The sequence below is a fragment of the Coregonus clupeaformis genome, chromosome 27 (assembly GCF_020615455.1).
Source record: "Coregonus clupeaformis isolate EN_2021a chromosome 27, ASM2061545v1, whole genome shotgun sequence".
In the NCBI taxonomy this organism is placed as follows: domain Eukaryota; kingdom Metazoa; phylum Chordata; class Actinopteri; order Salmoniformes; family Salmonidae; genus Coregonus; species Coregonus clupeaformis.
In genome coordinates this window covers 4,977,038-5,091,440 of record NC_059218.1, presented here as the reverse complement: position 1 = coordinate 5,091,440, position 114,403 = coordinate 4,977,038, and the positions used below count along the sequence as shown (strand labels likewise).

The following is a 114,403-nucleotide window of genomic DNA, read 5'->3' as shown; positions in this document are numbered from 1 at the left end:
TTGTAGACCTGCACAAGTCTGGTTCATCCTTGTACGCAAGTATAAACACCATGGGAGCACGCAGCCGTCATACCGCTCAGGAAGGAGACCCGTTCTGTATGCTAGAGATGAACGTACTTTGGTGCGAAAAGTGCAAATCAATCCCAGAACAACAGCAAAGGACCTTGTGAAGATGCTGGAGGAAACGGGTACAAAAGTATTTTATCCACATTAAAACGAGTCCTATATCGACATAACCTGAAAGGCCGCTCAACAAGGAAGAAGCCACTGCTTCAAAACCGCCATAAAAAAGCCAGACTACGGTTTGCAACTGCACATGGGAACAAAGATCGTACTTTTTGGAGAAATGTCCTCTGAACTGTTTGGCCATAATGACCATCGTCATGTTTGGAGGAAAAAGGGGGTTGCTTGCAAGCCGAAGAACACCATCCCAACCGTGAAGGACAGGGGTGGCAGAATCTTGCTGTGGGGGTGCTTTGCTGCAGGAGGGACTGGTGCACTTCACAAAATAGATGGCATCATGAGGAAGGAAAATTATATGGATATTTTGAAGCAACATCTCAAGACATCAGTCAGGAAGTTAAAGCTTGATCGCAAATGGGTCTTCCAAATGGACAATGACATTTTAGTCATTTAGCAGACGCTCTTATCCAGAGCGACTTACAGGAGCAATTAGGGTTAAGTGCCTTGCTCAAGGGCACATCAACAGATTTTTCACCTAGTTGGCTCTAGGGATTAGAACCAGCGACCTTTCGGTTACTGGCACAACACTCTTAACCACTAAGCTACCTGCCGCCCCAAACATACTTCCAAAGTTGTGGCAAAATGGCTTAAGGACAACAAAGTCAAGGTATTGGAGTGGCCATCTGATAGATTCATTTGTATTTTAAGAATAATGACTAAAGGATTTCACCCCAAATACAGTATAAATGTGTGAACGATGTTAGAGTTATAATGCAGTGTTAACCCACTAACAGAGGGGGGAAGTTAGAAACTGTTGAGAAAGCATTCCAGGGTGAAGGGGACTAAGAAACTGTTTAAAGGTGGGCGGAGCAAAGTGCCTTTGTGTGTCAAGGGATATAAAAGCTGTATGTATGTTTTTTGGCGCCAGAGCTCTCCATGATTAAAAATACAGATCATTCTTGCTGGTTGCGGACCTTTGTTTAATTCATGATTAAACCAGATAATTTACACCCTCTGGGAATTATTCAGAGCATTAAGTTTGATTAATTAGAGATAGAAATTCTCGTGACACCATCACAAAGCCCTGACCTCAATCCTATAGAACATTTGTGGGCAGAACTGAAAAAGCGTGTGCGAGCAAGGAGGCCTACAAACCTGACTCAGTTACACTAGCTCTGTCAGGAGGAATGGGCCAAAATTCACCCAACTTATTGTGGGAAGCTTGTGGAAGGCTACCCGAAATGTTTGACCCAAGTTAAACAATTTAAAGGCAATGCTACCAAATACTAATTGAGTGTATGTAAACTTCTGACCCACTGGGAATGTGATGAAAGAAATGAAAGCTGAAAAACATCATTCTCTCTACTATTATTCTGACATTTCACATTCTTAAAATAAAGTAGTGATCCTAACTGACCTAAGACAGGGAATTTTTACTAGGATTAAATGTCAGGAATTGTGAAAAACTGAGTTTAAATGTAGTTGGCTAAGGTGCATGTAAACTTCCGACTTCAACTGAATGAAGGGTGTGATGCAATTGCTGAGCCTCCGGAGGCATGCAGAGGCCAAATCAAGCTCCATACCGCATCGCCGTGCGCCTCTCAAATTTTGTGACAATGCGGAGGGCTCCGTATTGACATCATTGGTTGACGGTAGGTGGGGGCGGGAGGTCCTGTATAAACACAAACTCACTTCCTTGACAACTTACTTCACAACAGCTCTGCGTTCCTCCGTGAAGCGCAAGAAATAGAAATGCCCTGCCTTCTACAGAAGCCGTATCACCCTAAATGCTGCACGGCCAATGCAGGCATCGGATTGACCATGCAGCGCCTTTTAGGTAGGCCTCATGCACTGCTCTGACCTGTGCCTTCATCAGAATGTGCCTTCTCTCCAAAATCATCCTTTTAGCTTTGACTTTTCTCGCTTTGCTCTTGTACTTGTCATTTTGCTGTATTGTCGTCGCCAACTGCATTCAAAAGCTGTTTTTCCATTTTTGCCGGGATCTCATAGGCAAATTCTGATGGAGGCAATAGGTTGGCCACGAGCAGTGTCTCACCATGGCCTCGCATAGCATTGTTCTGAGATTCACAAACAGTTATTCTCGGGATAGGCATTTGAAGGTGTCTAGCCTGTTCACGCAGTTGTTCACGCAGTTCCTGGAAGAGATCAAAATAAAGCAAAAGGTTCTACATCTAATTTCAACACAAATGATTGACACATAAATCTGACCTTCATTGTGTTCTTCCACAAGGAATGGTCACCCCATTTGCCTTTGGCTTTCAGTATCTGCACAAAAATACAGCACTACCTACAAAGCCTAATCCAGCAAGAAAAGTAGACCTACCTGTAATTGTCTGCCGTAGGCGACAAAGTTGTTTAAGATTTAAAAATATGTTTAAAAAAGAGAAAGGGATCTGACCTTGTCTTAAAGCATTGACCTGTGTCTTCAACAGAAGAGCTTTTCTCTCAAACATCCTCACTTTGGCATGGCTTCTCTGGCTCTCCTTTTAAACTTGTCACGTTGCTGAATTGGTGTCACTGTCTTCTGAGTTTTTTTTTTTTTCATCTCGTGAACTCATTGCGGCCAGTAGTTGAATGGGGAGGCGATGGGAGATCCTTCACAAGAACAGAGAGCGACCCTGGGACTTCTCAGAGCATTGTTGATCAGAGATTCACAAAGAGTTCTTCTCAGGCTAGGCATGTCCTGGAATACATCAAAACATAGCAACATTCAGATAAAGGTTCTAAACGTAATTCGAACACAAATGATTGTGGAGTGTTGGGGTCTGTTTCTTAACACACTGACAAACTTTAATTCTCATTGGAAATATAATAGGTGGGAACTGCATCTGGTGTAAACACTTAGACCTAATGTATTTTCATTGTCCTTTCCAGCATGGTTCTAGCAACTATGGTGGATGCATAACCAGGCCAGCCCAGGACAAATCGGCCTGGCTTAGCTCGTTTGGCCCTATAGTATGAATCAGGCAATAGTGTGTTCCACAAGGCATGGTGACATCATAGACTTATGGGTCACACCATTGAGCATTAGCACACAAATCAGCAAAACTTCATCCAAACTAGGCTTACCTGTGAATGTTGGATGTCAAAATTGGTTGGGATGGCACCAGGTCATGAACTGTATTCTGAGTCAACTGCATCAAAGCTGTTGAGCAAGTAATGAGTTGTAATACTGCATCAACTTTCAGCCAGCTGCAGATCAGTTTCATTAGAACAATTTAGTATGGCAACCTCACCTCAGCAGAGGACTAATTCATTGAAGTGTCAACAGGATAATAGTCAAGAAATGTTACTTACAAGTGGAATATTATGCTTCTGCCTTTGTCCTTTACTGCCAAGTTCTCACTGGACACGGTGGAGGCCTCATAAATTGACATCCTCCTGGTCTGCGTCTGTCTCTGCAATGAATGTGAAGATTACAGGGGTTGAGTGCAGAATTATATGGGGTTCTGGATCTAGAGAGGTGGGCGTCTTTCTATGGGTTGTTTCTCCCAGCAGAGCCCCAAGTCCAATGGGTATATTCTGAGAGTGGGTTTTGTTTTCTGATCACATGCTGGGAAAAGTAGGCATTCTATGTTATTGCAGTAAAAATTATGTTGTGGGTGTCCCGGCTTTCGAAAACACACCCATATCAATCATACTACTCTAGTGCTGGTCATCCTACAGAAATTATAGTAATGTTGAATTGAATTCATTTCAAACCTCTACCCAACACCACCATTCATAGGTTAGCAGTGTCAGGTACTTTGGGAAAATTATTGAAATATTAAAACCTAGTTTTAAAACCAAGTACACTGTGTCAGTCAGATTGGGTTGTATTTTATCTCTAAACTTAAGTATGTATCATTGCATGCAGTTTCCATTTTAAATGATAGGAAATCATATTGTTAATTGCTAGACACTGAACAAAAATATAAACGCAACATGTAAAGTGTTGGTCCAATGTTTCATGAGCTGAAATAAAAGATCCCAGAAATGTTCCATACTCCTAAAAAGCTTATTTCTCTCAAATGTTGTGTACAAATTTGTTTACATGCCTGTTAGTGAGCATTTCTCCTTTGCCAAGATAATCCATCCACCTGACAGGTGTGGCATATCAAGAAGCTGATTAAACAGCATGATCATTACACAGGTGCACCTTGTGCTGGGGACAATAAAAGGCCACTCCTAAAATGTGCAATTTTGTCACACAACACAATGCCACAGATGTCTCAAGTTTTGAGGGAGCGTGCAATTGGCATGCTGACTGCAGGAATGTCCACCAGAGCTGTTGCCAGAGAATTGAATGTTAATTTACCTACCATAAGCCGCCTCCAACGTCGTTTGACAGATATTGGCAGTACGTCCAACCCGCCTCACAACCGCAGACCACGTGTATGGTGTTGTGTGGGCGAGCAGTTTGCTGTTGTCAATGTTGTGAACAAAGTGCCCCATGGTGGCGGTGGGGTTATCGTATGGGCAGGCATAAGCTACACTCTAAAAAGAAAAGGTTCCTGGAGTATCCTTTAGGAGTACTTCAAATTGAAACTGTGGTGGAACCCCCATAAGTTCTTCAAAAAAAACATTTTAATGGATCCGCGAAGAACCTTTTGAATAACCTTTGAGTTAATTTTTGAACTACCCCCCTCCCCTATTATTATTAATAATAATACACATAACAATAACACAACATTTTAGTTGTCAGTGTTTATTGTGATTTTAGTGGCATAGCAGAATTAACTCCCAGCAGAGCCCCAAGTCCAATGGGTATATCCTCTGGCGTGTTGATGTTAATGTGTTGATGTTCTCCGTATCCATAGCCAGAATGATTTTGCAGTGCATGGTGATCGAACAGGTTTCCGGTTATATTCTTCAGAGGTGTAGGGAGGGTGAAGTCTGTGAATCCAAAACCATACCTTGGTTTTTGTGGTAAATGTTAATTTAAAAAAACTGTTTTGATAATGGTTTTCATACACATACAGTACCTTGTCCATAATGTAGAGGCCTATGGCATTTTCATTGAAGAGGCAAGGGAGGAGGATGGTACATGTGATCAGACACAAAAGTGAGCAGTTCAGTCATCTGCGCCCAATACAGCTAGCCTTCAACATATTCTTATAGCCTACATACTCTTACCTCTTTGTTGATTGATAGCCATTGAATTGTGTCCATTTTCTGTTTTAGAAAGATTTGCACAAATATGAAAAGATAGATGGTATCATCATAAAACAATATCAAGTTAGGTCATACAAGGGACAAACCTTACCTTAAATTGAGGAGATCTTTACATTTTTCAGTCATCAGATAGATGGCCTACACGTAGAGAGACAGAGGGGCGCTGTTTCGCTTGCTCGGATGCTTTCTCCTGTGAGATACAGTCGTAGTCAAAAGTTGAGAATGACACAAGTATTGGTCTTCACAAAGTTTGCTGCTTCAGTGTTTTTAGATATTTTTGTCAGATGTTACTATGGTATACTGAAGTATAATTACAAGCATTCCATAAGTGTCAAAGGCTTTTATTGACAATTACATTAAGTTTATGCAAAGAGTCAATATTTGCAGTGTTGACCCTACTTTTTCAAGACCTCTGCAATCCGCCCTGGCATGCTGTCAATTAACTTCTGGGCCACATCCTGACTGATGGCAGCCCATTCTTGCATAATCAATGCTTGGAGTTTGTCAGAATTTGTTGGTTTTTGTTTTTCCACCCGCCTCTTGAGGATTGACCACAAGTTCTCAATGGGATTAAGGTCTGGGGAGTTTCCTGTCCATGGACCCAAAATGTCGATGTTTTGTTCCCCGAGCCACTTAGTTATCACTTTTGCCTTATGGCAAGGTGCTCCATCATGCTGGAAAAGGCATTGTTCGTCACCAAACTGTTCTTGGATGGTTGGGAGAAGTTGCTCTCGGAGGATGTGTTGGTACCATTCTTTATTCATGGCTGTGTTCTTAGGCAAAATTGTGAGTGAGCCCACTCCCTTGGCCGAGAAGCAACCCCACACATGAATGGTCTCAGGATGCTTTACTGTTGGCATGACACAGGACTGATGGTAGCGCTCACCTTGTCTTCTCCGGACAAGCTTTTTTCCGGATGCCCCAAACAATCGGAAAGAGGATTCATCAGAGAAAATGACTTTACCCCAGTCCTCAGCAGTCCAATCCCTGTACCTTTTGCAGAATATCAGTCTGTCCCTGATGTTTTTCCTGGAGAGAAGTGGCTTCCTCGCTGCCCTTCTTGACACCAGGCCATCCTCCAAAAGTCTTCGCCTCCCTGTGCATGCAGATGCACTCACACCTGCCTGCTGCCATTCCTGAGCAAGCTCTGCACTGGTGGTGCCCCGATCCCACAGCTGAATCAACTTTAGGAGACGGTCCTGGCGCTTGCTGGACTTTCTTGGGCGCCCTGAAGCCTTCTTCACAACAATTGAACCTCTCTCCTTGAAGTTCTTGATGATCTGATAAATGGTTGATTTAGGTGCAATCTTACTAGCAGCAATATCCTTGCCTGTGAAGCCCTTTTTGTGCAAAGCAATGATGACGGCACGTGTTTTCTTGCACGTAACCATGGTTAACAGAGGAAGAACAATGATTTCAAGCACCACCCTCCTTTTAAAGCTTCCAGTCTGTTATTCTAACTCAATCAGCATGACAGAGTGATCTCCAGCCTTGTCCTCGTCAACACTCTCACCTGTGTTAACGAGAGAATCACTGACATGATGTCAGCTGGTCCTTTTGTGGCAGGGCTGTAATGCAGTGGAAATGTTTTTGGGGGATTACGTTCATTTTCATGGCAAAGAGGGACTTTGCAATTCATCTGATCACTCTTCATAACATTCTGGAGTATATGCAAATTGCCATCATTAAAAAATGAGGCAGCAGACTTTGTGAAAATTTATATTTCTGTCATTCTCAAAACTTTTGACCACGACTCAGCATATTGCGAATTAAAGGAAAATTATGCAACACAGAGAGACAAAAGATAAAACATTATTTATTTTTTATTGGTCAATTTTTGGGGGAAGCCTGGCTTCCTTTAGTGTAACAGGTCAAAGAATTACAGATTTCTGCAACCGTTCATTTTCTATTTTTTATTTTATGAGTTGATTTCACCAAAATATTGTATTGTTCAGCATTTCGTGTAGTTTACAGATATTGGGAGAGTTAGTTGTGTAAGTGCGCCCTCTAGAGTGTTGGTTTGGTTATATGCGGAGTTGTTTCATGCTTTTCTCAGTCTGCATTCTACTCGACTGAGAGAGGTATGTGTTCACTTCGGCGTGATATAAATTTTATATACCTGTTAAAACTAAAACGTTTCAGTGCACATAGTAACTTGTATGTATATTATATGATGAGTGTATGTACATTTAATCAAGCTGTGTCGTGAATTTTTAGCTATTTTTGAGAGTTTGAGAAATTGCTAACTTAGCTAACCTCGTGTTTTGTTTAGCTGTAAGTTAGCAATCGTAATTATATCCTCTTGTGTTGAAGCCCACGTTGTTCTTTTTATGTTAGGCGGATTCTGGTCGAGGGTAGAGTTTTGAACATTTTCTCTCCTTGATGTTGAACAGGTATGTATTCCCTATATCAGGTTAAAAATATGTGTTCATTTAAAATGTGTTCATGTATTGATTAGTGTTTAATGGCACTGAAAAGCTCAAATGTGAAGGATTACATGTTGCTTCGTGCATATTACTGTATGTATTACCTATTTGAAAGATGGTTTATGTCATGTTGCACAGTATTAATGTAAAGGCTAAAAGCTCAGAGTTTTTGGCAGAGATAACATGCAATATGACACATACATAAGATATACACCAGATGCGATGTTTATTTTCCAATTATGTTGTATTTTATTCCTTGGATTTTTGAATGTGATTATACTCAGTCTGCATTCTACTCGACTGAGAGAGGCGGATTCTGGTCGAGGGTAATGTTTTGAACATTTTCTCTCCTTGAACAGATTGAGAGAGTTGTACACAATAAAGTGCCTTCAAGTACGCCAGTGTCTTGTCTTCAGTGCACCGGAACACAACGCAGTAGTCGGCAACGAGCAGACCGTGCCGGCTACATTAGCACCCATGAATACACACCACTGACCTTAGGATACATTCATCCGTTTCAATCATCCATTTCAATAAATGTGTCAGTTAAAAATTAATCGTCTGACACTGTGATACCTTCAGTCATTTCAATCCCTCATCGAATAAATCCATTAAATTAGTGAAGGGCACCGATATGTAAAATTGATATCACTTGCATTTTTTGGTTCGAAATTTATATCATATTGGTTCGTAGAAAATACATTGCAACTGTGTGAATGTTCACTTTTCTGACAACTGCTTGCTGATTGCCCATTGGGCCAGGTGTGTTCTGGTGGTATAAACCTACCTGAACAGTTTTAATACAATTGGAAGCCCATCCACAGTTGATGGCCCAGCAGCAGGCAACTAATTATGCTAAGCAGCCTGTTTTTGTTTTCGCGTTAGTTTTTTAAAAGTATGCTAAGCAGCCTGTGAGAAGGTCTCTAAGAGGGCTTTGTGAATGCAGGAACAGTCATGTATGCTTTTTTTTACAGAATAGTGTAGGTTAACAGAAACAACCAATATCACGATATGCCTTGCTCGTATCGATATCAAACGGTATCGATATCAAATTATCAATATTGGTGCCTACCACTACATTAAATTAATAACACATTTATATTTAAATATATTTAATTATCAAGCATATAGCTTCATTTCATATGACTGTAAGTCGCTTTGGATAAAAGCGTCTGCTAAATGGCATATTATTATTATTATTATTATTATTATTATTATCAGTCTGTTGTATCATTCAAGCTTAAAACCGTAACTTCTTTCAACTAAGTAATTTCCTATTCGATAACTCATGTAAAACATAGTCTTGCATGCCTTTGTGAAAAAGCGTATTCACAATGCCCTCTCATAAGACTGCTTTAGAGAACAAGCACACATAAACACCACAACTGCTACCTGTTTTCTAAAAGGCCGAGGCTGTGGATCCGACTTTTCTGGACCCCACTTCTCGGCGGTGCAAATAGACCTACCTGTGAGAACTTTAAAAAATATCTACCACTTCTTTCTGAATGGACCATCTCCCATTCGTCACGAGTCAATGTAAACACCCTAATTGCCTAAACACACTTCAGTGTATCCTCGCGTATTTTGATGTCAACCTCTCCGGTTACATGCTGCTCATCTGATTCAGTTTTCTTAGAGGTTACGATTTCCTCATCTGATAAACCTCTACCACAACTTTCTGTTTCTAAGTGGTAGTATTTATCCCCAAGATCTTGGGTGTCTGAGATCTGATTGGGCTGCACCACTGACACTCCATCACATGACATCTTGGCTACATCAGGATGAAGATCAGAAGCAGGTTCTTTAAAATTGTACATTGAGCAAATTAAGTTAGCAGTCTGAGTGCTTCTCTGAGCAGTTGACATTCCCTCATTTAAACTCTCCACAGGCAATAGGTTTTGTACCTGAGCCTCATTTACATTCTCTGTTTGTACCATTTTGTTTAATTTAACCTTGTTGTCACTAGCAGTAGAATGTATAAATGTGTCACAGTCCCCTTTAAGACTAAATCAATTTTGCAATGGCTGTACTTGAACTCAACATAATTATGCGTTGCATAGAAAAGTAGCATATTCTACATCATTTTGACTATCTGGAGATAGGCCAGCACAATCACAGTGATAACAATTTGCACAGATATCACATGCTAGCTTTGCTTGTTAAATGTTATTTGGTAATTTACAGAAACAAAACAGTGTTTCGGGTTTCTTGTGCTGTGTGACCCATTCCACACCATTGATGTTTCACTGCATTTCCCCTCCCCACTCTGTCTTTGATTGGTGTTTTTGTATAAATTAGTTTATTGACTTAAGTTTGCACTGTCATCCTCATCTCCTATTTCATTGCATATAGGTTACAGGCTCCAGGGGTTGGTCAACTCAAGCTGTTCCTCAAGCTAATTAACAAGACTTTGAACGTTATCTCTATTCTTGTCCGACATAGTCCTAAGATTTTGGACACTCCGTTTAGTGACAATGGGTTTTCCAATTGGCCATTGCAAAGTCTTGGCAACTTCCTCCCAAAACTGGAAATCAAAATGTTCATTATGCTGCATAACGGAATGTATTTCCATTAAAATAGCATGATTATCCAAAAAATAAATTGATTTCCCCCCAATTTTTTTCCAAATCTTCCTCACTCCCATCCAATTTATGTTTCAGATTTGGTTGTTCAGTAGCACTTTTTTAATTGATCATCTGTGGTGTCAAATTATTCTGATCTACTATAGCACTAGGTCCACCCTTTCCTAGTCCTTCCACCAACACCAGACCTCTGCGACCAACTCTCTTCCCTAATTGATTCTATTTTATTCCATTATATTGTTGTTAAATCATTATTATATAGGCTATAATGAAATAACACCATATATAGATTCTACAGACCATAGTGAGTAATCCCAACCCCACTTTTACTTCGGCAACTAGAATAGTTTTCTCTCTGTAAACCAATATATACACTGATTATTCAAAACATTTATACTGACTCTTATATCCTGTTGCCTAGTCACCTTACCCCTATACATATCTACCTCCATCACTCCAGTATCCCTGCACATGCAAATATGGTATTGGAACTGTTTTAAAAATATTTTCTGTAAATAGTATGCTTACTTACTTACTTTATTGTGTATTTCATATTTCATATTTGTATTATTTTTTATTTTTTATTTTTTAGTAATACATTGTTATTGATTATTGCATTGTTGGGCTTTGAGTTTGCAAGAAAGGCATTTCACTGTATTTGTGCATGTGACATTAAAAATGTAAACTTGAAACATTGACTGACCAGGTGAATCCAGGTGAAAGCTATGATCCCTTATTGATGTCACTTGTTAAATCTTCATCAGTGTAGATGAAGGGGAGGAGACAGGTTAAATACGGATTTTAAAGCCTTGAGACAATTGAGACATAGTTTGTGTGCCATTCAGAAGGTGAATGGGCAAGACAAAATATTTAAGTACCTTTGAACTGGGTATGGTAGTAGGTGCCAGACGCACCGGTTTGTGTCAAGAACTGCAATGCATCTGACAGCAAGGTGCTACAGAGGGTAGTGTGTACGACCCAGTACACGGTAAAGTCCACATTTGTTGTATTCAGTGCATGTGACAAATAACATTTGATTTGAATGGTCCACTACCCAAAGGACATCCAGCCAACTTGACACAGCTGTGGGAAGCACAGTGCAACTCAATATTAGGAAGGTGTTCATAATGTTTGGTATAGCCAGTGTATTTCATATATAGTGTATTGCATTGGGGGCATTTATTTGACCTTGGAACATGTTTTAAAACCCCAATTTAATGCAAATGTCACTTAAATATGAACAAATATGAATCATTGTTAATGTTTACACAATTTTTCATATTTCATGAATAAATACAGGTAATGACACTTCTACTATTACGTGCGGGACTTTTATTTTGAACATTTTCGAAATTCCGTTAACTGAAAGTACTGTTTTAGTGTTGCTGACGAGACGCTGGTGCCAAAAGCGCGACAGCTATTTCATTCCGAGAGGTTGCCCCCCGTTTTCCGATCCTGTTCTAGAAAGCTACTCAAGCTCACCGCAAAGTAGAGGTAAGCGTGCTATTTAGAACAATTATTTTGCAAATGTTGGTTTTGAATAAAAACGTATTTACTAACCTGCAGTTTCTGCTTTTCTAGTAGCTTGTGTAGGCTCTACTAGTTAGCTAGCATTTCTTCACTCACAGCTAGCCTCACCATCCACTGCTAACTAGCAAGTTACATGCAACTAAACATTGCATCGTTTTCTTAGAGAAGATGCAAGCCCGACAACATAATTGTCAGGGAACCGTCATCTGCTCCTCGGTCGAAAACAAGCTTACTTATCTTATTGAGCCAAAACCTTATTATTGGAGGAGGCTAGCTAACTAGCTACATTAGCTGAGCCATAAACCATCTCTGGCTAAGTCAGCAAGCTTCCTTGCGCTGACTTTGACAGCGCGAGGTCACACAACCAACTATTCAACAGCAACATGAGCAGCTAATAAATGTTTATAAATCAATAACTCCTTTTAAAAAATGGTATGTAATTGAATATAACCTTAGTATAGTCTGTCGACGGCAGCCATATGGTGTCGGCCATAGCCGAAGGACCCGCCTGGCACAATGGCCATACGATACAGTGGAATCACAGACAGAATCAATAAGGCCCGATCGGGTGTGGTATATGGCCAATAAACCACGGCATAATTAATTGCCTGCTGATGGGCCATTTTTCTTTTAACGGGAAACCGATTTGAAAAATGGCAGTTTAAACGTTAAGCAAAATTGTCCATTTGTCACATTCCTACTGTACAGCTTAACCTATGGATTGTGCACCCATGAAATGGGGTATCAGCCTACTCAGTGACACTCACAGAACACAACTGTGAAGAGTTTACACAAATATTAGCCTCTCAGCTCTTATTGCAGAACTTTGACTGTGGGAAATAATGTGTACACAATCCATAGATTAGGCTGTACATTGCAAAATGAATGTTCATATTGGTGAGCTTAATGTTGCTAATTTCACAGTGGTTTCAGAGTCCCTCAATAAGAGCTACGACACTAATATTTGTGTAAATTCTTCACAGTTGTATTCTGTGCGTGTCACTGAGTAGGCTGATACCCCATTTAATTGGTAAACAATCCATTTACGTTTTTCCGCGATATTCCAAATGCCTGTATCGCAATAATCACATTTTTGGTTTTTATGAGCGTTTATGTCCACTTATTGTCTTTTTGGTCTCGTCACCTTCCCATTTACGCCAGAAATGTGTGTATATAATGACGAGTTGCTAATTTCTCCGCCCTAACGATGGGAGTTGTTGTCCCAAAGGCAGGAAGGCAGGCGACAAGTTTAGGTCCAAAATAAACCCATAGAAACGCATTGGGCTTATTTTGGACAGATTTAGGCGAGAGTGAAACCTCTCGCTTCGCCTCTTCCTCTCTGTTTACACACACACCAAGCCCCTGCCACTAACAACAACAAAGATGCAAGATCTCTTCGGTCGTGTCACTTGCATTCGACTTCTGCTGTCAGAATACGAAGCTCGCATTGAAAAGACTGATCTAGACGCACAAAAGTCGCTTAGTGGTCTGATTGTGTTCAGATCTGTCTGACCACTTCAGGAGGTGGTCCGGGATGCATTTGTGTGCGGATTTCTCCTCAGTCTGGATGCAATCAGGCTACCGAAAATGCGTACGGTGGTCGACGTCATCAGCACTCCTCCCACAAGTCTCCAGAAAACGTGTGTTTTGGGACCGAGAGGCACCTTTTCATTATAATGTTGGAGGAAATACGTCCCTAGCGTGTCGAGAACGTGTTTGCTGGCCTCATAAATGCTAGCTAATATTTTGAAAACCAATTTTTTTTGTTGCCTAGAGTTATGCTAACTTGTTTTCAATCCCTTTAGTGTTGCATGATAGTTTGCTGGCTTGCTACAGAGGTTAGGTGGCTACTTAGCTACAGTAGTTAGCTACTGCCATCAGTTATTGTGTTGTTATAATTTTGCCTATTCCACCGTTTGTAGAATGCATACTGGCATTTGAATATAGCACGGGAACGGACACAATGTGGACGTGGTGGACATTTTAAAATGTAAATGTAGACTCATGACATGTTCGGAATTCATTATCAGAATTCCATTATCATAATACAAAAGCTGCATAAATTGTGAAGTCTAGACACTGCCTTCTTCATCTCTCTGACAAGCGGTTTCAACTCGCTATTCGCATTTGAGGTTTGGTCCAACAGAATCGGTTATATGGACAACGAAACACATTGAGACAATGTTTTACTGTAAACCATTTCACCTGCGTTTTTATGTTGAAAGTCAAGTGTTTTCTTGCTCCAAGAGTGGGGCGTGCAACTATAGTTTTCTGTCACCAGAAATACATTCGCGCAACACATTTGGCAGAAAATAACTTTTTTTCATCAGATGACAACAGAAGTGCTACGCTATTTGGCTGGCAGCCACACAAGTAAATGAGCTTACAATGACAAAGCAAGTAATTTTTTGCAAAAACGATGCATTTCTGTTTATCATATAAATAATTTAGCCAGCTACATTTCCTAATGTTTAGCTTGAAGTTAATTTAGCATTTTATCAGAGAAAAGTAGACTATACCGAGAAGTTGCTACACAACAGTCAGTGCTGTCTGCTGGTAGAATGCTGGTTCGTGAATTCTCATCCAAGTGGAGAAGTGCAACTGAAGCACAAAATTAATAAGAAACATTTTAGATCTGCATTTACAAAACGCAGCAAGATATTTATGCGTTTTATATTTTTTTGCTGCGTGAAAAACGCTGAATTCTGAGTTAACGCGACCCCTGTAACTATATCCTTTTTTATGTCTCAACTCATCAAATTGCGGGCAGAGCAGACACTACTAAAAGAGGAGTATCAATGAACATTGAGTCTGGGAAAATGAATGCCCAGTTTGTCGCACACTGCATTGCGGTACCATGTACCGTTAGCAGCATTTTAGCCAAAGACTGTTATTTATCTGTGTTTTAATGTGCAATCCAGATTTTCAGATCATCATCCTGGGATGTACAGTATTAACGGCACAAGGGGGCGCACAAGAATGCTAACAAAATTAGCACAAGTAATAGCGAATTTCCATGGAGGCTGCTAGATAAATATGCTAATGAGTGCAATAAAAAAAAAAGACAGGCAATCCAGCTCATAACATTATACATATATAGTTAGAAGCTACCGAATGTCATTTTTGGTGAGTTTGGACATTTACAAGCGAATGTGAATGAGACACGTGCAAATGAACAAAGTTTTGACACATTCTTCTGAAGGAGGAACAGTACAGGCTCTGGAGCAGCATGTGTACACGCTGTGTCTGTCTGGAGTCGCTAGGGCAGGGGTCTCCAACCTTTTCTAGCATGACAGCTACTTTTAAAAAAAATTAACATGTCGCGAGCAACTCATTTTTTCTAGCTTTCAAATAGGCACATTCTTCTCTTCTCCTACTCTCCCCTGCAACTCTTCCCCAGGTCCTTAGTGCACTACTTTCTCTTTTACACTATGTTTCTGCCAACATACCTGGTAAAATAATGGTTAATAAACAACACTAAGGGGGCCTTATAAAATCAGATTTGTTTTTTCTCTCCCAAATTATGTGTTTTTCAGTAACGTTTTTTAAATAAAAAAATAAAATAAAAACTCTTACCATTGTTCATAGAGAAACAATGACATTGGATGAGCTGAGTCCATGTCAATGCTTAAATCACATCAGAATATATATTTTCTTTAGGTCTAGAAGAAAACTAACACATTAGGATTTTTGAGTTTAATTCCCCTTTAATTGCGCATATTTTTAGTTCTCTTTGGAGTACATATCTTTTTATTTATTTATTTTTTTACAGTTTTTCTGCTACATATGCATACATTTTACATACATGGTACTTTTATATAAAGCAGTCACATAACAATAATACATTACCAAACATAAGCTCTTTAATCCCACCCCTCAGCCACTCTCAGCCCATCCCACCTATCACCATAGACCACCCTCGTTTGGTTTCCATGTGCCATATATTTTTCGATTGTTCTATGATGTTTTACATAAATGTTGAACCTTCTAATCGTATAGTATCCACAAATTGTGAGCTAAAGATGAAAACCTTTCCAACTAGTATTATTTATTGACTGACTTGCGCATTTAGCGAACTAGGAATGTGCCATCTAATGTGCCGGTCTAGAATTCTGTACTGCTGCTGCTCATTTCATGGCAAAGTTTGCAAATAATACATACTCATGATATACTTCTGCCAGGTAAGCCTACTTTGCAGTTAACATTTAATTGAAAAGGTTTTGGGGTAAGTATTTCTGTCAACCCACAAGAAGGTTATCACATGAACTGGCTACACACACAGTGATAGACAAACGCGCTCTCCCCACACAGACAGATTGGCAATATTGCTAGAAATTAATTGGCAGATATTATGTTAAGTTTGGATTTTTAAGACAATAGTTGCTGACCAGGGGTGGGATAATGTGAATGTTACGTTGATTAGATTGGAGCTTGCAGTGTCTGATACTTATGAGATTTGTTAATGAAAGTTTGCGGATCACGTGAAAATTGCATGTACTTTTAAAAAATGTTGGCGATCTACTCGTGGGTGGGCTTGAAATCGACCTGTTGGAGACCCCTGCGCTAGGGCAACGGGCCTGCCTGCTCTGCTCGGAGAAGGAGCAGACAGGCCGAGAACAGAGAGAAGGAACAACTTAAGGAAATCAAGGTGGCAGCTGTACCTCAAACACAGCAGGAAGCTAACACTATATGATGCCCTTATTAATTCAGCCACTTACTTAGATAACTAGCAAGTTCAACTTGCATAAGATATACATTTTGTAAACAGAGATCTAAACTGTTTATTGTAATTTCTGCTCAGCATCAGACAATGTTGTGCTTCAGTTGCGCTTCTCCACTCAGAATGCCTGTTTGAGAATTCTCATCTATCAGCAGACAGCACATTTCTTCACCACTTTTCGGTGTAGCCCACTTTTCTCTGGTAAAATGCAAGATTAACTTTAAGCAAAACATGTAGCTGATGTATTTTTTGTGAAGGAAAACTATAGTTGCACGCCCCTGATCACTCTAAAAAACACTTGATTTATAATATACACTGAACAATAATATAAATGCAACATTTAAAGTGTTGGTCCCATGTTTCATGAGCTGAAATAAAAGATCCCAAATAAATTCCATACGCACAAAAAGTTTATTTCTCACAAATGCCGTTATAGAAGGTAAAGTTAAAATCCCAAACCGGTATCGTAAAATACGGTATACCGCCCAGCCCTAGCTTAGGTATAGTTTCACAAGCCCTGAATTCATTAGATTATTGGTGACTGTATGGAATGCAGTGCATTTTACTTTAAATTGTACAACAAAGCTTATTTAGAGAATGTTAAAAAAAGAGATTTTGAATTGCCCATAAGTTTGAAAAAAATGTAGATGTGATTTTTAGCCCATATTGCCCAGCACTACTGTACATTGCAATATGAATGTTCAATACACATGTGGTCCTCTGTAGCTCAGCTGGTAGAGCACGGCGCTTGTAACGCCAAGGTAGTGGGTTCGATCCCCGGGACCACCCATACACAAAAATGTATGCACGCATGACTGTAAGTCGCTTTGGATAAAAGCGTCTGCTAAATGGCATATTATTTATTATTTAAATTATTTGAATGTTGCTCATTTCAGTGGTTTCAGAGTCACGCAAATAACAGATACGACGCTAATATTTGTGTACATTTTTCACAGTTGTGTTCTGTGTGTGGTGCAGAGTAGGCTGATACCCCATTTCATGGGTGCACAATCCATAGGCCAAGCAATATGAATATCCAATACACACAATGGACTTACTGGAAAAGTGATTTCCCACAGTCAAAGTACTGCAATAAGAGCTAAGATGCTAATATTTGTGTAAACTCAACTTAGTTGTGTTCTGAGTAGGCTGAGACCCCATATCATGGGTGCACAATCCATAGGTTAGGCTGTACAGTTAATTTGGAAAATATTCAGACCCCTTGACTTTTTCCACATTTTGTTACGTTACAGCCTTATTCTAAAATTGAAAGGTGTGCGTTATGGATGACCCTTTTCGATTGTCTCCTCTTTGTCACCATACTGTCTCTGGTATTTGGCACCATTGTCAGAATTTGGTCTTCCAGTCATCACTCCGGACCAATGACTACGCCCCAAACTCGTTCCTGGTTCAATTTTGGCCCCTAACTCCTTCCCATAGTTTCTAGCCCTACTGTGCACAGATCTGAAAGTATTGTAGAAAAGCAACATGGTGGAAGGAAGCTCCACTTAACATATCGGAGGGTTCGGTGGAGCAATCACAATGCTTCTGTCTGTCCCTATCCCTTCAATTATGTAATCACTGGACAGATAGATATGGGAAGGGGTCAGGAAGGAACCAAAATGAACTCATTTCATTAGCACCTTGTGCATATGTCAAGGGAGTTCATCCACCATGCTTAGTGGAGTCCGACTGAATAGGGAATTTCTGGATCCGTTATTAGAGTGGAAATATTCACCAATAACCAATATCTGCCGATTTGTATTATTGTAGCTGGAATTAAACAAAAAAAAATGTATGAATTGTGCTTAAAACAGCCCTACACAGCTAATTTCTTAAATTTGAGGAAAGAACATTAATGTAAGCACCACATAAAATGTAGGAGCACCAGAAAGACAAAATGTTTTAATAGGAACACTCTTACTCTAGTGAAAAGAGGATAAACTGCACTAATTATAGCACAAAAATTAGCCTAGGCTCTGAAGACAGCTGCCTCATGGTAGCCAGCTGGAAAACAACGACAGGACATATTTTCAACGTATTGGTATTGAGCTATGTTTTCATTGATTGTAGGGCTGTAGCCACTGAATTCTGGTAGTTGTCACTTGAAAGAGAAAAACTTCAATAAAAAAATGTGCTGCTGCCACTCGCCCTAAGCGTTGTCTCAGTGAATTGTTCTTACTATCCGGGATCCTTGGGACGTCCCTACCCCGTTTACATTTTTAAATGGTGAGGGTTAAGGTTTGGGTTAGGTTATGGGTAGGGGTTAAGGTTAGCTAGCTAGCACTCGTCATGGAAATGGGGGTGGCGAAATGTGAATTTGTGCTACTTTGTAACCTGCTATGTTTTTTTAGTCTGTGAAAACATTTGAATGACAGAGGTTAAGGAATATACTTTGCAAAGAGCAAATATAACACACCAGATTTTGTGGGCTTCACTTAAGGGCTGTAACGTTAACACAGAGTTGAATGGCACTTGCTTTACATTTGGGCATAGCATCCATTGTTTGAGCTGGCAAGCTTCTATCTACTCAGCACTCACCGTAGAAGCAGTAACAGTTTAGTTCACAGTAGTTCTCTCCTCTCCAACTGGTGTAGTTGCATTGGGGTGATAGTGTCCAGTCTTGCAATAGCGCGCCAAGGCAAAATAGGCTAATAGCCATGTAAAGAGCGCCCTCTTCAGACAAAATAATGAAATGCAAAAAAAAAAATCTGATTCATTGAACAGCTTTTTTTCAGAGCGTTTTCCCGCATCTTATATCGGTACTTTCTAATGCACAGAAATGTGTATTTTCTAAGCCCATCGACCACCACCAACTTCCCTTCATAGCTGATGCACATTGTGTTTCTACTGAAGGTTGACCGGATGGGTGTGGCTCAACAACAAACTGCTCCAACCATAAGACACCTTCAAACACTAAAGTTCCTCTTAGCATGTCTGTGTTTTTTGTTTTGCATTCTTGATGGGCTCAAGAACAAAGTTGAGGTCATCACTGGTGTCACCAGAGGGAAGGAGTAGGGCTCTTGCGGTGACCTTATTACCGCCACACCGGCAGTCATGAGTCATGACCGCATTGAAACTCCACGTGACCGTTGAGTCATTGTAATCTCCTCTTGTGCACTCTGGACATGCTTTGGTAGTACCCAACTTGCTAACGACCATCAGGTCCTAATGGCCTGGTACTCAGGGCTCGACTGTCCCTCTAACCACTCTGACATCAATGCAAATGCATCGAAAGTCATATCAAACACTTATCATCAAAACAGTATCCTGCTTTTAAAACTCTCCTCACTGTGATGATCAATTTGAACAAGTTCAACAGCAGGTTGAAACTGAGTGTAAAACATGGTCGTTGTGGATGTTTCAAAGCCTAACACAACGCAAAAAAAAATAAAAATAAATGTATGCAGGCATGACTAAGTCGCTTTGGATAAAAGCGTCTGCTAAATGGCTTATTATTATTATTATTTCTAAGGTGGTGATTAATTCAAAACACCCATACACATCTTAGAGCTAATGCATTCGCATAGTATCCTGCTTTAAAAAAACAAACAGAATTATGCTTGTGCCTAGTAATAGGGATTGAAAAAAATATTTTCTTAATTAATTAGGTGGAAATTTACCTTTAGCTAAACAGAATATCTCACCACCGTGCGCTTCCATCTCCTCTCTCCTTTATTGCTTTCTCGAGCGTGCAGAGCGGCTGTCAACAGTTTAGTGAAATGTTTCGTTACAAAAACATGTTACTATTGATGTTCCAAAACAGATTTCACTTGGTTTCCAAAATGTAAGCACTGGGTAGCTGCAGGAACAGGGTTGGAGAGCCCATGGCATATAGCGTTTGGGCGGTATATCACCTGTCCTGCAGCGAGAGCATGTTCCTCAAACAGTGGTGGATGCGTGGAGTGAAATAAGTGTTCTTATATTTTATTTCTCAGCTGCTCAAATTCAGCACAGCTCCACTATAAAACCGAAGTAGCCTACCAGGCATCATTTTAAAAAAAACGGACCGGCAGGAAAGCGGACAGCCTCCGTTCGTTATCTGAGTGCATACAGATGACATATCATCTTCCCCCTGCCCCTCTTCCTCCCCATTTGATAATGGGCCATTATAGATCGAAACAAATGTTACATATTAGTAAAGATAAAATGGAGAATAGTCTGATGGGTGAAAATATGATCACTTGATGATAGAACAGCTGTGCAGCCTGAGGCTTTCTCAACTCATCAATAGCCTATAGTCCCACCATGCAGCCCATATGTTTTGATTTCTAAGAAATTCTAAGGTTTGTGTCATTCACAACTAAAGTTGCCAATTAACTCTTAAATCTAGCATATGGGATCTGTTTCAAATGATCACTTTTACATGCTGACTACACCGCTCCTGTCGCGTGCTCTGCAAAAATAAATGTACACACGTTATTCAATCATTGCACCCACGACAACGAGCGTCTGTGTAGCCAGACGCTAAAATAGAACTTGGTTCTATTTGTGACGCTTGACGCACGCTGCAAATCCCAGTTGGTGGTGGTAATGCACCTTAAAGTTGATTGCCAACCGCCATATACAGTCCAAAGAAGAAGAAGCCTGAAGGAGGAGAGATTACTAGAAACTAACTCGGTTTACCCTTTTATTTGTGAATTAATTGTCAGAGTAGAGGATCTTGTGCATTTCAGTTAAAATAACAACCCAATGTTTTATATACCAGAACAAATTAGCTAGCAACAGCAAGCTAGCTAGCTAAATTGCCATAAATGTTTAATGCTTTTCGACCTGTCCCCAAATTAATATAGTTGGTTCAGAGTTTGTTTTGATATTTCAACCTGCGTGTCCTGATCGCGTCTTGTGTGGGTGGACAAAAGCAACATGTGCGGTCTGGTCAGCATGTTGCGCTCAACATAGCCACTTCATAAGCGCACTCACTCTGAAATGGGAAAAATATCCTATTTTATTCAGCTAAGTTCAATTATATTCTTCTTACTATAAAATCATATACAATAATGACTTATAAGCAAATCTTGTCAGCTAAATGAACAAGCCTACAGCCTATGGCATGGAACATAGCCAGATAACATACAGTAGGCCAACACATATTCTGTTCTTCGGGAAATACATTTTCTTCATATCATAATGTTTCTTTAGACCTGACTAAAATAAATCATGGATTTACTGTGATGGTGTATATTAAATTGATTTATTAGACTTTTTTAATGTAGATGTTCCAAAGGCACGCATCAGTGGCTTTTATGCAGCTTGTATGCATGGAGGCCTGGAGATGTTAAACGTGTTTATGTTAATTAACGGTCATTTACCGTGAGACCGGCAGTCTTTTGCATGACAATAAATTCCACTCTTACTTAGTTATACTGTCAGCAGTCTATGTTCTGTTCAATGTGTCAATTTTGTGGAGCCTAACGCCATATGAACTGGTATAAGGTTGCCTCCCCTTTTTAATCCTATCTAATTATCCCCCCGTACTCAACACACTGAGGAGTCTCCCTTTTCTGGGTGTCAGGCAGCTGGCTGACTGTCCTAACTCGCCTTACACTTTGGGCATGCACACGCAACACAAAAGAAATAACGGACACTTTGTCATGCGACTGAATTCATATTCTTCTAATGCATCACAATTGTCTTTATCATAATGTGAAGTTATGTTAATTGATGATCTCTTTTTGAATGATTGAAAGTAACCCAATGATCTGACATGAAACTGTGGCGTATGCTCACTGTTGTTGACTTTAGCCAGCACAGGCACCAGTAACGCGTGTCACTACTATGTGTGTCTGCGTGGTGTGTGCATTGCTGTTTGTTTTCCTGTCGGATGGGTGTGCTGGGGTCTTCATCGAAGTTTCTAGAATGCAGAGAGTAGTCAGGGGGACTATTTGAGAGAAAGGAGGCCATGAGGAGAGAGGGCGGGAGGGAGAGGGAAAGACGCAAGGGCTGGGCGTTATCTTGGCTTGCTCCCCACACGGCCGATCCACTGCAGGGGCAATGCGTCTGTCTGCGCTGCAGAGAGAGGAAGAGAGAGAGAGAATAAGAGGCGTTCAGTTTCTCATTCTTCCTTTATCAGTTGAGATTTGTATCTGGAGCCTAGACCGGAGTGACTGCTGCTGGCTTCATGGCCACCATGGAAATCCCAGACCTAGGGCAACAGCGGGAGGCAACCCGTCTGCCTAGGGAGACTATGGCCACAACCTCTCCTCAGGTACTGATAGGACATAGCAAAGACAGTTGGACAGAACAAGGCTCTGGATAAGGAGCCTAGAATATCTCGACTCACTGATTTATAGCTGCTAACTAACGTTAGGCTAACCAGCTAACTGTAAACCCATGTCCTCTCATTTTGAGAATTTCAATTGAGTAACTGGATATGGTGAACTGTTAATCTAACTCTGGTCAGTCGGTTAATCTAACCATGGTAATTAGTCACTGAATTCCGGCATTCGTTTACTGCATACGTTGTTTGTGTATAAGGACATGTTTTTTGTCTTGACGGGACTGGGTTCATTTGGTAATTTGATTGGTTTTAACTGGACTCCATGGTAATTGAATCACTGAATTCAGGCCTGTTTACTGCATGCGTTGTGCGAATGGATTTGTGTGGGGTTGTGTTCATGAAACCGAGGGTTTGTATGGATTGAACTGAGCTGGATTAAATTAATGTCACTGACCATTATTTATGAAAGATAATACATGCAAAAGAATCAGGTTTGCATTTGGCATGATAAAGCTCCACAGATGTGAAATATTTTGACACAGGCTTTCCGATGCGTCATTGACTGGGTGGCAGCCATTTTGATTTAGCCTAATCCAGACATGATTGTTTTGGTGATGTTCCAGAGTAGGGTTTGGGACTGGTATGACTGTTTTGTGAAAATAAGATTAACAATAAAGCTCAATATTTGTCATGTAGCCTAATCTCGGTCTTGTAGATCATTTTAACAGTGGATGGTTGGTTTGCGAATTGGGCATGCTATCAAAAGGCCAGGACTCTGAGGGAGCTGTAAGAGGAGGTCAAGGTTCACTCAAGAGGGAAGGGAACTGAAGCGTTGGGCCCATATCCTTTTCCTTTCTGCTGCACCGCTTCTCCTCTTTGCGCATGTATTTGAAATGTGTATCGTTCTACTTTATTTCAATCACTTTCTGACTCCACCCCTTTTGATATGAATGAAACCTTTCATACATGTTTGCCCATGGTAAAAGTGGTCATAAAGTTACATTTTGGACCTGAATGCCAGAAGCATTCAGGAGATAGAGGTGCTCAAAGTTGACCCATTTTGCATACCTCATTCTACCATGAGACTTCCATGTGTTCATCACCTGAAAAAGATAAACGGTTGAGTTTGATATCATTTGAAAGCTTACAAAAAGGGTGGTCAAACTATTCTATGATTTCTTGAAAAGTTAATGAAGAAATTGACATTAAGTTTTAATGTCTATATAAAAAGGCAGGGTGTCATTTCAAACATAGAAATATAATTCATAGAATGGACTTAACCCTTCAGAACCCTGCAATGTAGCTGGTTACACCATTTTGAATTTTAATTGAATTGAAACTTTAACATCCAATTACTACAAGTAAGATGGCCGCCGGTCCACCCACTGTTGAATGTCAACTTGAATGGGTATGTATATTCTATTATCTGTATTTCTATGCTTTTCAATACGTTTCCTATGGAAGATTGACAGTTTTAATTTATAACAGTGGATATTCCCACTCAAGTCAACATTCTCTGTGTGGACCTCCAACCATCTTTGTGGTACCATTTGAAAGTTGAAATTCCATCTTTATTCACATTTTAGTACAATGGTGGAACAAACGTTCCCCTAAAGTCGAGACAGCGGAGTACCTGCCCATCTTTCGAAAACGTCTGAAGCCGTACTTCTTTGATTAGTGTCTTAAATAACTCTCACGGCGCACCCGACGAAAGAAAATGTACATATGATTGTGATGTTGTCTCACCTAGTTCTGGATAAGAGCATTGCTGAATGACTAAAATGTAAATATTTATCAGCCAAAACATGACATCCACCCTGTATTCAAGTATGCTGTGTCTCAACCGATGGCGGGCACAACACGAACATCTCAGATGATGTAAAATGGGGTCTAAGCTAAAACATTTTGAAAGCTTAAAAAAAATATGATTTTTCAATAAATCAGTTTGACAACACTGTTTGTAAGCTTTCAAATGATTTTAAACTCAACCGTTTATATTTTTCAGTGATGAAGACATGGCTGTCTCTTGGTAGGGTGGGGTATGCAAAATGGGTCAACTTTGAGCACCTTGTTTTGGCATTCAGGTCCAAAAAGTCACTGACCACTTCTAACATGGGCAAACATGTATGGAAGGTTTCGTTCAAATTAAAAGGGTCAGAAAGTGATTGAAATCATATGGAACGACCCATGTACCAAAGATGATACAGTATGAAGATAGGCAGAATCTGCTTCTCCAATAGAAATCCCTGATCACGCTTGTAGGTGATGTCATGGCAACGTTAGCTCATTCGCAGAAACATCTTATCAGGTCTAGCGATCGTGTCACGCTGAACTGCGCATTTGAAAGCCTTCAAATCAAAGGCACTCTTTTGATGTAAAGGAGTGCCTTTCACGAGGTTGTAGTAATGACCGTTTCAGCTACTTAAGACATTGGCTCCAATCTAGGTTTTGCATTTAGATTTTGAGAAAGTTAACAACTAAGGACACATTTTTCACTTCTCCCATTGACTTGCAAAACCCTAAACCCCGGTCCGGTCTGGTCTGCCGAGTGTGCTTTGCAAGCATTCCCGGAAGTCTCGCGATGTTGCGCCTCTGGGTTTACAAACTCTGCCTATACTGTGTCTTTTGGGACCACCCTACCGTTTCCTGTAAATTCTTCCGGGCATCCTCCCAGTATGGCCTCATAACCTCTCACGAACAGATGTTTCCATGGAAACCAGGAAGGGGCTGGTATGTGACTTCATCGGTTTCCCACTGTCTCACAGGACTCGCTTTGGGAGTGAGGCTGGGCCTTCAGGAGAAAGTGCTCTACTACTCTACTGAGTGGTGTTTTTCTCAGTGCACTTGGCAAGGGCCCTTGTGTTGGACTGTTTCTTCTCAAGGTTACACCCAAGCTTAATTTCGTTCCTCGTTCTCTTTTGTATCCATCTCATTCAGTAGCCTAATCATTTGGACAAGTCAGGCCTACATTGTCAAGAACTAAGAAAAAAAGCTTTTGCATAACATTGCACTGAAGTTTTTCTCACTTGCCAGTGACACTGGAAATTTGAACGGATAAGGTAGGGATGTCAAAGTGAAACTGTGAAAAATAACTTTTTTTTCTTCTCCTCGGTAGAATCCTTTTTTGTTCTCCATCAAATGTTTTTTTTAAATTCATGCCAGGAAGCCAGCGAGGACTTTGCAGCACTCAAATTAATTATCTAGGTAGTGGGACTAAGAGTAATGCGTAGGCAGTCATTCTAATGGAGCGAATCGATACCCCTCGCCTCCCCTCCTTCTCATTCCCTCCCACCCACTTCTCGCATTCTCTCTCCGTAGAGCGATTTTCTCTCTGCATACTTGTGTAGCAATGGGAGCCACACAGGGCTCTAAAAATATCTCTGGCCTCCTCGAATGGAATCTGTGGCATGTCTTTATGAGAAAGACCTGATTTTAAAATGGTGAGAGGGTAGGAATAGATGGACTACTACAGATGGCGTATTGTCAAAGCATCTCCGCCGTGGTGGTGGGAATATGAGACATTTAAAAAAGAAACCCCTTTTTCTCCCCAATTTCGTGATATCCAATTGGTAGTTACAGTCTTGTCCCATCGCTGCAACTCCCGTACGGACTCGGGAGAGGTGAAGGTTGATAGCCATGCGTCCTCCGAAACATGACCCTGCCATGCCGCACTGCTTCTTGACACACTGCTTGCTTAACCCGGAAGCCAGCCGCACCAATGTGTCGGAGGAAACACCGTACAACTGGCGACCGAAGTCAGTGTGCATTCGCCCGCCACAAGGAGTCGATAGAGTACGATGGGACAAGGACATCCCGGCCGGCCAAACCCTCCCCTAACCCGGACGACGCTGGGCCAATTGTGTCTCCCGGTTGCGGCCGGCTGCGCCACAGCCTGGGATCGAACCCGGGTCTGTAGTGATGAGACGGCCTATAGGGAGGAGGTCAGAGACCTGGCAGTGTGGTGCCAGGACAACAACCTCTCCCTCAACGTGAGCAAGACAAAGGAGCTGATCGTGAACTACAGGAAAAGGAGGGCCGAACACGGCCCCATTCACATCGACAGGGCTGTAGTGGAGTGGGTCGAGGGCTTCAAGTTCCTTGGTGTCCAACAAACTATCATGGTCCAAACACACCAAGACAGTCATGACGAGGGCACGACAACGCCTATTCCCCCTCAGGAGAATGAAAAGGTTTGGCATGGGTCCCCAGATCCTCAAAGTTCTACATCTGCACCATCGAGTGCATCCTGACCGGTTGCATCACCACCTGATATAGCAACTGCTCGGCATCCCACCGTAAGGCGTTACATAGGGTAGTGCATACGGCCCAGTACATCACTGGGGCCAAGCTTCCTGCCATCCAGGACCTCTAGGCGGTGTCAGAGGAAGGCCCTAAAAATTGTCATAGACTATTCTCTCTGCTACCGCATGGCAAGCGGTACCGGAGCACCAAGTCTAGGTCCAAAAGGCTCCTTAACAGCTTCTACCCCCAAGCCATAAGACTGCTGAACAATTAATAAAATGGCTACCTGGACTATTTGCTTTGTTTTTACACTGCTGCTACTCGCTGTTTATTATCTATGCATAGTCACTTTACCCCTACCTACATGTACAAATTACCTCGACTAACCTGTACCCCCGCACATTGACTCTGTACCTGTACCCCCTGTATATAACCCCGTTATTGTTATTTTATTGTTACTTTTTTAAACTTTAGTTTATTTAGTAAATATTTTCTTAACTCTTATTTTTCTTAAAACTGCATTGTTGGTTTAAGGGCTTGTAAGTAAGCTTTTCACGGTCTACACCTGTTGTATTCGACACGTGACAAATACAATTTGATTTGAAAAACACCCAAGTTGAATGCACCTGCTAAATAACTGAAGGGCAGGACCAAGGGAAGGAAGAGGCTTCTAGAGAACCTTGAAACAGCCAAGATTACATAATGCTTCAAGTGTGCAGGGCCCGTGCTTGAGTACTGACATAATGTCTTTGTTTTTCAAAAGATGTCTTATGAACTTGGTACTGAAGTGGCAATTCAGCCTAGCTACCAGTGTCAGTATTTAACCCATACATCTCGCCTGGTATGTAGGCCTATAGTTAGCAAGACGATCCGTCCTTCTTGTGGTCTAGTATGTGTTTAGTGGCCTCACCACAACAACAGGATGTGGGTCCACCACCTCAATATACAACCTCTGTATGTGTACAGTAGGCCAGTCCTAAACACTGCTTGCACTGTTTAGAAACCAGGTGGTTGGACTTTGACTATCCTATCACCATGGGGATGGAATTTGTGCATGGTGTTTCTCATAGTCTCCTCTTAACACTAAAATTGAATGAGCCTGTTGGAGAGAGAGCAAGGGTTACATAGACAGTGAGCCTCTAGGAAGTATTCTGCTCTGCTGTTTTAGTAGTAGTATGTGGGTGTGTGTGTGTGGGAGGTAGTTGGTGGTTGAGGGAATGAAGGAGGGAAAGTGTCATAGAGAGGGAGGCGGTAGATGGAGGTGGTTGGTGTTATCTACAATTCGGAGTCGAGTGCTATCTGCTATTGCAGCAGCACTGTGCTAGGGGGTCTTCTGGGGGTCGAAGATACAGCCTGTACTATGACATGGCCTTCTCCCTCCAAAAATGAGTTCATGTCATTTGATTTTTTACTACCAAATGGTTTTTGGTCTGTGATGTAACCATTTACTTGACACCTGGAACTGCACACAGATTCAATTGGCTTTTAAGCCACTCGTCAAGAGGCCAAACTCTTTGCATGGTCGTATGATTTCAAGTTCACACCAAAGCAGCGAATTTTACAAATATTGTTGCGTCACTCCTTCTACAAAAATTTGGCACATCGTGTCAAAGAGCAGCAAAGTGTCTCCCAGGAGAGGCCGGTGCCCCGAAGACACATGTCCCAAAGGCTGTTTTCTCATTGGTCCAGAGAGCTGTCCCTCAGCACAGTCAGAAGGCTAGTCAAAGAAGTGTGTGCCTTTATTCTCACAGGCAGATATCAGAGCAGAACGGGGTTGCGGTCAGCTAAATCCTGGGATGGTTTAAGCCGTCAGTGAATTGGGACTGGTGTTAGGGGATGGGTGGGGGTGTGTGGGAGAGGAGATCAACTAGTCTGATGCTTTTTACAGAAAATGGGCCAATGTAGAGAGGCTAGTAGTTGGATTAGTCAGACAGACAGCCTGACTCTTGTTGTTTTTCACAATCTAGTCAGTTATTTCTGTCATTTCTATCTCTGTAGATTTATTTGTTTCGATGGCAGAGTGGCCATGTACTCCCAAGAGCTATTCAGAACAATCGCCACTTGACTGGACTCATGGTCCCTCAGTTTCCTATTTTAGCGCTGGTGGTGGCGTCTCCTCAGTGGGTTAGGTTAATGGTGTGATGGATGGAGGTTGATTTGGGAGGAATTGAACCAGACAACAAACTGGTCTGTTTCGTGTTGAGGAGAGCCAGCCAGCCCAGAAGCCCCTTTGTTGACCAGACCAGGCAGTTTTTCCTGGATCTGCTGAATGGAAAGCCACCGCACTGCTGACACCACTAATCCTAGTGTCAGAGATGGACCATTTCACTTTCTTTCTCCCTCCATCTATTTCTCATTCCTCTTTCTCTCGGTCTGAATGGGAGCTGTGCTCTCTGTGCTCTAACAGTGGGCCTCTTTTCATCCGGTCTAGCAGTCCCCCCCATACCCCCCCCATTTGACTGTGGGACTGATTGACTGTCAGTGATTTTCTCTCTCTCTCTCTCTCTCTCTCTCTGTGTTCCCCTTTTCTCATGGGGTTCACTGACAGATCAATGTTCTGTCCCTCCTTACTGAAAGGAATAAGGCTTCTCGGTTCACTGAATTCTGTTCATTTTCATCATATCACATTTTGGTCTTATCCATGTCTATTGTGAGGACACCATAATCTATCTTTCTTTATGGAAGCGCTTGAGAACAAGCTGGATGTAAAATGGTTTAGTCAATTCATTTCTTTTGAGAATGTCTTAAGCCAGTGTATGAAAGCGGTATGAGATTGTCTATTGGAACTGGGCTCACACAGTCCTGACCTGAGATGAAGGGGGCTGTGAGTTTTCTACCTATGGTGTTCAGCTGGACTGGCCTCCCTCCACCATGGCCTGGTCAGGGTGTATCGGAGATCACAGTGACCTGATAGGCCACAGTGTAGGTCACACCGCCCTGAGAAAGACTCCAGATTTAGGGCTGGGTGATATATCGAATTGAATTAATTTGAATTTGTTTTGCGTGAAAATCCTACAGTCATTCTCATGGTTGGAGGCCTCATGTGCTAAAACAACATTTTGTCTAATAATACAGTGGGGGAAAAAAGTATTTAGTCAGCCACCAATTGTGCAAGTTCTCCCACTTAAAAAGATGAGAGAGGCCTGTAATTTTCATCATAGGTACACGTCAACTATGACAGACAAATTGAGAAAAAAAATTCCAGAAAATCACATTGTAGGATTTTTTATGAATTTATTTGCTAATTATGGTGGAAAAGAAGTATTTGGTCACCTACAAACAAGCAAGATTTCAGGCTCTCACAGACCTGTAACTTCTTCTTTAAGAGGCTCCTCTGTCCTCCACTCGTTACCTGTATTAATGGCACCTGTTTGAACTTGTTATCAGTATAAAAGACACCTGTCCACAACCTCAAACAGTCACACTCCAAACTCCACTATGGCCAAGACCAAAGAGCTGTCAAAGGACACCAGAAACAAAATTGTAGACCTGCACCAGGCTGGGAAGACTGAATCTGCAATAGGTAAGCAGCTTGGTTTGAAGAAATCAACTGTGGGCGCAATTATTAGGAAATGGAAGACATACAAGACCACTGATAATCTCCCTCGATCTGGGGCTCCACGCAAGATCTCACCCCGTGGGGTCAAAATGATCACAAGAACGGTGAGCAAAATCCCAGAACCACACGGGGGACCTAGTGAATGACCTGCAGAGAGCTGGGACCAAAGTAAAAAGCCTACCATCAGTAACACACTACGCCGCCAGGGACTCAAATCCTGCAGTGCCAGACGTGTCCCCCTGCTTAAGCCAGTACATGTCCAGGCCCATCTGAAGTTTGCTAGAGTGCATTTGGATGATCCAGAAGAGGATTGGGAGAATGTCATATGGTCAGATGAAACCAAAATATAACTTTTTGGTAAAAACTCAACTCGTTGTGTTTGGAGGACAAAGAATGCTGAGTTGCATCCAAAGAACACCATACCTACTGTGAAGCATGGGGGTGGAAACATCATGCTTTGGGGCTGTTTTTCTGCAAAGGGACCAGGACGACTGATCTGTGTAAAGGAAAGAATGAATGGGGCCATGTATCGTGAGATTTTGAGTGAGAACCTCCTTCCATCAGCAAGGGCATTGAAGATGAAACGTGGCTGGGTCTTTCAGCATGACAATGATCCCAAACATACCGCCTGGGCAACGAAGGAGTGGCTTCGTAAGAAGCATTTCAAGGTCCTGGAGTGGCCTAGCCAGTCTCCAGATCTCAACCCCATAGAAAATCTTTGGAGGGAGTTGAAAATCTGTTGCCCAGCGACAGCCCCAAAACATCACTGCTCTAGAAGAGATCTGCATGGAGGAATGGGCCAAAATACCAGCAACAGTGTGTGAAAACCTTGTGAAGACTTACAGAAAACGTTTGACCTGTGTCATTGCCAACAAAGGGTATATAACAAAGTATTGAGAAACTTTTGTTATTGACCAAATACTTATTTTCCACCATAATTTGTAAATAAATTCATAAAAAATCCTACAATGTGATTTTCTGGATTTTTTTCCTCATTTTGTCTGTCATAGTTGACGTGTACCTATGATGAAAATTACAGGCCTCTCTCATCTTTTTAAGTGGGAGAACTTGCACAATTGGTGGCTGACTAAATACTTTTTCCCCCACTGTATATTCAGTGATGGAAAATGGTCCAACTTGCCATCTTGAATGCAATGTAGCTGATACAGTTCACTGTTACATCAGCTTCAAAGGCCTAAATCGTTGGATGGTAATTCCCCCTCACTCCTGAAATAGCACCACATGTGTAGCCCACTTCCCACATTCATGTGTGAGAGGAAGCATTTGGAGTATGCCTGCCTTGTTGCGACTGAGTTACAGCCACTACCAGGGTGTGGACATCTTACAGCACCTCTCTGCTATCCAGGCTGGGGGACGAGAATACAGGGTGGGTGACACTGACCCTGACTGTTTACCTCACCCTACTGCTCTCTCCCTACTGGCTTCCACTCTCTCCTGGTGTATGGTTGGATGGGTGGGGTTTGGAATGTATAGGCTGGGTGTGAGGGGGGGTGAGGGCCTGTGTTTGGGCTGACAGCAGCAGTCCTATTGTGCACGGGGGCCTGGTTACTGTTTGTTCAGAGCTGTGTGGAATTTCCGCCTATTCCCCCCCCCCCCCCATGACATTCTCGTGTTCTTAGCTGTTTGACTGGAGTGGTGCTGGTTACTTCACTGGGGAGTTTTTGTCAATTCATAGCATAGTTTAGCCTTGTCTCGTTCTCCTCCACAAAGTTGCGTGTCTTACGTGAAATTTCGGCATTTCCTCTAGATCTGTTTTTGTGTGGTGAGTAGAGATCCATAAAGTAATAATGATGTAAAAGAAAACTGCACTGTGTGACATTTGGAACTCCTTTTGGAAGTCCTCCACAGCTATTGAGTTTCTACGAGCTCTTGTGTTTTAAAGGCCTAAAGAAGCAAAGATGCGAGAAATCGGATGACTGGCAAGAAGAAAAACTCCATGTGCATGCTAGCGTAACCATGGCAGGCTCAGTTGGATCATTATTTTTGTTCTATTCAAAGGGATGGACAAATGGTAGCAGCCATCTTGTTCATACACTCATGCATTTGTTAAGATGGCTGCTGGCATTCTCATCCACTCATCCCAATTGTAGGAACTATTAATGTTGACAACTAGAAAACAAACGTTCCAGCTGAAACACTGTGTTGCAAATAGTAAGCAGTATTAATGATTAGCCTACAACGGAAATATAATTACTAGAACAGGCAAAGCCCCTCAGTAATTATATTTGTATATATTATATAACAATGGGCTACTCCTGTAAAATTATAAAAAGTTATAAATCCTAATTTCCCTCCTGTATTTCTGTGTCATCAGAGAATGGATACCAGTGGGGTGAAAGTGCTGGAGTCTGCCGATGACATCCAGGAGCGCCGTCAGCAGGTGTTGGACCGCTACCGGCGCTTCAAGGAGCTGTCGGGCGTGCGCCGGCAGAAGCTGGAGGACTCCTACCGCTTCCAGTTCTTCCGCCGCGATGCCGACGAGCTGGAGAAGTGGATCCAGGAGAAGCTGCAGATCGCCTCTGACGAGAACTACAAGGACCCCACCAACCTCCAGGTCAGTGCAGATGGACAGGAGATGAGGATAGGAAGCCACTTGAGGCTAATAAGATAAATTATGACTTTGACTTGGGTGGAGCTGTAAGCTGGGCATAGAAAAAAAGTGAGGACTGAAGTAAAGATCCTGATTTGATTGTAACCTTTATGATGCACGAGCCACTTCTTGTGAATTTACTGGCTTTAAGGCTTGCCAGTGGCCATTCAAAACGAAACAGCATGGACATAAAACCACACACACAGAATGATCAGTACATCATTAAACCCTCTATGCTGTGACCCTTGGCCAGGTATGTCTGTCCTGTCCACTGTGTTCTTTGTGCCATGCTAACAAGCCTCCTCTCCCCCCCCCCACAGGGCAAGCTCCAGAAACACCAGGCCTTCGAGGCGGAGGTGCAGGCCAACGCTGGGGCCATCATCAAGCTTGACGAGACTGGCAACCTCATGATCTCCGAGGGCCACTTTGCCTCCGAAACCATCCGCGTAAGACACACACACACACACACACACACACTCCGCTGAGCTATATGCCTAACCAAGATAGAACTACACAATCTACCCTTTTTAACCCGATCATGTCTGGTTCAGTCCTTCACGCCCTACCGGACTTTCCAGAGACCCATTGTCTCAAGTTTCAATATGGCTGAGTATATAAAAGTAGGTGCTTGAGTGCTGTCGACCTCCTGGCTCTTCTGTTTCTCTCACTTTTAGGTTCCACTCCACTTCTGTCAGATCCATTGTTCTGTATTGTTTGCTGTGTGGTTATGCAATATTTAAGAAGACTTTATGAAAAGTGCATGATGTGTGTGACTAAAAGGAACATTTTACAGAAGAAGATATTTCTAAAATGTTCCATTGATAAGCACTTATCTTGGTCTCAAACTACAGCCTCAGCAAGTACTGGGAGTGCTGATTTAGGATCAGTTTTAACTTTTGGATCATAATGAACAAGATCACACGGACGGGGCGGCCTGATCCTAGGTCAGCATTCCTACTGTGAGATGCTTTATGAATACAGGCCCTGATTTCCCTTTTGATCATAATGAATAAGGTTAGATTGACAGAGGGGACCTGATCCTAGATCAGCACTTCCCTTCCCCGGTGCAAATTGTCTCCCTTTCTGCCTACAGACTCGTCTGGAGGAGCTGCACCGTCTTTGGGACCTGCTGCTGCAGAAGACCAAGGAGAAAGGTGTTCGTCTACTGCAGGCCCAGAAGCTGGTGCAGTACCTGCGCGAGTGTGAGGATGCCCTGGACTGGATTAGTGACAAGGTCAGTGTCTCAACCTGTAGTCACACACACACACACACACACACACACACACACACATAACTACTGGAGGCCATGGCCTAAACCATGTCTACGAGACCCTAATGAGCAACATGACCTTAACCTAAATCATGTCCAACAGGAGACCATTTCCATAGGACCCTAAAGACAACCTATGCTAAACATTAGCCTCCCTAAACCATGTCTACAGGACCCTACTAGATAACCTATCCTAACCCTAATCCTAAACCGTGTCTAACAGGAGGCCATGGCCACCTCGGAGGAGCTGGGCCAGGACTTGGAGCATGTGGAGGTGCTCCAGAAGAAGTTTGAGGAGTTCCAGACGGACCTGGCGGCTCACGAGGAGCGCGTGAACGAAGTGAACCAGCTGGCAGGCAAGCTGAGCCAGGAGTCTCACCCCGAGGCGGAGCTCATCGTCCGCAAGCAGGAGGAGGTGAACGCCGCGTGGCAGAGGCTCAAGGGCCTGGCGCAGCAGAGGCAGGGCAGGCTGTTTGGAGCCGCCGAGGTGCAGCGCTTCAACAGGTATGTCCAGGACGGTTTGGGTGTGAGTTTTTTGGAGTGTGGGTGTCTGTGTGATAGAGAAGCCACAAGAGAACTGAGAGGATCAAGAAATGTTGATTTTGTGTTCTGACTGAGTGTGTGTATGTGTTATGTGGCCTCCAGGGATGTGGACGAGACCATCAGCTGGATCAAGGAGAAGGAGCAGCTCATGGCGTCCGATGACTTTGGCCGGGACCTGGCCAGCGTTCAGGCCCTGCTGCGCAAGCACGAGGGCCTGGAGAGAGACCTGGCTGCCCTGGAGGACAAGGTCAACACTCTGGGGGGAGAGGCTGAACGTCTGCAGCAGACCCACCCCCAGAACGCTTCCCAGATCCACCTGAAGAGGGACGAGCTCATCACCAACTGGGAGCAGATCCGCACACTGGCCGCCGAGCGCCACGCCCACCTCAACGACTCCTACAGGTGGGTACCGGTACCACTCTGGCCGCCCTAACAGCGAACACGCTGTAGCTTTACTGTGTCAACACCGTAACGTTACTATGTCACCACCATAACGTTATCGTAACACCACTGCGCTCAACACACAGCGACCACCCAACAATAGCATGGTCAAACAACTCATATATCAGCCATTTGGGCCCTGTTTAGTTGAAAGTATGTAGAACCCTCTCTGACTGTCTGTGTGTTTGGCCCCCTGCAGGCTGCAGCGCTACACTGCAGACTTCCGTGACCTGACCAGCTGGGTGACGGAGATGAAGGCCCTGATCAACGCTGACGAGCTGGCCAACGACGTAGCCGGAGCCGAGGCTCTCCTCGACCGCCACCAGGAGCACAAGGTATAGGAACACACTGAAATTAATCAACTTTATTTTAGCAGTTGAAAAGTACTTCTCAGAACTTCAATCAGTGATGCTCGTTTTCCCTGCAATGTTGCTGATGTTTACTGTGTGTGTGGTCCTTAGGGTGAGATTGATGCCCATGAGGACAGCTTCAAAGCCACGGACGAAGCCGGTCAGGCCCTGCTCAACACCGGACACTACGCCGCAGAGGAGGTCAAGGAGAAGGTAGGACTGGCATTCTGTTTCTGTCTCCCTCTCTCTCCCACTGTTTCTGTCCTTGGTTTTGGATTCATACTTTTAACATGGATTTCCAGACAGATTCATTGATCCCCCTTTTCCCTTGTTTATTTTTATGTGTAGCTTGGTGTCCTGACTGAGGAGAAGGACTCTCTGCTGGAGCTGTGGGAGGTGCGCAGGCAGCAGTACGAGCAGTGCATGGACCTGCAACTCTTCTACAGGGACACAGAGCAGGTCGACAACTGGATGAGCAAGCAAGAGGTATCTCCATCCACACACAATAATAAACAATGTACTCACCCAAAAAGTATTATTCTCCAGAAATGGTGTGGTGCGTGATCCTAATATACAAGTCTGTTTTTTTGTGTGCGTCCAGGCTTTCCTTCTGAACGAGGATCTTGGTGACTCTCTGGACAGCGTGGAGGCCTTGCTGAAGAAACACGAGGACTTTGAGAAGTCCCTCAGCGCCCAGGAGGAGAAAATCACTGTGAGTACTTGTCCTAGTCATAACCATAGAGCTAGGATCAGCTTTCTCTCCTCAAATCTTAAACTTAACCACTGACCTCTTTCTCTTTAGGCCCTGGATGAATTTGCCACCAAACTGATCCAGAACAACCACTATGCCAAGGAGGATGTTGCCACTCGTAGAGATGCGGTAAGTACAGAGGGGAAACATTCTGCACACTACACATGAATACGATAAGGACCGGAATGTGTCCTATCTTTGGAGCACTTTGAACTCTCTATATCTGTTTATATCATATTCTGGGTGTTGTGTATAAAATGTCATCCCCATCTGTGTTGCCCCCTGTAGCTGCTGAGCCGCCGCAACGCCCTGCACGAGCGTGCCCAGTCCCGCCGCGCCGCTCTGGAGGACTCCTTCCACCTGCAGCAATTCTTCCGCGACTCGGACGAACTCAAGAGCTGGATCAATGAGAAGATGAAGACGGCCACCGACGAAGCCTACAAGGTACGGTTGGGAACCAATGTTTCTTAGTTAGGTACTTTAGCTAGCTACTTTATAGTGGTATACTTTTAGCTAGTTAGCTAGCTACTTTATAATGGGTTTTCAATGCTCAACATGGCTTTCTCCTAGACTGCTACGAGATCCCATTAGGATACAATACCACCGTGAACCACACAGATTCTTATTCACAGTACTCTGGCCTAATAGCAACCATCTCTCTGCTTTCTCTGTTGTCCCTAGGACCCGTCCAACCTGCAGGGCAAGGTCCAGAAGCACCAAGCCTTCGAGGCGGAGCTGTCAGCCAACCAGAGCCGCATCGACGCTCTGCAGAAGTCTGGCCAGGAGCTCCTGGACGGGAAGCACTACGCCGCCGACGAGGTGTCTGTACGCATGGACGAGGTCAGCTCCCAGTGGAAGAAGCTGCTGGAGGCCACCGAGCTCAAAGGTGAGAGAACGAGAGTGGGGGAGAGGTGAAGTTCGGATGAAGTGTGTGGCTATTATTATAGCGATCGCCATTTTGTGTTTCCCTCAAGTGGAGGTAGTAGAAAATGGCGGAAATGCTGGTGAATAGATGCGGTAAAGAGGTCAATGGAATGCAGACCGTGGGGGATAGAAGGACGGCGGATTGGCGCACATTCAACAAGTCTGATCTAACAATCCGTCATGATTGATGCATTGTAACGCCCACAATGTGGTTACTAAAATCTGATTAGGATATATTTGGCTGTTTCGCTGCATAACATTTCAGAAGGAGTCCCTTTTCAGGTTTAGAAGAAGTGTCTTCTAAATGCTAACTCCCGTTCGTATAAGCTGGTAGCATAGGTAGCTAAGCGGTTAAGAGCGTTCGGCCAGTAACCGAAAGTTTACTGGTTCGAATCCCCGAGCTAGCAAGGTGGAATAATCTGCCATTTTGCCCTTGAGCAAGGCAGTTAACCTCCAACAACAACTGCTCCCCAGGCGCCGATGACGTGGATGATTAAGGCAGCCCCCCGCACCTCTCTGATTCAGAGGGGTTGGGTTAAATGCGGAAGACCCATTTTGATTGAATGCATTCAGTTGTGCAACTGACTTTCTCATAGCTAGCATAGAGACATCGGTGGTGGTAGTCAGTCGCTTTTAACTAATGCAGTTGATTGGTGACGATGACGTGAACATGTATTGGGGTTGACATCCATACAAGCGTTATACTCTGATTGTTACCTCAACATAGTGTGAAATACACATATTAACAATAGGCTATATGTAGGCTAATTTTGCTGGGGGGCAATGAGGCGATTCGGGATCTTTCCCCCACACGTTTCCATGGCATTTACATTCTTTTGGACGAGTTCCATTGACCTCTTTACCGCATCTATTGGAGAGTAACGTTTCAAAGTGAAGGTGCTTTTGTTATCTTGTAATGTGACTAGCTGTTAGTTACTAGACAAGGTCATTTTGGAGCCCCAAGATTTGAAACAAAACCTTTGAACCTAGAAATACCCTTCCTCCTTTTTTTTATTCTCACATCCAACTTCATTTCAACCACTCCTAAACCTCTCCTCACCACGCTCTCCTCTCCCCCAGGCATCAAGCTGCGCGAGGCCAACCAGCAGCAGCAGTTCAACAGAAACGTGGAGGACATTGAGCTGTGGTTGTATGAGGTGGAGGGCCACCTGGCTTCAGATGACTACGGCAAGGACCTAACCAGTGTCCAGAACCTGCAGAAGAAGCACGCCCTGCTGGAGGCGGACGTGGCTGCCCACCAGGTAAAGGGCTTGTTTGACATTGCAGCCGACAGTGCAGGCAACTGCTGACTGATCTACAAATCACCTTGCATCATATATAACTACTCATTATAATTTGTAGGTCAGTAAGTCCCAATTTACCCACAATGAACCACGGTTTTGATCCACTCGAACGCGCCAAGTGACTTCCATATCACCACTAGATAACTGACTGACAGCCACCAGGTAACTGGAGAACAACATCATCAGTAGCCTCCAGGTCAATGTTTGGGTGTTACTCAAGTTAACTACTTACAGACACTGTTTCATTTACCTCTGGGACCAGCTAGACTGTGTTTCTCCTTCTCATAAGAATCCCATCCATGCCTGGTGGTTTCTAGCGACAGTTGTTCTGTGCTGATCTGTGGGTTTTTGATTGACCGGCACAAATAAACTCAGATTTTATGCATGGGAGCTGCCACTCCAAGTAGCCTCTATAGCCTGGTTGCAGTGACATCATTATGGTCTATAACATTCAGCCATTCAAATATTTGTGTTGACTTATGCGGTCTGGCTGCGCACAAGGTAAGACTGGCTGACTGACTTAAGGCGTCGGCATGCTTCGGTTCGGCTGGCACCTAGCCGAACTCGGCTAGGCGAACCGAACTAGTGTGCTCGCATACTCCCTTAAAAGACCTTCCCTTTAAAAACGAGAAAAAAGCGGCAATAACGTTTCTCTGTCTTGAGACGCCGTAGCGCCTGTCAATAATTTTGATGTTTTTGGAGAGGAGATCTTTGTCGTGCAATATTACATCTAACTATGATGTTTGGTGTAGTATTTCTCAAGTGAAAACATTTGCATGAAAACGATTAGTCTATCGTTGAATGACAACACACTTCATTGAAGAATACCTACTGTTGACCAATCACCTACGAAGGGGTGTAGACTTCGGCTACCGACTTCGACTTCCCTCAAGAAAAAAAAATTCTGTGCACGAACAGCCGAGAAAACCCTTGCCGAAGACCAAAACGAAGAAAAACGTCACAATGTCGTCGTCATAATATATGCATGAACTGTTCCAAACCTGTTTTGAATGGGAAGCATGCGGATGCCTTTACTGCCACCAGGTAGTTAGTTGGCTGGCTGACTGACTCTCCCTCTCGCTCTCTCTCTCTCTCTCTCTCTCCAGGACCGCATCGACGGCATCACCATCCAGGCGCGTCAGTTCCAGGAGGCAGGCCACTTTGACGGCGACAACATCAAGCGCAAGCAGGAGGCGCTGGTGGCGCGCTACGATGCCCTCCGCGACCCTATGGCCGCCCGCAAGCAGAAGCTGTCGGACTCCCTGCGGCTGCAGCAGCTCTTCAGGGACGTGGAGGACGAGGAGACCTGGATCCGGGAGAAGGAGCCCATCGCCGCCTCCACCAACCGGGGAAAAGACCTGATCGGCGTCCAGAACTTGCTGAAGAAGCACCAGGCCCTGCAGGCGGAGATCGCCGGCCACGAGCCCCGCATCAAGGCCGTCACCCAGAAAGGAGAGGCTATGGTAGAGGAAGGTGAGCTGTTTCTTACGAACATGCATAGGCCCTTCTGTCTCCTTTTTTTTTCAACTGTTCACCTCTTGACTATCTAGCAGGTTTGGGTCAATTTCCATCAATTCCCAACCCTTTCACCATGAGGCCAATGGTGACTTTAATATAGTTAGAGTTTAATGGCTGTGATAGGAGAAAACTGAGGATGGATCAACAACATTGTAGTTACTCCACAATACTAACCTAATTGACAGAGTGAAAAGGAAGCCTGTCCAAAACATTCATCATATTTGCAACAAGGCACTAAAGTAATACAGCAAAACATTTGTTAGGTTTGGGGGCAAATCCAATACAACACATTACTGAGTACCACTGTCCATATTTTTAAGCATAGTGGTGGCTGCATAATGTTATGGGTATGCTTGTAATTGTTAAGGACTGAGGAGTTTTTCAGGATAAAAAAGAAACTGAACGGAGCTAAGCATTGGAAAAATCCTAGAAGAGAACCTGGTTCAGTCTGCAACACCTGGATATCAGCGGAGCCTTTTCTGGCAGCGAAACCATTCATTCAGCCTAATTTACTGCCTTTAAAAAACAAACAGAGCTTATGGCTGACTTGCTTAAACAAATGTGGTTTCTACTGACAATTTACATTTACATTTTTACATTTTTAGTCATTTAGCAGATGCTCTTATCCAGAGCGACTTACAGTTAGTGAATACATATTTTTTTATACTGGCCCCCCGTGGGAAACAAACCCACAACCCTGGCGTTGCAAACGCCATGCTCTATCAACTGAGCTACATCCCTGCCGGCCATTCCCTCCCCTACCCTGGACGACGCTGGGCCAATTGTGGGCCGCCCATGAGTCTCCCGGTCGCGGCCGGCTGCGACAGAGCCTGGATTCGAACCAGGATCTCTAGTGGCACAGTTAGCACTGCGATGCAGTGCCTTAGACCACTGCGCCACTCAGGAGTACAAACTATGGCATAAGGGGACGACGAGCTGATAAGAGGCAGTCCCTAATTTCGATTAAGACATTAATGAGCGCGATAGGACGGACGTAGTTAATATAACTACACTGCTCAAAAAAATTAAGGCAACACTAAAATAACACATCCTAGATCTGAATGAATGAAATAATCTTATTAAATACTTTTTTCTTTACATAGTTGAATGTGCTGACAACAAAATCACACAAAAAGTATCAATGGAAATCAAATGTATCAACCCATGGAGGTCTGGATTTGGAGTCACCCTCAAAATTAAAGTGGAAAACCACACTACAGGCTGATCCAACTTTGATGTAATGTCCTTAAAACAAGTCAAAATTAGGCTCGGTAGTGTGTGTGGCCTCCACGTGCCTGTATGACCTCCCTACAACGCCTGGGCATGCTCCTGATGAGGTGGCGGATGGTCTCCTGAGGGATCTCCTCCCAGACCTGTACTAAAGCATCCGCCAACTCCTGGACAGTCTGTGGTGCAACGTGGCGTTGGTGGATGGAGCGAGACATGATGTCCCAGATGTGCTCAATTGGATTCAGGTCTGGGGAACGGGCGGGCCAGTCCATAGCATCAATGCCTTCCTCTTGCAGGAACTGCTGACACACTCCAGCCACATGAGGTCTAGCATTGTCTTGCATTAGGAGGAACACAGGGCCAACTGCACCAGCATATGGTCTCACAAGGGGTCTGAGGATCTCATCTCGGTACCTAATGGCAGTCAGGCTACCTCTGGCGAGCACATGGAGGGCTGTGCGGCCCCCCAAAGAAATGCCACCCCACACCATGACTGACCCACCGCCAAACCGGTCATGCTGGAGGATGTTGCAGGCAGCAGAACGTTCTCCACGGCGTCTCCAGACTCTGTAACGTCTGTCACATGTGCTCAGTGTGAACCTGCTTTCATCTGTGAAGAGCACAGGGCGCCAGTGGCGAATTTGCCAATCTTGGTGTTCTCTTGCAAATGCCAAACGTCCTGCACGGTGTTGGGCTGTAAGCACAACCCCCACCTGTGGATGTCGGGCCCTCATACCACCCTCATGGAGTCTGTTTCTGACCGTTTGAGCAGACACATGCACATTTGTGGCCTGCTGGAGGTCATTTTGCAGGGCTCTGGCAGTGCTCCTCCTGCTCCTCCTTGCACAAAGGCGGAGGTAGCAGTCCTGCTGCTGGGTTGTTGCCCTCCTACGGCCTCCTCCACGTCTCCTGATGTACTGGCCTGTCTCCTGGTAGCGCCTCCATGCTCTGGACACTACGCTGACAGACACAGCAAACCTTCTTGCCACAGCTCGCATTGATGTGCCATCCTGGATGAGCTGCACTACCTGAGCCACTTGTGTGGGTTGTAGACTCCGTCTCATGCTACCACTAGAGTGAAAGCACCGCCAGCATTCAAAAGTGACCAAAACATCAGCCAGGAAGCATAGGAACTGAGAAGTGGTCTGTGGTCACCACCTGCAAAACCAGTCCTTCATTGGGGGGTGTCTTGCTAATTGCCTATAATTTCCACCTGTTGTCTATTCCATTTGCACAACAGCATGTGAAATGTATTGTCAATCAGTGTTGCTTCCTAAGTGGACAGTTTGATTTCACAGAAGTGTGATTGACTTGGAGTTACATTGTGTTGTTTAAGTGTTCCCTTTATTTTTTTGAGCAGTGTATTTGTTTAGCACTTTTGAAATGTACTGCGACAGAATTAAGAACATGGGCCGTTCTTACAGTATTCTCCCTGTACACCAAGTCAGAACCGTAGGATAAATAAAGGGGGCATATAAGCAAACAATGAAAGCTCTTACAATATTTGATGATTACCTTTCTCTAAAACAGGCTATAGGATACATGTGCACCACCAAGTCAAAACAGTAGGCTAAGTTATGAGGGGGAAAGGGACTAAATTATTAGGGTGAGACACATGGGCTACTAACAGCTTACTACACAACATACACTTAGTATTACTTTCTTAGCTACAGTATACATATCGCCCAGGCATACTACATAATTTATGCATCAGTATACAATACATTTTTGGACTCACCTTGAACAAGAAGGTGGCGCGGCGGTCCTTCGTGGGGAAAAAGTTGTCATCAAACTTTGTCATCAAAGTCTGGCATTCTCTGGATTTATGGTTCTTTCAAGACAAATGGGAACAAGGTTGAATCATGACGTCAGTGATCTTCAGGTCGGAGCTCTAGAAAGAGGTCCGAATTCCCAACTTGGAATTCTGAGTTGGATGACCATTCAAAACTTACTTTCCCAGTCGGAGCAAATTTTTTTTGGAGTTCCCAGTTGTCATGAACTCACTGAAGTCTGAGATTTCCGAGTTTCCAGTTGTTTTGAAAAAGGCAGAAGTCATGCTGGATTGACAGCATGGCCAATGTATTCAGCCTTTTCTGGCCCATGGTGTTGCATGTGAATGTTTATCCTTTTTAAGCTTGGAAAAGAGACCCTTAAACCCAGACTTGGACCACACACCCACTCCACTGAATAGCAGGCTAGTGATTGCTTTGCAACGTTTGCAGTTAGCCACTGATTCCTTCCAAACCACTCATTGTTGAATTTGCGATTTCCAACTTGTTGTGTAATGTTTATGTCCAATGGCCGATGAGCACCGATACGTTTTGTCTATAATTTCTCTTCATATGACAAGGATTGAAAAGGATTTGCCAGTAGATTGTCGACTTGATTCATGATGATGACTGCTTGCTAGCTAAGATTTTGAAAGTATGATGTTGACATGATCAGTCCAATCAAAGCTACGGTAGATGTAACGTGATTTGACGTCATTTGATCTGTGTCCAATGACCTTGAGCCTTCTTGGATGGGCACTTCTAATGTAAATCTATGGCAGCACCCAAGGGGCTTGAATTTTTGAGCTCTCCCCGTAGATTTTGCGGTGACTTAGTGTCCCCATGAGTGACAGAACACTGAGCCAATCACGGCGCAACTAGAGAACGTTACCAACCCCTACTCCATATTTTCCACTGGCTGCCCAACCACCACAGAAAGCACTGAGCTAGGCATTTTGGAGCTGCCTTACTCAAGAAAGCAAAAAAGAGACCATGTTTGTATGCAGCTTTATTAACTTAATGATGTTTGCAAACTGATATGTGACACGTATTAATGCCAAAATAACATGCAAAACAGGCAGCAACATTTTTTTTATTATAATATTTTGCTAAATAGGTGGGGCTCAAAACAGGTGGGTCGCCACTGATGGCAAGACCTGAATATGCTTGTCTAACAATGATCAACAACCAATTTGACAGAGCTTGAAGAATTTTGAAAAGATTAATGGGTAAATGTTGTACAATCCAGGTGTGGAAAGCTCTTAGAGACTTACCCAGAAAGACTCACAGCTGTAATCGCTGCCAAAGGTGATTCTAACATGTATTGACTCAGGGCTGTGAATACTCATCTAATAAAAATGTTTTATTTTTCATAAATGTTTTACAAATGTTCGAATTTTTCTTGCACTTTGATACAGTGGGAAGAACAAGTATTTGATACACTGCCGATTTTGCAGGTTTTCCTACTTACAAAGCATGTAGAGGTCTGTAATTTTTATCATAGGTACACTTCAACTGTGAGAGACGGAATCTAAAACAAAAATCCAGAAAATCACATTGTATGATTTTTAAGTAATTCATTTGCATTTTATTGCATGACATAAGTATTTGATAAATCAGAAAAGCAGAACTTAATATTTGGTACAGAAACCTTTGTTTGCAATTACAGAGATCATACGTTTCCTGTAGGTCTTGACCAGGTTTGCACACACTGCAGCAGGGATTTTGGCCCACTCCTCCATACAGACCTTCTCCAGATCCTTCAGGCTTCGGGGCTGTCGCTGGGCAATACGGACTTTCAGCTCCCTCCAAAGATTTTCTATTGGGTTCAGGTCTGGAGACTGGCTAGGCCACTCCAGGACCTTGAGATGCTTCTTACGGAGCCACTCCTTAGTTGCCCTGGCTGTGTGTTTCGGGTCGTTGTCATGCTGGAAGACCCAGCCACGACCCATCTTCAATGCTCTTACTGGGGAAGGAGGTTGTTGGCCAAGATCTCGCGATACATGGCCCCATCCATCCTCCCCTCAATACGGTGCAGTCGTCCTGTCCCCTTTGCAGAAAAGCATCCCCAAAGAATGATGTTTCACCTCCATGCTTCACGGTTGGGATGGTGTTCTTGGGGTTGTACTCATCCTTCTTCTTCCTCCAAACACATCGAGTGGAGTTTAGACCAAAAAGCTATATTTTTGTCTCATCAGACCACATGACCTTCTCCCATTCCTCCTCTGGATCATCCAGATGGTCATTGGCAAACTTCAGACGGGCCTGGACATGCGCTGGCTTGAGCAGGGGGACCTTGCGTGCGCTGCAGGATTTTAATCCATGACGGCGTAGTGTGTTACTAATGGTTTTCTTTGAGACTGTGGTCCCAGCTCTCTTCAGGTCATTGACCAGGTCCTGCCGTGTAGTTCTGGGCTGATCCGTCACCTTCCTCATGATCATTGATGCCCCACGAGGTGAGATCTTGCATGGAGCCCCAGACCGAGGGTGATTGACCGTCATCTTGAACTTCTTCCATTTTCTAATAATTGCGCCAACAGTTGTTGCCTTCTCACCAAGCTGCTTGCCTATTGTCCTGTAGCCCATCCCAGCCTTGTGCAGGTCTACAATTTTATCCCTGATGTCCTTATACAGCTCTCTGGTCTTGGCCATTGTGGAGAGGTTGGAGTCTGTTTGATTGAGTGTGTGAACAGGTGTCTTTTATACAGGTAACAAGTTCAAACTGGTGCAGTTAATACAGGTAATGAGTGCAGAACTGGAGGGCTTCTTAAAGAAAAACTAACAGGTCTGTGAGAGCCGGAATTCTTACTGGTTGGTAGGTGATCAAATACTTATGTCATGCAATAAAATGCAAATTAATTACTTAAAAATCATACAATGTGATTTTCTGGATTTTTGTTTTAGATTCCGTCTCTCACAGTTGAAGTGTACCTGTGATAAAAATTACAGACCTCTACATGCTTTGTAAGTAGGAAAACCTGCAAAATAGGCAGTGTATCAAATACTTGTTCTCCCCACTGTATGAGAGTATTTTGTGTAGATCATTGACCAAAAATTACCAATCCATGTGACGCAACAAAATGTGGAAAAAGTTTAGGGGTGTGAATGCTTTCTGAAGGCACTGTAAATAAACAACCCCCCTCTCCCTGTGGGCCCCACCAGGACACTTTGCTGGGGAGGAGGTTAAGGTGAAGCTGGGGGAGCTGAACGGCCGCTGGGACACCCTGAAAGGCAAGGCCGGGCAGCGCAGGCAGGACCTGGAGGACTCACTGCAGGCACAGCAGTACTTTGCCGACGCCAACGAGGCAGAGTCCTGGATGAGGGAGAAGGAGCCCATCGTGGCCAGCCCCGACTACGGCAAGGATGAGGATTCGGCTGAGGCCCTGCTGAAGAAGCACGAAGCCCTGATGTCTGACCTGAGTGCTTATGGCAGCAGCATCCAGGCTTTGAAGGAGCAGGCCCAGTCCTGCAGGGTGAGTCTGGAACTTTGCATCTTTAGTCTTATCGTGAAATGAATGTACACCATTTTACAACTTATAAATGCCTAAACTAGCTAGCTAACATTCTATGAACAATTAAACTATATTTCCCGTCTTTGCAAACGTCTGAGAACCAGATGTCCAACAAATCAATCATTTCTTTACTACTCCAGGTCTATTAGACTCAAACTGATATTTTCATGTTGCCATTGTCTAGATTGCACCTCTTAATACTTTTTTCCTTTCCACCTGCAGCAACAAGTTGCGCCCACCGATGATGAGACTGGCAAGGAGCTGGTGCTGGCCCTCTATGACTACCAGGAGAAGAGCCCCCGTGAGGTCACCATGAAGAAGGGAGACATCCTCACCCTGCTCAACAGCACCAACAAGGTACACACACACACACACACACACGGGATAATAAAATAAAGTGAACATCTTAGCGAGATGAACAAAAGCCTTGCTCCAAGCAGGGCCTGGTCCACAAACAACTGCTGCTAGCCCGTACCCATGACTAGGCACTTGATGTAGAACAGAAATAATTTGATAGGTATAAGCCAAGATAGTATGAACTGAATGGGATGCATATTCAGCCTTCATCTGACCTTCTCTCGCCTGCTGAAGGACTGGTGGAAGGTGGAGGTGAACGACCGCCAGGGCTTTGTGCCAGCGGCCTACGTCAAGAAGCTAGACCCCACCCAGTCCTCCTCCAGGGAGAACCTGCTGGACGAGCAGGGCAGCATCGGCCTCCGCCAGGACCAGATCGAGAACCAGTAAGGGCCTCCTCCTACCTAACCCACTTCCAAATTGCCACCCCCATCCCTTTCCCACTGTAATTTCTGACTTCTGCTCTTACATGCCCCAGTACTCATCTTCAGTACACTCCTGTAGTTCTTTACCACCTTTTTACCTATTTAACTTCGAACTTAACCTGTTGACCCGAGTCATTTAATTATCTGTTTTTCTAACGTTTCTTGAAATGAACAAATGCGCGTTCATATCTTAGCCTAGCTAATTAACAATCAACCTCTTCAATGTCCCTCTACTTTTCGCTCTGTTTTTCTTAGTCTCCCTTTAGTCTCTTCCTTATTATAACAGTTCAGTGAGCCAGTAGCACTTAACCTTTTCTCTCTTTCTGTCACTAACGGCCTTGCCATTTTCTCTTTCTCGATCTCTCTCTCTCTCTCTCTCTCTGTTTCCCTCTCTAACCGCTAACGCCTTCCTGCGCATGTCATGTTTGCGACTGAGCAGGCCGGTCGCAAAGGAGGCTTGCAGTGTTTCTGTACGCATGAAGCAGGTGGAGGAACTGTGAGTAGGACCAGAGTGTCCCTCTAGGTGTCACCACGCATTCCCACGAGCAACGCAGCCATTGCCATTCCTGCCACTCCCTCAATCAATACCCTTGTCAATGTCGTAGTCCTTGTGACTGCTTCCAGTGCTCTCTCGTGCTCTCTCGCTCTACACAAAGGGGATTCTAAAACCTCCATCCTGTAATTTTAGGTACGGCACTCTCCTGGAGCTGGGCGAGAAGCGCAAGGACATGCTAGAAAAGAGCTGCAAGAAGTTCATGCTGTTCCGAGAGGCTAACGAACTGCAGCAGTGGATCAACGAGAAGGAGGGAGCCCTCACCAACGAGGAGGTGGGCTCCGACCTGGAGCAGGTGGAGGTGCTGCAGAAGAAGTTTGACGACTTCCAGAAGGTACGCCACACACAACATGGCCGCCGGGAATAGGAGAGGGCACTAGCTGACTTACTGGACTTCATCCTTTTAAGCTTTAGTAGTGATGAGGGGAAAGAATCGATACAGTAGGGTATCGTAATATTATTTTTGACGATATATCGATTCTATGACTCCCAAGTATCGATTCTCTGCTAGATAGTTCGTTAGCTTGCGCTAGTCAGCTGTACTTGCGCCAAAACTCTGGTATTTCTACTTCTATAGCTTGGCCTCAATCTTGGTGAGCCAACATGTTTTCAGCACTTTTATTTCCATGACTGATCAAAACTCATTTTCTCATGGCTTTTTCTTGTCCCTCTGTAGCAGTATCGATTCACAATACATATCATATCGGCACCTAAGTATTATAATAATACCGTATTGTGGGGGCCCTGGCAATTCCTAGCCCTAGGCTTTAGTGAACCAAAAAGCATTAAAAAACTCCTGTCCGTTGAACTCTGTTTTAAAGTGCACTCCACTTGTAAGAGACAAGTTAGTGGTTGCAGGATATACATTGCATTTGGAAAGTATTCAGACCCCTTGACTTTCTCCACATTTTGTTGTCGCTCTGGATAAGAGCATCTGCTAAATGACTTAAATGTAAATGTATTCTAAAATTGATTAAAACGATTTTTCCCCGTATCAATCACAAACAATACCCCATAATGACAAAGCAAAAATTGTTTTTTTTAGATATGTTTGCAGGTATAAAAAAATAATTAAAAAAATACATAAGTATTCAGACCCTTTACTCAGTACTTTGTTGAAGCACCTTTGGCAGCGATTACAGTCTCGAGTCTTCTTGGGTATGACGCTACAAGCTTGGCACACCATTCTTCTCTGCAGATCCTCTCAAGCTCTGTCAGGTTGGATGGGGAGTGTCGCTGCACAGCTATTTTCAGATATCTTCAGAGATGTTAGATCGGGTTCAAGTCTGGGCTCTGGGTGGGCCACTCAAGGACATTCAGAGACTTGTCCCGAAGCCACGCCTGTGTTGTCTTGGCTGTGTACTTAGGGTCGTTGTCCTGTTGGAAGGTTACCCTTCGCCCCAGTCTGAGGTCCTGAGCACTCTGGAGCAGGTTTTCATCAAGGATCTCTCTGTACTTTGCTCCGTTCATCTTTCCCTCAATCCTGACTAGTCTCCCAGTGCCTGTCGCTGAAAAACATCCCCACAGCATGATGCTGCCACCACCGTGCTTTCATCAGACCAAATAATCTTGTTTCTCATGGTCTGAGAGTCTTTAGGTGCCTTTTGGCAAGCTCCAAGTGGGCAATCATGTGCCTTTTTACTGAGGAGTGGCTTCCGTCTGGCCACTCTACCATAAAGACCTGATTGGTGGAGTACTGCAGAGATGGTTGTCCATCTGGAAGGTTCTCCCATCTCCACAGAGGAGCTCTGGAGCTCTGTCAGTGACCATCGGGGTTCTTGGTCACCTCCCTGACCAATTTGCCAACATTTCTAAAAACCTGTTTTTGCTTTGTCATTATGGGGTATTGTGTGTAGATTGATTATGATTTGTATTTATTTAATCCATTAATAGAATAAGGCTGTAACGTAACAAAATGTGGAAAAAGTAAAGGGGTCTGAATACTTTCTGAATGCACTGTACTACATTTTAGACAGTATGAGGGTATTTTCTTCCTAGAGACAGCTAGACTGCTGATCTGTGGGTTTTTGATTGACCGGCACAAATAAACTCTAATTTGATGCACGCGAGCTGCCACTCCAAGTACCCTCAATAGCCCGGTTGCAGAGCCATTTAATAATGTCTACATACTAGAACACAGGGGAGTGTGATGTGCACTGCAGGTCTTACTCGACCAGTACCTTGGTGAATAAAATGTGTGTACTGACTCTTTCTTCTCCTTGCGTGTCCACCAGGACCTGAAGGCCAACGAGTCTCGTCTGAGGGACATCAACAAGGTGGCGTCTGAGCTGGAGTCTGAGGGCCTGATGGTCGAGGAGGCAACCATGGTCCAAGCTCAGGTAATGTAGCCCGCTAATGCAGAGATATGTAATATATTTCATTTGTCAAAGATGAAAGCCTATGAAGCAATTGTTATTAGTATTTGTGTGAGATTATTTTACATTATTTAAAAAATAGCAAAGGTATTCACTTTCCAGTGATACCAGTGTAAAACAATTAGCTCAACTTTACTCTTTTTTTTTCTCCAGGAACAAGTAATGGTGGGTTCCACACCTGGCAAGGTAAAGACGACTCCTGAGTTTCAATACATTTTGATTTAACAGTATAATGTATCTAGAATGTTTATTTCTATCATGCATGTAACCCACATTTCCCTGTTTGATCCAACAGGATGATGCCGATTCCAAAAATGCTTCACCATGGAAGGTAAGACTGTCTTGACCAATCAACATAGTCTCATGGATATCCAAACAAAGCATTTTGTCTCCCTAACTATATAGTTTTAGTCTGACCATGTCGATTTTGTCCATAAAAGATTGGACAGCATGTAGCCTGTCAATCTGGACTTGTCGTCATTTGAATCTGAGCATGATTAAACTGCATTGGGGTTTTGACACTGGGAGTCAAAAATATTTGGATGAACCTGAATCATGGATTCATGCCCACTAATTCAGCCTTGTTCATAGGACCTTTCATCAGTTAATGTAAGACGTACTTGTTAACACAAACAAGAGACAAACAAATGAATGGAAGACCTGGCACTTACTACTCACCATTCGATATATTCTACTCTATACTTAGAAGTACTCTACTGTTCACTAGCTACTCTAGTGAACTTGTTTACTCTAGCTACCTGTTTATTAGGGTTTCATTAGGGTAAAACATGAGTTGTAAGGTAATTTTGACCTATTAGAACCCTTCTCATTACACCTAAAACAGCTGAACACACATCGCAGACACATGTTGATACACCAATAGATGGATTTAGCTAGAAGACGGTATTATATGTATCTTTGTTGACGCAGCCTACACATAAACCCCCATGGTAACTTTTGCCCCGAGCTGTAGTCAGCGCTTTAGTTTCCGTGTCCACTGCATGTACGGTAATGGTGGTCCTTTGGTGGTTTGGGGCCTGCTGGTCTTCTATCGCCATGTTGATGGTGCCAGCTGTCTCTTGGGCAACAGTGGAAGACATGGGCAGCCTTTAGCCCCCCCGCTGCGCTAACATGGTGCTTTTCTGTTTTTGTCCCAATTCCCCTCCCCTCCTCCCCCCCTTTTCCTGTCCTCCCACCTTTCTGCTCTGATTTTTTTCACCTTTGATTGTAGAATGTACGCTTGGCTGTTCAAACGACGGCTAACTTTAATACTATCAAGGTAAGATTTCTAAAGACCACTCCCTCGATCCCGCCCCCTCCTCCTCCTCCCTTGCATTTATGTCCTCCTGGCTTGTCTCATACCTGCATCGTGTTGGTTCTGGAGACTAACCCTTTTATCAACGTGGTCTTGCCATGCGTTCGTGGTCATCCTGTGGTTCCATTGTCTTGTCAATCATCGGTCTGAAGTCTGTCCGTGTCTACAGTCCTTACGTTGTATTTTTGTTATCGTCATGTCGCCGATGTCATTGAACGGCCCTCATTCCTGTTTTATTTTGTCTCACCCCCCTCTCCTTTTAACCATTGTTATTTGTTTTCGAAAGGAATGAAGGCTGGTACAAAAGGCATTGAAATATGCCTCAACACCATCTTTGTTACCCTAGCGTTTTGTCATTTCTCTCTCCATTGTTTCTCCGTCCTGTGTATCGTCATTGACATTCATTCATCTCCCAGTCTGACTTTCCATGTTCCTCGTTACCAACCCCTTTTAAATCCAACAGCCTCCTTTTACGTCAGTCTGTCTGTCAAACACACGGCGCACAACCTGAATCAATGAGCACTTTACTGATTCACAATTTATATTCACAACTGATATCAGTTTAAGACCCTCATTGCTCAAGATTACCAGGATTCGGCTCCATTCCACTGGGCTCCTTTGTAACTCAGTCAATTCAGAGAAGAGTTCAAATTCATCTAATAAATGAAGTAATTTTGTTTTCATTCATTGAGTTGAAATTGAATTTATCCCAATCCGGAAGGATATGCAACCAAGAGTCTATATATCTAAATAACATCCTGAAAATAAGTAATTTATCAATTCAATAAACATTCACTCAATTTGAATCGGCTAAATTGGAGCACTGGGTTCCAGAAACCTCGGCAAAGGCCTCATGGGATTGATTGGATCCTGTCGAAGCTCTGTCTACCTCTGTGATTGGGTGATAACAGTGTCCGGGGTGTGTTTGTAGGAGCTGAACAACCGCTGGAGGTCCCTGCAGCAGCTGGCTGAGGAGAGAAGCAACATGCTGGGGAGTGCCCATGAGGTGCAGAGGTTCCACAGGTACACAAACACACACACACACACATATAACATATATAGCCGCACACATCTACAGAAGGTATATGAAGTGCACACACCATGTTCAAACTGATGCAAAAGAAAACTGCACATTTAAAGTCTGCACACAGACATCTGTGTTTTAAGGTGACACGTATTGGCCCATGTAGGTTCCTGATGAAGACCATCAAGGTCAAAACTTACTGCTATTCAAGATCACCTCAGGAAGAAATAAAAAGTTGGTGGACATGAATATTTTAACACACTGAACACTGGCTGGTGTGAAAACGAAAAACAAAATGGCTGCTTGTTGTCCTCAGGGATGCGGATGAGACCAAGGAGTGGATCGAGGAGAAGAACCAGGCCCTGAACACAGACAACTACGGCCACGACCTGGCTAGCGTTCAGGCTCTGCAGCGCAAACATGAGGGCTTTGAGAGAGACCTGGCCGCCCTGGGAGACAAGGTGAGCGGGAACACGCACGTGTACACACACACACACACACACACACACACACACACATTCAGTTGCCATTTTGATTATCCTTTTTCAAGACAATACTGACCCTCCGCTGATCTAAGATTTGAAGACGAGGTGAGCAGAAACACACACACACACACACACACACGTGCGCATTTGTCTACTGTGTCGATCGTCCTTCTTCAATAAGATACTGACCCTCAGTAAGAGTAGGACCAAACAATGACACACACTTTTATTTGTCTACTGTTTGAAGAAAATAACTCTTAGCGGATCTTTGCCTTCCTGTTCCAGGTGAACTCTCTGGGGGAGACGGCAGAGCGTCTGATCCAGTGCCACCCGGAGGCTGTGGACGACATCCAGGAGAAGTGCACAGAGCTCAACACGGCCTGGAGCAGCCTAGTGGCGCGTGCCGACCAGCGCAAGGACAAGCTGGGCAACTCCCACGACCTGCAGCGCTTCCTCTCCGACTTCAGGGACCTGATGTCCTGGATCAATGGCATCCGAAGCTTGGTCTCCTCAGAGGAACTGGCCAAAGATGTGACCGGGGCTGAGGCCCTGCTGGAGAGACACCAGGTACTGGTATATGAACACACACAGATGCACACAAAAGCACTTGTACCGTCCACCCCCTGTATCTTGTGGACACCAGGTGAACCCGATTCCACATATAGACACAAACAAGCATCTAGTCCATCCAATATTCACCTGCAATCTTACCATCCTCTCTCCCGCTTCCCTCTTTCCAGGAGCACCGTACTGAGATCGACGCCCGTGCAGGCACCTTCCAGGCCTTTGAGCAGTTTGGCCAGCAGCTGTTGGCACGCGGCCACTACGCCAGTCCGGAGATCCAGCAGAAGCTGGAGGCCCTGGACCGCGAGAGGGCCGACCTGGAGAAGGCCTGGGTCCAGAGACGCATGATGCTGGACCAATGCCTGGAGCTCCAGGTTGGGGAGACACGCATACGCACGCTCGCACACACACACCGGCACATTCAATCATTAACACTGTAGAATAAACTATGAAACACGCTTGCCTCAATACAGGGACACAGCGCGCACACATTAAGTTCGCAAATTGGCAATGTTTGACCGTAATTTAAGTGTAACTTAATATAAATGAAATGAAATGACACAGCATAAAACCTCAGTAAAAATCTAATTCAGAAATATGCACTCTTAGAAACCCCCCTGTTGCTTACCTTCTGGGGCACGGAAGGGTGGCAGATCATTCCTTAAGCCTTCCAAAACCAAACACCTCATCTCAGTGGCTTTTGGTTATTTCAACTTAAGGACATGTTTGTGTGTCTACATTACTTTAGGTTCCTTTGCTTCAGACTTGACAGTGTGCCTTTTGATGAACTAGGCCTAATCTAGTTGGTGTGCTGCCAACTCGCGGAATACAAATTAAATAATTATACCACACACAACCTCGAGACAACATCAATTACTAGCCTAGCCAGTATACAACCTATCCTAGTGAGTCATCTCTCTCCTCTCCTCCCTCAGCTGTTCAACCGTGACTGTGAGCAGGCTGAGAACTGGATGGCAGCGCGCGAGGCCTTCCTGGCCAGCGACGACAAGGGCGACTCCCTTGACAGCGTGGAGGCCCTCATCAAAAAACACGAGGACTTTGACAAGGCCATCAACGTGCAGGAGGAGAAGATCGCTGCCCTGCAGTCCTTTGCTGACCAGCTGGTCGGCGCTGACCACTACGCCAAGCCTGAGATCTTCAAACGTCGCAACGAAGTCCTGGACAGGTCACTCTAGCTTCATCTTTAGATGACCGTGTGTGACTTTGTATGTGCGTATCTGTTAGTGGCTAATTCCATGGTACTGGAATAATGTTGAGACTCAGATTTTTCACTTTAAAATATATGGTTTGTTAAACTTTGAAATCAATGGTTTTTGTCTCAGCGTAATTCCGTTACCATGGAATTGCCCTAGTGTAACTGCCTGCCCTAGTGTAACTGTGCCTGCCTGTGTTTGTCCTCCCGGTCTGTAGGTGGCGCCGTCTGAAGGCCCAGATGATTGAGAAGCGCTCCAAGCTGGGCGAGTCCCAGACCCTGCAGCAGTTCAGCCGTGATGTGGACGAGATCGAGGCCTGGATCAGCGAGAAGCTGCAGACAGCCACCGACGAGTCCTACAAGGACCCCACCAACATCCAGGTACAGGATTGGCTAGGAATATCACAATGACAGGCTCCATCCATGGAGGTTCAAGACTGAACCCTAGAGATGGATAGTGGGCACACTTGCCACAAAAGACAGATAGCAATCCGTAGCGCTATGGAGGGCTTTCAGCATGGGACGTACACCCTCTAACCATCTCTATGGGCTGCCCCTAACCACTGATCTAGGGTCAGTTTACCCAACCCCATAACCATTAGTAGGATAACAAATATCTGATCAGTGGTTAGGGGCAACTTTTACTTTTTTATTCTTGTCAGATGAGGCACATTGACTTGATCAAAAGATCATGATCAATTACCGACTTGGAACACCCTATTTCTTTCACCAGAATTTCTGGCGACCCCACTCCAAATCTAACGGTTTAACCTTAATATTGGTAAATGTTGATTTTTACATCAACAAATAACCTTCAATTCATTACATTTAATCTCTTATTAAAATTAAGAGAACCAATAAATACATTTACTCTAACATTTTATTTTTCAAATACATTTGTATATTGCCATAATTTTTTTGGTATGTATTTATATTAAACATTTGGCGACCCCACTGTAATTCCTCCGCAACCTTGAATACCACAAGGCCTACAAGGCATTTTATTTTTGTTTCAAAAGATGGTAAACCGATTTTGGGGGAGGGTGAGAGTTTGTAAATATAAGTTAAATGACATCTAACTTGTCAGTGGTTTCAATACTGCAGTGTAATACTGTGTAAATGTATTGTGTGCTCCCTGTTAATGACTACAATGCCCCCTTACCTGTAACTACTGAACCAACCCCCATGTGTGTCTATATGGGACTGATTCTCTCCTCTGTTTTTATTGTCTCGTTTATAGCTGTCCAAGCTGCTGGTAAGTTGAATAGTGTGTCCGCTAAACTAACATCCAAAGTAGGTTTTTCTGTCACGTGTCCGTGTCTGTTGCCTTGTCTGTTGTAGATACGTTTGTAGAATGCCATCCCGTCCGTCTATTTTATGTGTTCATCCGCACTCGCGAGTGCCCGCTTCTTTTTTGTATGGGTTTTATACGTGTTCATTTTCCCCCATCTTGTGCCATCAATGCACATGTTTGTATATGACTGTAGTTGTTTCCATTTTAGCAAATGTCACTTCTTGTAGTTGCTGGTTGTGGCTTCCATATACAGTGGGGAAAAAAAGTATTTAGTCAGCCACCAATTGTGCAAGTTCTCCCACTTAAAAAGATGAGAGAGGCCTGTAATTTTCATCATAGGTACACGTGAACTATGACAGACAAATTGAGAAAAAAAATTCCAGAAAATCACATTGTAGGATTTTTTATGAATTTATTTGCAAATTATGGTGGAAAATAAGTATTTGGTCACCTACAAACAAGCAAGATTTCTGGCTCTCACAGACCTGTAACTTCTTGTTTAAGAGGCTCCTCTGTCCCCCACTCGTTACCTGTATTAATGGCACCTGTTTGAACTTGTTATCAGTATAAAAGACACCTGTCCACAACCTCAAACAGTCACACTCCAAACTCCACTATGGCCAAGACCAAAGAGCTGTCAAAGGACACCAGAAACAAAATTGTAGACCTGCACCAGGCTGGGAAGACTGAATCTGCAATAGGTAAGCAGCTTGGTTTGAAGAAATCAACTGTGGGAGCAATTATTATGAAATGGAACACATACAAGACCACTGATAATCTCCCTCGATCTGGGGCTCCACGCAAGATCTCACCCTGTGGGGTCAAAATGATCACAAGAACGGTGAGCAAAAATCCCAGAACAACACGGGGGGACCTAGTGAATGTCCTGCAGAGAGCTGGAACCAAAGTAACAAAGCCTACCATCAGTAACACACTATGCCGCCAGGGACTCAAATCCTGCAGTGCCAGACGTGTCCCCCTGCTTAAGCCAGTACATGTCCAGGCCCGTCTGAAGTTTGCTAGAGTGCATTTGGATGATCCAGAAGAGGATTGGGAGAATGTCATATGGTCAGATGAAACCAAAATAGAACTTTTTGGTAAAAACTCAACTTGTCGTGTTTGGAGGACAAAGAATGCTGAGTTGCATCCAAAGAACACCATACCTACTGTGGAGCATGGGGGTGGAAACATCATGCTTTGGGGCTGTTTTTCTGCAAAGGGACCAGGACGACTGATCCGTGTAAAGGAAAGAATGAATGGGGCCATGTATCGTGAGATTTTGAGTGAAAACCTCCTTCCATCAGCAAGGGCATTGAAGATGAAACGTGGCTGGGTCTTTCAGCATGACAATGATCCCAAACACACCACCCGGGCAACGAAGGAGTGGCTTCGTAAGAAGCATTTCAAGGTCCTGGAGTGGCCTAGCCAGTCTCCAGATCTCAACCCCATAGAAAAGTTTTGGAGGGAGTTGAAAGTCTGTGTTGCCCAGCGACAGCCCCAAAACATCACTGCTCTAGAGGAGATCTGCATGGAGGAATGGGCCAAAATACCAGCAACAGTGTGTGAAAACCTTGTGAAGACTTACAGAAAACGTTTGACCTGTGTCATTGCCAACAAAGGGTATATAACAAAGTATTGAGAAACTTTTGTTATTGACCAAATACTTATTTTCCACCATAATTTGCAAATAAATTCATTAAAAATCCTACAATGTGATTTTCTGGATTTTTTTTTCTAATTTTGTCTGTCATAGTTGACGTGTACCTATGATGAAAATTACAGGCCTCTCTCATCTTTTTAAGTGGGAGAACTTGCACAATTGGTGGCTGACTAAATACTTTTTTCCCCCACTGTATATATTTTTTGGTTTGTTTGTCTGCGGTTAGGTCATCTTCAAACTTGCTCCACATATTGTTGCTTAAAAAACAAAAAAATCCTATAAATCTTGACAAATGTATATAAACATGAGAGACCGAGATTGATGTGCCTCGCCTTTTTTGTAAGCTAGCAGCAGTCATGGTTGTAACCAAAAACCACGTTTTAGCCGCAAAAGCAGTAACTTCAAGGATAGCTCCGACACCTCGCATAAGTGTTTTGTCCGCTCTCTTCCCCTCTCAATCCCTGGTTGTGTAAAAACAAAGTGTGGAATGAGTTTTGAAAAGACCCCCTCTTCTGTATTTTGTCGCGGGCTCGTTGTGGGTCCGTTCCATCTCCATTTTGTTTGTCACCTTGGTGTGTCTTGTCCTGTAGAAGTCAGTCCGACACATTGTCTGTCCTCATTTGGTGGTGTCTGAATTTCACCTTATCTTTGTTCATTTTTTTTCACTACATGTGTGGATGTTGTCTTACAGTCATCTCCTGGAGATCTTGATAGCAGATGAGTTACTTGACAATTAGGCTATTCTAAGTTTTTTTTTTTTTTTTACTTTGTCAGAATTACATGGCCAGTATTGAATAGAGGAGAATCCTAGCCAATTTTGAGTGCTTGAGAGACTGTTTTACAACCGGAATATGCAGCATTTGTTTCATCAACTGCGTACCCGTATCAACTGCGTGTTGGCCATTTGCGGTTATACACTAGTGCCGGTGTAAAGTTATTTTAGGACATCGAACATGACAATGACATTAATGCATGCTAATAGGTAAATAGTTAACAAGCAAGATAACCAGCCAATTCAAAACATTGTGTCGTTTTGGCTGGTTATCTAGTTAGTCTGTTTTACCTGCTGCGCAAATGACTCTCTCGCGCACTTTCTCTCTCCTCTGGCAATGGCCCATTTGTACACATGCAGGTGACGTGCACACACCATTACTTTTTCATAATTTTAATTGCTGACCAAAAACGAGCTATAACTGGGCAAATAACTCACTAACAATTATTATCAACAAATGTGCAAATGCGGCTCGCTTTGATCTCAAAAACACATCTCGCGACTGCATGATTGAAAGACTGCTCGTGCCTGTCAATGAAGGCCTACAATAATTATACTCTGATGCGATCTTCAGAGATTGGGAGGACAGTGAACAAAACATCGCATCCGGAGGACACTTTAATCCAATTATGATCGGAGTAGCCTAATTGTTTGATATTTTGATTTTTGCGTGTTTTTTTAAAAACTTGTCCATTCGAACAACTGAAATCTATAATCTGCTTGTCCAACATTTTATTTTACTTGCCTCGGGCAAGCGGACAAGCGTTAATGTCGAGCCCTGAATAGTCAATAGCCCCAAATAGGGGATATTCACTCTCCACGTACAAACATAAACATATACGTGAAAAAGGACTGCCACTTATGAAGCATATTGTAAAAAGTGCTATTCTAATATATACAGTGCCTTTGGAAAGTATTCAGACCCCTTGATCTTTTTCCAGATTTTGTTACGTTACAGCCTTACTGTAAAATGGATTAAAAAAATATATAATCCTCAGCAATCTACACACAATACCCCATAGTGACAAAGCGAAAACAGGTTTTTAGAATTTTTTGCAAATGTATTACAAATACAAAACAGATACCTTCTTTACATATGTCTTCAGACCCTTTGCTATGAGACTCGAAATTGAGTTCAGGTGCATCCTGTTTCCATTGATCATCCTTGATGTTTCTGCAACTTGATTGGAGTCCACCTGTGGTAAATTCAATTGATTGGACATGATTTGGAAAGGCACACACCTGCCTATATAAGTCCCACAGTTGACAGTGCATGTCAGAGCAAAAACCAAGCCATGAGGTCGAAGGAATTGTCCGTAGAGCTCCGAGACAGGATTGTGTCGAGACACAGATCTGGGGAAGGGTAAAAACAAAATTCTGCAGCATTGAAGGTCCCCAAGAACACAGTGGCGTCATAATTCTTAAATTGAAGAAGTTTGGAACCACCAAGACTCTTCCTAGAGCTGGCCGCCCGGCCAAACTGAGCAATCGGGGGAGAAAGGCCTTGGTCAAGGAGGTGACCAACAACCCGATGGTCACTCTGACAGAGCTCCAGAGTTCCTCTGTGGAGATGGGAGAACCTTCCAGAAGGACAACCATCCCTGCAGCACTCCACCAATCAGGCCTTTATGGTAGAGTGGCCAGACGGAAGCCACTCCTCAGTAAAAGGCACATGACAGCCCGCTTGGAGTTTGCCAAAAGGCACCTAAAGACTCTCAGACCATGAGAAACAAGATTCTCTGGTCTGATGAAACCAAGATTGAACTCTTTGGCCTGAATGCCAAGTGTAACGTCTTTGGGAAACCTGGCACCATCCCTATGGTGAAACATGGTGGTGGCAGCATCATGCTGTGGGGATGTTTTTCAGCGGCAGGGCCTGGGAGACTAGTCCGGATCGAGGCAAAGATGAACAGAGCAAAGTACAGAGAGTACCTTGATGAAAACCTGCTACAGAGTGCTCAGGACCTCAGACTGGGGTAAAGGTTCACCTTCCAACAGGACAACAACAGCCAAGACACCGCAGGAGTGGCTTCGGGACAAATCTCTGAATGTCCTTGAGTGGCCCAGCCAGAGCCCGGACTTGAACTGATCGAACATCTCTAGAGAGACCTGAAAATAGGTGTGCAGCAACGCTCCCCATCCAACCTGACAGAGCTTGAGAGGATCTGCAGAGAAGAATGGGAGAAACTCCCCAAATACAGATGTACCAAGGTTGTGGCATCATACCCAAGAAGTCTCAAGGCTGTAATCGCTGCAAAAGGTGCTTCAACAAAGTACTGAGTGAAGGGTCTGAATACTTTTTATATACATTTGCGGAAATTTCTAAAAACCTGTTTTTGCTTTGTCATTATGGGGTGTTGTGTGTAGATTGATGACAGGGGAAAAAACGATTTAATCAATTTTAGAATAAGGCTGTAACATAACAAAATGTGGAAGAAGTCAAGAGGTCTGAATACTTTCCGAATGCACTGCCTCTTTATTTGAATGCACTTATTCTATAGAAGAGCATCTGCTAAATGACTAAATTGCCTTTTCAATTGTACATCAACCCTTACCAACACATAATTTCTAAGTAGCCTACCGGAGGGTGTTTTCACACAATCTAAGGGAGATGTCACCCATCCAGCACCAACCCACTGGCTCTCAATAACTCCATGGTTCTCACTCCCTCTCTTCCCTCCTTCTCTTGCCTGCTCTCACAGAGTAAGCACCAGAAGCACCAGGCCTTCGAGGCGGAGCTGCATGCCAACGCAGACCGCATCCGCGGGGTCATCGACACGGGCAACGCCCTCATCCAGAGAGGGGCCTGCGCCGGCAGTGAGGACGCAGTTCAGGTACACACACTGTCTTTAAACATCATACTTGTAGCTATACACACACCTTATAATTGTAAGTATAAAAACGTTCTTTACATACACCTACAAAGCCACTTCAAGGACGAAAGCCTTTGAGGAAAAACATGGTGATCATATTGCAGACAAATGTTAAATACGTTCTCATCCTATGCCACTCAAGCAACGTGAACTAGTTCTTGCCTTGTTCAGCATCTACTGTTTTTGTCACTAGTCCACAACTGGGTATCTAACCTGTGCATGTGTTTCTTTAGTCACGTCTCGGTGCTCTGGATGAGCAGTGGCAGTTCCTGGTGAACAAGTCAGCAGAGAAGAGCCAGAAGCTCAAGGAAGCCAACAAGCAGCAGAACTTCAACACTGGCATCAAGGACTTTGACTTCTGGCTATCTGAGGTAAAAACAAATGACAATTTTTTTTAGACTTCTTTCGTGAAATCCACCACATTCCTCCACCATCCACCACACAATTCTCAGAAGTCAAAGATGCTGATATTTGGTCTGTGATGAGAAATCGTATACTCAGTACTGAAAACCCTGATGTTTAATAGGATTCATCTGAGACCTGCACAGATAGTCAGTAAGATTAGAAAAGGAGAGGTTTGGTTTACTGAACAGACACCCAAAAATACATCACATCTGAGTTTGTTTCCAGCCATTTAGTCAATGTTAGACGGATTTTAAATGGGCTTAAAATAAAGTTGGATTTGACACGTTAACCCATTCACCTACCTGTGCTATAGTAAAGATAAAAATATATAAAATAAAAGATGCTGAGATTTAATTTGGGAAAAATGCTCTCTGAAAACAAAGACGATGAGTAACTACCGTTCACTAAATTACTTTTGTTTCCTCTTGTTTTTCTCTGCAGGTCGAGGCCCTTCTTGCCTCTGAGGATTATGGCAAAGACCTGGCCTCAGTCAATAACCTGCTGAAGAAACACCAGCTTCTGGAAGCCGACATCTCTGCTCATGAGGTAATGTATCCAACGTTCACATATCTCGCTGTTAAACTACAGCCACCACCATCATGGGACTGAGCTTCTTCAGTTGGACCAAGGGAAGGCCTTGCCTGAAAATGGCTGAATGATCAAGTCTGGCCTCAGCTGGGGTCCTTGATGTACTTAATGTGAGAAATGCTATATTTGAAATCCGTTATCTTTACACTTCCATGTTATATGCTGACTGGCTGAAAGGTGACACTGCCTCAGTTTGGTTCGACATTGAAACCTCTCTGTCCAAGTGTCGCCTATTGAACTTATTCTTACATAACATCTGTCTTTGAATGTTTTTTGTACAAATCACTGAAGGTATCCACCAGTACAGGCTAGTGCTTTGCGTTGAACGTCTTTCTGTCTGTCTACAGGACCGCCTGAAGGACCTGAACGGCCAGGCCGACAGCCTGACGGCCAGCACGGCCTTCGACCCCACCCAGGTCAAGGACAAGCGCGACGCCGTCAACGGACGCTTCGCCAAGATCAAGAGCATGGCCGCCGTCCGCCGCGCCAAGCTCAACGAGTCACACCGCCTGCACCAGTTCTTCAGGGACCTGGACGACGAGGAGTCTTGGATCAAGTAAGAGCTCCCCCTGGAGTTGTGGAGGAATGGATGCAAGACAATGTCTTGGAGTGTTTTTGGTGTTGAGACATTGAGGTCAATTACTAACACACTCGCCCGCTTCTTTTTTCTTTCTCACTTCGTCTCTTTTGTTCTCCATCCAGAGAAAAGAAATTGCTAGTGAGTTCGGAAGACTATGGACGTGATTTGACAGGAGTGCAGAATCTGAGGAAGAAACACAAGAGGCTGGAAGCTGAGTTGGGGGCCCACGAGCCAGCCATCCAGTCTGTGCAGGACACTGGGAAGAAGCTGTCCGATGACAACACCATCGGCCAGGAGGAGATTGAGCAGAGGCTGGGCCAGTTTGAGGAGCACTGGACCGAGCTGAAGGACCTGGCTGCAGCCAGGTGAGACTGGACACACAGACACACTGGTTCATTGTGATACACATACACTAACACACACACATTCTGACTAACGCGCACACACATTCTGACACACACATTCTGATACTACCACAATACTGGTATCGTCTCGGCCCGATCTGATACACACTAACACAAATGAACATGCACACCACACACAGGTGAAACACCATTATCTTTGGCATTCATTGATAATGTTATTTTTTTTGTGTATGTGTGATCAGGGGTCAGAGGCTGGAGGAGTCGCTGGAATACCAGCAGTTTGTTGCGAATGTTGAAGAGGAGGAAGCCTGGATTAATGAGAAGCTGAATCTGGTGGGAAGCGAAGACTACGGGGATACCCTGGCCGCCGTGCAGGGCCTGTTAAAGAAGCATGAGGCGTTTGAGACTGACTTCAACGTGCACAGGGACAGAGTGAATGATGTGTGTTCCAACGGAGACGAGCTCATCAAGAAGGTACGTCTCAGCCAAACACTGACCATACAAATGATATGATAATGATATGTTATGACTAAGAGACCAGGTACCAACTGAAAGTGTTTTTTTGTTGTTTTTTTTACAATTTACATTTTCACTTGACTTGCCAGTTGTCGATTCACCCAGACTGATTTTAAATGCATATTGTGTTCGTGTCCCTGTCCCTCAATTAGAACAACCACCACGTGGACAGCATCTCAGCCAAGATGACATCCCTGCGGGGCAAGGTGTCTGAGCTGGAGAGGGCTGCTGCCATGAGGAAAGCCAAGCTGGACGAGAACTCTGCCTTCCTGCAGTTCAACTGGAAGGCCGACGTGGTGGAGTCCTGGATCGGTACGCGAGAGGGGGTTCTCAATAATACTGTTACTGTTGTGTTCAGTCTTTAAGCTCATCAGTTTTTTTTTTTAGGGTGAATTAACTCGGAAGTTAAATGTTCAGATTTTTCATGAGTTTTCACAAAATATGAAAGTGTTGATGTGTATTTGAGTGCATTACTCAATCTGTATGGTCTGGTTGTTTGTGCAGGTGAGAAGGAGAATAGCCTGAAGACTGATGACTACGGACGAGATCTCTCCTCTGTGCAGACGTTGCTCACTAAGCAGGTATGGTGTAGCAATGTGTATCTCCCAAATGAGTGATGCCACGGCCGCTATTTTGTTCCAGAAACATCAACTAGACACATTCTCCCATGCCTCATGTTCCTTCTTCCCTCCTCGGGTCTACAGGAGACGTTTGACGCTGGTCTGCAGGCCTTCCAGCAGGAGGGCATCACCAACATCACGGCCCTCAAGGACCAGCTGCTGGCGGCCAAGCACGTCCAGTCCAAGGCCATCGAAGCCCGCCACGCCGCACTCATGAAGCGCTGGAACCAGCTGCTCGACAACTCACAGGCTCGCAAGAAGAAGCTGCTGGAGGCCCAGGAGCACTTCAGGAAGGTAGGATATTTAATGACTACAATTCATAGATCATTATCATTGGTGTTCATATTATGGTCGGTCAAACCTTACTGAATCGAGCCCCCCTTCCCAGGTGGAAGACCTCTTCCTGACCTTTGCCAAGAAGGCATCGGCCTTCAATAGCTGGTTTGAGAACGCAGAGGAGGACCTGACGGACCCTGTGCGCTGCAACTCGCTGGAGGAGATCCGGGCACTGCGCGATGCCCACGAGGCCTTCCGTTCGTCGCTGAGCTCGGCACAGGCCGACTTCAACCAGCTGGCCGAGCTGGACCGGCAGATCAAGAGTTACCAGGTGGTGTCCAACCCCTACACCTGGTTCACCATGGAGGCCCTGGAGGAGACCTGGAGAAACCTGCAGAAGATCATCAAGGTGATGAGGGAGAGGGAAGAGGGGTGGGAGGTAGTCTGGTCCCAGATCTGTTTGTTCTGTATCGTCAACCGGGTGGGAAATGAACACCTGCCAAATGTGGGTAGATTTTCACCAGCCACGTTGGCGGGTGATCACGCAGAGCATTTGGGAAACATTTTAATCCAAAGCCCAAATGCAGAAGTGTGACTTTGTCCTTGTGTTTCTTGGCTAGTTACATCATTTTGTTCACATGCTTTGAGTTTGCAACTGTCAGCTGCTAGCGAAGAGATTGAGATTCTCATCTCTGACAGAAAGACAGTGCCTCGTTGCCACGTTTTTTTTTTTGTACTCATATTTGGGGCTACATTGTGCTTGATTGAGCATGGAACACTTTTTCATTATTAAAACACTGATATATACTTTTATTGTGCTCCTAAATGTATTTGTGTGGTCCTAAATTTCAATTTATGTACTCCTTGTAAAAAATGTCAGCGTAGAGCCCTGAATTATTATAATAATAAATCAACTGTATCGCTCAGCATTTTGTGGCAGGGCAGGCACTTTGTTGATTCTTGATATCTGAGTGTCTGTTAGATTTTTCCATGTACCTGCCACAGTGGCTGGTGAACCAAAAAGTATATTTCTCACCCTGATCTTCAACCAATTGGCACGACAACAACCATATGAGTTGGCTATACAACACAGATCTGTGGATCAGGCTTAGTGTTGAGGACAGGCAAACCTCGTGTCAAATTCCAAATGTATACTGTAGTGCTCTACTTTTGACCAGAACCCACAAGGGGCTTCTGTGAAGGGCTCAGTGGATTTTGGGGGAGTGAATCTGCATTTTGTCTGGGAAGCACTTCATCAATCCATCTATATAGGAACGAGAGCTGGAGTTGCAGAAGGAGCAGAGGAGGCAGGAGGAGAACGACAAGCTGCGGCAGGAGTTTGCGCAGCATGCCAACGCATTCCACCAGTGGCTGCAGGAGACCAGGTAGGGTCTGGATCTGTTGTGCTAGGAAGGCAGTGCACTCCTTATTTGATATATTGGAATATTCTAGGAATGGGATGGGGAGACTGTTAATATCATTCTATTTTTAAATCCAAATGTCCATGCATCACCTTACCCAATAAGAAATCAATGGAGCTACCTGGACTTTAAATGTGCCTGCTGCTCAGAAATGTATGTCCTGTCTCTCTCTGCCACCTTGTTGTTCTCTGGCCATAGAGAACAGGGTGCTATTCATCGGAGCGACGAGTGAACATTTGCAGATAGATGTGTTGTATGAAACCGACATGATGCTCTATTGTACACAACACACTTCTGTCTGCAATGCTCTGAATGTCTCTCCTCACTGAATAGGCCCCAGGCAAAGCATGATTTGTGTATTGTGGGTTGTAGGTGGATGGGGAGAACTGTTACAACTTCTACACAACCACACAAGTGGTCTGTAAATGTTTCAAACTGAAAATGGATCATACTGCGGATGTACCTGTGCTCAGACTGTATTTCTGTGTGTATGTTTGTTAGAGTGATCACGCAATGGCCAATGTGCCCATGCCTAGTGTTTCTAACCATTGTCTCTTTCTCTCTCCCCCCCACACCCCTTTCCCGCTCCTTCTGTCTCTCTTGCTGCTACCTCGCTGATGCTTGGGAATCATTTTGCTGATCAGGACATATCTTCTGGATGGGTTAATATAATATTTTACTGTCTCTGTGTGTGTGTGTGTGTGTGTGTGTGTGTGTGTTTGTTTGTGTGTGTCTGACTGTGTGAGTGGGGTCAAATCAATATAATGAGACGATGATGAAATCAAGGTCTGTGATCTGAAAGATGGGTAGATTGAAGTGATGGCGCTTGCCACCAATTAGGTTTGCTGTTGAGCCACTGCAGGTTTGGTGTCAAGTCAGTGGCAAAATGTTGCATCATACATGTTGTTTACATAGAACCACCAGGTAACCACGTGAAGAAATTGAAGGTAAAACTGGACCAGGTTTCACTTATATTCTAGGGAATCCATATTTTATTGTGTAATATTACTGTAACGCCTTTTCCTTTTTTTTGTAAAACATTTTCATCTTTGTATAATTTTATTTTCTATTATTATTTACTCTTTTTTTCCTCCTTCCTTCTCTAAATAGCATAGCTTATCGACGGGTTGTCCGTGTCTTTCAGTATGAAGTCAGTGATGATCTTTCCGGAAGGTCTTTTCCCTTTTCTCCTGGTTTTCCAAACCATCTCCCTCACTCCCTTTTTCCTTTTCCCATTGTTACTTCCATCATGCCCTCTTGGTTGCGTGTCTTCATGCACTTTTAAAACCCACCATTTGGGCTCGGTGTGCTCAGTTTCATCTCTACTAACTTCACCGCAATGTAGCTCCCTGGAAACTAAGATCAACCTCATGATTGGTCTGCATACTCTTTTCAAGTCTGGCTACATTGAGCAGCGTTTTAAAGGAGTGACTTTCACCATCTTTTGGGGAATCTTTATTTCACCCAATTCAGGGGTGGAAATGGCAAAACATGTTGTTCGACACTGTACTTGAAACATTGTAATTTCTTTCTGAGCTGAATTTGTTACACTTCATTCACAACAGATTCAAGGTAAAATGTAGTTTCCAGCCCTGTGCACTGTAGCCCTAACCTCCCATGGTAGATTACCACGGCTATCAGTTGGCTTCTTTGGCATGGATTGATTGGCTTTGTGCAAAGGCCAGTGTATTTTGGGATTTCTTGTAGTTTTTCTTCGTAGTTTTCTAATTTGTATAACTTAACACCATTTGAGGTAAGTCCAGTGACATTTCTAGGGAAATGGATGGCCTTGAACATTTTGAGAGTAAGGAAACAGTTGTTGTTTTTACTACTGTTTTGTACTTCTGTTTCCTTACCTTTTTAATTTACCAAATGTTCCCAGCCGTATGTTCTATGAAATTTGTTGTGAGGTTTCATACAAATATTTACTTTGCTTCTTTACAAAAATCATTGGTTATTTGTTTCAATTAGTAAATTACCAGATTTGTTTGGAATCTCTTGACGCACAACTGGTATAGTCAAATGTATGAATTTGATATTATTATCAAAATGAGAATGAATCATAGAGTAGCAATGAAGTTGTATCTGTGGTTAAGAATCCAAGGGTTCCTACTACCAGATTGGTGTGTGTGCGTGTGAGGACTCTGTGTGTAATTGTCTGCAACTGCGCGTGTATGACTGACTGTATCACCTGATCTTGATGGCTATGGCATGTTGCCTATCCCAATATTTGATCAGCCTAGAATTCTCCTGTCCCCTGACACTTGTGTGTATACATCTAGGTCCTGCATGGTAGAAGAGTCCGGAACCTTGGAATCACAGCTTGAGGCAACCAAGGTAAGAAAGAAACCCTTGTCATTTATGCTATAGACAACCATTTTGGCTATTTCATTGCATAGCCTCACCTGTGTGTCACTCGCTCTCTGTAGCGTAAGCACCAGGAGATCCGGGCCATGCGCAGCCAGCTGAAGAAGATCGAGGACTTGGGAGCGGCCATGGAGGAAGCCCTGATCCTGGACAACAAGTACACAGAACACAGCACGGTGGGCCTGGCCCAACAGTGGGACCAGCTAGACCAACTGGGCATGAGGATGCAGCACAACCTGGAGCAGCAGATCCAGGCCAGGTCAGAGAGAGGGAGACACGCACACACACACATACTGTATAAACACAACAAAACATTCTTACACACTATAAACTCCCATGTTAATAGCCCTTATCGATGTTCAAGCAGTAAACATATTTTGGCCAAAGCGTTCCTTCATTCCTAATCTTGTCGTATCTGTCCACTGCAGGAACACCACTGGAGTGACAGAGGATGCCCTGAAGGAGTTCAGCATGATGTTCAAGTGAGTGGTGGCCATTTTCACTGTACCTTCTGGTCATACCAAGTAGCTTGGGTGAAGGAACCAGGACAGTGTATGGGAAAAAGGTGCTTGCAAGGCTGAAATGCAAAGTAGCTCTCCCTTTGTCCTTATTTAGGTGAAGGAACTTAATAACCTCAACCATTTTCTCTTTCCCTTTGCTCCCCAGGCACTTTGACAAAGAGAAGTCTGGCCGTTTAAACCATCAGGAGTTCAAGTCGTGTCTGCGCTCGCTGGGTTACGACCTGCCCATGGTGGAGGAGGGAGAACCAGACCCCGAGTTTGAGTCCATCCTCGACACGGTCGATCCCAACAGGTCAGCAACCCCAGCTCTATTCAGATTGTCAACTTTACTTGGGGATTTTCATCAGGCCAAGCACTTGTTGGAATGCTATTTGAAAAACGATTAAACCTTCCCAAGAATGTTACTTTATTATTACTCAGAATGGGTGTGTTAGTGGTTTGCCTCATATTTTGATGTTTATATTTCTTTGGGTTATGGCTAACTGGTTTTGTGTGTGTTCCAGGGATGGCAACGTGTCCTTGCAGGAGTACATGGCCTTCATGATCAGCCGCGAGACAGAGAACGTAAAGTCCAGCGAGGAGATTGAGAGCGCCTTCCGAGCCCTCAGCGTCGATGCCAAGCCCTATGTCACCAAGGAAGAGCTCTACCAGGTACTTATATGCCGACCTTCCTTACACCACATTCTGGCTCCAGCCTGTTTCTCAGTCACAGTGGTTATGGAAAAGAGGCTATTGAATAGGACCAGAATTTCAATTATGAATATGAGCTGCAGCCAAAAGTTGTGCATTTATAAATGGCTCTTAAATAACTTATCAGAACTTAAAAGTGCATAAAACCTCTGAGAGAAGAAATACCTGCCCATCTCCTAACTTACCATCTCTTCTTGTTTCTCCCCTTCTTTCAGAACCTGAGCAAGGAACAGGCAGACTACTGCATCTCGCACATGAAGCCCTACCTAGACAGCAAGGGCCGGGAAATGACCTCGGCCTTCGACTTTGTTGAATTCACCCGCTCGCTTTTCGTCAACTGATCCCTTGCCTGCCAGTGACCAATCGGGATGCGTTTGCCCCACACACACAAATACACGTCTGAAACTGCATGAATCTGACACTAGAATACTCCATAGTTATCTAGCTAGCTGTATCTCTCACTCGTTGTGCTTCACTGCCTAGTGAATATGTCGGCATTTGAATGTTTTAGCTGTTTTCGTGCTTTCGCTGGATTTAATAACCTATAGAGACGGTATGCTGTAACATCACAATAAGGACTGCTGTGTGCTTAATAAACGCTACTGGTTAGAACTGGAAACATGTTCTCTGTTCCTTTTATTACAACATGAATCCACTTTTGTTTTATTTCAGTATAAAAAGTAACAACCAATGGAGGTCTGAATAACCAGTCTTCAGTACCTATGGAGTAATAAATAAATACACATTTGATGTTTCAACATCTCAAAAGCATTTTAACTACTTTTTATTTAACCTTTTTTTTTTTTACCAGGAGAAGGCCATTGAGACCCATAGTCTCTTTTTCAAGGGAGACCTGGCCAAGAAGGCAGCAACAATCAATACATTACAGAATTAAAACATAGAACAATACAGTTCAACAACATGTTCCAGCCTAAAAATGTACACTCCTCTGTAACAGTCTTCCATCAAAATGTTTTATTCATTCAGTGGCACTAACATATCTAGATGAAGCATGGGTGGTAGACTATTCCATGCCTCTGGTGCACAAGACGAGAAGGCAGTCTTGCCTAATACTGTAAATGTCCTGGAGACTTTAAGTAGCAACCAGCTAGCAGACAGCGTATGGTAACTGCTGGTGGTGGAGACCAGACTACAGAGGTAAAGAGGGACTTTGTAGATGAACGTGTACAAATGTAGCTTTCTGCGCATATAAAGTGAAGTCCAACCCACCATTTGGTACAAGGTGCCATGGTGGGTGAGTGACTTGGCATTTGTAATAAAGCGCAAGGATGCATGATAAACAGAGTCCAGTCTCCGTAAGACAGAGGCGGCTGCATGCATTTACAACAAGTCACCATCAATTACAGATTGAAAAGTGGCCCGAACAAGCTTCTTTCTAGCGATAAGCGATAAGCAAGCCTTATTAAAAAAATAAAAACCCAATTTCAATTTAGGCTTCCTCACAAGATTATCCATTTGAACCTTAAAGGACAACTTGTCATCCAACCATATACCTCTGGCTGAGTGTGAGCTCTGGTAAAGGTAATGAATTTGTTTGTTTTTTACATTCAAGACCAGTTTGAGACCATAAAGGGAGGCCTGCAGTGACTGAAATGCAGTCTGGAGCTCTTCAACAGCCTCAACCAGAGAAGGAGAACATTAATATATATGACTGTATCATCTGTATATAGATGCAACTTTGCTGGTTGCATCCCATTTCCCAGATCATTAATAAAAATTGAGAACAACACAGGAGCTAAAATGGAACCCTGGGGCACACCTCTATTCATCTCAAGAAAGCTAGACTTGTGATTGTCAGCATATACACATTGTGTTCTGTCAGAAAGATAGCTCCTAAACCCATTTACTGCCCCTCCAATGTTAGAGTCTAGCTAGCAACAATTAATGGTAAATTGAATCAAATGACTTTGATAAATCAACAGAGCAGCACAATGTTGCTTTTAATCAAGTGCATTAGTCATTTGCCTCCGAATCTCCTAAAATAATGAATTCAGAGTCATTTAGCTTTCGCAGAACATCAGAGAGTTAAATTAGTCTCCCAAAGCCGAGGGCAGTATGTAGCAGCCGACTACAGTGATGTGGAAGTCCTTAAATATGTTCACTTTAACCGCAAGCAATTCTAAATGTTTGGCTTTGGTAATCGAGATAATTTCAGAGGTGTTAAACTTGGATTTCACATCAATTACAACCCCTCCTCCTTTACTCATCCGATCAGTTCTAAAAACCGTGTACCCATCAATAGAAATCGAGTTATTTGACACAGATTTCTTTAGCAAAGTTTCTGATAAAACCATTATGTCAACATGTCGTATTGGCCCATATTCTAATCATGTCTATTTTTGGAAATAGACTTCTGACATTAACATGCAAGAGGCCAACACCTGCTCTGTTTTTAAAATCATAGGGAGTCGGTAGAGATTGCATGGTATCTACCGGCCCAGGGTTTGGTCGCACATTACCAGAGATCAACAATAAAAGCATAACAATAGGGTACTAGGGGGTAACTAGCCCCCCTAAGAACAATGTCTAATTGCTGACACAAAAAAGCAACATTTGGAAAAAAGTTGGTATGTGGATGAAGGTCATGCTTAGGCAAATAAACTATAAATGGAAATAAATGGCTTCAATTGACACTTTTTTAGTTATTTCATGAAATGTTTTTAGAAAAGGGCTGTTTTTTTAAAGTAACGGGGTAACTGCCCCCACCCCCATAACTTTGATTCATTGACAGAATAATGGTACTTTAAAGCATTTTGCAACTGTTTTACAGCTGAAAAAAAATCCATTAATAGCTGTGAGTTGGCTACAAACTTCTAAATGAACAATAGAAACTGGACAAAACAGTTTGAGAAAGATCAACAGGTAAAAATCAATATCATTGGTTCGTTCCTGGGTTTTGGCACCAAAACAACATCCAAAACACAGTATAACTAGGGGAGACCGGGGATGGTTATAACACGGGATAGTTGTAACACTTGCAATTCCTCCGATCAGGAGCGAGGTAGGATCATGTGATTCACTGTGCACATGCTCAGTTTAGTCCTGAACTCTTATGTGAAAAAGCAAGTCCCTGTGATAAGCTCTGCAGATTCGATTGCCAGAAATGTGAATTTGAGGTAAGAAAGACATTATTTTTACCAAATTTGTTTTTGTGACGGCATCAACTGCTTTGTAGTTCCATTCACCAAACGTATATCAGGTTTATAACCAGTCTGTGTAGAGATGCTTGATGCAAGTTAGTAATGCTAAAGTTTTAACATTTAGCTAATGGCTGCAAGGGTCAGGGTTAGTAATAACAACTTGTGAGAATATGTTACAACTAACCCGGAGTAAAACTTTGGTACATGTTTTCTTTTACTTTCAGCATGCCTAGATCATGGAAAAGAAAGACGGACAGCGGAGTACCTCTCCACACTTTGAAAAGAGCATCAAAAGATGTAACAGAGCAGGGGAAGTCAATCAGATCGGTTGCAAAGTTGTATGTGTTACCGGCCTCAGTCTGTAGCTGAGGTGGCCTGTAATAGTAAAAAGAACGGACACAAGTTTACATCTGCAAAGTTCTGGCGCTTTCTTTATTCTGAAGAATGATTTTTTTTCTCTTGTTCAATTGTCTATTTTCTTGTTCGTACTTTTAAAACAAGTGCACACTTTAAATGACACACATGAAAACAAAAATGTACAGTGGGGAAAAAAAGTATTTAGTCAGCCACCAATTGTGCAAGTTCTCCCACTTAAAAAGATGAGAGAGGCCTGTAATTTTCATCATAGGTGCACGTCAACTATGACAGACAAAATGAGAAAAAAAAATCCAGAAAATCACATTGTAGGATTTTTTATGAATTTATTTGCAAATTATGGTGGAAAATAAGTATTTGGTCAATAACAAAAGTTTCTCAATACTTTGTTATATACCCTTTGTTGGCAATGACACAGGTCAAACGTTTTCTGTAAGTCTTCACAAGGTTTTCACACACTGTTGCTGGTATTTTGGCCCATTCCTCCATGTAGATCTCCTCTAGAGCAGTGATGTTTTGGGGCTGTCGCTGGGCAACACAGACTTTCAACTCCCTCCAAAGATTTTCTATGGGGCTGAGATCTGGAGACTGGCTAGGCCACTCCAGGACCTTGAAATGCTTCTTACGAAGCCACTCCTTCGTTGCCCGGGCGGTGTGTTTGGGATCATTGTCATGCTGAAAGACCCAGCCACGTTTCATCTTCAATGCCCTTGCTGATGGAAGGAGGTTTTCACTCAAAATCTCACGATACATGGCCCCATTCATTCTTTCCTTTACACGGATCAGTCGTCCTGGTCCCTTTGCAGAAAAACAGCCCTAAGCATGATGTTTCCACCCCCATGCTTCACAGTAGGTATGGTGTTCTTTGGATGCAACTCAGCATTCTTTGTCCTCCAAACACGACGAGTTGAGTTTTTACCAAAAAGTTATATTTTGGTTTCATCTGACCATATGACATTCTCCCAATCCTCTTCTGGATCATCCAAATGTACTCTAGCAAACTTCAGACGGGCCTGGACATGTACTGGCTTAAGCAGGGGGACACGTCTTGCACTGCAGGATTTGAGTCCCTGGCGGAGTAGTGTGTTACTGATGGTAGGCTTTGTTACTTTGGTCCCAGCTCTCTGCAGGTCATTCACTAGGTCCCCCCGTGTGGTTCTGGGATTTTTGCTCACCGTTCTTGTGATCATTTTGACCCCACGGGGTGAGATCTTGCGTGGAGCCCCAGATCGAGGGAGATTATCAGTGGTCTTGTATGTCTTCCATTTCCTAATAATTGCTCCCACAGTTGATTTCTTCAAACCAAGCTGCTTACCTATTGCAGATTCAGTCTTTCCAGCCTGGTGCAGGTCTACAATTTTGTTTCTGGTGTCCTTTGACAGCTCTTTGGTCTTGGCCATAGTGGAGTTTGGAGTGTGACTGTTTGAGGTTGTGGACAGGTGTCTTTTATACTGATAACAAGTTCAAACAGGTGCCATTAATACAGGTAACGAGTGGAGGACAGAGGAGCCTCTTAAAGAAGAAGTTACAGGTCTGTGAGAGCCAGAAATCTTGCTTGTTTGTAGGTGACCAAATACTTATTTTCCACCATAATTTGTAAATAAATTCATAAAAAATCCTACAATGTGATTTTCTGGATTTTTTTTCCTCAATTTGTATGTCATAGTTGACGTGTACCTATGATGAAAATTACAGGCCTCTCTCATCTTTTTAAGTGGGAGAACTTGCACAATTGGTGGCTGACTAAATACTTTTTTTCCCCACTGTATTTGACCTGTAGGAATGGTAAGTCCTTTTTTACCCACTTTTACCAAACAGCTCAGTGAAATTTCTTCATGGGTCATCATTTTAATGGCAGAGACCATGGTTTCAACAGCTTTTTCTTTTACATTCATCACCTCACTCAGCAGTGCACTGAGATTGACACCATCAGTCTGTTCACTGTTTTCTCTGATGAGTTCCTCTATGACATTAAAGCCTAGTAGTGGACAGTCTACACAGCTCTGACTAATTAGCATAGGCACACGTATGGCCATTTTCCCATGTTTACTACTCAGAAGCTCCAGGGACACTTCAATCCATCCATCAAAGGGGACAGTAGTGCCGTTTGCTGCAGTCACATGAAGCTGGCCTTCAGTTAACAAAGTCTCAAGGGGTTGGATCTCAACACTTGGCAAAGCGTTCTCTACCCAGGCCCTCCCTACAATGCTAACCTGTGCCCCAGTGTCTAACAACATCTCAACTTTGACTCCATTACATAGGCATGAGACCATACATCTATTGCCAATAAGCTGTGCGACGTGTTTCACCTTGGGTGTCTTAGGCTAAGTGTGTGTTGATGTTCCTGTGTGTGTATGTGTAGCTGGTTTCTCTGTCTTCACACAGTTGATTTGGAGTAGGGACGTTTTGTTTGCAGCGGTCACTGTCTGTCCCTCGCCAGCGACCTGGACCCATTTCCCGACGTCTGTCTCGTTAGGCAGCCGACAGCTCTGTGTCCTTCTTGTCCACAACGGAAGCAGTGAGGGCAGCTTTCAATTCCCTGCTGGACACAGTCTTGACATTTACCCTTAGTGTGGGACCTGTCTGTCATCGTTACTCGTTGGATGGTGATGAAGAGGCATATCTCGGTGCCTCTCTTGTCATTGCTCTGGAGGATAGGTGATGAGCATATCCCTGGGCCTCACCTCTTGTCTGACCTCAAGAGGGTGGGGGAAGTGTGTACCCCTGGGCCTCACCTGCAGCAGGTTTAATCATTTTCTTGTTTTTAGCCAGTGCAGACACTGTTGCGGTCATCTCCTGGATGGCTGTCCGATTGGCCTTCACTTCACCATCAACTTGAGTGGGGGAAGACTGGTCACAATATTCACTGTCCTCTTGTTGCTGTGCTGAGTTGACATTTACTGGTCTGTGTCTAGCACTGCGTCTAGCACTGTGACCTAGATGTTTCTGTCTATCTGCTTCCTCACTGTCTGATTGTGTTATCTGCTCGAGGATTAAGTCGTCAGTCAGACTACAATCAGAGGTATATTTATTGAGGTCATCTCTGGTTTTAGTGTATTTTTCACTGAGTGCTTGGTAAAGTGTTTGAAGGAACACAACCTGTACCAGCTTCTTGTCATAGTCAAACTCATCACCACTCTGCTGTAATGCGAACAGTACACGCTGTTTGAGCCCCATTAACCTGTATGCAAACTGTTGAGGCGTTTCCCTGTCCTGCTTTATAGCGTTACTCAGCTCCTGAAAGAGCTCTGTGCTACTTTTATCTCTGAGATGAGACCTAAATAAGCATTTCAGCTCCACTACAGTTTGTTTGTCAACATGTCCCTGAAAGTACCTGGCTTGATTACTCTTAGAACATTTCTGACTACCTCTGACTCAAGATATTTCTCTCGGAGACCCTCATCAATTTGTTGACATATACTACTGTAAGTAAAATCAGAAACAGAATCAGAGATTTGACCACCATGTATCTTAAATTCTCTACGTGGAAACAGTGCTGCTACATCAGTAACCCTTATCAACCCAAATACCTGTTCTACAACCAGGGGTGATGCATGTGACCCATTGCTCACAGTGTCTTTGGTTGTTGAGGTGTTGTTGGTCTCGGTCATTGTCTGTGACTGATAATAGTTCATCAAGTTGATCATGCATGTGAAGTAGGTTGGACAAGCACTCGTACTCCAGCTTCAGTATCTCCTCACCCTTGATGTAGTCAAAAAGTTCTGGTTCGTTGGAATGTCTCTTTCGCTCTCATTGTCTAGTGTCAATGCTAGTGTGTGCAGCTGGCTTCCATTCGTTGATAATAACTGTTTCTGAAGATCCCAAATAATCTTGCGAGGCATCGCCATTGTTACTGGATACTGGATGTCTCAATCCGCTCTCTGGTGACTCTCGAAGTCCTCCCTGTGGTCTCAGCTCTCTGGATAACTCTTGCAGCCTTCTCCGCAGCTCTGACGTCCGTATCACCCAGTTGTAGGATCAGCAATTCACCAGATGGTGGCGCTATCCCGGACGAGCCCCCAAATTGTTACCGGCCTCAGTCTGTAGCTGAGGTGGCCTGTAATAGTAAAAAGAACGGACACAAGTTCTGCCGCTTTCTTTATTTTGAAGAATGTTTTTCTTTCTCTTGTTCAATTGTCTATTTTCTTGTTCCTACTTTTAAAAACATTCACATCAAACAAGTGCACACTTTAAATGACACAACATAAATGCACTTTACTTAAAGCAGAATTCAAAAATGTTCCACAAATAACCTTGTCTTACTGTATGTTTGCGCATGAAAACCAAAATGTATTTCACATTCATACAATTGAAACACATATGAAGACAAAACTAACTGAATGTTTTTCTATATACCGCTACCAATATAGAAAGCTGACAACAATACATTCAGCTTTAAGATAGTAACGTTAGCACCTCCATAAAATCGTCTCTCTCATGCACCAGCACTGTCTGCACTAAAAGTCTGTGCTCCAGACTTAGCGTGCGCGGCTAGTTTACCAGCTCGTGAGCACAATCTTACACAAAACCAATAACATGAAAAACGAACTCAGAAATCCCTAACAAATGGATTCTTTATAAAATCTCCTAGACAAAATCCAGTACAAGTAAGCTACTCAGTAAACATAGTCTCTGTGACATGTAAATCGTTTTTTCCTCAGCCAGCATCAGGCCAACATATACTCTCACTTATTGTAAATCACGTTCTTCTCTCACTCAGTTCAACACATAAACGTGATAATACCTTGGCAAAGTTGTTTAATAGCATTTCGATATTAGAAAGTTTGGAAGTTCTGTTACATACCTGTAATAGTCAAGTTTACGTCTACAAAGTTCTGGCGCCTTCTTTCTTCTGAAGAATGGTGCGCGCGCTTGGCCAGAACTTGCTGTTTCTCCTACTACCACAGTTCAACAGCGCCATATATTGGCTTGATGGACTACTAATGCTAAAGCATGTACTGTGGAGTATACAATTTAGATTAAGACAAATACATAAACAAATTGGTAAAAAAATAAAATAAAAAAATTAAGGGGTGTCTGTTATTAGTGACTTTGTTTTCAACCCATTACATATGGCATACAGTTGAAGTCGGAAGTTTACATACACCTTAGCCAAATATATTTAAACTCAGTTTTTCACAAATCCTGACATTTATTCCTAGTAAAACTTCCCTGTCTTAGGTCAGTTAGGATTACCACTTCATTTTAAGAATGTGAAATGTCAGAATAATAGTAGAGAGAATTATTTATTTCAGCTTTTGTTTCTTTCATCACATTCCCAGTGGGTCAGAAGTATACATACACTCAATTAGTATTTGGTAGCATTGCCTTTAAATTGTTTAACTTGGGTCAAACGTTTCGGGTAGCCTTCCACAAGCTTCCCACAATAAGTTGGGTGAATTTTGGCCCATTCCTCCTGACAGAGCTGGTGTAACTGAGTCAGCTTTGTAGGCCTCCTTGCTCGCACACGCTTTTTCAGTTCTGACCACACATTTTCTATAGAATTGAGGTCAGGGCTTTGTGATGGCCACTCCAATACCTTGACTTTGTTGTCCTTAAGCCATTTTGCCACAACTTTGGAAGTATGCTTGGGGTCATTGTCCATTTGGAAGACCCATTTGCGACCAAGCTTTAACTTCCTGACTGATGTCTTGAGATGTTGCTTCAATATATCCACATAATTTTCCTTCCTCATGATGCCATCTATCTTGTGAAGTGCACCAGTCCCTCATGCAGCAAAGCATCCCCACAGCATGATGCTGCCACCCCCGTGCTTCACGGTTGGGATGGTGTTCATCGGCTTGCAAGCAACCCCATTTTTCCTCCAAACATAACGATGGTCATTATGGCCAAACAGTTCTATTTTTGTTTCATCAGACCAGAGGACATTTCTCCAAAAAGTATGATCTTTGTCCCCATGTGCAGTTGCAAAACGTAGTCTGGCTTTTTTATGGCGGTTTTGGAGCAGTGGCTTCTTCCTTGCTGTGCAGCCTTTCAGGTTATGTCGATATAGGACTCGTTTTACTGTGGATATAGATACTTTTGTACCTGTTTCCTCCAGTATCTTCACAATGTCCTTTGCTGTTGTTCTGGGATTGATTTGCACTTTTCGCACCAAAGTACGTTAATCTCTAGGAGACAGAACGCGTCTCCTTGCTGAGCGGTATGACGGCAGTGTGTTCCCATGGTGTTTATACTTGCGTACTATTGTTTATACAGGTGAACGTGGTACCTTCAGGCATTTGGAAATTGCCCCCAAGGATGAACCAGACTTGTGGAGGTCTACAATGTTTTTTCTGAGGTCTTGGCTGATTTCTTTAGATTTTCCCATGATGTCAAGCAATTTAGTCTGGATAATTTCTCACGGATACCACTTTCAGACCCGCACACACCCACATCTCTCACCTGTGGAAAGTGGAGCACTGTAAGGAGTGGACGGGGCCTCCTCAGGGGCTGAAGGAGAACTGGGTCGGGGCCCTCAGCGCCTCGCTCTCGCCTTAGGGGGGGCACTGCCGCTAGCATCTGGGATGAGAAGAAGCACTTGACCAAGCAGCCTTCCGAGCCCACCAGGAAGGTGTCAGTCCCACAGGGACAGGCCCAGGGAGGTGACCCTCACATTGCTGCTCCCTGGGCCCTGCAGAGTAGAGTGGAGGCATGCAGGTAGGCAGGGACAGGCTGGGTCAGTTCAAAATCAACATCATCAGGAGGGGACAGTGTTTTTGGAGGGTGTTCACGATCATCTCCATCTCAATAAAACTTGGTTTGTTTTTATAAAGTTTCAGTGAACTATCAGTTCTTAAAATGTGAACAAACAATTTATGAAACGTCTATACATAGTTATGTAAATAACACAAAGCATGTTTCACATCACATACATGTTTACATCAAGTTTAATGTTTATAAATTTGGCATGAATTTGGCCGTAGAACAACTTACGTTCAAATCTGTGCAAAATCAAATGTTTTAAACAAGGCCCCCTGCATCCAGTTCCACTTTGCTCAGTGCACTGTTGTGAGGCACCTGCCGTCTGGCCAGGGCGTAGCCGGCACTTAGCACCAGCGTCCCCTCGTCTAAGTCCACGGTCCACAGCAGCACACTGCCCCCGGAGCCAGCCCCCAGCACCACCATCTTCTCGGAACGGGAACCCAGGCTACCTGGATACACACAAAGGACTTGTTCAGACCTTAGTTTTGTTATTTACAGCATGCAACAGAAAACATTTAACTTTTCCCTGCCTGTTTCAATCAGTTTTCTTACGTGTAGTGCCTAATGAACACGACCTTGCTATCAAAATCTTACTGTCGTTATCCCATCAAGATGATCCCATCACTATCTAATAATCATGTAGTAAATGTATATATATATATACGGGGGCATACATAGGAAGTGTGTAACATCTATCACCAAATTACACCATGAGAATACCCAATACTAGATGTAGCATTTACCATTGGTTAAAGAGATATTCCAGAGGATTGAAAAATACCTTGTTATTTTTTCAACCTACCATTTTGGACTTGACTTGTCAATGTATGGCTCATACATGCATAATAAAAGATCGATGGTCCTCTCCCAGCGGAAAAAAAGGCACAGAATCCTTACTTTTTAACCTGCCATAATTTAGTGCATGAGATCTACGTGCTTTTTCCTGTCTGTTCCTGTCCTGCTCTTGAAGCAAGTGGCATGAGTGGCTGCATGAGCTTATTTTGATAACAGCGAAAATACATTGAAAACATTGAACAAATCCATGCATCAGAAGTTAGAAAGCATCTGAAATTAGAAGTTAAATCTAGGTAGTAGTTTCATTTCTCTCTTTCAATACATTTCTCTGTAAAGCAGAAAATGTTGTGTGCTAAACCATGGCATTGTAGCCACAGAAATACATTTAGAAGATAATTGTCAACCCGATCAGAAACACTGTGCTGACAACCTTTAGCTCCTAAATAGTGTCTCTGGTGATTTTTGGAATATATTGCACAATAGGTTAAGGTTTTTACCAGGCACGTGTCCATCATTTGTCCCGTTCGCCAATCATGTCACAACACATATTGATGCGCTCGAGAAATGAATACTGAAGCATACTTTCACCCACTTTTTAGACAAGAAAATATTGGCCTACCTTTCTGTCGTGTCAACCATCCATCCAAATCAAATAATTCCATGTGTCCACCTTTTGTCCTTATAAACATTCACACAGGTATTTCATAATATGGGGTAATAATCAAACACTACAGTTGATTACCAACGATCATCATTCATCACGTAGGCAAATGCTATAAATAATCAATACATGACTTTCAAGGAGTAGGGCATTTGATACAAACATACAGTGTGTATATCTATAGCTTTTCCATTGTATAAAATTACATTATTACATTCGCTTGCTAGTTTGCCATACTAGTCTGATGAGGCCATGCATGCAACTACGGAGTGTTGGGACCTGGCGTTAAATACCAAACATATGGACAATGTTGATTGACAGGTGGAATTATGTCCAATGAGGTTGCAAAGTTAAAGTGGGAGGCGAGTACAGGTCGACCCAGTATTGTCAAATGAGGTTGACAGAAGAATGGCGCCGGAGAAGATGGCTGCCGTTTTACAGCCCTCTAACCAATTGTACTATTATGTGTGTTCTTTCGCGTTATTTGTAATTAATTTTGTACATAAGGTTTCTGCCACCATCACTTATGACCAAAAAGAGCTTCTGGATATCAGGACAGCGATTACTCACCTCGTATTGGACGAAGATTTTTTCTTCAACGAGTCGGACGCGAAGGATATTATAGAAACACCCGACAAGGTCCAAATCCCCGTCATTCGCATGAGAAAGAGAAGGAGATATCGTGGACGTAGGGAGGGGTGCCTTGTGAGGATCCGACGGCGAGCAAGTAAACTGCCTCTTCCATCAATCCTATTAGCCAATGTTCAATCATTTGAAAATAAATTGGATGACCTAAGATTAAGGTTATCCTACCAACGGGACATTAAAAACTGTAATATCTTATGTTTCAGTCGTGGCTGAACGACGACATGGATAACATTCAGCTGGGGGGGATATACGCTACATCGGCAGGATAGAACGGCGGACTCCGGTAAGACAAGGGGTGGCGGTCTGTGTATATTTGTAAACAACAGCTGGTGCACAAAATCAAATACTAAGGAAGTCTCAAGGTTTTGCTCGCCTGAGGTAGAGTGTCTCATGATAAGCTGTAGACCACACTATTTACCATCTATATTTTTCGTAGCTGTCTATTTACCACCACAAACCGATGCTGGCACTAAGATTGCACTCAATGAGCTGTATAAGGCCATAAGTAAACAGGAAAACGCTCATCCAGAGGCCGCGCTCCTAGTGGCCGGGGACTTTACCTAATTTCTATCAGCATGTTAAATGTGCAACCAGAGTAAATAATAATAATAAACTCTAGACCACCTTTACTCCACACACAGAGACGCATACAAAGCTCTCCCTCGCCCTCCATTTGGCAAATCTGACCATAACTCTATCCTCCCGATTCCTGCTTATAAGCAAAAACTAAAGCAGGAAGCACCAGTGACTCGGTTAATAAGGAAGTGGTCAGATGACACAGATGCTAAGCTCCAGGACTGTTTTGCTAGCACAGACTGGAATATGTTCCGGGATTCTTCCGATAGCATTGAGGAGTACACCACATCAGTCATTGGCTTCATCAATAAGTGCAACGATGACGTCGTCCCCACAGTGACCGTACGTACATACCCCAACCAGAAGCCATGGATTACAGGCAACATCCGCACTGAGCTAGAGGGTAGAGCAGCCACTTTCAAGGAGCGGGATTCTAACCCGGACGCTTTTAAGAAATCCCGCTATGCCCTCCAACGAACCATCAAACAGGCAAAAAGTCAATACAGCACTAAGATCGAATCGTACTACACCGGCTCCGAAGCTCGTCGGATGTGGCAGGGCTTGAAAACTATTACAGACTACAAAGGGAAGCACAGCCGCGAGCTGCCCAGTGACACAAGCCTACCAGACAAGCTAAATCACTTCTATGCTCGCTTCGAGGCAAGCAACACTGAAGCATGCATGAGAGCATCAGCTATTCCAGATGACTACAGTGAGGGAAAAAAGTATTTGATCCCCTGCTGATTTTGTACGTTTGCCCACTGACAAAGACATGATCAGTCTATAATTTTAATGGTAGGTTTATTTGAACAGTGAGGGACAGAATAACAAACAAAAAATCCAGAAAAACGCATGTCAAAAATGTTATAAATTGATTTGCATTTTAATGAGGGAAATAAGTATTTGACCCCTCTGCAAAACATTACTTAGTACTTGGTGGCAAAACCCTTGTTGGCAATCACAGAGGTCAGACGTTTTTTGTAGTTGGCCACCAGGTTTGCACACATCTCAGGAGGGATTTTGTTCCACTTCTCCAAGTCATTAAGGTTTCGAGGCTGACGTTTGGCAACTCGATCCTTCAGCTCCCTCCACAGATCTTCTATGGGATTAAGGTCTGGAGACTGGCTAGGCCACTCCAAGGACCTTAATGTGCTTCTTCTTGAGCCACTCCTTTGTTGCCTTGGCCGTGTGTTTTGGGTCATTGTCATGCTGGAATACCCATCCACGACCCATTTTCAATGCCCTGCCTGAGGGAAGGAGGTTCTCACCCAAGATTTGACGGTAGATGGTCCCGTCCATCGTCCCTTTGATGCGGTGAAGTTGTCCTGTCCCCTTAGCAGAAAAACACCCCCAAAGCTTAATGTTTCCACCTCCATGTTTGACGGTGGGGATGGTGTTCTTGGGGTCATAGGCAGCATTCCTCCTCCTCCAAACACGGCGAGTTGAGTTGATGCCAAAGAGCTACATTTTGGTCTCACCTGACCACAACACTTTCACCCAGTTCTCCTCTGAATCATTCAGATGTTCATTGGCAAACTTCAGACGCCCCTGTATATGTGCTTTCTTGAGCAGAGGGACCTTGCGGGCGCTGCAGGATTTCAGTCCTTCACGGCGTAGTGTATTACCAATTGTTTTCTTGGTGACTATGGTCCCAGCTGCCTTGAGATCATTGACAAGATCCTCCGGCGTAGTTCTGGGCTGATTCCTCACCGTTCTCATGATTATTGCAACTCCACGAGGTGAGATCTTGCATGGAGCCCCAGGCCGAGGGAGATTGACAGGTCTTTTGTGTTTCTTCCATTTGCGAATAATCGCACCAACTGTTGTCACCTTCTCACCAAGCAGCTTGGCGATGGTCTTGTAGCCCATTCCAGCCTTGTGTAGGTCTACAATCTTGTCCCTGACATCCTTGGAGAGCTCTTTGGTCTTGGCCATGGTGGAGAGTTTGGAATCTGATTGATTGATTGTTTCTGTGGACAGGTGTCTTTTATACAGGTAACAAGCTGAGATTAGGAGCACTCCCTTTAAGAGTGTGCTCCTAATCTCAGCTCGTTACCTGTATAAAAGACACCTGGGAGCCAGAAATCTTTCTGATTGAGAGGGGGTCAAATACTTATTTCCCTCATTAAATTGCAAATCAATTTATAACATTTTTGACATGCGTTTTTCTGGATTTTTTTGTTGTTAATCTGTCTCACTGTTCAAATAAACCTACCATAAAAATTAAAGACTGATCATTTCTTTGTCAGTGGGCAAACATTCAAAATCAGCAGGGGATCAAATACTTTTTTCCCTCACTGTATGTGATCACGCTCTCCATAGCCGATGTGAGTAAGACTTTTAAGCAGGTCAACATTCACAAGGCCGCAGGGCCAGACGGATTACCAGGACATGTACTCCGAGCATGCGCTGACCAACTGGCAAGTGTCTTCACTGACATTTTCAACATATCCCTGACTGAGTCTGTAATACCAACATGTTTCAAGCAGACCACCATAGTCCCTGTGCCCGAGAACACTAAGATAACCTGCCTAAATGACTACTGACCCGTAGCACTCACGTCTGTAGCCATGAAGTGTTTTGAAAGGCTGGTCATGGCTCACATCAACACCATTATCCCAGAAACCCTAGACCCACTCCAATTTGCATACTGCATCAACAGATCCACAGATGATGCAATCTCTATTGCGTTCCACACTGCCCTTTCCCACCTGGACAAGAGGAACACCTATGTGAGGATGCTATTCATTGACTACAGCTCAGCATTCAACACCATAGTGCCCTCAAAGCTCATCACTAAGCTAAGGACCCTGGGACTAAACACCTCCCTCTGCAACTGGATCCTGGACTTCCTGACGGGCCGCCCCGAGGTGGTAAGGGTAGGTAACAACACATCCGCCACGCTGATCCTCAACACGGGGGCCCCTCAGGGGTGCGTGCTCTGTCCCCTCCTGTACTCCCTGTTCACCCATGACTGCATGGCCAGCACGACTCCAACACCATCATTAAGTTTGCCGACGACACAACAGTGGTAGGCCTGATCACCGACAACGATGAGACAGCCTATAGGGAGGAGGTCAGAGCCATGGCCGTGTGGTGCCAGGATAACAACCTCTTTCTCAACGTGATCAAGACAAAGGAGATGAAAAAAAAGAGGACTGAGCACATCCCCATTCTCATCGACGGGGCTGTAGTGGAACAGGTTGAGAGCTTCAAGTTCCTTGGTGTCCACATCACCAACAAACTACAGTGGGGGAAAAAAGTATTTAGTCAGCCACCAATTGTGCAAGTTCTCCCACTTAAAAAGATGAGAGAGGCCTGTCATTTTCATCATAGGTACACGTCAACTATGACAGACAAATTGAGAAAAGAAAATCCAGAAAATCACATCGTAGGATTTTTAATGAATTTATTTGCAAATTATGGTGGAAAATAAGTATTTGGTCACCTACAAACAAGCAAGATTTCTGGCTCTCACAGACCTGTAACTTCTTATTTAAGAGGCTCCTCTGTCCTCCACTCGTTACCTGCATTAATGGCACCTGTTTGAACTTGTTATCAGTATAAAAGACACCTGTCCACAACCTCAAACAGTCACACTCCAAACTCCACTATGGCCAAGACCAAAGAGCTGTCAAAGGACACCAGAAACAAAATTGTAGACCTGCACCAGGCTGGGAAGACTGAATCTGCAATAGGTAAGCAGCTTGGTTTGAAGAAATCAACTGTGAGAGCAATTATTAGGAAATGGAAGACAAACAAGACCACTGATAATCTCCCTCGATCTGGGGCTCCACGCAAGATCTCACCCCGTGGGGTCAAAATGATCACAAGAACGGTGAGCAAAAATCCCAGAACCACACAGGGGGACCTAGTGAATGACCTGCAGAGAGCTGGGACCAAAGTAACAAAGCCTACCATCAGTAACACACTACGCCGCCAGGGACTCAAATCCTGCAGTGCCAGACGTGTCCCCCTGCTTAAGCCAGTACATGTCCAGGCCCGTCTGAAGTTTGCTAGAGTGCATTTGGATGATCCAGAAGAGGATTGGGAGAATGTCATATGGTCAGATGAAACCAAAATAGAACTTTTTGGTAAAAACTCAACTCGTCGTGTTTGGAGGACAAAGAATGCTGAGTTGCATCCAAAGAACACCATACCTACTGTGAAGCATGGGAGTGGAAACATCATGCTTTGGGGCTGTTTTTCTGCAAAGGGACCAGGACGACTGATCCGTGTAAAGGAAAGAATGAATGGGACCATATATCGTGAGATTTTGAGTGAAAACCTCCTTCCATCAGCAAGGGCATTGAAGATGAAACGTGGCTGGGTCTTTCAGCATGACAATGATCCCAAACACACCGCCCGGGCAACGAAGGAGTGGCTTCGTAAGAAGCATTTCAAGGTCCTGGAGTGGCCTAGCCAGTCTCCAGATCTCAACCCCATAGAAAATCTTTGGCGGGAGTTGAAAGTCCGTGTTGCCCAGCGACATCCCCAAAACATCACTGCTCTAGAGGAGATCTGCATGGAGGAATGGGCCAAAATACCAGCAACAGTGTGTGAAAACCTTGTGAAGACTTACAGAAATCGTTTGACCTGTGTCATTGCCAACAAAGGGTATATAACAAAGTATTGAGAAACTTTTGTTATTGACCAATTACTTATTTTCCACCATAATTTGCAAATAAATTCATTAAAAATCCTACAATGTGATTTTCTTGATTTTTTTTTCTCATTTTGTCTGTCATAGTTGACGTGTACCTATGATGAAAATTACAGGCCTCTCTCATCTTTTTAAGTGGGAGAACTTGCACAATTGGTGACTGACTAAATACTTTTTTTCCCCACTGTATCATGGTCCAAACACACCAAGACAGTCGTGAAGAGGGCATGACAAAGCCTATTCCCCCTCAGGAGACTGAGAAGATTTGGCATGGGTCCCCAGATCCTCAAAAAGTTCTACAGCTGCACCATCGAGAGCATCCTGACTGGTTGCGTCACCGCCTGGTATGGCAACTGCTCGGCCTCCGACCGCAAGACACTACAGAGGGTAGTGCGTACGGCCCAGTACATCCCTGTGGCCAAGCTTCCTGCCATCCAGGAACTCTATACCAGGCAGTGTCAGAGGAAGGCCCTAAAAATTGTCAAAGACTCCAGCCACCCTAGTCATAGACTGTTCTCTCTGCTACCGCAACGCAAGCGGTACCGGAGCGCCAAGTCTATGTCCAAAAGGCTTCTTAACAGCTTCTACCCCCAAGCCATAAGACTCCTGAACAGCTAATCATGGCTACCCGGACTATTTACATTGCCTCCAACCCTCTCTTTTACGCTGCTGCTACTCTGCATATTATTGACTCTGTACCGGTACCCCCTGTATATAGCCTACCTACGATTATTGTATTTTACTTCTGCTTTTTAATTATTTGCTATTTTCTATTTTTTACTTAACACTTTTTTGTATTTTCTTAAAAAACTGCATTGTTGGTTAAGGGCTTGTAAGTAAGCATTTCACTGTAAGGTCTACACCTGTTGTTTTTGGCACATGTGGCAAATAAAATGTGATTTGATTTGATTTGTGGGGTGAGCCCAACATACACACCCAACATGCACACCAAATAGTTTTTTTTACTTTCTTTGGGCACACTACAGACACTCGAGAACAATGACGTCATGACATTGTACACAACTGTGCACAATTTTCGGGGACTCGTTTTGGCTCGTGAGCGCAACTTTCTAAACTACTTTCTGAAATTATACAAAACTTCAGGAAAATCTCTTTACAGTGGCTGTCACGTTCGTTGTGTAAAGGATCGGACCAAGGTGCAGCGTGGTATGCGTACATGTTTAATTTATTAAATAAACACTTGACAAAATAGCAAAAGCAACTGAACGTGAAGTTCTAAAGGCTAACAGCAACAAGCCTAAACAGAAACAAGATCCCACAACATAGGTAGGCAAAATGGCTGCCTAAGTATGATCCCCAATCAGAGACAACGATCGACAGCTGCCTCTGATTGGGAACCACACCCGGCCAACATAGAAATATATAACATAGATCAACTAGCATTCACACCCTGACCAAACTAACTAGAGAAATGACAGGGCTCTCAAGGTCAGGGCGTGACAGTACCCCCCAAAGGTGCGGACTCCGGCCGCAAAAACCTGACTTATTAGGGGAGGGTCCGGGTGGGCATCTAGCCTCGGTGGCGGCTCCGGCTTCGGACGCCGTAAACTCCTCTCCTTTCCTGCCTCCCCGTAGCACACCTGGTCGGTCTGGACCCCGGCGCGATGCTTCCCCTCTCAGTCCTCCCACGATGCAGCAAGCCCTGTCTGGACCCTGGTGTGGGAGCCCTCGACCCTGGAGAGGCGTTGACGTCTGGTTCCGGCTCGGCAGTCCTCCCGCGATGCACCAAGTCCTGTCTGGACCCTGGTGTGGGAGGCCCCGATCCTGGAGAGGGGTTGACGTCTGGTTCTGGCTCGGACCCCGGTGGAGCAGATGGCTCCGGCATGGAGGAAGAGTAGACGACCGGACCCGGACTGGGCACTGATGAAGTGGACTGCCCCGGCTTTGGTAGGGAGCAGATAACCAGAGCAGGACTGGGCACCGGTGGAGCGGACTACTCTGGCACTGGAGTGGAGCCGCTGACCGGAGCTGAACTGGACCCCGGTGGAGCGGACTGCTCTGGCACTGGACTGGAGCCGCTGACCGGAGCTGAACTGGACCCCGGTGGAGCGGACTGCTCTGGCACTGGACTGGAGCAGCTGACCGGTGCTGGACTAGGCACCGGTGGAGCGGACTGCTCTGGCACTGGAGTGGAGCAGCTGACCGGAGCTGGACTAAACACAGGTGGAGCGGACTGCTCTGGCACTGGAGTGGAGCAGCTGACCGGAGCTGGACTAGGCACCGGTGGAGCGGACTGCTCTGGCACTGGAGTGGAGCAGCCGACCGGAGCTGGAGACTCTGGACTGCAGACCGTCGCAGGAGGCTCCGGGCCATGGACCATCACTGGAGCCTTCGTGCCATGGATCATCACTGGAGGCTTCGTGCCATGGATCATCACTGGAGGCTTCGTGCCATGGATCATCACTGGAGCCCGGCAAGTGCGGGGCGCTGGCCCATGACGCACTGGGCTGTGGACACGCACCACTGGTTTGGTGCGAGGAGCATGTACAGGGCGCACCGGGCTGGCGACACGTACCACTGGTTTAGTGCGAGGAGCAGGCACGGGCCGTACAGGACTGGAGACACGCACCACTGGTTTGGTGCGAGGAGCAGGTACGGGGCGCACCGGGCTGGCGACACGCACCACTGGTTTAGTGCGAGGAGCAGGCACGTGCCGTACAGGACTAGAGACACGCACCACTGGTTTGGTGCGAGGAGCAGGCACGTGCCGTACCGGTCTGTGAAGGCGCACTGGCGGCACAGTGCGTAAAGCCGGCGCATAGCCTGGTGCCTGCACGGTCACACGCTCCTCAAAGCGAGTGCGGGGAGTTGACTCTCTTCTGAAACCTGGCTCCACCAGCCTCTGCTCTAAGGACTGAGCTCTCTGCTGCTGGAGGGTTAACTCCTTTCTCAGCTCCTCCTGTTGTCTGGCCAGCTCCTCTCTCCATGCATCCACTGACTCCTTCTCCCTGTGGGCCTCCTGCAGTGGGAGCTCTCCTGCTCTCTCTTTGCTAACAGCCCCCGTAAGGTAGTTATCTCCTCTCTCAGAGTGCTGAGCTGCATGTCTTGGAGGGCCTCTATAATAGCGGCCTCCTCTTCCTCCACAGTCAGCCCTTTCAGGGCCTCCTTCTGCTCCGTGTGCACCCCCCCCCCCCAACATTTTCTTGGGGCTGCCTCTCGTGCTTCCTTCGCGGTTGGCACCGTCGGCGTTGCCGTTGATCCTCTCCTGCCTGGGCTTCTTCCTTCGCCCAGGGTCCTTTACCGGCTAATATCTCCTCCCATGTCCAAAATGTCTTCCCCACCTGTGTCCAAGGTGTCTGCTCCTCCTGGCCTCGCTGCTTGGTCCGTTGGTGGTGGGATCTTCTGTCACGTTCGTTGTGTAAAGGATCGGACCAAGGTGCAGCGTGGTATGCGTACATGTTTAATTTATTAAATAAACACTTGACAAAATAACAAAAGCAACTGAACGTGAAGTTCTAAAGGCTAACAGCAACAAGCCTAAACAGAAACAAGATCCCACCACATACAGTGGGGAGAACAAGTATGTGATAACCTGCAAAATCGGCAGTGTTTCCTACTTACAAAGCATGTAGAGGTCTGTAATTTTTATCATAGGTACACTTCAACTGTGAGAGACGGAATCTAAAACAAAAATCCAGAAAATCACATTGTATGATTTTTAAGTAATTAATTTGCATTTTATTGCATGACATAAGTATTTGATACATCAGAAAAGCAGAACTTAATATTTGGTACAGAAACCTTTGTTTGCAATTACAGAGATCATACGTTTCCTGTAGATCTTGACCAGGTTTGCACACCCTGCAGCAGGGATTTTGGCCCACTCCTCCATACAGACCTTCAGGTTTCGGGGCTGTCGCTGGGCAATACGGACTTTCAGCTCCCTCCAAAGATTTTCTATTGGGTTCAGGTCTGGAGACTGGCTAGGCCAGGCTAGGCCAGCATCTCAAGGCAAGGACCTTGAGATGCTTCTTACGGAGCCACTCCTTAGTTGCCCTGGCTGTGTGTTTCGGGTCGTGGTCATGCTGGAAGACCCAGCCACGACCCATCTTCAATGCTCTTACTGAGGGAAGGAGGTTGTTGGCCAAGATCTCGCGATACATGGCCCCATCCATCCTCCCCTCAATACGGTGCAGTCGTCCTGTCCCCTTTGCAGAAAAGCATCCCCAAAGAATGATGTTTCCACCTCCATGCTTCACGGTTGGGATGGTGTTCTTGGGGTTGTACTCATCCTTTTTCTTCCTCCAAACACGGCGAGTGGAGTTTAGACCAAAAAGCTATATATCTCATCAGACCACATTACCTTCTCCCATTCCTCCTCTGGATCATCCAGATGGTCATTGGCAAACTTCAGACGGGCCTGGACATGCGCTGGCTTGAGCAGGGGGACCTTGCGTGCGCTGCAGGATTTTAATCCATGACGGCATAGTGTGTTACTAATGGTTTTATTTGAGACTGTGGTCCCAGCTCTCTTCAGGTCATTGACCAGGTCCTGCCGTGTAGTTCTGGGCTGATCCCTCACCTTCCTCATGATCATTGATGCCCCACGAGGTGAGATCTTGCATGGAGCCCCAGACCGAGGGTGATTGACCGTCATCTTAAACTTCTTCCATTTTCTAATACTTGCGCCAACAGTTGTTGCCTTCTCACCAAGCTGCTTGCCTATTGTCCTGTAGCCCATCCCAGCCTTTATTTTATTATTATTTTTATTTTGTCATTTAGCAGACGCTCTTATCCAGAGCGACTTACAGGAGCAATTAGGGTTAAGTGCCTTGCTCAAGGGCACATTGACAGATTTTTCACCTAGTCGGCTTGGGGATTAGAACCAGCGACCTTTCGGTTACTGGCACAACGCTCTTAACCACTAAGCTACCTGCCGCCCTAGGTGCAGGTCTACAATTTTAACCCTGATGTCCTTACACAGCTCTCTGTTCTTGGCCATTGTGGAGAGGTTGGAGTCTGTTTGATTGAGTGTGTGGACAGGTGTCTTTTATACAGGTAACGAGTTCAAACAGGTGCAGTTAATACAGGTAATGAGTGGAGAACAGGAGGGCTTCTTAAAGAAAAACTAACTAGGTCTGTGAGAGCCGGAATTCTTACTGGTTGGTAGGTGATCAAATACTTATGTCATGCAATAAAATGCAAATTAATTACTTAAAAATCATACAATGTGATTTTCTGGATTTTTGTTTTATATTCCGTCTCTCACAGTTGAAGTGTACCTATGATAAAAATTACAGACCTCTACATGCTTTGTAAGTAGGAAAACCTGAAAAATTGGCAGTGTATCAAATACTTTTTCTCCCCACTGTAGGTGGGCAAAATGGCTGCCTAAGTATGATCCGCAATCATTGTTTCTGTAGGATATGTTGGATTAAGGAATAAAGACAGACACCAATGTTCAGTTCAATAGCCTTGTTAAGCCTTGTACAAATCCCTACGCGTGGAGTCTGGGGAACAGTCCAACTAGTCGATTACCTATCAACTAGACTCCGTAACATCATCCTTTTCAATAGAAAGTGCAAACATAACGGCATAACATTGCGTTCTTAACAGTCAAGTCATAACAATTGAAAAGCATGACATTTTCTTTTACTTCAGCTGTCATCTTCCTTTTTTAAATTAACAGACAACAAGTTAAGTCTCTTGCTTACAGAGTAAGCCTGTCCGGTGGCTTGCACAGCCGACCCACCCGTGAGTAAGTATTGGCTCTGACAGGGGTAGGATTAGGGCCACGAGCTGGAGAGTTTGGTGGGGTAGAAGCTTCACCTTCAGTTGGCTCATGTCTCAATTCTGCACCCCTTACCCTTAGGCCTGGACTGTGATCCAGCTCATCTAAGTGAGTGTATGGCATGTTCTGGTTTGTCTGCTCTGCTACGCGCAGATCCACCCGATTGCGACGATAGAGGGAGCCACCAACATCCACCAGGTAAGAACGTGGTGCAACTCTCTGTAGGCATGTGCCCAGCCTCCAAAGTCCTGTGTGGTCTCCCGGCAGCGGTTTCATCCTTATAGTTTCACCCACCTCCAGCTCTGGTAGGTCTCGAGCAGTCCGGTCGTAGAAGCACTTAGCGAGCTGCTTTCTGTGACGCAGTTTGTCCGTGACGCCAACCATGACGCAGGGCTCAAGTAGCTTGTTAGCTACGGGGATAGTAGTCTTCAGACGTCTGGACAGAAGGCGTTGTGCTGGGCTGCTGTCCATGTTTTCGGTGGGTGTGTTCCTCCACTGTAAGATCGCTTTCCATGGGTCGTTGCTGTCGCGCAAGGCCCTGCTTAACAGGTTTTTTGCAATCTTGACAGCTGATTCTGCCTTGCCATTTGCTTTTGGGTGTCTTGGAGAGGAGGTCACGTGGTCAAACTCCCATTCTGAGGCGAAACGCTTGAACTGTGCAGTGAATTGTGGGCCATTGTCCGTGATTACCTTGTCAGGCTGACCTTGCCTTGCAAACTGCGCCTTGCAGCGCTTTATGACCGTCTCTGCGGACAAGTCAGGGAGCAGTTCAATTTCCCAAAAGTCAGAGTAATGATCAACGAGGAGAAGATAGTCCTTTTGTCTGTGGCTGAATAAGTCCATGCTGATGATTTGCCAGGCCCTTGTGGGCAGTTCGTGTGACATCATGGTTTCCTTTTGCTGTTCATGAGCGTACTCGTTGCATGTGGTACAGTTGCTGACAAAGTCTTTAATTTCTGCTTGCATGTTTGGCCAGTATAATGTTTCACGAGCCTGACGGTAGCATGCGTCACCTCCGACGTGACTGGAGTGTATGCGGGTAAGCATCTCTGGACGTAGTGATTTGGGAATAATGACCTTCTGACCTCTGAACAAGACGCCATTTTGCACACTGATCTCATCTCGAAAGGTCCAGTATTCTCTCACTGTGAAAGGTGTCTCCTCTTTCAGATATGGCCAACCTGCTAGAGCCATGGACTTCAGTGACTGTAGGTGTTCGTCCTTGTCAGTATGTTGCCTGATCTGGGCTAGGCGGTGATCTGTCACGTTTAAGTAGTCTGCCTGATTGATCTGTTGAACATCTTGTTGTTCCTGCTGTAGCGAGCAGATGGCCTGCCGCTGATAGGCAGTGCCTCTACCTGTACATTGTGCTGTTGCCCTGCTCAGTGTGTCGCTGATGTACATCTCAGGTCCTGGCTTGTAAATGACCTTCAGGCTGTAGTTTTGCAGAGTCAGGAGCATACTTTGAAGCCTCTTGGGCGCGTTGAGGAGAGGTTTACTGAATATGGCAATGAGTGGTTTGTGGTCAGTTTCAGCGGTGACCAGCTCTCGACCATATAAGTAGTGATGGAATCGCTGGCAGGAGAAGACGATGCTGAGGCACTCTTTCTCAATTTGTGCATAGTTTTGTTCGGTGGGGGTGAGCGCTCTCGAGGCAAACGCAACGGGCTGGCCTTCCTGCATAAGGCAGCATCCAAGTCCCCTTTGGCTAGCGTCGCTCTGGATTGTGACAGGCTTCGTGACGTCGTAGTAGCGCAACACTGGCATGGATGAAGCCAGAGATTTCATCTCCTGCACTGCGGCCTCGTGCTTGGGTAGCCAGTGCCATGGTGTGTCTTTGTCCAGCAACCGGCGCAGAGGCTCACAGACTGCTGATAGGTGTGGCATGAACTTTGCAAGATAGTTTGCAAAGCCGATGAGACGCTGTACTCCTTTTGCATCAGACGGGTTTGGCATGTCGAGGATCGCTTGGACCTTGTCTGGGTCCGGCTTCAGGCCTTTTGCCGAGAGAATGTGGCCATGGAAGTGGACGTCTTTCACCTTGAACTGCAGCTTCTTCAGGCCAAGACGAAGCTTAACTGATCGGCAGCGCTCCATCAGTGCCAGGAGCTTCACATCGTGGTCGCGTTCTGCTTCTTCGTCTGTTTCACCACAGCCTACGATCAGGATATCATCGGCGATGGGTTCAATGCCCTTGAGCCCAGCCAGTAACTCGTGCTGCTTGCGTTGGTATACCTCAGGCGCCACTGAGACACCAAACGGGAGCTTGAGCCAGCGTTTCCGACCCCAGGGGGTCCAGAAGGTAGTCATGAAGCTGCTTTCTTCGTCCAGCTTGCATTGAAGGAATGCATCTCGGGCATCCACCAAGGTGAAAATCCTGGCCTTGGGAAGCTTATAGAGGACATCCTCTAGTGTCGGCATGATGTAGTGGGATCGTTTCAGTGCTTGGTTCAGATGCTTTGGGTCGATGCAGACCCTCAGCTTCTCTGGTTTTTTCACTATGACCATATTGCTGATCCAGTCAGTTGGTTCAGTCACAGATGTCATGTGGCCATCGGCCTCGTACTTGTCCAGCTGGGCCTTCACAGCCACTTTCATTGCAATGGGCACATTGCGAGGAGCACACTGGACTGGAGTAATGCTCTCATCCACTTCAAAGTGTACCTCCCCAGGCACTGATTCAACGGGCATGTTGAATACATCGTCATATCTGCTGAGTAGTTGTTCTTTGGACAGGGGTCCATGCTGGACATGATCCACAATGTGCAGGTCATTTGGTACAGTGAACTGCATCAGTCCCAGGCGTTCGCATGTAGAGCCTGAGAGGAGAGGATTTTGACTGGTTTTCACAATCTCGAACTCCAGCTTGTGTTTGCGTCCCCGAATAACACATTCGGTCTCAAAGGTGCCCATAGAGCTCATTAGTTCTCCTGAGTACAGCTTTAGTCTAGTATCGCTGGGAAATAGATGTGTGTCAGGTGCCAGATTGATTTTGTCTTTGTAGCTCATTACGTTGCATGTAGCACCCGAATCCAGTTGACATTGTTGTTGCTTGTTGTGTAATCGTAGTGTCACAAACCATTTCTTCCCTCTTGAGTGTACAGCCCCAATGGATTCATGCATGTAAATGTCACTTTCACTGTTCAGCTCTGAACATTGAGTAACATCATCAACACAGTGAATCTTGCCCTCACTCACCCTTCTTTTGCTTTTGAGACACACTTTTGCAAAGTGATTATTAGTTCCACAAGCTCTGCATGGTTTTCCATATGCCGGGCAGTGCTCTTTGCCACGTGTGTGTGTGTTCCCACAGTATTTACATGCTACGGGGCTCTCTGTGTTCATCGTTCGTGGTGAATTACTCTGCCTCGATTGGTTTTGTCTGAATGTCTGCCTAGCAACAGCGTGAACAGTATCAACGTCGGAGCGTGGGGTTTCCGTTTCCATTGCTCTCATTCTCATGTCAGTGACTTCAGCAGTGCGGCACATTTCGATGGCAGTTACTAATGTTAAGCCTCTCTCTCTCAGTAGACGCCGGCGCGTATTCTCATTTGCAATTCCCAGTACTATTTTGTCACGAATCAGTTCATCTTTCAATCCCCCGTATTCACAAGTGGCGGATTTCTCTCTCAAACGGGTTACAAAGTTGTGTACTGACTCACCCTCTTCCTGTTTGCAGCTTCCGAAAACGAACCGCTCGTAAATTACGTTTCTGGCGGGTTTGAAGTAATTCCCCAATGCATCCAATATAGCCTTTGCATCACACTGTTGTCGTGCCGTGAGGGTGAGATTGTGCCGGTAGATATGCCTGCATTCGCTGCCCATTAAACTCCTCAGAGTTGCCGCTTGTACCTCGTTGGGTTTCTCATGTAGACCGGTCGCCAGCGCATAGTCCTCGAATTCATCCCTGAAGTTGTCCCAATTAGTATTCCAGTCCCCTGTGAGAACCATGTGATTTGGTGGCGGAATGTTCGCTGCCATAGCAATGGAATAGGAGATTTCTTTGTCTTCAGTCATGGAGGTAGGTAGTGATGCTAGCTAGCCAGCTAACACGAGTTGATCAGTGTTGTGAGTAGGAAACGGCTTGTGTTCGCATATGGAACGTAACTGCGCCTATACTGTACTTAGCTACAAAAATAACAAACGTGTGTTTTCCGAGCCACTTCTGATACCATGTTTCTGTAGGATATGTTGGATTAAGGAATAAAGACAGACACCAATGTTCAGTTCAATAGCCTTGTTAAGCCTTGTACAAATCCCTACGCGTGGAGTCTGGGGAACAGTCCAACTAGTCGATTACCTATCAACTAGACTCCGTAACAATCATAGACAACGATCGACAGCTGCCTCTGATTGGGAACCACCCCCGGCCAACATAGAAATATATAACATAGATCAACTAGCATTCACACCCTGACCAAACTAACTAGAGAAATAACAGGGCTCTCAAGGTCAGGGCGTGACAGTGGCACTCCAGTCTCCTTTTCACCTCATTTAACACCTGATTTACTGAACAAAATGCACATCTCAATAGGTGGTCCAGGTATGTCATGACATAGCACAAGTGTGTGTGGGTGTGGGGGGGGGGCTTTCTTCTTCTGTTCTCTAGTGCTCCTCTATTGTTCCTCAAGCAATGGTGGAGGCTGATGACATCACGAATTCCCAGCTTGAATGCCCTACTCCTTGAAGTTTGCAGTTGTGTCTAAAAAACAGCATTTTGCTCAAAACATATATTTTTAGGCTTTAGTATGTGTACTTTACTGTATTTATTCTTGGGATATTGCTTTTTTTAACAGTAAAAAATCGTTGGACGACGTCTTTATGCATTTGTTCTCCTGAACGAAGATGTACTGTATTTTAGTTCCATAGATAGTATGAGGTGTTTATACCTGATTAATCTCAGTTAACACAGAACTAAAATCTTGTGTAATTTGGTCAGATGCTCGATTAAGGAGCCAGTTATGTTTACGTTGTGTGTGCAAAGAGAGATTAATCCCTGATAGACTGGCTTCCGGTGCGTGTTGGTCGACATTCCTGTTGGCGCCAAAACCAGGTTCTGTGTCCTGTTTGTGTCCCAGACCACTACCTCTCCCCGAAACACGTTTGGTGTTCGCCAAAAGGCATGTGGGAGACTCCCCAAACATATGGAAGAAAGTACTCTGGTCAGATGAGACTAAAATTGAGCTTTTTGGCCATCAAGGAAAACGCTATGTCTGGCGCAAACCCAACACCTCTCATCACCCCGAAAACACCATCCCCACAGTGAAGCATGGTGGTGGCAGCATCATGCTGTGGGGATGTTTTTCATCGGCAGGGACTGGGAAACTGGTCAGAATCGAAGGAAAGATGGATGGCGCTAAATACAGGGAAATTCATTAGGGAAACCTGTTTGTCTTCCAGAGATTTGAGACTGGAACAGAGGTTCACCCTCCAGCAGGACAATGACCCTAAGCATAATGCTAAAGCAACATTCAAGTGGTTTAAGGGGAAACATTTAAATGTCTTGGAATGGCCTAGTCAAAGCCCAGACCTCAATCCAATTGAGAATCTGTGGCATGACTTAAAGATTGCTGTACACCAGCAGAACCCATCCAACTTGAAGGAGCTGGAGCAGTTTTGCCTTGAAGAATGGGCAAAAATCCCAGTGGCTAGATGTGCCAAGCTTATAGAGACTTACCCCAAGAGACTTGCAGCTGTAATTGCTGCAAAAGGTGGCTCTACAAAGTATTGACTTTGGGGGAGGGTGAATAGTTATGCACGCTCAAGTTTTCTGTTTTTATTGTCTTATTTCTTGTTTGTTTCACAATAAACCATATTTTGCATCTTCAAAGTGGTAGGTATGTTGTGTAAATCAAATGATACAAACCCCCAAAAAATCTATTTTAACTCCAGGTTGTAAGGCAACAAAATAGGAAAAATGCCAAGGGGGGGGGGGGTTAGGGGTGAATACTTTCACAAGCCACTATAGGTAGGTAGGTAAATGTACATTTACAATTTAGTCATTTAGCAGATGCTCTTAACTAGAGCGACTTACAGTTAGTGCATTCTTTTTAAGATAGCTAGGTGGGACAACCACATATCACAGGCATGAAGTGGCAGAACAGAGTGCTCAGGTTGGGGTGTAGGGTTTGAGGATTGCCTGAAGGTAGGGAAGGACAGTTCTTCTTTCTGTTCTGTAGGTAAGCACCATGGTCTTGTAGTGGATGCTAGCTTCAACTGGAAGCCAGTGGAGTGTGCAGAGGAGCGGGGTGACATGAGAGAACATGGGAAGGTTGAAAACCAGGTGGGCTGCAGCGTTCTGGATAAGTTGCAGAGCTTTGATGGCACAAGCGGGGTGCCCAGCCAACAGAAAGTTGCAGTAGTCCAGACAGGAGAGGACAAGTGCCTGGATCAGGACCTGCACCGCTTCCGGTGTGAGGTAGGGTCGTACTCTATGGATGTTGTAGAGCATGAACCTGCATGGAGCAAGTCACTGCTTTGATGTTGGCAGAGAACGACAGGGTGTTGTCCAGGGTCAACCCAAGGTTTTTTGCACTCTGGAAGGGCGACTCTGTGGAGTTGTCAACCGTGATGGAGAGGTAGTTGAGTGGGCAGGCCTTCTCCGGGAGGAAGAGCAGCTCTGTCTTGTCGAGGTTGAGCTTGAGGTGGTGGGACCGACATCCAAGTTGAGATATCTGCCAGGTATGCAGAGATGCGTGTCGCCACCTGGGTGTCAGAAGGGGGGAAGGAGAAAAGTAGTTGAGTGTCATCTGCATAGCAATGACAGGAATGACCATATGAGGATATGACGGAGCTGAATGGTTAAGGTTAAGAAGATCATTCTGAGAGCGATAATGAGAAAGTTGATCAGATCCAGCACACTCAAGTGTTTTGGAAAGAAAAGAAAGAAGGGATACAGGTCTATAGTTTTTGACATCAGATGAGTCGAGTGTTGGTTTCTTGAGGGGAGGGAGCGACTCGGGCCATTTTGAAGTCAGAGGGGACGCAGCCAGTGGTCAGGTATGAGTTGATGAGGAATGGGAGAAGGTCTCCAGAGATGGTCTGGAGAAGGGAGGAGGAGATGGGGTCGAGTGGGCAGGTTGTTGGGCGGCCAGACCTCACACGTCGCAGGATTTCATCTGGAGAGAGAGGGGAGAAAGGGGTCAAGGCGTAGGGTAGTTTTACGTGAGTGAGACACGTGGACTCAATAGGCTGACAAAGTTGTCCGCAGAGAGGGAGGAGGGGGAGGGAGGAGGGGGAGGGAGGAGGTGGAGGATTAAGGAGGGAGGGGAAGGTGGAAAAGAGTTTCCTAGGGTTAGAGGCAGAATCTTGAAATTTAGAGTGGTAGAAAGTGGCTTTAGCAGTGGATACAGAGGAAGAGAAGGTAGAGAGGAAGGTGTGAAAGGATGATAGGTCCTCCGGAAGTTTAGTTTCCTCCATTTTTGCTCAGCTGCCCACAGCCCTTTTCTGTAAGCTCGCAATGAGTCACTCAACCACGGAGCAGGAGGGGAGGGCCGAGCCAGCCGGGAGGAAAGGGGACAGTGCGAGTCATAGGATGCGGAAAGGGAGGAGAGTAGGGTCGAAGAGGCAGAATCAGGAGACAGGAGGGAGAAGGATTTAGCAAACGGGAGAGATGATAGGATAGAAGAGGAAAGAGTGGTGGGAGAGAGAGAGCGAAGATTGCGACGGCGCATAACCATCTGTATAGGGGCTGAGTGGTTAGGGTTGGAGGAAAGGGAGACAGAAAAGGAAACAAAGTAGTGATCAGAGACTTGGAGTGGGGTTGCTGTGAGATTAGTAGGCGAGCAGCCTGTAGTAAAGATGAGGTCAAGCATATTGCCTGCCTTGTGAGTTGGAGGGGATTAGGAAAGGGTGAGGTCAAAAAAGGCAAGGATGGGAAAGAGAGAGTTGGAATGAAATTAATTGAAGGCAGACGTCGGGAGGTTGAAGTCGCCAAGTACGACGAGCATTGAGCCATCGTCAGGAAATGAGCTTATCAAGGTGTCAAGCTCATTGAGGAACTCTCCAAGGGCACCTGTTGGGCAATAGATAACAATAATGTTACGCTTGAGTGGACAAGTGACAGTGACAGCATGGAATTCAAATGAGGAGATTGTACAGGAAAGAGAGGGAGAAAATAGAAAATCTCCACTAAGGACTAATGAGTAGATGTGTTCCACCACCGTGACGACCAGATTCTCTTGGGCAATGAGAGAAAACGTAGTCAGATGAAGAAAGAGCAGCTGGATTAGCAGTGTTCTCTGGGGTGATCCATGTCTCCGTCAGGGCCAAAAGGTCAAGGGACTGAAGGGCAGCATAGGCTGAGATTAACTTGACGTTCTTGACAGCAGATCGGCAATTCCAAATGTTGCCAAAAACCCGGAATTCCACATGGGTTGTGCGCGCAGGGTACGACTAAATTAGAAGGGTTGCAGCCAAGGGGTGCAATCTACTAACAAGCCGCAGCAAAACCTCTAGATAGGTTGTTAACATCGACTCCTGTGCCAACTGTTGCGATTTCCTCCACAGCTATTCAACGGCCACGGTATCTAGGGTTTGATCAGCGAACATGTTTACTTTGCCTCATAGACATAGCTATCTAGATAGGAGCACACTAATAATCTCTGCTACAACATTAGCTACATATAAATTAACTTAATTGTATTTATTCAACACAAACAGCCATGTTCTTCTTCTTCTTCTTCTTTGAAGTTTTATGGCAAGCTTCCAATCATTTTTCCACCATTCATTTTTCCCATAGGGAATTTTAGAAACATTTAAATTAAGGGCTGTGTTTTGTGTAGGCTTGCCCTGGCATGACGTTTTGATAACCATGTAAATCTCTCTCGGACAAGGTGACTTTTATCAATATATTCGGCTAATTAGCATTAAAGTAGACATCATGCAAGACTACAAATCCCTGCAAGCTCCTGCACGTCGTCTCTAGCTGACACCTTTGCTAACAGGTATTGTGTCAATTTAAAACTTGCACAAGACAGTTCACAGAATTGTCAATTTAAAGAAATATAGCCAATTTATTCATTACTACATTTAGCTAACATTAGATAATCCAGAGATTCTTACCTTTGCCTTGATTTGGCAGTCTCGTCCAGATCATCATGGCATTTGTAGTTTTTTATGATAGCAGTTAATTAGCATTTCATTTTGGGGGGTAAATACAGGTGAATATATTGATAAAAGTCACCTTTTCCTAGAGAGATTTACACGGTTATCAAAATGTCACGCCAAGGTAAGCCTACACAAAACACAGCCCTTATTGTGTTTCTAAAATCCCCTATGGGAAAAATGAATGGTGGAACAATTTCCTTGTTTGACCGCTATGTTTTATGGGTATTATGACTCATACTGCGGTACTCTATGGTGGCTCTGAGTTACATTTTAGTCATTTAGCAGACGCTCTTATCCAGAGCGACTTACAGTTAGTGAATACATATTTTTTTTATACTGGCCCCCCGTGGGAATTGAACCCACAACCCTGGCGTTGCAAACACCATGCTCTATCAACTGAGCTACATCCCTGCCGGCCATTCCCTCCCCTACCCTGGGCCAATTGTGCGCCGCCCATGAGTCTCCCGGTCGCAGCCGGCTGCGACAGAGCCTGGATTCGAACCAGGATCTCTAGTGGCACAGTTAACACTGCGATGCAGTGCCTTAGACCACTGCGCCACTCAGAGTATCCATCCATAGCTACAGCTCCACTTGGGCTGCTCTGCTCAATGACAAGACATGAGAGAGCAGTGAGCTGTTAGCTACTTTTCGTCTCTAAACTCTGACAAAACTCAAGGAACATTATTTTCTGTGAAATAATCTCTCCTGTTTTATATTTGACGAGGTTGAAGCACTTCTTGACACAAAGTTATGATCTTAGTCAGATATGACTGTACTGCGCAGCAGAGCATGAGCAAATGGCTCAGCTTCAAAATGTTAGTGATACATTTTGTGATAACCGAGCCCTACCGTACCCTAGTTATTGATTAAAAAACAGGACCTACCCAGCCCTAACACAATGTATGTCGTTGTTCCCCCTTGCTTGAGGAATAATAGAGGAATAATAGAGAACAAAAGAGGAAAGCCTCACCCCACCCCCCTTGTGCTATGTCATGACTTACCTGGACCACCTATTGAGATGGGCCTTTTGTTAAGTAAATCAGATGTTAAACCAGGTGAAAATGAGACTGGAGTGCCACTTTAAGGTGTTTACATATCCTAATAATTTGAAAGATTGCTCAGAAAACCAGGTGTTTTAATCGGTGTATGCTTACTTCGATTATGACTGTACATAGATTAAGATAAGCAGAGTAAGGTGTTTACATGACTAATGCCATACTTCCTACTGCCATAATCACTTTCATTATAAGTGTGCATGTAAATGTACTCACATGATTGTCAAGCCAAATGTTTGTCATGACAAACGAGTGACTAGGAGACTGGCACGCAAGCTAGATCTGACCTAAGGGGGTCACAATCTCTGGGTCTTGTTTGAATACTATTACCTTCTCATGAGGATTCAGTGGTAGAATTCTCAACTGCCACGAGCCAGCTGGAGTTGCTGCACTGTTTGAGAGATCTCACAAGTAAACATTTCATTGTACGCTGTGGACGTACACTTTGCTGTATCCTGTGTATATGTCAAATAAACTTTGATTTGACTACTTTGAAGAAATGCCAGATCTGGATGTTGAAAGCTGTGACAGAACTTGCTTAGGGACAGATCGAAATGTACTGGGGAGGAGGGGCTGGTCCAACTCAAGGTGTCATTAAAAAGAAGTTACAAATATTTTCACATGACCCTCCCCTTGTACTGTAAAATAAATTGAACACCATCCCCACTCATAGAATTAACTCAAAATAATGTCTACGACCACAAATAACAATAACTGTAGAAACCCTGTGTTTATAAACGTGGATATCGACTTTGCCACTTCAGTATACTTTTGTGGCACAGTCAATGCCACGCAGGGCTACGGGCCAGAAGGTTGAGGGTTCACCGACCACCACAGACAAGCTCACTCTCCCTGCTTGTTTCATTGCACTACGATCAAAGCCAGCTGCAGACAATGATCAGCTAGGGGGTAACAGATGTATCTTTCCATTCATCAATTGGCCACTGCACAGTTTGGATTGATTGATTGATTTCATGTCAGTTAAAAAAATATATCTATACACAAAAAAATTTTTTTAAGTGACCGGGATTGCACAATAAAGACAAGGACCTATTTCCATTATGGTCCCTATTTTACAAAAACACTAGTCCTTGTGTTTCGATGTGTAGCATATGCAAAACTTTATAGCCAATTTTTCTTTTTGGGGGGGGGGGGTTAGGCTACTTTCCTAAAACAATAATTGTCCACCTCTCGGTTCTGCAGTCAGAGATTTGAGCGCTAAATGTATCAGGGCATTGCATGCAAAGGCCTATTCATGGGTTGCGTGTTTCGTCACAATATTGTTTAGAATGTTCATTTTGTACTGATGTCAAACTGAGCATTCTACTCAATGCATCATCAATGAGCGCTGATGAAGATTTCATCAGAAGTGCATTACAGTGGCTTGGAAATACAATGCCATTCAAAAGGAGGCAAATTATATGTAGGAAAACCTTTTGTCATCATTTTGATATCACCAGATTTACTTTAGATGCAGTATAAAGTTAGCTAGTTATCTAAGATGGAGGGGAGGTCACCTGATTTTAACTAGCTAACGTTAGCATTGGTATCTATTTTTTTACAAACATTGCTAGCTAATGACAACATTGCCATCTGTCTAAAGTAAATTTGACGACATGATAAAACTGGCAAAGTTGTTTCCTACTAAAGTTTGACTACTTTAGCAATGCCATCGTTTTTTCAGGCACTATAGTGTAATATACACTAGACAGTCGTTAGCCTCTGTTGCTTATTAGACTATTGTGCCACAGGTAGAGGACAGATTGAGAACGTTCATAACAATGGCATGACGCGACCGAGTGACGGAGGTGCAACACATGAATAAGCGTTGGTGTCCACTGTATGATATTCATATTTATAGACAGTACCAGTCAAAAGTTTGGATACACCTACTCATTCTACAAAAAAATTAAATAAAAAAAATGACAGCTTTGTACACTCATGGCATTCTCTCAACCAGCTTCATGAGGTAGTCACCTGGAATGCATTTCAAATAACAAGTGTGCCTTGTTAAAACTTAATGTGTGGATTTTCTTTCCTTCCTCTTTTTTTTTTGGGGGTGGGGGGGTAGATCAGCTTAATATTGCAGATAGATTGTAACTTCCATCAATGTAATTGTCTGCATCACTTCCAATCCCCCATGTTTTTTTTAAATATATATATATACATATATACACACATACATACATATACATATATATATATATATACAGTGGGGAGAACAAGTATTTGATACACTGCCGAATTTGCAGGTTTTCCTACTTACAAAGCATGTAGAGGTCTGTAATTGTTTTCATAGGTACACTTCAAATGTGAGAGACGGAATCTAAAACAAAAATCCAGAAAATCACATTGTATGATTTTTAAGTAATTAATTTGCATTTTATTGCATGACATAAGTATTTGATCACCTACCAACCAGTAAGAATTCCGGCTCTCACAGACCTGTTAGTTTTTATTTAAGAAGCCCTCATGTTCTCCACTCATTACCTGTATTAACTGCACCTGTTTGAACTCGTTACCTGTATAAAAGACACCTGTCCACACACTCAATCAAACAGACTCCAACCTCTCCACAATGGCCAACACCAGAGAGCTGTGTAAGGACATCAGGGATAGAATTGTAGACCTGCACAAGGCTGGGATGGGCTACAGGACAATAGGCAAGCAGCTTGGTGAGAAGGCAACAACTGTTGGCGCAATTATTAGAAAATGGAAGAAGTTCAAGATGACGGTCAATCACCCTCGGTCTGGGGCTCCATGCAAGATCTCACCTCGTGGGGCATCAATGATCATGAGGAAGGTGAAGGATCAGCCCAGAATTACACGGCAGGACCTGGTCAATGACCTGAAGAGAGCTGGGACCACAGTCTCAAAGAAAACCATTAGTAACACACTACGCCGTCATGGATTAAAATCCTGCATCGCACGCAAGGTCCCCCTGCTCAAGCCAGCGCATGTCCAGGCCCGTCTGAAGTTTGCCAATGACCATCTGGATGATCCAGAGGAGGAATGGGAGAAGGTCATGTGGTCTGATGAGACAAAAAAAAGCTTTTTTGGTCTAAACTCCACTCGCCGTGTTTGGAGGAAGAAGAAGGATGAGTACAACCCCAAGAACACCATCCCAACCGTGAAGCATGGAGGTGGAAACACCATTCTTTGGGGATGCTTTTCTGCAAAGGGGACAGGACGACTGCACCGTATTGAGGGGAGGATGGATGGGGCCATGTATCGCGAGATCTTGGCCAACAACCTCCTTCCCTCAGTAAGAGCATTGAAGATGGGTCGTGGCTGGGTCTTCCAGCATGACAATGACCCGAAACACACAGCCAGGGCAACTAAGGAGTGGCTCCGTAAGAAGCATCTCAAGGTCCTGGAGTGGCCTAGCCAGTCTCCAGACCTGAACCCAATAGAAAATCTTTGGAGGGAGCTGAAAGTCCGTATTGCCCAGCGACAGCCCCGAAACCTGAAGGATCTGGAGAAGGTCTGTATGGAGGAGTGGGCCAAAATCCCTGCTGCAGTGTGTGCAAATCTGGTCAAGACCTACAGGAAACGTATGATCTCTGTAATTGCCAACAAAGGTTTCTGTACCAAATATTAAGTTCTGCTTTTCTGATGTATCAAATACTTATGTCATGCAATAAAATGCAAATTAATTACTTAAAAATCATACAATGTGATTTTCTGGATTTTTGTTTTAGATTCCATCTCTCACAGTTGAAGTGTACCTATGATAGAAATTACAGACCTCTACATGCTTTGTAAGTAGTAAAACCAGCAAAATCGGCAGCAAATACTTGTTCTCCCCACTGTAGCTGTACCATGATATTTGCATTGCTACTAAGTATCCCTTTAATTGTTCTCCACTAATTCCCCCGCTAAAGCCCCTCCCCATCCCAAGTTGAGCCGTCATCCCAGTGATCGGCATCCCACCCACATCCCTCTGGATCCCTAGGGCCCCGAGAGGCCAGGACCCATCCATCGAAAACAGCACATAGTGCCACGCACAAAACAGAAGCAGATTAACCGCCAAAAGCATTTCCAATGCTGTCACCTCTATATATAACTATTAAAAAATATATATCTATTCAAATATCTTGCATATCTTATTTTCCATCATTATCAATTAATATGCGTAATAATTCATGCGTAGGATTTTAACATATACCCGGATTGCCATTGTATTACATTTATTACATTACATTTGACAAGCAATCATTATCCTAGCAAAAAAAATTGTGCATCCGGCTGGACAATCTGCTAGCAGCCAGAGGACGTCCTGGTAGGGGTCTGCCCGTTCCCACTCCGGACGACTCTGACCCCGAGCAGATGGAGCTGGGGGGAGCCGCCGGTCGAGAGAGAGCAGGAGGGCAGCGACAGTGCCACTCTGGTGGCACGAAGGGACAATTCACCTCACGTCGCAGTCAACGTTCTTTTGGGTCTGGAGGCGGTAGGCAGGGTACTCATGCATCACCCCAGGTAATGAACACCCAAACGTGTTCAGAGCCCTTTGCGGCGCACTGTACTTTATCTATCTCCTTTCCAGATCACTTGGTAGGTTCCCAGTGTAAGGCGCTAGTCGATTCAGGCGCAGCTGGGAATTTTATGGGCATTTGCACACCGTCAAGGCATTTCATTGGTTCCCCTAACCATTCCACTCCCCATCAGAGCACTAGATAGTCGACCATTAGGGTCCGGGTTGGTTAAGGAAGTTACTGTACCAGTCACCATGATTACGCAGGAGACACATGTTGAGCAGATCACCTTTATGATTATTGAGTCTCCTGCTTACCCTGTAGTCTTGGGTATCCCGTGGTTAGCCCTTCACAACCCCAATTTCTCATGGCCGCAGAGGGTTCTTACCGGGTGGTCTCGTGAGTGTCCGGGTAGGTGTCTAGGTGTTTCCGTTGGTGCGACCACAGTGGAAAGTCCAGACGGTACCCCCACCGTGGGCATTCCCCCCGAATACCATGAGCTGGCGCTCGCGTTTTCCAAGACGCAAGCGACTAAATTACCACCTCATCGGGAAGGGGATTGTGTGATAAACCTTCGGGTAGACGCTGTACCCTGTCACAGGCTGAAACATTTACATTTACATTTACGTCATTTAGCAGACGCTCTTATCCAGAGCGACTTACAAATTGGTGCATTCACCTTATAGCCAGTGGGATAACCACTTTACACTTTTTTTTTTTTTTTTTGGTGGGGTAAGGGGGGGGGGTTAGAAGGATTACTTTATCCTATCCCAGGTGTTCCTTAAAGAGGTGGGGTTTCAAATGGAGGCTATGGAAATATACGTCACGAGTCCCTGCGCCAGGGGTATATACGTCCCTCCATTTCACCTGCCTCCTTGAGTTTCTTCTTTGTGAAGAAGAAAGATGGCGGTTTACGCCCGTGCATTGATTATCGACCACTGAATAATATGACGGTACTATTTAGTTATCCTCTTCCCCTCATTCCTTCAGTGATTGAGTCAATGCATGGGTCCCGTTTTTCCACCAAATTAGACCTCAGGAGTGCCTACAACCTGGTGCGTATTTGGGAAGGGGATGAGTGGAAAACAGCATTCAGCACAACCTCGTGGCATTATGATTACCTGGTGATGCCCTACGGTTTGATGAATGCTCCATCCGTTTTCCAGTCCTTTGTGAACGAGGTGTTTTGGGACATGCTTGGTCGTGGTGTGGTGGTCTACATCGATGACATCCTGGTGTATTCCGCTACGCGTGCCGAGCATGTGTCCCTGGTTCGCAAAGTACTGGTCCGACTGCTGGAAAAATATCTTTATGCCAAGGCAGAGAAGTGTGAGTTTTTCTGCCCGGTCTCCCCACGGCCCTACAAACTGCGGAGGCTCTGTTTACTCACGTCTTCCGGCACTACGGGGTACCAGAGGATATAGTGTCCGACCGAGGTCCCCAGTTCACGTCTAGAGTCTGGAAGGCATTCATGGAACGTCTGGGGGTCTCGGTCAGCCTGACCTCTGGTTTTCACCCTGAGAGCAATGGCCAGGTGGAAAGGGTGAATCAAGATGTGGGTAGGTTCCTGCGGACCTACTGTCAGGACCGGCCGGGGGAGTGGTCGGTGTTCCTGCCATGGGAAGAATATGCTCAGAACTCTCTCTGCCACTCCTCCACTAACCTAACACCCTTCCAATGTGTTTTGAGGTACCAACCGGTCCTGGCACCGTGGCACCAGAGCCAGACCGAGGCTCCCGCGGTGGATGACTGGTTTCGGCGTGCGGAGGAGACTTGGGACTCTGCACACGTTCGACTCCAGCGTGCCGTACGTTGTCAGAAGGCCAATGCTGACCGCCACCGCAGGGAGGCCCCGGTGTTCGTACCGGGGGATCGGGTCTGGCTCTCGACCCGGAATCTGCCCCTCTGCCTGCCCTGCCGGAAGCTGAGCCCGCGGTTTGTGGGGCCGTTTAAAGTCCTGAGGAGAATAAACGAGGTGACATACAGGTTGTTACGCCCCCCTGATTACCGTATTAACCCCTCGTTTCATGTGTCTCTCCTCAGGCCGGTGGTAGCTGGTCCGCTCCAGGAGTCTGAGGTACGGGAGGTTCCTCCACCTCCTCTGGACATTGAGGAGGCCCCGGCGTACTCGGTCTGTTCCATCCTGGATTCGAGGCGTCGGGTGGGGGTCCTTCAGTATCTCGTGGAGTGGGAGGGGTACGTTCCGGTCGAACGGTGCTGGGTCCCAAGGCGGGATATCCTCGATCCCTCCCTGTTGAGGGATTTCCACCGTCGCCATCCGACTCGCCCTGCTCCGCGTCCTCCAGGCCGTCCCCGGAGCCGTGCGTCGGGGGGGGGGGGGTACTGTCACGACTTCCGCCGAGGCTGCCCCCCCTCCTGGTTCGGGCAGGCTTCGGCGTTCGACGTCACTGGAGTACTAGCTACTGCCGATCCCATTCTCATCACTCCACTTGTCATGTCTTGTCAATCACACACACCTGGTGCTCATTCCCCTAATTAGTATGTGTATAAGTGTTCCCTCTGTTCCCCTTGTCTTTGTGAGTGATTGTTTTTTTGTGAGAGCGTGTAGCTTGGTTGAGCTACATTTCACTGTGTTATTGCCGAGGTGGATGTTTTCCCTTGTACAGTTTCGTTTGACGCTTGGGGCGTTTGATTTATGCAAACGGATTAAACTCTGGACTGCGCCTGACTCCTTCTTTCACACCTCGTCACAGCGACATACATTTATTTATGTCAGATGCCTACTGCGTCTGCTATACAGATATAGACGTCCAGAAGGAGGGTACATTTGTTAATTTTCTATCCGAATATTTTGTATAAAGATAAATCAAATCAAATCAAATGTTATTTGTCACATGTCGAATACAACAGGTGTAGACCTTACAGTGAAATGCTTACTTACAAGCCCTTAACCAACAATTCAGTTTTAAGAAAGAATACCAAAAAAAGAATCACACAAAAAAATACAATATATAATAATATGAAATAAAAGTTACTAATTATTAAAGAGCAGCAGTAATATAAGGCTATATACAGAGGGTACCGGTACCGAGTCAATGTGCGGGGGCACCGGTTAGTCGAGGTAATATGTACACGTAGGTAGAGCAAGGCACTTAACCCTAATTGCTCCTGTAAGTCGCTCTGGATAAGAGCGTCTGCTAAATGACTAAAATGTAAATGTAAAATTAAAGTGACTATTCATAGATAATAAACAGAGAGTAGCAGCAGCGTAAAAGAGGGGTGTGGGGGGGGCAATGCAAATAGTCTGGGTAGCCATTTGATTAGATGTTCAGGAGTCTTATGGCTTGGGGGTAGAAGCTGTTTAGAAGCCTCTTGGACCTAGACTTGGCGTTCCGGTACCGCTTGCCGTGCGCTAGCAGAGAGAACAGTCTATAACTAGGGTGGCTGGAGTCTTTGACAATTTTTAGGGCATTCCTCTGACGCCGCCTGGTATAGAGGTCCTGGATGGCAGGAAGCTTGGCCCCAGTGATGTACTGGGCTGTACGCACTACCCTCTGTAGTGCCTTGCGGTCGGAGGCCGAGCAGTTGCCATACCAGGCAGCGATGCAACCAGTCAGGATGCTCTAGATGGTGCAGCTGTAGAACCTTTTGAGGATATGAGGACCCATGCCAAATACTTTCAGTCTCCTTAGGGGGAATAGGTTTTGTCATGCCCTCTTCACAACTGTCTTGGTGTGCTTGGACCATGTTAGTTTGTTGGTGATGTGGACACCAAGGAACTTGAAGCTCTCAACCTGCTCCACTACAGCCCCGTCGATGAGAATGGGGGCGTGCTCGGTCCTCTTCTTTTTCCTGTAGTCCACAATCATCTCCTTTGTCTTGATCATGTTGAGGGAGAGGTTGTCCTAGCACCACACGGCCAGGTCTCTTACCTCCTCCCTATAAGCTGTCTCGTCGTTGATCAGGCCTACCACTGTTGTGTCATCGGAAAACTTAATGATGGTGTTGGAGTCGTGCCTGGCCATGCAGTCATGAGTGAACAGGGAGTACAGGAGGGGACTGAGCACGCACCCCTGAGGGGCCCCTGTGTTGAGGATCAGCGTGGCGGATGTGTTGTTACCTACCCTTACCACCTGGGGGTGGCCCGTCAGGAAGTCCAGGATCCAGTTGCAGAGGGAGATGGTTAGTCCCAGGGTCCTTAGCTTAGTGATAAGCTTTGAGGGCACTATGGTGTTGAACGCTGAGCTGTAGTCAATGAATAGCATTCTCACATAGGTGTTCCTTTTGCCCAGGTGTGAAAGGGCAGTGTGGAGCGCAGTAGAGATTGCATCATCTGTGGATCTGTTGGGGCGGTATGCAAATTAGGGTGGGTCTAGGGTTTCTGGGATAATGGTGTTGATGTGAGCAATGACCAGCCTTTCAAAGCACTTCATGGCTACAGACGTGAGTGCTACGGGTCGGTAATCCTTTAGGCAGGTTACCTTAGTGTTCTTGGGCACAAGGACTATGGTGGTCTGTTTGAAACATGTTGGTATTACAGACTCAGACAGGGAGAGGTTGAAAATGTCAGTGAAGACACTTGTCAGTTGGTCAGCGCATGCTCGGAGTACACGTCCTGGTAATCCGTCTGGCCCTGCGGCCTTGTGAATGTTGACCTGTTTAAAGGTCTTACTCACATCGGCTACGGAGAGCGTGATCACACATTCGTCCGGAACAGCTGATGCTCTCATGCATGTTTCAGTGTTACTTGCCTCGAAGCGAGCATAGAGGTAATTTAGCTCGTCTGGTAGGCTCGTGTCACTGGGCAGCTCGTGGCTGTGCCTCCCTTTGTAGTCTGTAATAGTTTTCAAGCCCTGCCACATCCGACGAGTGTCAGAGCCGGTGTAGTACGATTCGATCTTAGTCCTGTGTTGCCGCTTTGACTGTTTGATGGTTCGTCGGAGGGCATAGCGGGATTACTTATAAGCTTCCGGGTTAGAGTCTCGCTCCTTGAAAGCGGCAGCTCTACCCTTTAGCTCAGTGCGGATGTTGCCTGTAATCCATGGCTTCTGGTTGCGGTATGTACGTATAGTCACTGTGGGGATGACATCATCGATGCACTTATTGATGAAGCCAGTGACTGATGTGGTTTACTCCTCAGTGCCATCTGAAGAATCACGGAACAAATTCCAGTCTGTGCTAGCAAAACAGTCCTGTAGCTTAGCATCTGCTTCATCTGACCACTTTTTTATTGATAAGCATTATATTGTTAGATTATAGGAGTAACTCTGGTAGACCTGAAACAGTCTTCCTCACCTCAAGTTCAACTGTTGGAATCAGTTTGAGCACCGGGGCGCAATGCCTTCATTTCATAGGCCTGCAGTAGCTAAAGCTTAATAATAGCTACACCATACCAAACATTCACAAACGTTTCTAAACTTTATTAGGGTAATATAAAAAGTAAGTCAAGCCATTGTTTATAGGGAAAATACGAGCAGAAGAGCAAATGTAAACCAGGGAAAAAACACACTACCCTCCCGTGTCCCCCCAAAAAACACAAAACCCTACCCAAAGCAAAAAAAACGAGTTTGACACCCCTCCCCCCAGTACATTTCGATCTGCCCCTATCAATGTGTTTATTACGAGAAAATCCAGTGATTACAAGGGCGTGTTTATTTTAAGTATTTGAACATACAGAATGCATTTCTTTTAGACAAAGACAATGGTCCTATTGAAAATGAATGATCCACCATTCAACCACTGTATTAAAGGTACCCTTTAAAGTGGACCAACTGGCTGTCTTTTCACTATACAATTTCAAGCATTATTGTATCTTCATTGTTAGAATGAATGATCTTGAATATCTATGATTATCAGTAGAAGGTTCTGGACAATCAGTCACATAATACAACACATCAGTTGAGACAAGCACAGGCCCAAGCTGCCTCTGTATGGAGAACATGTTGTGGGGTTAAAGGAGAAGTTCACTATTTTACAACTTGATGTTAGAGGGTTCTTCACCCTGACAATACTCTATGAGCCAGGAAAAACTGTAATCCATAGTTCAGTTCTTTAAACAGCCATTAAAAACCTTAACTAACTTTAGCCACCGCTAGCTAAAAATCAGTGGAAGTAATGGGGGCATGTGAGCATGTTTATCATTTTTTGTTAAATGGCCAGATTACCTTTAAGTAACAAACCAAATATGGAGTTGATTTAGACTTTAACATGCCCCACATCACACGCTAGCAGTAGCAAAATTTAGATGTACTTTGTAATGGCGGTTTAAAGAAAACTGAGTGAGGAACCATCCAACATCAAGTAGTAATAGTGAACCTCCCATTTAAGGACCTGACTCAAGGGCCCAAACGGT

General features: G+C 44.5%; 1 protein-coding gene and 1 non-coding gene across 7 annotated transcripts; both read left to right on the top strand.

The window, feature by feature from the left end:
• The first annotated feature begins 11,762 nt into the window (after positions 1 to 11,762).
• LOC121541422 (spectrin alpha chain, non-erythrocytic 1) lies at positions 11,763 to 70,735 on the top strand. Of its 6 annotated transcripts, none has more exons than XM_041850418.2 (49): positions 11,763 to 11,860; positions 32,973 to 33,212; positions 33,569 to 33,694; positions 34,342 to 34,482; positions 34,742 to 35,022; positions 35,164 to 35,463; positions 35,702 to 35,837; positions 35,964 to 36,065; positions 36,201 to 36,338; positions 36,454 to 36,564; positions 36,655 to 36,732; positions 36,892 to 37,047; positions 37,285 to 37,489; positions 38,608 to 38,789; positions 39,938 to 40,304; positions 46,511 to 46,821; positions 47,083 to 47,217; positions 47,452 to 47,600; positions 48,079 to 48,135; positions 48,328 to 48,526; positions 50,427 to 50,531; positions 50,721 to 50,753; positions 50,863 to 50,898; positions 51,799 to 51,846; positions 52,814 to 52,905; positions 53,223 to 53,367; positions 53,677 to 53,958; positions 54,132 to 54,329; positions 54,891 to 55,141; positions 55,387 to 55,549; positions 56,409 to 56,423; positions 61,597 to 61,728; positions 62,001 to 62,138; positions 62,614 to 62,718; positions 63,108 to 63,316; positions 63,463 to 63,705; positions 63,948 to 64,179; positions 64,374 to 64,533; positions 64,726 to 64,802; positions 64,926 to 65,135; positions 65,230 to 65,526; positions 66,390 to 66,502; positions 67,183 to 67,200; positions 68,821 to 68,875; positions 68,968 to 69,164; positions 69,334 to 69,387; positions 69,572 to 69,718; positions 69,930 to 70,077; positions 70,332 to 70,735. In XM_041850418.2, exons 2-49 carry the CDS (start codon positions 32,976 to 32,978, stop codon positions 70,455 to 70,457), a joined length of 7,440 nt encoding a protein of 2,479 aa, XP_041706352.1. In that variant the 5' UTR covers positions 11,763 to 11,860; positions 32,973 to 32,975; the 3' UTR covers positions 70,458 to 70,735. The 6 variants fall into 6 exon arrangements, with proteins under 6 accessions (XP_041706352.1, XP_041706347.1, XP_041706350.1 ...); XM_041850413.2 differs by lacking the exon at positions 11,763 to 11,860 and adding an exon at positions 22,573 to 22,824; XM_041850416.2 differs by lacking the exons at positions 11,763 to 11,860; positions 48,079 to 48,135 and adding an exon at positions 22,573 to 22,824.
• On the top strand, positions 39,133 to 39,266 carry LOC121542274. Its single transcript, XR_005995881.1, has one exon. It is a non-coding gene; the product is annotated as a small nucleolar RNA SNORA84 (small nucleolar RNA).
• Positions 70,736 to 114,403: the final 43,668 nt, after the last annotated feature.

Excerpts from the sequence above, each read along its gene's own strand:
- LOC121541422 (XM_041850413.2), top strand. The coding sequence starts at position 22,738 with ATGGCCACCATGGAAATCCCAGACCTAGGGCAACAGCGGGAGGCAACC. Across the intron at positions 47,218-47,451 it reads TGCTCAACAGCACCAACAAG|GACTGGTGGAAGGTGGAGGT; the intron begins GTACACACACAC and ends CGCCTGCTGAAG. Across the intron at positions 48,527-50,426 it reads AGTTTGACGACTTCCAGAAG|GACCTGAAGGCCAACGAGTC; the intron begins GTACGCCACACA and ends CGTGTCCACCAG.